At 43.4% G+C, this 139,061-nt stretch overlaps 7 protein-coding genes and 2 long non-coding RNA genes across 23 annotated transcripts in view; 4 read left to right on the forward strand and 5 right to left on the reverse strand.

Annotated features, from left to right (window-relative positions):
* Positions 1-1,941: 1,941 nt before the first annotated feature.
* Positions 1,942-12,066, reverse strand: C2CD2L (C2CD2 like). The gene is made up of 14 exons (XM_007494672.3): positions 11,703-12,066; positions 9,405-9,500; positions 8,793-8,912; positions 8,498-8,608; positions 8,106-8,222; positions 7,873-7,996; positions 7,444-7,552; positions 7,177-7,241; positions 6,957-7,084; positions 6,673-6,847; positions 6,077-6,178; positions 5,752-5,885; positions 5,011-5,296; positions 1,942-3,031 (listed from the first exon to the last, which is right to left on the reverse strand). Exons 1-14 carry the CDS (start codon positions 12,057-12,059, stop codon positions 2,820-2,822), a joined length of 2,136 nt encoding a protein of 711 aa, XP_007494734.1. The 5' UTR covers positions 12,060-12,066; the 3' UTR covers positions 1,942-2,819.
* Positions 12,067-16,738: 4,672 nt separating this feature from the next.
* Positions 16,739-28,638, forward strand: DPAGT1 (dolichyl-phosphate N-acetylglucosaminephosphotransferase 1). Of its 2 annotated transcripts, none has more exons than XM_007494673.3 (9): positions 16,739-22,973; positions 23,831-23,951; positions 24,411-24,624; positions 25,202-25,348; positions 26,607-26,691; positions 27,021-27,227; positions 27,590-27,677; positions 27,832-27,987; positions 28,119-28,638. In XM_007494673.3, the coding sequence occupies exons 1-9, from the start codon at positions 22,810-22,812 to the stop codon at positions 28,182-28,184; spliced, it is 1,248 nt and encodes a 415-aa protein (XP_007494735.1). In that variant the 5' UTR covers positions 16,739-22,809; the 3' UTR covers positions 28,185-28,638. The 2 variants fall into 2 exon arrangements, with proteins under 2 accessions (XP_007494735.1, XP_001380584.2); XM_001380547.5 differs by having other exon boundaries at positions 27,039-27,227.
* Positions 25,266-31,332, reverse strand: LOC130453752 (uncharacterized). 3 transcript variants are annotated; one of them, XR_008911290.1, is made up of 4 exons: positions 31,068-31,332; positions 28,998-29,937; positions 27,003-27,236; positions 25,266-25,401 (listed from the first exon to the last, which is right to left on the reverse strand). It is a non-coding gene; the product is annotated as an uncharacterized LOC130453752 (long non-coding RNA). The 3 variants fall into 3 exon arrangements; XR_008911289.1 differs by lacking the exon at positions 28,998-29,937 and having other exon boundaries at positions 31,068-31,314; XR_008911291.1 differs by lacking the exons at positions 28,998-29,937; positions 31,068-31,332 and adding an exon at positions 27,465-27,590.
* A 152-nt stretch (positions 31,333-31,484) lies between these two features.
* LOC100024720 (H2A histone family, member X) lies at positions 31,485-32,630 on the forward strand. The gene has a single exon (XM_001370503.5). It carries the CDS (start codon positions 31,613-31,615, stop codon positions 32,048-32,050), a length of 438 nt encoding a protein of 145 aa, XP_001370540.1. The 5' UTR covers positions 31,485-31,612; the 3' UTR covers positions 32,051-32,630.
* Positions 32,631-32,890: 260 nt separating this feature from the next.
* HMBS (hydroxymethylbilane synthase) lies at positions 32,891-40,161 on the reverse strand. Of its 3 annotated transcripts, none has more exons than XM_001370475.5 (14): positions 39,964-40,161; positions 37,274-37,327; positions 36,860-36,932; positions 36,369-36,418; positions 36,223-36,278; positions 35,451-35,528; positions 35,113-35,190; positions 34,955-35,030; positions 34,707-34,820; positions 34,344-34,382; positions 33,974-34,093; positions 33,718-33,771; positions 33,407-33,493; positions 32,891-33,326 (listed from the first exon to the last, which is right to left on the reverse strand). In XM_001370475.5, exons 1-14 carry the CDS (start codon positions 39,991-39,993, stop codon positions 33,153-33,155), a joined length of 1,083 nt encoding a protein of 360 aa, XP_001370512.2. In that variant the 5' UTR covers positions 39,994-40,161; the 3' UTR covers positions 32,891-33,152. The 3 variants fall into 3 exon arrangements, with proteins under 3 accessions (XP_001370512.2, XP_007494736.1, XP_007494737.1); XM_007494674.3 differs by lacking the exon at positions 39,964-40,161 and adding an exon at positions 39,735-39,867; XM_007494675.1 differs by lacking the exon at positions 39,964-40,161 and adding an exon at positions 37,524-37,617.
* Positions 40,162-43,492: 3,331 nt separating this feature from the next.
* On the reverse strand, positions 43,493-59,684 carry VPS11 (VPS11 core subunit of CORVET and HOPS complexes). Its single transcript, XM_056794247.1, has 16 exons — positions 59,461-59,684; positions 58,965-59,112; positions 58,732-58,867; positions 57,632-57,795; positions 56,822-57,069; positions 55,422-55,623; positions 54,838-54,989; positions 54,291-54,477; positions 53,390-53,536; positions 53,088-53,276; positions 52,818-52,979; positions 52,486-52,625; positions 52,188-52,390; positions 51,919-52,090; positions 46,510-46,732; positions 43,493-46,331 (listed from the first exon to the last, which is right to left on the reverse strand). Exons 1-16 carry the CDS (start codon positions 59,640-59,642, stop codon positions 46,167-46,169), a joined length of 2,820 nt encoding a protein of 939 aa, XP_056650225.1. The 5' UTR covers positions 59,643-59,684; the 3' UTR covers positions 43,493-46,166.
* A 16,711-nt stretch (positions 59,685-76,395) lies between these two features.
* Positions 76,396-111,875, forward strand: HYOU1 (hypoxia up-regulated 1). 5 transcript variants are annotated; one of them, XM_007494676.3, is made up of 26 exons: positions 76,396-76,505; positions 77,199-77,296; positions 77,412-77,505; positions 77,699-77,777; positions 77,983-78,137; positions 78,350-78,426; positions 78,642-78,823; positions 79,043-79,158; positions 79,294-79,486; positions 79,739-79,873; positions 80,032-80,114; positions 80,264-80,396; positions 81,151-81,335; positions 82,122-82,260; positions 82,532-82,592; positions 82,737-82,816; positions 106,084-106,272; positions 106,384-106,556; positions 106,658-106,745; positions 106,852-106,974; positions 107,172-107,305; positions 107,565-107,649; positions 109,591-109,834; positions 109,975-110,040; positions 110,126-110,176; positions 110,298-111,875. In XM_007494676.3, exons 2-26 carry the CDS (start codon positions 77,215-77,217, stop codon positions 110,357-110,359), a joined length of 3,009 nt encoding a protein of 1,002 aa, XP_007494738.2. In that variant the 5' UTR covers positions 76,396-76,505; positions 77,199-77,214; the 3' UTR covers positions 110,360-111,875. The 5 variants fall into 5 exon arrangements, with proteins under 5 accessions (XP_007494738.2, XP_016289290.2, XP_001380614.2 ...); XM_016433804.2 differs by having other exon boundaries at positions 76,411-76,505; positions 77,177-77,296; XM_001380577.4 differs by having other exon boundaries at positions 76,464-76,723.
* On the reverse strand, positions 97,847-106,085 carry LOC103100547 (uncharacterized). Its single transcript, XR_467854.2, has 3 exons — positions 105,544-106,085; positions 101,739-101,931; positions 97,847-99,494 (listed from the first exon to the last, which is right to left on the reverse strand). It is a non-coding gene; the product is annotated as an uncharacterized LOC103100547 (long non-coding RNA).
* A 20,653-nt stretch (positions 111,876-132,528) lies between the features above and the next one.
* SLC37A4 (solute carrier family 37 member 4) overlaps positions 132,529-139,061 on the forward strand; it is a 7,893-nt gene continuing 1,360 nt past the window's right edge. For 2 of the 6 annotated variants that reach the window (XM_056794255.1, XM_056794258.1), the window contains exons 1-7: positions 133,083-133,435; positions 134,284-134,651; positions 136,219-136,451; positions 136,880-137,123; positions 137,725-137,883; positions 138,168-138,253; positions 138,751-138,864. In XM_056794255.1, the coding sequence (XP_056650233.1) occupies positions 134,504-134,651; positions 136,219-136,451; positions 136,880-137,123; positions 137,725-137,883; positions 138,168-138,253; positions 138,751-138,864 (984 nt within the window). In that variant the 5' untranslated portion in view covers positions 133,083-133,435; positions 134,284-134,503. Of the gene's footprint in view, positions 132,846-133,082; positions 133,436-134,283; positions 134,652-136,218; positions 136,452-136,879; positions 137,124-137,724; positions 137,884-138,167; positions 138,254-138,750; positions 138,865-139,061 lie in introns of those variants that run through there. The other 4 variants (XM_056794254.1, XM_056794257.1, XM_056794253.1 and 1 more) reach the window with 4 other exon arrangements.

Below are 139,061 nucleotides of genomic sequence, written 5' to 3' on the forward strand. Positions count from 1 at the left end.
TGTTTTGCAATTGCCCTCAAATCATTCCTCTGTGTGTAAGACTTTCCTATATTTCCATTTCCCCTTCTCTTTTGGGTGCTTGAATAGAGAGCTACCCAAGACCTCTAGAATCAGATATGGGAATTCTTTCTCTTCTGCCCCTTAATGATTCTAGTTCTTCCAGAACCTACAAAACACCACATCCATTTGTAATGTACATATTACATAATATCCTATCAGGAAGGACTAATTGAGGCAGAAAAAGCACTGGACCTGGGAGTCAGGAGACCAGATTTAGCATCTGTGTGTGAGATCTTTTTTTTTTTTTAAGGTGCAAACAAATGTGGCTTTATTGCTTATCCACAAAGGACTGGAAATTGTGCTTAAGTCAGAAAACCAATGTCAATATCCCAAGATAAACAGATGAATTTCCAATTTATTGAAAACTAATACAATGCCTTCCATCAGTGCAAAAGAGTACTAATTAAAGATTTATGTGAGAAATTGGGAGGGGGAAGAGTGAAGGGAAAGTGAATGTTTGCTAGAGAGAAAAGGGAAATGGGGAGTTTCAAAAAGATGTTTGGGCTTCTAATTACTAATTTGGCCCTTAAATTAGTAAACTACAGGTTTCAATATTTTATAGTACAAACTTACAAGGCACATTTTAAAATCTTATAGGAAAGACACAGACTATTTTTGTCTCACTTATGGATGGGGATGGGGCAGACCTGTCCTGCGGAGGGATGCTATCCCTCACTGACTCTCACTATAATCCTAAAATTATTGGGTTTACAAGCTAAATATCACTCTGAGAATTATTGTGTGTGAGATTTTAAATGTTTAATTTCTTTGAACCTCACTCATCTGAAAAATGACAATACTGTCTCTTAAAGGATTTAGGACTTCAAGGGTTCTTAAAAATCACCTAATCTAAACCCTTCCTCTAACAGATAAAGATACTGAGACCTAGAAAGGTGACATGCCCAGGGAACATTCACAGAATGAGATATACAGTTGGAAGGGACCTGAGGGTTTCTAGTCCAACTCCCTGATTTTACTGCAGAGGGAATGGGAGACCTGAAGTTAGTAACTTGTCCAGTCACATAGGTACCTAACAACAAAGCCTGGATTTGGATTCCTACCTGCTTCCTCTACTGGACCTCATCCTTCCAGAAGCTCATCATCCTGCATGATGGAAATTTGGGCCTCAACACTCCCAGCCCCTGGGGCCAGCTATTCCCTCTAGCTGAAGTGTGGAGGGTAGAAAGCTGAGCTCTCTTCCCCACTTCATAAAGAGGGCCCCCAAGGAATTCACCTCATCATTTCCCACCTGGTTGCTCTCCTAGACTTCATGATTTCCAGAAATTCATCCTTTTTTCAAAATGGAGTCACCCCAGAAACCCATACCTTCTCAGATTATTTCCTATCCTGGCTTCTGGACTCGTGCCTGAGGCCAGCTTTAAAGAACCTTTTGTATCTTTTCTTCTGTTAGATTGTGAGCTTCCAGAGGGCAGAGATTCTTATGCCTTTCTTGTATCCTCAGGACTCCAGGCTGTGCCTGGCACATAGTAGGCACTTAAATGTTTATTGAGTCTAACCTGGATTTAAGCTGCTCCTTGACAGGTATTAAGGATTGGCTTCTTTTACATTAACCCAACACATGTCTAATACACTCAGGCAGTTAAGGCTTTTGGATAAAATGAGAAGCTCTCATCTGTCTGAACTGAGGAATCCGCTTGTCTATCCCTTTGTATCCAGACAAAATAGCCCCCATGGTCCAGTTGACTTTTGGAAAATTTCTGCCTCCTCCTTCCCTAGCGTGTGTCTCCTACCCATTAGGCACTTTACAGATGAACCTTACACAAATGTCATTGAACCCTCGCTCCTCCTAGCCTCCTTAGGCCTGTCACTGCCTAACCCCAAGTGGCTCCTTCTCTCTACTCACAGAAGATTGACAACTGGTTTTTGTAAACTCCAATTTAATTTTAATTCAATAAGTTAAGTTTCAGGCCATCACACAGCAATGGAAATTCATTGTCTCCTGAAATTCACAAAGGTGCAGAGTTAACGCTTCCTCCTTCATCACACATTCCTTAATAAAAGCCAGTCATGGCCACTACTGGCCTGGGGAAAGTTCCCGCCTGGCCCCTGGCTCCTTCCTTCTGCCTATGGAGAAGGCATCAAGTACAAAAACAGTAATAAAGAGGGAGGGAGGGACATGGAGGGTGTAGGGGAGGGGGGGAGTACCTGCCCCCCATCCCGGGCACCGGCCCGGCTTCCTATGAGCTGCCAATGTACCCTAGGGCAGACATTGGTGCTGGTCTGAGTGATGATCTGAGGCCTGGATACCCCAGGCCAGAGGGAAATGCCCTATCCTGGGGCATAAAAGAAAGGGCACCTGGGAACGAGGTCCTCTTCTGTCCACTTGCCCAACCCCCCAGCCCACTGAGGGTCAGAGACCACACATATAAATAGAATAAATAAAGGGAGAGAGGGAAACTTTGGGGGGCTGGGCATCCTGGGACTTCTACAAGGGGACAATATCAGTAGGCACCAAGTTCTGGGTGCAGCCCACATGTACCAGGACAGAGCCCTTCTGCATACTCCCTGCCCTTAACTACCCTCTTCTTGGTTCTCAGAATTGGATTTTTGACACTCTGTGCCCTCATGGGTGAGTACCCAGAAAACTGGCCCCAAAACTCAAGGCAGGTAGGGGTTCCCTACATCCTGAAGACTGCCCCCAGCCCAGGTTGCTAAGGGGCTGACAAAGGGGGGGTGCTAGGGGGAGGGCAGGACTAAAATCTCAACCCTTTCCTGGTCCTGTGGTTGTTGGGAGATGCTCAAAGCTGGGGACTGGGGCTGCCATTGGCCTTGGGTTTGGATTTAAAGGAAAATCGCTTAATCAGGCGCCGGGAGAAGCTGCCAGCCTTCTTTCGGACACTGGGCACAGTGGCCGCATTGGAGAGATCATCGTGTGACTGGCTCAGTCCTGCCTCCTTCTGTCGTGGTCGACGGCGGAAGATCAATTTTGTTCCACTTCGAAGGAAACTCACTGTGGGGGGCAGGAGCAGGGAAGAAACTGAGACCCAAGAGGCCTAGGGAGAAACTAATACATGAAATGGGGGGAGGAAGGATAAAATGGGCAAGCTCCATCTAAAGACAAGTACATAGTCTAAGGCTGTGGCCCCCTCAAAGGTCCTCAGTAGGGCTGGAAATGAAAACCTGGCAGAGAACATCCTTCCTATCCACAAAACTAGGAAAGTTTGGAATCTGCAATTCCAGAAGGAGTCAGGGTAGGGGCTTAAGCTCTTTAGGCTAGAAGGATGAAGGCCAACAGAGGGGGACAGGATAGAGGGAGGGATAGGGGACATCCAAAGAACTTGGCACAATCCTCACATGACTTCCTCCTGTCAGGAAAATGTTCTCTCCTTAAATAAATTTGGTCTAGAGATCTCCTTGTCCCTATCACACACAGCTTTATGTGATGATCTTTAGTGAACACACCTATGCTAACAGATGCCAAGTTCTCTGGAGGCAAGGATTGTATCACTATCTGCTTAATGTCTTCATCTCTGTGCTTAACAGTCATTTAATAAATTCAAACTCCTTTTGTCTGAGATTTAAGTAAGGGCTTTTATAATCTATACTTGATTTCTAACCTTTTCCTATACCAATCCTATGCCATACTATAAAGGCAGCTGGGCCTGGGAGTCAGGAAGATCCAAGTTCAAATTCAGCCTTAGACATGAAATGGCTATGTGACCCTGGGCAAGTCATTCACCTCTGCCTCAGTTTCCTCAACTGTAAAATGGGATAATGATAACAATTTTTAAACCCTTACCTTCTAAGCATCAATTCTAAGACAGAAGAACAAAAAGGGCTAGGCAATTAGGGTTAAATGACTTGCCCAGGGTCACACAGCTAAGAAATATTCTGAGGTCACATTTGAACCCAGGTCTTCCTGACTCCACATCAGGCACCCTATCCACTGAGCCACGTAGCTTCCCCAACATAACTTCTTATGGGCCCTTACTCTCTGTAATTCACAGTCCCTAGAACAGCTATAAAGATAAGTAAGATGTAGTCCCTGCCCTCAATGAGTTTAAAATCTTTCCGTTCTCAAGCTTTCCCATAGTATTTTCATTGTTTTCTTTATGCTTCATTCTGAATTGTAATGATTTTTAGTTTTTTTGTGTGTCATATGCCCTTCAATACTGGAATCGAAGATGTCTGGGTCCTTCCGGCACCTAGCAGAGTGTTCTGTACATTTGAAAAGCTTTGTGCTTGTTGGATTGTTGAATTAGGCAGGCGTCCCTTAAAGCTTGAAAAGAGGTATTTCAGGAGCAATATAATGAAGCCCTACTTTACACAGGAGACCATCAACTTAAAGAACTCATTATCCCAAATTGGAGTAGAGGCTAGACGTGTGAAGAGGTTCCTTAGAGCTTAGATGAATTCACAGAACATTAGAGCTAGCAGGAAGCTAGACAACAGGTATATATTGTGGATGAGTCAAGAAGGGACCTGGGACGCTCTCTGGTAAGGCCTTGCCCTTCAAGGCTCAGGAAGAAGACAACCATCTACTTCCACAAAACATGTCCCAATCACAAACTGTCCTAGGCTGGAATCACTCTATGTTTCACTCAATGTGGTCATTCTTATTTCTGTAGGGACAAGGGAGTGTGAATGGGACATGACTGAAAGGCAAAGTGAGGAGAAGGTAGATAGAAAAAGACAAAAACTAGAGTGCCAACTGAAACCCAGGGGAGAAGGGAAACTGAGGCAGAAGCAGAATTAATACCAAAGGATAGTCCTGAACCTGTGAGGAGGCAGGGAAACGAGGCCTAGAGAGAATGGGGAACTAACTGGGCCTGTTAGATCCTAGCAACTAAGAAAGACTGGGCAGCTAGTGATCTATGTATGGGAAAGGTTGGGCAGACCAGTATTCCCCTGGGTATCTAATGAGTAAATCCTAGGTAAAAATCCATAGGAACCTAGAAAGATGGTGGGGTCATTCTTCCCCCTCCTCACCCTTATGGTCCTTGAGGCTTCGGGTCTCCAAGGCTCCTGTGGAACCAGTCTCTGATTCCACATCATCCACAGAAGGCCGTTCTGAAATGTCTGAGCGAGTTGTCTCATCCGTCTCCTGAGTACCTGCTGGACTGGACAGGGCCTCCAGGGGTCCAGGAGACATGGCTGGAGGATCCAGGGAAGGTGAGGAAGGATCCTCACTGCCCTCTGCCTCCCCCTGCATCGAAGCCTCCAGAGAGGCTGCGTAACCCAAGGACAATGCCAACTCATCTTGGGCAATGGGAACCTGGGAAGAAGAGACAGGGAGTTAGAGGCTGGCAGGATACCCTCTCCAGTAAATTAATAAATCAAAAAACATTTATTAAGCATTCTCTCTGTATGCCAGACCAAGCACTGGAGACAGAAGAAAAGCAAAAATAGGAGATTGCATTCTAATTGGGGATGGAGAAAGGGACAAAAAACACATATAAATCAGAATCTACAAGATAAATTCAGAGTAGCTGGGATGTCCTTTTAGAGAAGAAGACAATAGCAACTTGGGAGAGGGATGGGTGGGACAGGAAAGGCTGCCTGGATAATGTGGTACTTGAGATGAGTCTTCAAGAAAATCAGAGATCCTAAGAGTTCGAGTTTAGGAAGGGAAATCCTTCCCAAGGCATAGCCAGGGAAAATGCAAGAAGATAAGATGAAGTCTTGTGTTTCAGCAACAATCCAGCCCCTTCCCTATTAAAATCAAGTTACCTTAGAGACCCCAGAGATAATGAGGGTGCTACGTTTGGTGGGTGTCTTCTTAGCTGTCCGGCCACTGGGTTCCGTCAGCTGCCGGATTGCCGTTTCTGCCACGGGATCCAGACCATTGGAGAGGTGGCTGTCCCCTGCCAAAGAGTACACAGCTGTCAGGACTCTTGCCTTCTAGATCCCAGAGGCTTTCTTGAGAACAGAGCTGTCCCAGCCCAGCTCCCAATTTCTTGGGTATCTGGTGCCTGGGTGCTGGCATCACGCTATGGCACTGCGGACTGTCCTGCAGGCCTTCCCCATGGTCACTGCATGCCCCCCCAACACTCACGGCTACTGCTGGGAGAAGCACTGCTGGGGACACTGCTGTCACTTAGCACGGTTGTTGTTTTCTCTGTTACCTCCACCTTGGATGGAGATCGGGAGGGAGAGTCTATGGTTAAGGAGAAAGATCCGTGAGTTAAGAGATCCCTCAACACCCTCGCCAGGAACTTAGCTAAATCCAGACTAAGTCGCTTGGGGCCAGAGAAAGGAAATGCAGATGCTGGGAGAGGAAGGGCCCACAAGCAATCCATTGGTATGTGGACAGACACCGAGGACGCGCAGAAGGTAGAAAAGGGAGATGAAGGAGATGGGGGGAAAGTCAAGTGAAGAGACTGAAGGAAACAGAGGAAGCTACTGTGAGAAGAAAAAAGAAGGGAGACAGATTAGGAGGAAAAGGGAAGCTGGAACCGTGAAGATCAGGGACTACAGGCCCATACATGGAAAGAGAGAGACAAGTGATGGGGAACAATATACACAAAGGCAGGAGCCATGTGGGAGCTCCAGGTCTACTTGGCATCCTTTTGCCATCCCTCCTCCAGAAGGCAAAGCTTAAACTTGGGCTTCCCGTGCCTTCCTAAGCCTCCTTGTCACCTCCGCTCTTACCCAGCTTGCCATCCGCTCGAGGCCGGGACTGGACGGTGGTCACGGTAGTGACAATGGTGCCATCAGGCATGATGGTACGATCCAATTCAATCTTTTTGGTGGGTGTGATGCTGGGGCGAGGCGTCGCTGGGGCTGGGCTACTCAGGCTCCCGGTGGAGCCCTCTTCATATAATAGCTACCAAGAAAAAGTAGAACACAGAAAATGGGCACTGGGCAGGGGCCCCCCACCCGGACACCATCCTATCTATCCGCGGTCTCCCCCCACCAGCGGGTCAGCTTCTCACCTCGAGTGCTAGAGTGGCAACTGAGCCTGAGGTGTTCCCTGGCCCGGGAGTCAGAGGACATAGCTGCCGTCTGGATGTCTGCCTAGAAGGGGAGCCCACCGGCAGCGTGGTGTGACCCACGAGGACATCTGCAGAGAAGGATGGGTGCCACGGTGAGTCAAGGCTGGGACCACCCCATCCCACCCCGGGCCCAGGAGAGCACCCCACCACACACACTCACTCTCTCCAACGCTGCTACTCCTTAGCACCTTCAGAGTCAGCTCCCGGCTCTGGGGACTTATTTCCCTGTGAGTCAAGGAGAAAGGCAAGATTGATCGAAGGGGAAGCTGCATCCTCCCAGGCCAACCCCTCTCCTCCCTGTCTTGGAGTCATCAGGCTCCCACTGGGTTAAGGCAGTTGACCAGGGTCATCTCATGGAGGCAGCTTCAGTATGCCAGGGACAATGTGCAATATCACATAGCAGAAAGAGAATTACGAGATTCCTTACAGAGCCAGTTCTTCCAACCACTCAACTTCTGGAGCAGCCCGTGCTGGTTTGGTCCACTTTTGCTGCTGAGGGCTGTCCAGCTCTGCCACACAGCATAGCTCCCCATTTACTGAAAAGGAAGCAGATATCAAAAGTCAGGGTGTGGGCAGGAAACAAAGATCATGTAGAGCTGGAAGGGACCCTAGAGATTATGGGGTCTAACCTCTTCATTTGGTGGGTGAGGAAATTGAGTCTGTGAAAGGAAATGACTTGCCTAAGGTAACACCGCTAGAAAAATAGGAGCCAGGATCAGACCCATGTCTCTAAAAATTTCAACCATACTACAAAGAACAATGACTCTTAGACTCATAAAAGAATAAAACTGGTATAAGGATATAATACCAAAACCTCATTTACCAGGGCAACTCCATCCCCATTCTAAATGCTCACCTCCTGTCTCATCTCCTGACTCACCACCTATGTGGCTTACTCTCAACTGCCGTAACAGAAGCCGAATGGGCTTGGAGGCAGGTGGTTGAACTGGGGGTCCCATGACTGGCTTCTCACAGGATACCTAAGAGTAGTTGGGAAGGAAAAGGGAAAGATGTTAAAAATCCCCACAAGAATAGATTGTAGGATGCAGCCCATAATTTCAACCCTAATCACCTCAGGTGTCTACTCACCATGCCCCCTGGAGGAGGACAAGCCCTGAGGTTCACCATCATGGCAGGTTGTGTACTGACAATGGTATCCTCAATCAATTCCTTAATGGTAGACAAAGCCACCTGTTCCTCACTTCTCTGTAATGATGGCAAGGAGAGAGTGAGGAACCAGAGTCCCCGAGCTTTCTCCCTTAGCTTTCCCTGAATACATTCTCCACCATGTTTTTCCTCAGCTGCCTCCCAACTCTTCTCCTGTCCTGGATCCACATTCCCAACAGTCCCCTCTCATGGCATCCCAACCATTCTCCACCAATGGAGAATGGAGAATGGTTCCCAACCTGTTCCAGTCCCCTACCTTACAGTCTCTTCCTACCTTGCCCAGAATACTCTCCATCACCTCCCAACCTACTCACCTCCTTCCCCTGCAGCTTGGGACAAACTGTCAGGCTCAGCTCTGGACAATCCTTGAAGGCCCAGGACACCAGCAACCCCTCATTGGCTATTTCTTCCAGGTTGACCTCCAACTAGAGATTGAGAGGAGAGGGGGAAGTAGAGGAGGCACACAGGTCCTGTGCTTGCCCATCCCTCATCACTTCTCTTCAGATCATCTTCCTGGTCTCCATTCCCAAAAGGAGATTTAAATAAACCTCAAAACTTGGGGACAACCTCTCCTTACCCCCTCTCCCCACTTTCCCCTTTTCCCTCTACCTGTGCTGGAAGAAGTGTCAGGGTGATGTGGTAGGTCTCCATGGAGACGGCAGCTGGGGACTGCTGGGTCACCGAGACTGGGAACTGAACCTCCTCGGCAGATAGCTGGCAGTGAAGGACCTGAGGCAGGCGCAGGGAAGAGAGACACAAAGGCTTCAGGCCCCCTCTCTAGCTTCTCTCTCTGGACACACATTACAACACAGACTCTCCCCTCCTTATCACAGATCTCTGGGGAGCTAGGGGAAACCTCAGAACTCTGCCACAAGTGTTACTGTAAGCTCAGAGCTGGGCTAGGCACTGGGAGAAACATAAAATCAAGCTAAGCCACAGTCCCTGCTCTGGGAGTCTAATGGAGAGAGACGTACATGGATAACAATAACACACTCAATAGTTTTAATCTTTTGAAAGAGACAAAATCAAGAGACTGTGATGGGAGGGGAGGCAGAAAGTCACTGAGAAAGATGGTCATGGAAGTCTTCCTAGAAGAGGTAGCATGTGAGTTGGCCTAGAAGTTGACAGGTAAAGGGAATGCATAACTCATAGGTCTCCAGGAATTCACCCTCTGAGTCCAGAGTTGGCTATTACCCACCCAAGCATTATCCCACCCCTCACCATGCTGTGCTCTGATTGGTCCACGCAGGTCACATGACTGACTGAAGCACTGGGTGGGAGATGGGGTATCTCTTCAAAAGTGATCTGGATAGAGCTCTAGAAAAATAAAAGGGGGTTTGGAGAAGAAGGGTCAGCCTCCCTAGATCTGACCCCACCCCCACCCGAATTGGCCCCTTTCCATCTGGCCAGGTTCCTGGAAGCTGCGGTCACTTCAACTGCAGGGTTGGCTCCTGGCCTCCCCTGGACCAAGACCTGGGTACAAGGAGCTCTCCCTTCTAAAACCCCTCCCCACCAGAAGGCCTGGTTGATGCTACTTCTGCAAAAAGAGGCTGCCCCTCCCCAGGGCCCAGAGGACAGAAGTATTTGTTCACCCTAAGATTCATCTGCCCCCAAGCAAAGAAGAAAGATTATCCTCTGAAAAAAAGTAAAAATCAGGAAGAGGGGGAGGGAGCAAGATGCACTAATAATGATGATAATGCCTATCTATTGATTGCTTTAAAGTTTACAAACATAATTCCAGAATTTCGAAAGGCTGGGAGAGGAGTGGTTGAAACCTGTTGGTGGAATATTTCAGGCTGATGCATAGAGGTGGGGTTAGAATTTTTACTTTTTTCTTTTTCTTTCTTTTTTTTTTAAAGCAAGGGGAACGGAAGAGAAGATAGAAGCTAACTGTCCAAAATAGAGGAAATTTAGGAATCCAGTCTCATCCTGAGATTAGGAATATCTACCTAGCTAGGCATAGCTCTAGGGGACAGGCAGGACAGCAAGAACAGCCAGCATACAGGGTTCAAGTTCTTCAGGGGGCCAGGACAGTAGCTAATTCTTCCAGCTAGACACCAGAGTGAGATTAAGAAGAAGAAAGCTCCTTAGCTCAAACCTGGGAAGGGCTGGCTCCTAAATCACCCATAGCTCAGCAGGAGCAAGATAGGGACAACACAGATACATGGTAGGCTCATTCGGGGCTCAAGAAAACCTATGGGGCAGAAAGAGAGCTCACTGATTGGGGGGAGGGGCACAAATTGGCTCCTTCCCTAGGATTTATTGGCAAAGGGAGCAAATCCCCATAGTTCATTTGCCTGGCAAAGCAAGTCAGTAAGTGCTTCTGTTCCAGCAGCCTCCCCCCACCCCCCATTCCTGGCTCAGACCCACCATCTAGAGACAGATGGGATGATGCTAGGGGCCCCAGGCTCAACACACCTAGGGGAGTCCAATGTCCAGCTGAGTTGGCAGTCTCCTCACCTGAGGACAAGGTGCCTAGAGCTGGGCACGGGGGAGGGAGAGGTCAAGGTCTGGCAACTGCTACCTTGGCCCTTTGAGGGCACATGAGGGAAATGTATAACAAGTCTATGTGACTGCTAATCCTTTAGAGCTACTGGGGGGAAGTAGAAAGGGATAGGGCCTGAATGTAATAAGGAACCCCTTCCAGGAATGGAGTTAATGTTCTTGGGGGGTGTTGGAGAAAAGAGGGGGGCAGAAGTAAAATGTTTGTGCTTGACCGGTAAGTCGAGGGGTCTAGGGGAGGGAAGTCCACTCCCTTCCACCCCAGTCTTGTGACAAATGTTTCCTGCCCTACTTCCTTAGTGGTCAGATGTCCCATGGTGCAATCCTGGGGAAGTGAACGGATCCCTGCCCAGGTTGGAGCCTCTGACTGACCCTTGGGGGTCAGGTCCAACTATGCCCCAAGAATCTCATTGGAACAACTCCACTCTAACCCTATCCATCTATCTATAGGAACATATCGGGACTGAAAGAGCTGAGCTTAGTTGGGAGGAAGCAGGTAGCTCTGGATTTTGGAAGGAAGGTCAAGGATTTGGGACCAAGGTAATGCCTGCTGGAGGCAGAGAAGAGGACGCTTACAAACCAGATAGATCCCTGTAGCTGCTCGGTGCTTCCTATTCAACTGGCAACCTCCCACCCCCCAGCCCCCAAATCACCATCACCACCAATTCCACAGCTCCAGGTGGAGGAGCAGCTCCCTCAACGCAGGATTAGCGTTGCTATGAGAACAGCAACTTCGCCGGTTTCGGAGCCCCGAGGTTCCCCCGCCCACGGGGACCTGGGATCCGGGGCACAGAGCGGTCCCTCCACCCCTCATCTTCACCCACACCTCTTTCTCTGAGTTGGAGTACTTAAGGGAGATGGCATGGGGCAAGAGGTGCTCAAACCTGCTCTCATCACACACACACACACACCGACCCCTGAACACACGTACACGAGAACCTGCTTCTGGTACACCTGGGCAGCCCTTTTGCTCCGAACCCAGAAAGTCCAGCCAAGCCCCAGAACCCCACAACTTACCCCATCCCTACAGGCCTGCTGATTAAGCGCTCGCACCCAAGCTCGCTGCCAGTTTTCCCGGAAAGACTTGAAGGCGAAGAGTGAGGCCAAGAGGCCCCGGACACCTGGCTCCTCCGGGGCGCCAGCTCGGTTGGACCGTAGGCGCAACAGGGAGCGCCACACGCCCAGCTCTCGCAGTGACCCCCCCGGCTCGGCCACCCCCAACCCTAGCCCCGGCCCCCGGCCCCGGCGGACTTGCCCCAGCCATATGCCCCGGGCGTACTGCAGCAGCCAGCCGGCCACGGTGAGCAGCGAGGCTACGAAGAGGAGCAGCAGAGCCGCCCAGCCCACGTCCCGCCGCCCCCAGCCCGGATCCATGCTCCGCGCGCCGCCTCGGCTCAACTCAGCAGTCGCCCCGGGGAGGCATGGCCCGGGCAGCCCTGCGGGCGGGGAGCGGGGGCGGGCTCGGCTGTGCGCGGGGCTCGCCTGGAGCCCGGGACGTCTCGGGGTTCGGGAGCAGCCGGGGCGGGGGCCCGGGCGCCGGGCTCTCTCTCGCTGGCGCCAGGCTCTCTCTTCGCCGGGTCACATCGCGGGCCGGCGCCGGTGGCTCAGCCCGGACTCTCTCTTTGCCTGCCCTCCTGGCCTGCCTGCCTGCCTTCTCGCCGCTTGCTCGCCGCGCTGGCTCCGCTGGAGCTGGCTCCGGCTCAGCTCGGGGGGCTCCGGGGGCTCGGGCCGGCGCGGGGAGGGCTGCGTGCGCAGAGCTGACACTGACAACACCGCCGACGCCCCGCCCCCACCAAACCTTAAAGGGGCCGCACCCGAACGGGCGGGGCGTCGGCGGAGTCGGGAGCCCTAGGGAGCCCAGTCGCATGGGGCGGGGGCCGAGGATTCCGAGGAGGCGAGGTCATTATTCGCCTCCTCATCCTGGAGTTGAGGGAAAAGGGGTGTGTGCGCGCCCAGCACTCCAACCAGAGTGGGTGCAAGCTGCAGAGTTGCCTCCCATTGCCCCTACCCCCGCCCCTCGCCCCCTACTCTCCTGCCTGAGGTCACATCCCTAGGGGGCTGCGCTGAGCCAGGGAGGGCAATCTGGGAGCGGGCAAAGTTCTGCCCTGCCCTCCAGAGCCTCTTGTCCCCACACCCCCTCACTTTTCCATGGCCTCCCTTCTGGGTAGGAGCAGGGATGGGGAAAGGGCGCTCCAAGGCAGGATCACATGGAGGAGGTGAGATTGGTATGTGGGGGATCCTAGCCAAGGTGGGAAAGAAGTGGTAGAAACTGGGAGGAAGAAGGGTTTGCCGTGTTGAACTCCTTCCCTCCTCCAGCCGTAGAGAGCCCGTAACTTCGAATCCTGTTTGCAGGTGTCAGGGTCCTGTGAAGAATCTAGTCTGGCGGGGTTGGAGGGAGGCTGGGGTAAAATCAGCTTCTGAATTGTCGTCCTAGTCTGGCTGCATACTTCCATAGGAACGTCGCCTGCCTATGGAACCCAGATGGACCAGGCAATTTTATTGGGGGGGGGGGGGGGAGTAAATGCCGGGGAATCATCAATAGCATCCTTTAGACGGCTCAGAGACCTGAACCCAACAAGCAGAAATCAAAGGAAGGGGCATTATGGACTCACTGTCCAGCCTAGCCTGTGGGAACGAGGGAGAGCGACTCTGCTGGGGTTTTAACGCTATAGTCTATAGGATTGGGACTATTCACTACCTGCTAGGAGACGGGGTGGGGGAGTTAGGGAGGGATGCAGATGACTTCTTTCCTCTAACCTTCCCCTAAAAAACAGTGAAAGCGTAGGCACTCGGGCCTTTCCCTTGGAGGGGGGAGGAGAAAGGGTTAAACATCTCCCTCTTCCTTCCTTCCTGCCCCCTCCCCCCAACTAATAAATCCTGCTACTAGTCTAGGGAGTGACCCAAACCCCAGTAAACAATGCAGTCTGAGTGGTTGGAGAGCAGGACAGGGCGGATCTAGGCTGAGCTCTGGCAGTACAAGCCCCAGGGGGCCCAGGGGGTGGGGATGCAAGCTACTCTGAGGTCTACTCCAGGCCTATGGCAGTTCTCCTTTGAAGGCTTAGAAAGCATTGGAGGTTCTCAGGTTTATGTCCCTAATCCCCAGGGATTTAGGGGGCAGGAGATTTAGAAGAGACGGCAGGTTTTTGGCCTGAGGGGATAGTTAGTAATTAGAAGAGTAGCTGGGGCTGGGGGAGCAGGTTCTGCAGAAAGGCAGCCAAGAGCTACATTTCTATATCCAGGCTCTCTTTTCTTTTTTTTTTTTAAACCCTGACCTTCTGTCTTAGAATCAATACTGTGTATTGGTTCCACGGCAGAAGAGTGGTAAGGCAGCTGTGTGACTCTGGGCAAGTCACTTGACCCCCATTGCCTAGCCCTTACCACTCTTCTGCCTTGGAGCCAATTGGCTCCAAGATGGAAGGTAAAGGTTAAAAAAAAAAGAGTGGTAAGGACTAGGCAATGGGGGTTAAGTGACTTGCCCAGGGTCACACAGCTAGGAAGTGTCTGAGGCCAGATTTGAACCCAGGACCTCCCATCTCTAGGCCTGACTCTCAATCCACTGAGCCACTCAGATGCCCCCAGGCTTTCTTTTCTGAGCAAAGTGTATACATCAAGGCCCTCTCTAATTGCTGGGGTGGCCACAGGTCTCTCTTTTCTTTGAATAATTGTAGCATCCTTAATGGGAAGGAAGTGGTAGAAAAAGCACAGGACTTGGGTACAAATTTAACTTCTGAAATTGATGGTGATGGGCAAATATTTTAGTACTTAAAATTCACAGAATAGTAAAACAAAGGATTTTACAATCTCTCACTTTACAGAAGAGGCACTGAGAAGCCAGTAGACTTGCCCAAGATCATGCAGTAATAGTCATAAACTATCATTTATTGCTCTTAATTTCCTAACTATCTGAAACCCCTCAATGAGATAAACCAAGTGTACTCTTCAAAGGAATAGTTATCAGCCAGAGGGACTAGAGATTGCTCAGGAGGTTGGGGGATGGCCTTCAGTTTTGGCCCAATAGCAATGTGGATAACTATGACCTCTACCTAAGGCCACAAAGGAAAAATCTAGTGATTGACTATTGAAATCAGTCCTACTCCTTGGGCTTATTTAAAAAAGGAAGCTGAGGAGGAGTTTTCGAGGGTTAGAGTAGAATACATTGTTCTCTTTGGCTCCTCCTCAATCTCCTTTCTTAGATCATTGATTTGAGTGTCCCTTAGGGCTCTGTCTTGAGTCCTTTCCCCTCTTTACTTTATCTCTTTGTGATCTCTCTCTGGAAGGGAACTTGCTAAAGAGTCTAGGCTTCCTAAGGAACAGACCAAGAAGCATGTGCTTGGTAAATCAAATAATTACCATTACCCCAATGGACAACTCACTTCAAATCTCAAGAGCCTTGGGAACAGCAAGGCCCTTAGTCAAGCACACACGGGTCTATTAAAATTACTCTTGTGCAACAAACAGGGGGAGGGGGGAGATTTTATTACAAAATTCTCTAATTTCCCAAATTTATAAGGAACTAAGTCAAATGTACAAGAAATCAAGCCATTCCCCAATTAATAAATGGTCAAGGGACATGAATAAGCAATTTTCAGATGAAGGAATCAAAACTATCAATATCATATGAAAAAGTGTTCTAAATCCCTCCTGATTAGAGAAATGCAAATCAAAACAACTCTGAGGTACCACCTCACACCTAGCACATTAGCCAATATGACAGTAAAGGAAAATAATAAATGTTGGAGGGGATATGGCAAAATTGGAACACATACACTACCAGTGGAATTGTGAATTGATCCAACCATTCTGGAAGGCAATTTAGAATTATGCTCAAAGGCCTTTAAAAGAATGAATGCCCTTTGATCCAGCAATACAACTACTAGATTTGTACCCCAAAAAGATAATAATGAAAAATATTTATACAAAAATATTCATAGCCGCACTTTTTGTGGTGGCAAAAAGATTGGAAAATGGGAGGTGTCCCTGGATTGGGGAATGGCTGAACAAATTGTGGTATATATGATGGTGATGGAATACTACTGCATCATAAGGAAGGATAAACCGTTTGATTTCCATATGAGCTTGAAAGACCTCCCTGAACTGATACAGAATGAAATGAGCAGCACCAGAAGAACAATGTACAGAAAGACAGAAACATTGTGGGACGATCATATGTGCCCAACCTTGCTACTGATAAAATGCAGTGAGTGATCCAGGACAATTCTAAGGGACTTATGAGAAAGAACACTATCCACAGCCAGAGAAAGAACTGTGGGAACAGAAACACAGAAGGAAAACATTTGATTTTCTTCTTGTTTATATGGGTATTGGATGTGGGGTTTTCGTTTTTTAAAAGATTGCAAAAATGAATAATATGGAAATAGGTATTGAGTGATAATACATGTATAACCCAGTGGAATTGCCTGTTAGCTCTGGGAGGGGGGAGGTTGAAAAAGGGGAAGGGAAAGAACATGAATCATGTAACCATGGAAAAATAGTTAAATAAAATTTTTAAAAAACAACAGCACTCTTGTGGGGCAGCTAGGTGCCTCAGTAGATAGCCAGGCCCAGAGAAAGGAGGTCCTGGGTTCAAATTTCGTCTCAAATACTTCCTAGCTATTTGATCCCAGGAAAGTCACTCAACCCCCATTGCCCAGCCTTTATCACTTTTCTGACTTGGAATCAATCCACAATTTTGATTCTAAGACAGAAGGTAAGTGCACTTAAAAAAAAAAAAGGGACATTCCCATCTGCATTGCTGCTGTACCCTAATGCCTTTTCTCCTCCATTAGAAGCTCCTTGTCTTACTTTGTATCCCCAGTGCTTTGAATAGAGTCAGCTCTTAATAAATGCTATTTCATTTATCTCCCATGAGTTCATAAGTAAATCACTGGGCAAACCTTAAATTCCTATGTAAATGTCAGCTGTTAGTCAACTTCCAAATTTATATATCCAGCTCTAATCTTTTGCCTGAACTCCAGTAGCACATCACCAACAGTTTACCGGGCACCTATACCAAGATGGACAACAAAGGCAACATGTCCAAAACAGTATTCATTACATATTTTTTTATTTGTACACCAAAAAATTAGCATTTACACTTACAAAATAAACAAACATGCACACAAAAATAAAGTTATGTATGAAGTCAAGAATCTCTTAAATTCTTCTTACTAAAAAAAAAAAGGAGGGGGAGTCTTAAGGAATAGAATGCCAAATCTGGAGTTCAAATCTAGCCTCAGACTCTTCCTAGTTTTGTGATCTTAGGCAAGTCACTTAAGCTCAGTTGCCTACTCCTTACCATTCTTCTGCCTTGGAACCAATGCTTAGTATCAGTTCTTAAATAGAAGGTAAGGGTTTTTTTAAGGTTATAATAAATTCAACTTGTTATTTTTAAAACTGTCCTGTTTGTGCTTCCTTCTGAACCACCTTCTGTACTCCTCCATGCACTTTTAAAATGGTATCAGTGCCCAACATTTTTTCTTTTTTGGTATTATCATTGGTATCCCCTATTCCAGTTAATGACAGAAAAAAAGACAAATTCCTCATAATAAAATATAGTCAAGCAAAAAAAAAAAAATCCCCGGTGTCCATATCCAAAAACATGTATCACGTTGAGTCCAATATCACTCTGTCAGAGTATGGGTAGTATGTTTCATCACACATAGGTCCCCTCTGGGGACTTACCTGGTCTTTTTTTTTTTTTTTAATATATTTTATTTGATCATTTCCAAGCATTATTCGTTAAAGACATAGATCATTTTCTTTTCCTCCCCCCCCACCCCCCATAGCCGACGCGTAAGTCCACTGGGCATTAGATGTTTTCTTGATTTGAACCCATTGCTTTGTTGATAGTATTTGCATTAGAGTGTTCATTTAGAGTCTATCCTCTGTCATGTCCCCTCAACCTCTGTATTCAGGCAGTTGCTTTTTCTCGGTGTTTCCACTCCCATAGTTTATCCTTTGCTTATGAATAGTGTTTTTTTCTCCTGGATCCCTGCAAGTTGTTCAGGGACATTACACCGCCACTAATGGAGAAGTCCATTACGTTCGATTATACCACAGTGTATCAGTCTCTGTGTACAATGTTCTCCTGGTTCTGCCCCTCTCGCTCTGCATCACTTCCTGGAGGTTGTTCCAGTCTCCATGGAACTTCTCCACTTTATTATTCCTTTTAGCACAATAGTACTCCATCACCAACATACACCACAGCCTGCTCAGCCATTCCCCAACTGATGGGCATCCCCTCATCTTCCAGTCTTGGGCCACCACAAAGAGCGCAGCTATGAACATCCCTGTACAAGTCTTTTTGTCCATTATCTCTTTGGGGTACAGACCCAGCAGTGCCATGGCTGGGTCAAAGGGTAGATACTCTTTTAGCTGGTCTTTTTTTTTTAAGTCTTTTTTAAGGAATTCTTAATTGGAAAAGTGGTAAAGGCTAGGTAACTAAGGTGGAGTTAAGTGACTTGCTCAGGGTCACACCTAGGAAGTGTCTAAGGACACATTTAAACACAGGTCCTCAGGACTCCAAGCCTGGCACTCTATTCCCTGGGCTACCTAGGTGCCTCATTTCATTGTCATTAAGTCAAATGTTTTTCTTTCCAATGATGTTGTCAATGTAGAAATTACTCTGGTTCTGTTTACTTCATTCTGTGTCCTCAGGATTTTCTGAAATTACTCCTTTTCCTCAATTCTTATGGTGCAATAATATTTCATTACTTATGCCAACATTTATTGAGCTCCTCCCCACTTGAAGAATCTGCTAAATGTTAAGAACATAGACCTGGTATATCTGGGTCTGAGTGATGCTATGGCCAGACTAATCACTGCTGCACAGTACCTTTCATTGTTACAGGTTCTAGACCATTCTGAGGCTTTCTTAGTGGGGCCTGCAGCTCTTCCTGAACATAGAAAGGCTACATGTGCCTCTTGTAGTCTCTGGTCACTTTAGGAAGTTTCTGCTTTGTTTAAATAAGGCTACTGGATTTTCAGGTGGACCTATTTCCTATTACTAATAGGCTTCTGGCTGAGTTCTTGAACAGTTCTAGAGTAGTTGGAATCATCTTCTGAAGTTTCTCATATTTTTTTTCAACAGTCTAGTGTGTTTTTTGTTTGTTTGTTTGAGGTCTCTGATAAAGTAGGTGGGAGAAAGGAGAAAGGAGAAAAGAGGTGCCCAATTGGCACATACTAGGGACCTAATGTTTATCCTGCCCCACCACCACCACCATATTGAGTGGGAGTCCAAACTTATATTTCTCCCTCAGTGCAAGATTCTCCAAAATTTCCTGATGCTGCCTTTAGCCTTTTGGTCACAAAGGTTCACAGCTTTGTTTGGAAAATGAGGGCATGCCCTTCAATTGGGGAATGGCTGAACAAATTGTGGTGTTGGTTGGTGATGGAATACTATTATGCTAAACCTGACATATGGTAGATACCTAATAAATGCCTGTTGAATTGAAGGTTCTTCCTCTTCATTGTCTTTCCACTTAAAAAAAACTCTCCCAGCTGAACCTTACTTGGTTTTAGCCATTCAGAATTCCACTCCCATCCTTTCTCAAAATTCCTGGTCATGCCATCCAAAGCACTTTCCTCAGAACAAGGCAAAGGTAGGTTGGGCTAGTATTTTATAGACAAGGAAACAGAGGCTCAGAGAGATAAAGTGGGTGGTCCATAGTCACATAGCTAATAATCGGTAGAACCAGGATTTGAATACAAGTTATGATTCTATGTTCAAGAGCCCTGATTTCTTAACACGTTTCTCTCTGTCCAGCTCTGTGCTATACTTCTCTTTACTGTGTTTCCCTAGGTCCACGTGTTTTGTCTTCTCTATTCAACTGGGACTTCTCTAAGGGCAAGAATTGTGTTTCCCCCTTCCTCTAACTCTCCCACTGTGCTTTTGTATAGTATTCTTTACATAAGCAACACAACTAAGATATATTACCAAAGGGGCTAGCTTGAGGGATGAGACAAGGCAGTTGACCAGAGTTTTCTAACACTTGCTAACTAAATCCTTTAAGCTATCAGGGGAAAATCTATGGAAACGTAATAAAGGAGGAAGGTAGATTTTATTTTTTAGATTAGTTTAAAAGGATCATATGTAGGACTTAAAACAGGAAGTAATCTTTTTTTTTTTTGTGGACCTCTGTGACAGTCCACTGAAGCCTATGGATCCGTTCTCAGAATAGTGTTTTAATGCATAAAATACAATTCTTAGGATTACAAAGGAACTCAATTACATTGAAATAGCTTTCAAAATATAAACTTTTTAAAATATAAGCTTTCAAAATATAAATGATATAACCAAATAAAACCAAATCATAGACCCCAAATTAAGCACTTCTGATAGAGCTGAACTCTCTCATTTTGCATAGGGAGAAGGGAAAGGAAGGTAAGTAAGTTAGTTATCCATCATTTTGATAGAAAATAGCAGAGCCTGAGAATTGAATCCAGTTCTCTGATTTCAAATCTAATGTACTTTCAAACTTTGCCATATACCTTACATCATACTATTATATATTCTAAAATAGGCCAAGTTTAACCAAATGCAAAGTATATTCCAATCATTTCCTTGTTATATGACGAGTGACATTCCTTAATAGGTCGAGTTTCTTTTTAGTGACGCCTCCACACTCTGGGTAAAATGACTTCTATAGGGGAGGCCAGGCAAATTACCAGGTCACTAGACCAAGACTCAGGCTATCTTCCACCTGGCCCAATAAAAAAGGGATTAGGTACAGGTTTCCCTTAATAACTTATGGCAAACTCCCCAAAGGCAAATAATGAGCATATGCTTCCCCCTGTACTTTTCTACACACAAAGAAAGGGAACACTGTGGACTCCCTCTATGTAAATCAACAAGAAAGGACTTAAGTCCTGCTTTTCTGTTAGGCTGAAAATCCTGGTTAGCTAGCAGGAGCTTTACAAGTGAAAACGTTCCATTTGGTGAGTGCTTTAGGCTTGAAAAGCGTTTTCTTCATAATCTCCCAGTGAAGCAGGAAGACCTTCCTTAAAGGCCATTTCTTAGAAAAGAAAAAATAGGAACTTAATGGTCCCTACAATCTACAGCCATTAGACAGTCTCTTAGCCTTTGAGACTAAGCACCCTAGATAACCTGAGCAACAGAGGGGAGAAAAGATCCTTGCTCAGTGAGCAAGTCTTATGGAAAAACTTGACACATACTAAGGCAAGACATGTAAAAAAATAACAGTGCGAAGATTTTCTGACTGTGGAACAAGACACTCCATCTCTCAGCAACTGGTATTTTCTCTGACTACCCCATGCCTAGAAAGTTCTCAGTCCTCCATTCCAATTACTGATCTCCCTAGATTCCTTTAAGTCTTAACTAAATCCCTTCTTTTACTGGAAGCCTTCCCCTCTTAATTCTAGGGTCTTCTGTTAATTAATTACATTCTATCTATCTGGTATATAGCTTGCTTTATATCTATTTGTTTGCATGTGGTGTCCTCCATATATTGTAAGTTACTTGGAGCAGTGACTCTCTTGTCTCCTTTTGTATCCTCAGGGCTTACAGTGGAGCCTGGCATAGAGAAGTTAAATGTTTATTGGATAACAGAACTATATAAAGACACTTGGGGAGGTGAAAAGATGACAAAGATGAGATTAGAGTAATCAGAGCTAAGAATACCAAATCCAGGAAAGTTTCATGGAGCTGGATCTTAAACCAGATTGTGGAGATGGATTGAAACCAAATTGAAGTAGAGCCTAGAAATGGTCTATCAAACCCTGATTCCTATAAGACAAGATCAGTGTCTAAACTCCAGGATTCTCTCTGGTACTTGCTGAGAGGTGGTGGGTTGTTCTCAGGGCCCCAGTTCTCCTGGGAGAATGAGAGCATCATCACCTGCTGCACGAGGGCCTGTGGGCTGCTTAGCCCTGCTGATGAGCTGTTCGTTACAAAGGCCTCCTAGGAAGCAGCTCCTAGGAAACCACAGAATACAGAACAGACACTGGTCTAGTTGCGCGTGGCTCAGAAGAAGCCCTGTGTGGGTTCGTAGAGTGCTGCCTCGAAGGTTCCCTCTTTTTCACCACTCTCATCTCCCATCTTCCCAGCTAGCAAGGTGGTGGCTGGATTTCCTGAGATCAATTAGCCTCGGAAGTGACCGGTTGGGCAGCCGCCTCAAATGGTGCTTGGCGCTGAATGTGAAGGACTGCTGCAAGCGTTCGGGGGATATTTTCCACGCCTGAGACAGGGGCCCTGGCCCTGGCGCTGATCCCAGCCAATCACTGCAGGCCGCAAGGAACAAGGAACCAGGGAAGTTTGCCGAGACGTGCGGGACTAGAATGCCCTCTGCCCCCGCCCCCTTCCATCCTTCTTCCCAGCAGCGAGTGAATTTCCCAGAAAAGGCACGAGCTTCTCATTGGAGCTGGAGAGGTTCCAGGAGGGGTCACATAGTTCTACCTAAAAGAGGAAGCCTGGGGTTAAACTCAGCCTCCCAAACCCGACCGAACAAACTGGCAAGGACCTGACTCTTTAAAGCCCGGGGCAGGGGCGGGCCAATAGGGAGCCTGACGTGGAAGCCGACTAGAGGAGGTGGCAGCCACGTGGTACGAAAAGCATCCATCTTGCAAAAGGGCGAGGAGCGCTTTCCGGCCCGTGTTCGTGTCCGGTCCTTTTTCCTCTGCTTCCTCCTTTGATACTGGCTAGCAGGGCGAGTCTTCACCCAGTAGTATTTTGTCTGTGCCTTGATGTCTCGGAGAACGAGCGTCTTATAGAACAGCACCTCTCCGCTGGCGCCTCTGCCCACAAGAAAGATGGCTGCTCGCCGCCTTCACTCCCACCCCACCCCCGCGATCCGCACAGAGGAAGTTGCAAGGCAAAAAGATTCCGGATGGAAACCTCGGCTGGACAGGTGCAGCAAGGGAGTGGCCGAAGAGGTAGCTTGATCCGTGGTTTGGCTTGGCTGACTCGAAACCCGTGGCCGGACCAGCGCCGCTGCCACTGCCACCTTTGCCTTCGCTTTCGCGAAGTCCTCAGCCCCCTCTTGGCCCCGGGCGACGCAGCCCGTGGCCAGCCCCGGTTGTCTAGAAGGTAGCGTACACCGGCGGGCTGTGGTCCCCGGGCCCCCCGAGCGGCCTCCTAGCGGGGCTAAACCCCGCTAGAGCGCCTCTCATGGCTATGATGCGGCCCTTCCCAGCACTGCCGCTGCTCATCAACCTGGGTGGCTCGCTGCTGGGCTTCGTCGCTACGCTCACACTCATCCCGGCCTTCCGCGGCCACTTCATCACAGCTCGCCTCTGCGGCCTGGACCTCAACAAGACCAGTCGACAACCCATGTGAGAGCCGAGGGGACCGGAGAAGTGGGGGGAAGGGGGCGGGGCAGAGGGAGGGGCACTGGAAAGGGGACGGGGGCGGCGGGTGGAGGGTAGGACTGCAGGGAATGGGGAGGAAGGGGACAGATAAGGGAGTACGGGGACACTGAGGAAGGGGAATAGGGAGGAGGGGGACACGACGTAGGTAAGATGGGGACAGATAGAGAGGAGGGGGCACGGGTTGGGGTTAAGGGGAACAGGAGATAAGGAAGGTGAGGAGGGAAGGGAACTTCTAGAGACTAAGGGGGAGTTGAAAAGGAGAGAGGGAAGGCTGGAGGAAATGGAGAAAAGGGATAGAAAGGAGGGAAGGAGAGCAGGTGTCTGAGGAGAAGAGGGGCTGGGTTATGGTGAGAATGGAGAAGGAAAGGAAGACTCCATGAGGGACTGACAGTCTGGGTGGCTTCTAGTAGTGGAAAGGAGTCCCCAAATGACTTGAAGAAAGGGATTGGACAAAGAAGGAGGAGAAGGACTGAGTACTAAAATCAGAACTGAAGAGAGAGCTCAGAGCTTCAGATAACCTTGGGGCCTGAGGTCCAGTGGAGCTGGGAGAAGCTTACTTGATATGAAGAGGATCAGGGCTAAGTCAGGAAGATTTGGGGAGAGCCCTGGGCCTTTGGACCTCTGGGCTGGGGGCAAATATTTGTCAGAGGGTGAGGTGTGTAGAAGGTACAGGATTCCTCACAGTGATGTCTCTTAGTTGGGATATAGAATAGGTTTTGATTTGTTGTAGGGAGTGGAGAGGAATTGGAGATGGGAAGAGAGGTTTTCCATATGAGTGACACCCTTTTTCCCCTCAACTCCTCACCCTGGCCCTGTCACAGCCCCGAGTCCCAGGGTGTCATCAGTGGCGCAGTCTTCCTCATCATCCTCTTCTGCTTCATCCCTGTCCCCTTCCTAAACTGCTTTGTGGAGGACCAGTGTAAGGCCTTCCCCTACCAGGAGGTTAGTGGCCCTGGATGAAGGGAGGTTCATTTTAGGATTAAGGGTGGCAGGTGACAGAAGCTAGATTTGTCAGGGGCTGCTTTTTTGTTTTTATGGAGGGAAAAGCTCATATAGGAGGGCTCTGGGACTTAAGGGAATAAGGTATAAAACTGAACAATACAGTGCTGGTGGGAAGAGGGCCGGGCTTGGGCTTAAGGTCCATCTGGATTTGAACCCCAATTCTTATACTTAGTACTGTGGCTTTATCCTGAAGGCCTTAGTTTCCCCATCAGTAGCATGGGTAATGATAATTCTTGGATTACCTACTTGATAAGGTCATTTTTAAGGAAAACTTTTTTGGAAACCTAAAATGTTTACAGATATGACTTATAGAGCAGGCTGAGGAATTTGCCTTGGGGCCAGTAGGGAGAGCTGGGATGAGGGGGAAGGACTGAGCCATCTCTCTCATTTCTCCCCCAGTTTGTGGCCCTGATAGGTGCCTTGCTTGCTATCTGCTGCATGATCTTTCTGGGCTTTGCGGATGATGTGCTGAATCTTCGATGGCGCCACAAGTTACTGCTGCCCACAGCTGCCTCTCTACCTCTACTCATGGTCTATTTCACCAACTTCGGCAATACAACAATTGTGGTGCCAAAGCCTTTTCGTTCCATGCTGGGGTTGCATCTGGACCTTGGTGAGAAACACTATTCCTACCTCCCAGACTCCTCCTTTCCCTGCAGTCTATCTCTAGCTTGGGACCCTTTTGCCATATCATTCCCTAGTCGGGTATCTGAATCAGCCCACTTTTTGAAGCCTTTGCTTTTCCAGATCCTCATATCCCACTGTGTTCTCTTCATCCTTAGATTCCTAATAAAGTTCTACCCTGCTCTGTGTTTACTTTAGTGCCCCTAATCAGCATCATCTCAATCTTTTCAATCAAGTAAGCAGGCACTTACTATATGTCTATTATATGGGAATACAAATACAAAAAAGAGACAGCCCTGCCCACAAGGAGCTTATATTCTACTGAGGATACATGTTCACAGTTTTTTTTTTTTTAAATATACTATACATACCAAACAAATTGGAAGTGATTAGGAGATGGGGAGCAAGAGGAGGGAAAGTAAAACTTGAAATCAGAAAAGGCCTTTTGAAGGAGATGACTCTTGAGCTGAACCTTGAAGGGCAGTAAAGTAAAGGGAGGAATAAAGTAAAGGGAGGGAGGGAGATCATTCTGTCTCACTATGCCTGATGATTGCTTCTTTCCACAGGCATATTGTATTATGTCTACATGGGCCTGCTGGCTGTGTTCTGCACCAATGCTATCAATATCTTAGCAGGAATCAATGGGCTGGAGGCTGGACAGTCTCTGGTCATTTCTGCCTCCATTATTATCTTCAATCTTGTAGAGCTTGAAGGTAAGTTTTGAATATAGAAGGGAAGATAAGAGAGGACAGTACTTTGGGGAATTCTGAAAAGGAAGAAAACAAGAATAAAGACAGTAGATAAAATTGGTGTTAGGGAAAGCAGAATGGTAAAAGAATGGCTGACTTCATCACTGAAGATGTTTTTCCTACTTCTGGTTCTTTCAGTATGTAGCTCTGTTATCTGGGAGGATTCAATTAAATCCTCTTATCCTCACCTTATAGAATCATGTAAACAAAATATCTGAAGGGGAAAGAACCTCAGAGATGATCTCTGTGTTGGTTTTTATTTTGGATTTTTTAGCAAATGTTTTATTGATGTTCTTTTCTTTCCTACATCACTGTCACTTCCCAGTGACTCCTGGAGATCATCTAGTCATCTTATTTTAAAATGAGGACACGGAGTCTCAGGAAAGGGCAGTAGCTTGTCCACAATCACAAGGCTAGTAAGTGGCAAAGCCAGGATAAGAACTGCATTCTGGCTTGTAGTATAGCAGTCTTTCCACCGTGCCATAGCAACATACATTTTGAGAGCATTTTAAGGTTTATAAAGCCTTTGCCATCAAGCATCCTTTCAAGGCAATAAAAATTTAGAGTCCATTATTATTTGCTTGGTAGTGGGGATATGCAAATGAGAAATGAGCAACTTTTATTAGGCCAAACTACCTATTTATCAATAAAATGATGTCAGTAGTTATATTTCCAGTCTTACAAGAAAACAGTTTGTAAACCCTAAAGTGCTCTACAAATGAGGGTTTTCATCATGCTTGAGAAACAGGGTAATGTGGTGAAAGGAGTGCTGACCCTGGTGTTAATAAACCTGGGTTCAAAGCCAAGCTCCCATTTTCACTAACTGGGACTATGGGCAAGTCACCTAATCGCTCATCCTCCATTTCCTCAGCTATAAAATGGGGATAATGATAACAGTATTTGACTTGCCTCCATTTCAGAGTTGTGAAGAAAGCACTCTGTAAACCTTAAAATGCCATAGAAATATGAATTGTTATATATGTGCAAGTTGTTATTGATAACCACCATAATGTCTAGAATGTAAAAAGATTGTCTAGAAAACTTTGCAGAAGAGATGAAATATAAGCCATCTGAAAGAAAAACCATAGTGTGGCATGCATAATGGAGTAGGAGAGAGGTGTATGGAATAGCTTGGGGTATAGGTCAGGATCCAGATCTTGGCATTGAGCCTAAGGCACCATTTATCACCTAGATGATTTATGTCTTTTTTCTGTTCTGGAAGGTGATTATCAAGATGACCACGTCTTTTCTCTCTACTTTATGATTCCATTCTTCTTCACCACTTTGGGACTGCTGTATCATAACTGGTGAGGGGCTGTACAGAGGGTATGTGTGGGCATGGTTATTGGTAGGAGACAAGGCTGGGTGCTAAGAACTTTCATATCTGTGCAGAGATTTCTTCTGGGTTCTCAATCAGTGCTGAATCCTTAGCATTCAGAACTGTGGGTCCTGTGGACAGTGAGGGTGGGGGGAACTGGTGAGGAAAATGAACTACGGGTGGGGGAGGGTGTTTCAGCCACAGGTTAAAATTTGATGCCAATTCATCAAGTTCCCTAAGGGGCACTCAACTGGGGTGGGAAATGATGCATGCCTGGTGAAAAAGGCCAGTGATACCCACCTGTTGCTCCTGCCTCAGGTCACTTCTTTCTCATAGGTACCCATCCCAGGTGTTTGTGGGCGACACTTTCTGCTACTTTGCAGGCATGACCTTTGCTGTGGTGGGCATCCTGGGGCACTTCAGCAAGACAATGTTACTCTTCTTCATGCCTCAGGTGTTCAACTTCCTCTACTCCCTTCCACAACTTCTACATATCATCCCTTGTCCACGCCACCGTGTGCCCAGGTACCTTTTCTGAGTGGGATTAGGAGAGAAGAGGAATTAAAGAGGACCTTGAATGTCATACCCTGGCATAACAAAGGGATCTAGAGGATGGCTTTGAGAAGTAGTCCCAGTATGTGATGATATTTAGACTTGAAGATCTGGTCTCCTGTGACTCTGTAGGGACACCAAGTACATGCCACAGCCTGGGAAACAATACTGAATTCTGATTATTATACCCACCTTCAGCCTTACACCTACCAAGATGCATTGTCCCCAGTTGGAAGATCATTTTAAGAAGTATAAAGATGTAACTTTGGTTTAGGTTCTGCTTTTTCCACAGTTCTTTGCTGTCTCTCAACCATTATATCCTGTTTCCTCTGCAGGCTCAACACCAAGACAGGGAAGCTGGAGATGAGCTATTCCAAGTTCAAGGCCAAGAACCTTTCTCTCTTGGGCACCCTAATTTTGAAGGTAATGATAGGCAAGCAGGTGGTCAGAGATTACTATGTGCCCAGGGTGTGGGAACTCCTCTAAAAGCAGACCTGGTGGAGAATCTGGGCCATTTCCTCATACTGATGTGAAATACCACTAGAATTGACACTCCCTCTACCTCCTGCTTCTGCAGGGTGCAGAAGCCCTCCGACTGGTGGCTGTTCGTCGAGGTGAAAATGAGGCAGGTGCCTACATTGAGTGCAACAACATGACCCTCATTAACTTGCTCATTAAGATCTTGGGGCCCACTCATGAAAGAAATCTCACTTTGTTGCTTCTGCTCCTGCAGGTAGGCCCTTGGGTCAAGATGTGCATGGCAGGCCCTTATCCCCCTTCCCTGTTTTTCAAATATCCTCTGCCTAGTCAGGTTACCCTCCTTGCTTCAATTTCTCATGATTTTCTATCTGTTTCTTTCTACAGATTCTGGCTAGTGCTATTACTTTTTCCATTCGTTACCAGCTGGTTCGGCTCTTCTATGATATTTGAGTTCTTCACCATGACTCCTTAACCCATAATCCCCTGGGCCCATCTCATGTGGAACCCTCTCTGGACCAAGACTGTATTCTCCTTAAGCCTATGGGCTTCCCCACATCCTTTGATCTCTTCAGGAGGTGTCCCACCCATCCCACCTCTCAATGATTATTTATTGATTGTATTTTCCTATGGACTTCCCTAAATTGGCATTATCTTCCCCTTCCTTCCTTTCCTGAAGCCTCCTTTGGGGCAGGAGGTAGCAGCTTCTTGGAAGCTATATTGCAGCTAGGGATCAGTTCAAATCCCTGGGTCCAAGGAAACAGGCCTAAGTAAGGGTTGTGGGGAGCCATTAAGTTTCAACCGGAATTGATATGTTATTGAGAATTAAGCATTTTGATTAATAAGGAGCAGCCTGGGTGGTCAGTTGCTCCTTTGGTGATAATAAATGTTTGGTTCATTTTTTTAACTATTGGCATGACTTGTTTTCAGCTGACTTTGGATATGATGGAATATTTCCCTGTCTCCTTCTATTAGGCAAATGTCAATTCCTGGTCCAGACTCTCCCTGTCTTCTTTTCTTCTGATACTGCATCCCTTCCCTACTGGTGGGGAAAACAACATGCTTGAGTTATGCAGCCTATATGGAAAATTACATTAGAGAAACATACTGGATATCTCTCCTCAGGCTGTCTTTTAAAATTTGTCACATAGAAGGAGGGATAAGCTTGTTTTGCTTGGGTCTAGAGCATAGACTTATAGCCAATAAGTAGACATTACATAGAAACAGATTTTGGTTCAGTGAGAAAAAACTTTAAAAAACAAATACCTTTTATCAAAGCTATCCATAAATGGACTGGACCATTTCAACAAGTAGTGAACTCCCCGATCACTGGAAGTGTTCAATAAAACGACAGCCAGCCACTTGTCTAGGACTGCCACTGAGAAGAATGATTGATTGATTGATTGAATAAATGAATGATTAAGTGCTTACTATGTACAAAGCATTGTACTAAGAACTGGGAATATAAATGGAAAAGTCACAGTTCTTGCTTTGAAGGAGCTCACATTCTACTAGAGGAAACAACGCAAAAATGGAATGTTTTGGTTGTAAATCAGAGAAAAGTCCCATGGTTCTTAGGTTGCAACTGCAAAGGAAATGGTTATGCCTCATTTTTAATATTTCTTCCACTGAAAAATCATCAATTTCTGATGTTGAACCATTTGGCAGTGCCAAGGAATTTGCTGGCAAGAACTTTCTTTTCTGGCATCAGTAACTGTGACTGCAGCACCTACAGGAACAATTTCCAAGCTACATCTCCACAAAAGTTGCTACTCTGGATGATGACTGAGGGCATAGGGCTGGAATCATTGCCATTCCAAAGCTCTTGTGTTCACACAGTTCTGAATTGTTTCCATCAGGGTCTGAGTGGGGATATTAGTAGTTACACTTGCTCTGTACATTATATCTCCCAGGTCTTGTTCCAGGTGCCTTTCTGCTTCACCTAAGCAGGTTTGCCAGCCTTATATGTAGTACTTGTTGGGGACTGCTGGCCTCTTGTCCACAGGAGTTGCTTTCCTGGTTGGTTTTGAGGGTTAGACTAGAAGCAGAATTGGTGATCTAGGGGTTTCTGTGCTGTACCTCTGTTGGAGGCTACTTTTTCTGGTGGTGATGTTGAAGATTGGGAGGGATAATTACTCTTTTGTCTCTAAAATCTTAAGAAGTAGATGTGAAGAATGAGAGGAAAAGACTGGTCTTTGAGGAAGACCTAGGACCAAAAGATGGAAGAGGCAAATTTAGGTTTTGTATAAGGGGAAATTACCAAACTAGTAGACCTATCCAAAAGTGGAATATGTTGATTTGGTTAATAGTGCTCACTGTTGTTGAGCTGTTTCCGTTGTATCCCACATGTCCTGACCCTATTTGGGGTTTTCTTGGCAGAGATACTATAGTGGTTTGCAAAATTTTTTTTTCTACAGCTGATTTTCCAGACAAGGAACCAAGGCAAATAAAATAATGACTTGCCCAGGATTACACTACTAGGAAGTATCTGAGGCCAGATGAGTCTGACTTTCAGTCTGCCACTCTATCCACTGTGCCACCCCCAACAACAAATGTTCAAAGCATTGTGCTAAGTGCTGGGAATATAATTAGAAAATAGAGTCCATGCTCTCAAGAAGCTCACATTCCAACATAGAGAAAGAGGGAACAACATGACTTCAGAAAGCCCTTCCAGGGGCAGCTAGGTGGCTCAGTGGATAGAGAGCCAGGCCTGAAAGACAGGTCTTTGGTTCAATCTGGCCTCAGAGACCTCCTAGCTGTGTGACTCTAGGCCCGTCACTTAAACCCTATTACCTAGGCCTTTCTGCTCTTCTGCCTTGGAACAAGTATTGATTCTAAGACAGAAGGTAAGGGTTTAAAAACATTGTAGATCTCCACGTTGTAGATTGTGAGAGAGGATCCTAATCCTTAATTTGGGTGGATTTTTCCCTGTGGCTGAGAATCAGCTACAAGCTCCTCTTCCTGTTTTTCACACTACCTCCCCACCTAAACTGGTTGAAGCAGGGTTTCAGATTTTGAACAAAGTGGTCTGGGCTGAAGGAAGAACATTTAAAAATTAATTGTTTTTTTTTATCTTAATTTAACTTTTTTTTCCACACTTGGGTTTTCTCACCCCCTCATTTCTGAACTACCTCATTTCTCTTCTACAAGCCACCCCTAGTAACAAAATAAAGGGAGAAAGCAGCAAAATTACATCAATCAAGCCTGACACGAAGTGCTCACTCAGCACTTGGTAAGCACCTACCCTCAGAGTTTACTATTCACAGAAAATAATAGGAACACAACAGAAATAAACCTACTGTCTAAAGCAATAAGGGACAGAGCCCAGGCTCTTACTAGAAAGGCCTCCTGTAGTACGTGGATGGGTAAAGTCAAAATGGAATAGGGAACTTTTGGTAGGGCGGCGCCCTCTGGCCTCTGCTGGAGTTACAGTCCAGTTCTCTAGTCTAGAGGAAGCCACCCTGTTGCCCCACCCATTTTCTTTTCTTGGCGCCTATGCCATTTGAATCTCGCGCGCTTCTGATTGATTGGTTGCCTGGGGAAGCGGGAAGCCAGGGGGCGGGAGAGGGGCCGTCCGTCCTCCGGTTCGCTACTCACAGCATCTTACCCGGTAAGAAGGGTTTTCAAATCCAGCCAATCGGCAAGCACGCTCTTACGCTTCAGGAGGAGGAGCCCGATGCCTAACCAGCCAATTGGGAACGAAAGTTAGACGATCCAGCCAATAAGTAGCCAAAGGACGGTATGACCGGCTATCTTAAAGGCGGTAGCTTTGCTCGAGGACCGGCATTTAGATTGCGGTGAGAGTCTGCTGAGTGTCTGCGCACGCGTAGCCGTTACTCGCGGCGTTCTCTCAGAACCAGTCTCGCGGTTTATACGTTAGCATGTCGGGTCGCGGCAAGACCGGCGGGAAGGCCCGTGCCAAGGCCAAGTCTCGCTCTTCGCGGGCCGGGCTACAGTTCCCCGTGGGCCGTGTGCACCGTTTGCTGAGGAAAGGCCACTACGCGGAGCGAGTCGGTGCCGGCGCGCCGGTTTACCTGGCCGCCGTGCTGGAGTACTTGACCGCCGAAATCTTGGAGCTGGCAGGGAACGCGGCCCGGGACAACAAGAAGACCCGCATCATCCCCCGCCACCTGCAACTGGCCATCCGTAACGACGAGGAGCTCAACAAGCTCCTGGGCGGCGTAACCATCGCCCAGGGCGGCGTCCTGCCCAACATCCAGGCGGTACTGCTGCCCAAGAAGAGCGGCGCCATCACCGGCCCCAAGGCCCCGGGTAGCGGCGGCAGCAAGAAGAGCACGCAGGCCTCGCAGGAATATTGAGGCAGCCTCGGCGCCGCGGCCGCCCCGCTCCCCCACCAGACCCCCCCATACACCACAAAGGCCCTTTTCAGGGCCGCCTACTCCTTCACTGAGAGAGCTGAGCTACCCGCCTCCCCTCCCCAAGCCCGGCTTCTCGGCGGCCGGAGGTGCGTGGAGTCCCTGAGCAGCGGCAGGCCACCCTGCAGCGGGGCCGGCCTCGGCAGCAGCTGCCCCGGGTAGGTCCAAATCCACCTCGGACCCGGCGGAATCCCCGTTTATTCTTTTTGACTCCTTCTCTCTTGGCAGCTACTACACAATCCCGGTGCTGTGGCGCCTCTGGGTCACAAGCTGGGGCCACTCATCCCCCAACCAGCAAGGAGCAATCCACCCTTCGGGAGCGTCCTGCATCTAGACCTGGCCATGGCTTCCCCCACCGACGCAGAAGTTCCTCCTCACAGGCCGGACTTCTTGCTTATGAACTGAACTTTCTCAGCTTGGACATATTGCCTTTATCCTGGGGAACTGGGGGAATTGAGAGACTTATGAAAGACAATTTGGAAGTTCGATTAACTTAATTTAATTAAATGTTTTTTTAAGTGAAGTTTCTTGTCTTTTTTCAAATTTACTATAGTTGCTAACCTAAGGGTTGGAGCAGAACTGCTGGAGGCTCCCCGTAGGTTCCAAAAAGGTTATAACATGTTACCACTTTTATTTTGACCTTTGGGGGCATTTGGGTCTGAAGTGTATTTTTTCCAGTGTAAAGTGGTCTGTGTGCTAGGCACTGAACATACACAGCAGGAATGGGATGATTGTCCACATTCCTATCCTTTGATCTATGGGCCAAAGAAAAATTTCACTAGATTTGCTTGAGGTGTTTTATTGACAGATTTGGTTACATTCAATGTCTTTGATACCACAGAAAACAATCTTCCAGTCCCTTGAATAAAAGGGGCCAGAACAAGGCACTAGTATGCTTAGCAGCAATAGGGCCCCTTCCCCACACCTGAGTCCTGGATGATGCAGTTTTTGTGCCCAGGGGATTGGTTCCTGCTCAGTAAGGGAAATGTTTAGGGCACCCCAGAACAAACTTGACAGCTAGACAGAAAATGTCCACAAAGCTAGGTTAATGGGCATCATTGAGCTGTCTTGCTACATCCAGGATGTTCCTGGCTCCCTTGTTCAGCAGCAGGTTGGCAAGGCTGATACCCAAGTTTTCGGCTGCCCTTTGGACTCCCTGAGATATATGCTGAGCAGTGATGCCCACCCTCTGCACATCATCCTCTGGGCCATCTTCATGCTATAGAAGAGAAAAATGGGTTAGTAGAGAAGAAAGGCTATAATATGATTCTGTTTGCCTTCCCCCAGGGATCCTGGTACCTGGGCTGAGTCATTGATGGTTGTCTGCATGGTTTCCTTCAGACTATCTGAGCCATCCAGACTCCATACACCTCCAGTCAGGTATAGCTAGGGAACAGAACAGGCTTTACTAGACATGGGGGCAGAGAATTGTCTCATAATTTTTGTACTAGTAACTAGTATCATAGTTAGTGTTTAACGTATATTGAATCTAAAGGCAATCCATTACTTAGGGAAAGGTTATTTAGGTGTTATGCTTTCAAGCTAGTATTTAAGTATGGGTACTTCCCTACTTGTTTCACCTGTTTCCAAGGAAAAATAAAAACACTTACCTGCCCATCCTTGAGGGTTGTATCAACTGCCACGGGCACACTGCAACCTCCTTCCTATAATAAGACCATGGCTGTGAGCTCCAAGGGCTCTCTGACAATGTACTTTAGATCACCCCATTCTCAAGAGGCTGGAAACAAGTAATTGGGGGGGGGGGTTATATGGCTAAGTTTCCCAGGCATTCAACTAGTTATCTGATATTCCCTATGGGCATAGTATACTGAGGTACAACCTTCCCAAGTGAAATACTGGTCCTACCAGGTGCCTCAAGAAGGCCCTTTCAGCAATGCATCGCAGCAATGTCTCAGGATCATGTAGCACTTGAACCAAATCCAGCACTTCCTGGTCCTTGGCTCGAACCTCAACACCCAGGGCGCCCTGGGGGAAAAAAAACAACCCATATTCCATCAGGACTTTCCTTTTCACACCAAATAATCTGGATAATAAGGGGCTGCCAAAATGATTTCCCAGGTACCCAATGAATACAAGTTCTAGCTCAAGGTGTTTCCACTCATGGAGGAAGCCAAAGGCTATAGAATTTATTCCTGGGCTAGGAGGAGAAGGAGGGACCAAAAAGAAAGTGCCCATATCCCCAAAGTTCAAAGATGGCTTTCATGGCTAAGCATACCTGGCCCACCGCATACAAACACTCTTCAGGATACAGGAGCTGGAGGGGCAGAGCAAGTAATCAGTATACAAAGAACAGATGGGGGGTTAAGGGGGAAACCCTGCCAAATGGTATGACTTAGCAAGGCTGGGAACCTAGATTCTGGATTCCTACTCCCAGTCATTCCCAATCTGGATCTTTTCTTCCCCATTTAGATGATAATCCTTGAGTGAGGGGTGAGGTGATCTTGAGTAAGGCATAAAGAAGAGACTTTTTTGGTGGAGGAGTGGAGGAGGATGATTTAATATCTAACTCAGAGCTTTGAATATGTGTCAAACCTTCCCAGTCATAAGGATATAACAAATGATAGGAAAAAAATTTTACCTGTCCTACACGACTCTGCCAACCCATACGTTGCAGTCCAGCTGCTGCCAGGATGATGGCACTAAATTCCTGTTGTTCATCCAGCTTTCGAAGCCGAGTATTGAGATTCCCTCGCTGAAGTACAGTGTTAAGGAGACAGATTTTTCCTAGGCCCTACTCACTTGCTGTTTGCATAAGCCAGTCAGTCAAAAGAACCCTGCAAATCTTTCTGACCCTTGTGGGGCTACCTCAAACTGCCAAAAGGATACAATACTTCTGAATTCCAGATGTGGAAATTTTCGCTGCAACTGAGCTGCTCTTCGAAGGGAGCTGGTCCCTATCACACTATAAGATCACAAGTTAGCATCCAGTAAGCCCTTCAGCACCTGTCCTTCCCTTCAACCACTGCTCCTTTCCAGACTCTTACCTTCTCTCTGGCAGGGTACCCAAGGTCTGTCCAGTATACTTAGGGTGGAAGATAACAGCATCATAGGGGCTCTCCCGCCTGGGGTAGAAAGGGAAGGGTTACATGATGGGGCCAGGGTAAGGTATTTGATCAGTTCAACACACTTTCACCTGAAGCCATCCCAATTTCTCTTCAAACAAACAACCAAAAACTGATCACTGAATTCCTAAGATGCATTTAGAACTCTCCCAAGCCAAGGGAGTTAACAGTTAGGTCAGAAGGGCAAGTACAGAAAAAAGAACGCCATGATGGCATTCACACCTCTCCAAAACCCCTTTGACCTCAGTATTGCCTCTTACTTGCAGACAGCACCAATAGTGAAGGCTGGGGGCAGTACAGTGGGCAGGTCCTTCAGGGAATGTACAACCAGGTCCACTCTGGAAGAGACAGAGCCAGGGAGATGAGGATAGAAGTAGGAAGCAAGTTTCCCATAACCTCTCAATCTCCCATCAATGCTTTGTTAGAATGGAGACCACGGAGACTAGCCACAACCTCCTATTTCTGCAGCACTTTAAGGTTTCCAAAGAACTTCACCAAAGCACTCCCCAACAACTTGTGATGGAGATAAGTATCATGCTTATTTTACAGAAAAGGAAATGAGCTCAGAAAAGGGATGCACCAGGTATGGCCATGCAGCTAGTAAAATGATCTAGGCTGGTATCCATACCCAAAGGTCTTGACTCCAAATTCAGCCTTCCTTCCACTCTATAATATGGCATTGCACTGGATGCCCATATACCCATCTACCTGTACCACTGGACATAAGGCATCATGTTGGCAATTTGTGTTCTAAACGAAAAGCTCACACCAGGTCACTGCCCTTCAGGAAACTGAGAACAGGGCTGTGGTCCCAACAAGAAAGATGCCATTTTCCAACTTTGGTTCCAAACCTACTTCTGAAATCCACCCTCCGCCCATATCTCTAAATCCTTTGTGGCAACCAGGTACTGAAGCAGTTTTGATTCCAGAAAGGTAGGTAGATAGTGGGGAGGCACCCTAATCTTGTAGTCACTGAGTGGGTCCTAAGGTGGGCTTCAAGGCTTGCCTCTCCTGCCCAATTCCCTCACTTACTCATTCTTCTCCAGGGCATACTCCAGCTCCTTAGTGAACAGGCTTTTCTCTCCAATCTGCCGGGGAAAAGATCGGGGCAGTGTGAAACTCATGGAACTGGGAAAGATTAGTGGAGATGACTAGGGGTCAGGGAAAGAGAGGATTACCTTAGAGAGTGCAGTATCCAGGATCTTGTCCCCAGTGGTGGACATTGCAACTAGAAACAGAATGATTAGTCAGTCAACAAATATATGAAGACTTATTATGTGCCCTCTAATACTGTGCTCCTGTATGTGCTAGGTACAGGGGTTAAAGAAAGAAAGAAGAGTGTCCTCAAAAAAGCTCACCATCTGTATTGGTGGCTTGAGGCCCGGGAGGGAGAACAAAACACTAAACTAAACTAAACTAAACAAGACATCTAAAAAGTTACAAAACAAGCAGTATAGAATAAGGACCAAAGGAACTGTACAGATAATAGGAAGTCACCATGGCTGGACTGATCAGATAAGACTTCATGAAGTGGGTAGGAATGGCTTAAACAATTCTTTCATGAAGTTAGAATTTAGAATGCTATAGATTCTGTCTGCTTCTCTCCTGGGGCTAGAAGAAGGCCTCCCTTCTAATCCCCTCTGTCCACTGAAACCACCAGAGAACTCACTGATTTCAAACTGCAGACCAGGGTAGATGTCTTTCAGCATTGCTACCACACTGTCCGTCTGTATCCTTGCCAGCTGGGAAAAAAAGATCTGGTTTAGTCCCACCCCTTCTTCCCCACTGCCCAGGAGGCTGGTCTAATACACAAAAGATATACTAAGGAAGCCAGCAGTACAGGGAACCTGATCCAAGTGCCTTCTGGGCCAGTGGTATCTACTACTGCTCCCAATAGTTTTAGCCCCTCTCTAAAAAAGTGCAGCCCTGGGTCTGTTTATACATTATTTCTCAACAGAGACCAGACTAAGATCTATCTCCTACAGCCACCCTACTCAGAGTGGTAAGGCAACTGAGTGCCCTGTCCCTCCTATCCCAAATTCATGGTTTCCTGGTACCTACAAGAGAGGAACTCTTATCCCACCTGGCTCTTTCGAGTACCCACACGGATCACTCTCATCTTTGACTTGTTTCCGTCCTGTGGAGAAAGAATCCAGAGTCAGTCTCTTCAGCCCACTTTCCCCTGAAAACCCAGAATCCCAGGGCTAGTGGGATCTGGAGAAGCTACCCTTCTGCCTATGGATGAACGATAGCCTAGATTTTTCCAGGGTGGAAGAATTACTCTGATGCCATCCCCTTAACTTCTTCCTGTTTCAAGGGATCTTCCTGCTTACCTGGGAAGAATAAGATTTTTCCAGTAGTCAGACAGATGAAGGATACAAGGAGGCAGAGGTTAATGCTGTTATATCTCCAACCAAGGCTCTGAGCCTAGAAGGGAGACTGAGTAAAGAAGTGTTTGAAGGCGGTCCTGGACCCGCCCAGGTGGGCAGGGAGATAAGGGTCATCCAGCCAACCACAAGGAGGGTGGGGTTCAGAATTGGAAGTGGGGGAAGGGAAAAGGGGAGGCAAGGAAAGATGTTCTCAGGAGCAATATTGGAGGTGGCCAGACACATACTGGGCAATTTGTGCTGAGTCACCTACAACTAGAGAGGGGAGATCAGTGACTAGTGTCCACATCAGAGTGGACAAAAACCCCACCTACACGATCAATTGGTATTACCCAAATGCTAAAGTCACCATTGTGCCCATTACTGCTAATGCCCTAAAAACCTCTTCTACCTGATCAATGATGCCAACAGGAGAGCAGGTGGAAAGGAAGAGCCTAAAGGGAAGCAAATTATTATCTGCCAATCTATTTTGGAGGCACAAATCTCCTCCTCTTGTTTTACCAGCAAAGAAACTCCTGGACACAGAAATTGAAACTCTGAATCAGAAAAGACACATTCTTCTTGCCAGGGTTCTCTGGGAATATCTGCCAAAGGACCATGTAGGAGGATCTGTGCCCTGAAGGTCATGATATAGGATCATGTTTAACTGAACTAAAGTCCAGCCACTGTGCCAAATGCCAGTTTTCCCTGGGACCATCCCAGGGGAACTGGGATGTAGCTAAACAAGTAGTTAAAGAATATGCTACCCTGCTGTTAAACCCAGCAGCTACCACATAAACACATTCAGAGATTCTGAGTAAGCCAAAGACCGAAACCCTTAACCTACCCAACAAGGATCTCTGCTATGTTCCAGCATGTTCACTGGACAGATAAATGAGCCTGCAGAAATGAATCAAGAGCATACCTGAGCTCAGAATTTCCAAGTGGGAATATCCTGGTATGCCAGATAATCTTTTACTTCTACTGAGTGGCCTGTACATTAGAGATAAGTTCCCCCTCTCACCCCAGTACCCCAGATACACCTAGGCCAATCATGGGTTTAGTGTTATCTCAGTGAGCAGAAGGAGCTTTAAGGCTGATGCAAATTATACTATATTAGGATCAGTAGGGAAAACTGGAGATATTTATTTACCATAGGCAGGGCTTAGAAGTTGTCTTTAAATGCTAGTAGGGGCTTTCCATGGAAGATGAAATACTTATTCTACTTAGCTCTAGCAGACTGACAAAAGTCTTCAAGTAGACTGAATGATTATTTGTCAGGGGATAGTAAAGAGGATAGGGGCAATACATGACCATTGTGGTCCATTCCAATTTGGAGAGTACAAACACGATCTATATTTATAAGGAATTTAGCTCCTGGTGAGGAAGGGGTGACAGATCAAGTGACTGACCCAAACCAAACCTCCCTCAAACTCCAATGTCTGGAGAGGACCAGGGAGTTTAGAGCAGGGTATCTGTGGCTTTGTTGGGTCAGAATTAGTACTGTACCAACTCCATTTCATATGGATAATTCCAGAGTAGGCTAAGGGGATGGGGATGGGGGTGGGGAGAAGACATGATGAGAAAAGAAGCAATACAAGAATGTGTGCAGTAGTCCTATCCTCTCTGGCTATGGAGGGGTCCTGCTGGGAGGGCTTTCAAAGATCATCCAATCCAAGGGCTCTTAACCTGTGACTTTGAGTTTTTAATATTTGTGACAACAAATTTGTGATAATCGGTTTCCTTTCTAATACTACATATTTTAAGCATTAAAAATTATTCTGAGAAGGGGTCCGTAGAGTGACAAACGGAGATCGTGACACCAAAAATGTTTAGAACCCTTGGGGTGGTCCAATAGACTCCTCTTACAGAAGAGAAAACTCTGGCCCAGAGACACACCTTCTAAGTTGCAAAACCAAGGCCTGGTTTCTCAGTTCACACCATGCATTCGCTCGGTCCACAGACAGGCAGCGGACTCGCAAGCTTACAGAGACCAGGAAGGGGCGCCCCTGCTCCCCGCCCTAGCCTCTGCCCTTAGTCAATTTCACCCCCACTCCCCGGGAAGCCAGCCAGGTAGCCAGCGTGTGGATTGCTCCCGCCCGGGAACATTAGCTCCGAGGCGGAGCTCCGCATTCCCTCCACAAAGTATAGCCAAGTGCCTCAGATTAAAGCGCCTACCAGAGGCTTTCATTTCAGAAAGTTTGGCCTCCTCAGATTCCCCACCACCTTGCTCCGGGGACCATAGTCCAGGATCACTTTGGCTACTGGCCCTTTAAACCCCACACAAAGCCCGGGCTGGTGACAGCCATTCAGACCAATAGGCTGTGGAGGAAGGCGGCCGACAGCCAATCACTGGTCTGCTACACACACAGGGACACAAACTAGGGTCCTTCAAGACAGGACTCACCACTGTGGCTGCATCTCCACTCCTAGACATGGCTCCGTCCGTAAAGTGGGGCCGGAGGGTAGGCACGCGGGCTCACAACCCAGGCTGGCCGGAGACTCGAGACGCTAAGGCCTGCTGGGAGACCGGGGGCATGTGGAACTTGCGCTGTCCTGGCCGATCCCGTTTCCCCGGTACTGGCAGAGGTCCTTACGTCATTTCCGCCACGTTCCTTAAAGGAGCAGACCACGATTTGGCCAGAAGCGGGAGATTGAAACCTGGAAAGGGAGCACCCCGTTTCTGAGGTTTAGGGTTCCTTCAGAAGGGTAGAGACCTCCCCAAAAAATATCCGAATGTTGTACAGCCCTGAAAAACCACTTTCTTTAAAGAAAAAGTTACCCAACTTATCCTGAAAAAAAAAAAAACCAGCTGGAAAGGACTTTGGCCCTCGTTTGACAGCTGAGGAAACTGAGGCCTAGATAACCAAAGTGACTTCTATGAAGTCATATGAGACATCAATCGCAATCCTGCGATTGGACCTGGTCTGTTGATTCTGGTTCTCTAGCAAATTCTAAATGCCTTTAATCCCCTATCCCCCATTAGATTATACATTCCTTGAGGGAAAGTATTATTGCCTCTTTTTGTATGTCTGACACTTAGCACTGTGGCTGGCAATTAGTGTTTAGTAAAAGTTTAATGAATTTTCCAATATCATGCGTGCAAATTATCAGGAATACTATGTTCCTTTGTGTTACATTTTGGGAATGATACTTGACAAGCTGAAGTACCATGTTGCTGTAGGGCCTTGAGATCATTCCAAGAGTGGGGATTGTTTCCAGTTTTTTGTATTTGTACTTAGCACCTAGCACAGTGTCTGGTATGTAGACACAAGTGTTTGTTGATTCAAAGGCAGGAAGAGGGATGTTTAGAATCTAGGGACTTGCAAACTCTCTTCAAGTGTCTGAAACCTTGTTAAGGAAGAGGAAAGAGACTGGTCATTGTGAGATTTAAAAGTGAAGCCCATAAACTGTAGTGAGTTAAAATGGTGGAAGATATAAATTGTGATAGATATAAGAGAGGGTGAGTAAATTTGACCCCAGAAAATGTTTCACTACAGTGTCTTGGTTTTAAATCAAATATAAGGTGGTCACCAGGGAAATAGTCCCAATTATTCAAATACCCAGGTCAACTGGGTTTTATAGAGATTTTAATTAATACAAATGTGGAATTAAAGAAAAGAGAGAAAGAGAAAAAAGGAAATAAGTATGAAGGGCCTTAAGCCAACATGGCCTAGACCTGATCTTAAGAGAGATCAGTCAGTCAGTCTTTTAACACTCACCACAAGGTCTGACTAAGCAAGGATTCTAGTGACACCAGGCCAGCTCCATCTCAGCTGACTTCACCAGAGAGAGTTCCAAAGGGCCTCTCTCCAGAGGGACAGAGTCCCCTCAGAGGAGCTCCAGCAAGATTGTCCTCCAAGAGCTTCCCTTCTCCAGAGCCTCTCTCAAGAGATTCTTCCCAAGCGATCCTCATCAGAGATCCTCCAAAAGGATTTCTCCAAAAGGATATATCCTCAAGAGATTCTGCTTTTTCTTATATAGGGGTTTTTCTCCCATGTCACCTCCCCTAAGTCCCTACATCTACCAATCACTGTAGACACTTTCCAAAAGACAGCCCATTTTGAATTCACAGCTGAGTAATCTCTTTAGTAAGTAAGAAAAAAAATGCTGCTGTGTCCACTAACTTCATTAAGAGAAAACCTCTGAGTAAGTTTTCACCTTTTAAGTCTAAGTAGTTTACAAGTCGCCCCACCTTTATAGGCACTTACCATCCCATTGTATCAATTCATGGCTCAAAGAACTCCTTTCCTTTATAAGTATGGTTTTCAAGTACTTTCATTGTTTAGCAAGGAGTTTCCTGCCCTAAAGCATTCTTAAGTACTGGTGGAATAGAGGTCCTCCCATAGCAAGGAGTTTTCTGCCCTAAAGCAGTCCCAAGTAGGGATGGGGTAGAGATCCTCCCATAGCAAGGAGTTTTCACATTCAAGTAGAGTTCTCACTATCTGGTAGGGAATTATTTCAAGTAGGGAATTGGAGGATTCCTCAATGTGGAGTAAAATTTTTAACATTCATAAGTCTGTGAAATTTTAAGGTTTACATCATGAAGAACAGAAAACAGGATCAAATGAGAATATAAAATGGGACTAAATGGAATAACACAAAGTGCTTTGTGTGAATCTTAAAAAACTACTCAGACTGTACCTTAGAAGATTTGGTTTAGCTATTTCCTTATTGTAACAATGGAGATACTTGGTCTAACAAGAATCAGGAATGGATTGGGAACTTTTAAAATTATTCCACCCTATTCAGACAGTGCCTTAGGGGAAGATAAAGTTGTAAACTTCTGATTGAACAATGAAAGTCCCTAACTCATGCCTTATAGTAAAGCTAGAACCTTAAGATAGGTCTATTTTTAGATTTAATACAAAAAGGTGTTAAGTACCTTTTATAATACAAAAAGGTGTTAAGTAAAGGTTAAATTAATCACAAAAAGGTCAAGTAACTTACAAAAGGCAAGCTTAACAATGAGATGTGAAGTACTCAGAAGATATAATCTAACCAGAGAAGGTAAGAAGCAAAGAAGATGAGAACTAAGAATGGGCAGTCCTGGAAAAAAGCATCTACTGTGATTGGTAGATGTGAAAATTTAGGGGAGGTAACATAAGAGAAAATTTCCTTAAAAGGAAGGGGTAAAAGGGTAACAGCAATTCAGTTCAGAATTGAGTTAGATTCTGAACTCAGTTCAGGAAATGGAGTTCAGAGTTGAATTGAGTTAGATTCTGAACTCAGTTCAGGAGATTCAGTGGAGGACTGGAGCTTGCTTGGAGACAGTCTTGTGGTGAGTAGTAAGACTGACTCCCTCTCCCTTAGGCTCAGGGAGGCCACTTTGGCCTAGACCTTTAACTACTGCTTGGCTCAGGCTGAGCCACAGCAGTTTAAATTCTCTCTCTCTCTCTCCCTCCCTCCTTCCCTTAATTCCTTCTCTTTATTAATTATAATCTCCATAAATCCCCAGCTGATTTGGGTATTTTCATTTTTGGGAATTTCCCATGTCGATCACTTATTTAGATTTTAAGTCAAAACACTAAAAATTATCCTTACATTTATAAATCTTCCTGTTGTACAAATGCTAATTATTAATAACAAATAGGAGAAAGCAATTAGATGGCTTGAGAGCCATGCCCAGAGACAAGAGGTCCTGGGTTCAAATGTGGCCTCAAGACACTTTCTAGCTGTATGACCTTGGCCCAAGTCACAACTCCTATTGCCTAGCCCTTATAGTTCTTCTGCCTTGGAACCAATACACAGTAACAAGTCTAGATGGAAGGTAAGGGTTTAAACAATAAATGCAATGAGTGGCAATTGTGGAGGCACATTGTGGCAGAACATATGAAAAACTCCCCAAAGATTACTGCTGTCCAAAAATTGCAGACATAGGGAGTCCCTCAACCCAACCCTTTTAGAGGCCAAGGAAAGGCTAGATAACCACTTGATTTTGTAGCAAAATAGTATTCAACCTTTTATTAAGTGCTTATTATGTTTTAGTCACTGGGAACACAAGTACAAAAGATGAAATAGTCTAATTCAGGGAACATGTATAAATATACCACACAACACAAGATTAAAAACAGAAGTAGAGTGGGCACTCAAAAGTTAATTGAGGAGGGAATAATGAGCTTATGCACAAGTGTGTTTGAGCTGCATCTACAGGGAAAAGATCCAAGGCTGACATGAGGGAGAACATTGTAGAAGTTGCACTGGAAGACAGAGAAAAGGCAGAGGCAGGAAATTTTGTACTGAATGTGTGAGGAAGAGGGAAGGCCAGTTTGGATGAATCAGAGTTGAAAGAGGTAATGTCCCAGTGAGACTAGATAGGTTGGAGCCAGGTTAAGGACTTTAAAAATCAAAAGTTTTTTTTTGTTGTTTTTTTTTAAATCCTAGAGGCCTCTCTGATGTTGAATAGGGGAGTCACAAGATCAAATCTACCCTTACTAGGAGGCTGTTACAATAAAGTAGATACAAGGCAATAACCTGAACTGGGTAGTAGCTGAGTGAAGAGAAGGATAAGATGCAAGTGATATTGTGAAGGTAAAAACTGAAATCTGGTAACCAACTGGCTATGTGGGATGAGCCAAGAATAATATTGGTTTTCAAACAGGGAAAATGGAAGGCTCTTGGTGCCCACTTTATCAGAAATTATGTGACTTGAAAGAGAAAAGGGTTTGGGAAGAAAGATGAGTTGTTTTGGATATATTAAATTTAAGATGGTCAGGTAAGATTGGATGGCTTTTAAGCCATTTTTTTTATAGTCTTACTTTCCATTTTAGAATCAATACTGAGTATTGGTTCCAAGGCAGAAGAGCAGTAAGGGCTGCTCAATGGGGGTTGTGACTTGCCCAGAGTCACAGCTAGTAAGTCTTGAGGTCAAATTTGAACCTAGGACCTCTTCTCTCCAGGCCTGGCTTTCAATCCACTGAGCCACTTAGCTGCCACCTTACTTTCCAACTCTTAACATTTACATAAGCACTTTTCCATTTAATTTTTTTTAATTGAAGGATAATTATCCCCCTTTTTAAAAAGGAAGATAAAATTATTCTCTTCAAGTCTAAAAAGAAATTTGACAAGGCCAAGGGTCTTTCTATTGTTATGCTGCTTTAAAAGGGTTGGATAACTTGTCCAAGATGAGTGTGAGGGAAGGAAAGAGAGAAGGAAGATGAAAAGAAACAAGGATTTATTAAGTGCCTACCACATGCCAGGCATTGTGCTAAGTGCTTTACAAATATCTCACTGATATTCACAATCCCCCTGGAAAGTACGTGATTATACCCATTTTACAATTGATGAAACTGAAGCAGAGGTTGTGACTTGCCCAGTTATAATGTCTAAGGAAAGATTTTAATTCAGATCTTCTTGACTCTAGCCCCAGTGCTATCTACTTTGACAATGGAAAACAGGGCCAGTGAAGTGGTACAGCCAGCCAGAACTTCCCGTCTTCTGACTTCTAGGTTGGTATTCCCTCTTCTATACTATGATGCACCCCACCCCCAAAACCAGCATACAATACTCACCTAAATGCAACTCATTTGCAGCTTTGTTAATATTGACAGGATGCAGTAACAGCAGCTCCATTTTCCTATCACAGCACAAATTTAAACTGACCCCTTCAAAGAGGGATTATATAATTTTTTTAAAAACCCTACCTCTATCTTAGAATCAATACTATGTATTGGTTCTAAGGCAAAAGAGCAGTAAGGGCTAGGCAATGGGGGTCAAGTGACTTGCCCAGGGTCACACAGCTAGGAAGTATCAGAGGCTAGATTTGAACCCAGGACCCCCATCTCTGGGCCTCTCAATCTACTGCCCCCAATTATAGAATTTTTAATAACCATTTATTCTCTATGCATCCCTCTCCCTTCCATTTCAGTGGGCAACCAACACAACATCTACCCCATGGCCACAGCCTCAGCTCCAAAGGATCGCTAAGGATGGGAATGATTCCTGAAATAGTTGCAGAGGAACAGGGCAAGAGTTTTCTTAGGTGCTAGTTTCTGGAAAACTCTGGACCTCAAGCTTTGCCTATCACTTAAGAAGCCAAGAGCCCCCCAAGCAAAGGAATGAGTTAGCACAGCACCAAGCCTTTCAAGAGTATCTCTGGGAAAAGATGTGTCTGCAAGAGGTGGGACAAGAACACTGGGCAGGTACTGCAGGAAGGGCCAGGAAGACCCCAAATAAATCATCTTTCTTCCAAGTCTTTTTATTTTACAAACTGGATGCTCAGACTCAAGCAGAGGCTAATGCTCTGGGCAAAGAGAGTAGTTAAGATCCATGTATGCTGAAGGCTTACTTGGGTAGCCTCCAGCCACCCCAGTGGTTACCATAAGGACATCTTTCTCTGCTAAGAGCAGTCAGCAGTGGGAAGGGGAAGGCTATGGAAAGGGAAAGAAGACATCAAGATAGCAAATCTTCACTTCTAATTGTTATGAAGTCATAGATGGGGGAAAGAGCAATTGCTCTTCACATTAATTCAATGGGACTGCCCATCAGAGAAGCATCTTTGTTCATAAAAGCCTTGACGCAGAATTAGCCCCTGAAGCCTCTTGGTTTTTGTATCCTCTTCTATCCATGCTTGATCTGCCTTTACAATGTCATTCTTCTGTCCAAATGTCCTTAGGTACCCCGTTTTGAGTGCATGAGCAGATCTCGCTGCAGTCCAGCCTCCAGGCTGGTGCCCACTCTGCCCACTGGTGGATCAGTCAGCAGAGTCAACTTGTTGAAAACACCACGTCCAAAGTAGTCAGCAATAACAGAGAAGCTGTCATTAGAGTACTTGAGCTGGCAGGCAGAAAAGAGGAGAATGGTTAAGACAGGGCAAAAAAAGTTCAATCTACTGCTACCTCTGTTCAAATGCCTCAGGCCCCAGGAGGAGAAAAAAAAGCCCACCAGTGTTCCCTACAGCATTCCTCTTTCATCGGTTAGGAGTCTTAACCAAACTCATCTTTACCATCCCTACCTGATGCTGAAATTGATCGTGCAAATCCCGCTTTTGCTCTTGGGCTCGGATCATGTCCATAACTTTGCGGTTCTCAGGGAGGCAGGTGGGGCAGTCAGCATCACTTTCTGAGTAGCTCTCAAAACAGTGTTGGTGGAATGAATGGCCACACAGGAAGTGGACAGAGGGTAGCTCCAGGGCACTGGTACATATACTGCACTTGGTTTTCTGGAAGATCTTTGGGCTATAAACAGAAAAGAAAAAGGGTAAGATGTGGGAATAAGGGCTCAGAGAGCCAAAAGCCATGTAGGTAGAAAGTTAGTAATGAATTTCAAAGAAGTCCCAGGCCAAAGCTCTGACCGGGAAAATTCTTACTTTTAATTTCGTCTTATGTAAAGAAAATGACAGGACTTAAAACAAGGAAAAACCTTAGAAATACCTAGCCCAATCACTTCATTTCATAAATGAAGAAATTAACATCCAGAGTCAAAGTGATTTGCAAAGTGATAACTTTGCAAATAACTAAGGGAGAAATTAATAAAATCTAAAGTGATAGAACTATTGAACTAATAAATAAGACTAGAAGCTGATACTTTGAAAAAACAAACAAAATAGACAAAGTACTGGTCAATCTAATTAAAAAAAGGAAAGAAGAAAAGCAAATTAACAGCATCAAAGATGAAAAGGGGGACCTCGCCTCCAATGAAGAGGAAATTAAGGCAATCATTAAAAACTACTTTGCCCAATTATATGGTAATAAATATATCAATCTAGGCAATATGGATGAATATTTACAAAAATATAAATTGCCAATAAATTGCCAAAACTAACAGAAGAAGAAATAGAATTCTTAAATAACCCCATATCAGAAAAAGAAATCCAACAGGCCATCAAAGAACTCCCTAAGAAAAAAATCCCCAGGGCCTGATGGATTCACAAGTGAATTCTATCAAACATTCAAAAAACAGCTAATCCCAATACTAGACAAACTATTTGACATAATAAGCAAAGAGGGAGTTCTACCAAATTCCTTTTATGACACAAACATGGTACTGATTCCAAAGCCAGGCAAGTCAAAAACAGAGAAAGAAAACTATAGACCAATCTCCTTAATGAACACAGATGCAAAAATCTTAAACAGGATACTAGCAAAAAGACTCCAGGAAGTGATCAGGAGGGTCATTCACCATGATCAAGTACCATTTATACCAGGAATGCAGGGATGGTTCAATTATTAGGAAAACCATCCACATAATTGACCATATCAACAAGTAAACCAACAAAAATCACATGATTATCTCAATAGATGCAGAAAAAGCCTTTGATAAAATACAACATCCATTCCTATTAAAAAAAAACAAAACAAACACTGAAAGCATAGGAATAGAAGGGTCATTCCTAAAAATAATAAACAGTATATACCTAAAACCATCAGGAAACATCATCTGCAATGGGGATAAACTAGATGCATTCCCAATAAGATCAGGAGTGAAACAAGGATGCCCATTATCACCTTTATTATTCAACATTGTACTAGAAACACTAGCAGTAGCAATTAGAGAAGAAAAAGAAATTGAAGGCATTAAAATAGGCAAGGAGGAGACCAAGTTATCACTCTTTGCGGATGACATGATGGTCTACTTAAAGAATCCTAGAGAATCAACCAAAAAGCTAGTCGAAATAATCAACTTTAGCAAAGTCTCAGGATACAAAATAAACCCGCACAAGTCATCAGCATTTCTATATATTTCCAACACAGTTCAAGCAGCAAGAATTAGAAAGAGAAATCCCATTCAAAATCACCTTAGACAAAATAAAATACTTAGGAATCTATCTCCCAAGACAAACACAGGAACTATATGAACACAACTACAAAACACTCTCCACACAACTAAAACTAGACTTGAGCAAGTGGAAAAACATTAACTGCTCATGGGTAGGACGAGCCAATATAATAAAAATGACCATCCTACCCAAACTTATTTATCTGCTTAGTGCCATACCCATTGAACTTCCAAAATTTTTTTTTTACTGATTTAGTAAAACCAATAACAAAGTTCATTTGGAAGAACAAAGGATCAAGGATATCCAGGAAAATAATGAAAAAAAATACAAAGGAATGTGGCCTTGCAGTTCCAGATCTCAAACTATATTATAAAGCAGCAATCATCAAAACAATTTGGTACTGGCTAAGAGACAGAAAGGAGGATCAGTGGAATAGACTTGGGGTAAGTGACCTCAGCAAGACAGTATATGACAAACCCAAAGAGCCCAGCTTCTGGGACAAAATGTAGCATCCCAAGCATATTCACATCTATGAAATATAAATGATTGTATGGTTACAGTGTCTTTAGACACAAGGTTATACTTGGATGTTTGTGAATGTAATCTTGACCTGGCCATGCGGCCTGTTGCCTAAGACAAATTCATTAACATCTTGGCTTGGAGTACCCGGGAAAGCGGGGGTTGAAATCTACACGCCCAAAAAGGTGTTCCCTCTACCTTGCCATCCAATCTTAATTGTCTACACTTTGTGATGTGATTGCTATGTGCTTGGGAGTACCGCCCAAGCAGGACAGGATTAAATTCAGAGGCAAACCCATGAACTTCCTCTTGGAACTTCAATCTGTTCTAGGAATCTCTCTGTCTCTCTCTCCTTCCCCGAGGCTATGGCCCCTGTCGGCTTACATTTTCTATCTTAATCTCCTCCTCCACCTCGTGTTCCATTGATCCTCATATTTTCCTCCCAAGGGGAAAATCATAGGGGTTGCCTGCCCTATTCAAACACCGACTTGTCCATGTCTGTCATTCTTCACTCTGGTTCGACGATTCCCTACTTCTCCCCGGGTCCCTATCACAAAGGACAACCCCGTCCTTGTAGACCTGCTTATCGGGCCCTACACAAAAACCCACTATTTGACAAAACCTGCTGGGAAAACTGGAAGGCAGTGTGGGAGAGATTAGGTTTGGATCAATACCTCACACCCTACACCGAGATAAACTCAGAATGGGTGAGTGACTTGAACATAAAGAAGGAAACTATAAGTAAATTAGATGAACACAGATTAGTATACATGTCAGATCTTTGGGAAGGGAAAGACTTTAAAACCAAGCAAGACATAGAAAGAGTCACAAAATGTAAAATAAACAATTTTGATTACATCAAATTAAAAAGTTTTTGTACAAACAAAACCAATATAACTAAAATCAGAAGGAAAGCAACCAATTGGGAAACAATTTTCATAACAAAATCCTCTGACAAAGGTCTAATTACTCAAATTTATAAAGAGCTAAATCAATTGTACAAAAAAAATCAAGCCATTCTCCAATTGATAAATGGGCAAGGGACATGAATAGGCAGTTCTCAGCCAAAGAAATCAAAACTATTAATAAGCACATGAAAAAGTGCTCTACATCTCTTATAATCAGAGAGATGCAAATCAAAACAACTCTGAGGTATCACCTCACACCTAGCAGATTGGCTAACATGACAGCTATGGAAAGTAATGAATGCTGGAGGGGATGTGGCAAAGTAGGGGCATTAATTCATTGCTGGTGGAGTTGTGAATTGATCCAACCATTCTGGAGGGCAATTTGGAACTATGCCCAAACGGCGACAAAAGACTGTCTGCCCTTTAATCCAGCCATAGCACTGCTGGGTCTGTACCCCAAAGAGATAATGGACAAAAAGACTTGTACAAGAATATTCATAGCTGCGCTCTTTGTGGTGGCCAAAAATTGAAAAATGAGGGGATGCCCTTCAATTGGGGAATGGCTGAACAAATTGTGGTATATGTTGGTGATGGAATACTATTGTGCTCAAAGGAATAATAAAGTGGAGGAATTCCATGGAGACTGGAACAACCCCCAGGAAATGATGCAGAGCGAAAGGAGCAGAACCAGGAAAACATTGTACACAGAGACTGAAACACTGTGGTACAATAGAACATAATGGACTTCTCCATTAGTGTCAGTACAATGTTCCTGAACATCCTGCAGGAATCTAGGAGAAAAAATCACTATCCACAAGCAAAGGACAAATTGTAGGAGTAAAAACACCGAAGAAAAGCAACTGTTTGACTACAGGGATTGAGAGGACATGAATGAGGAGATACTCTAAATGAACACCCTAATACAAATACCAACAACACGGAAATGGATTTGACTCAAGGACCCATGTGATACCCAGTGGAATCGTGGGTTGGCTAGGGAAAGGGTAGTGGGAGGGGGGGAGGAAAAGAAAATTATCTTTGTTTCCAAGGAATAATGTTTGAAAATGGCCAAATAAAATAATGTCTAAAAGGGAAAAAAAAAGGAACAGGGAATAGATTTATTCCTGCCTCTTCTTAGAGTACAAATCTAGAAGCCCAATGGGAAAAAATTTTAGTTAGATTTAAAAAAAAAAAAAGACCCCCAAATGGAGGGAAGCTACAGGGAGGCTGACTTCTGCTTGAACAGAGAGGAAGAAATCCCTCACAAACTGAGCTTTTCAACAGTGGTATTGGACTGGCCCATGAGTTAGTTCCTCATCATTGGAGATGTTCAATTGAAGCCTGAAGGAACTCTGGTCTGGAATATGGAAAAGAATTTCATGCTTTAAGTAAAAGCCCAACTAAAGGGTCACTTCCAGTTCTAAGAGCATATGATTCTCAAAAACTGGAAGGAATAAAGGGAAAAGAAAGTCCCAGAGCCCCTCAAAGCTGCAGCCCATAAACATCCTTGACTTTTTCTATGACAGTCATCATTATGCATTTTCTGGGCTTTAAATTAAAACCCTTGCTAGTACCAACTCTGTCTGCTCTAGTCAACTGTCAGCTGCACTACAAACTTTTTATTCCAGGCTTAAAATTCCTTTCTCACACCAAAACCAGTAATCTTAAAAGAATAGTTTTATGAAAACAAAAAATAAAATGGTTCTATTACCTCCCAAGCTAAACATGAATGATTACTATATTATTTAGTACTACTTTCAGTTTCTCCTACTATCACAATCATCTGTGGAGGCAAATAATTAAGAATGACTTCTCTGAACCATAACCAATATTTGACCCAAAGAAAGGCTCAAAAAACTCCACCACAAGGTGGCAGATGGGTAGCTCAGTGGATTGAGAGCCAGATCTAGAGACGGGAGGTCCTAGGTTCAAATTTGGCCTCAGACACTTTTTAGCTGTGTGACCCTGGTCAAGTCACTTGACCCCCATTGCCTAGCTCTTACCACTCTTCTGCCTTGGAGCCAATACACAATATTGACTCCAAGACGGAAGGTTAAGGGTTTATTTAAAAAAAAAAAACAACTCCACCATAAAACCTATCATAAAGAGGCTCAATAAAAATCACTCTGACTGTACCATAAACCAAGGCACTGCATACAGATCCATATCAGACACCTTCTTCCAAAGCCCAAGCCACCCCTCACCCCAACCCCAGTACCTGGTCTTCAGCTCCTGGATCTCCTGGCGTATTCGAGTAGTTTCTTCCCGGTACCTTCGAACCCGAAGCTCATCTTTCTCAATCTGCTGACTCTGCTTTTGAAGTTTCTGTACCAAATAGTCTTTGATGACAGACAAGGTAGCTGTAGAATTGTGAGCCAAGGTCTGCACCACTGAAATGAGGAAAGGGAGGAAAAGGAAGAGATCTATGAGTGAAGCAGAATCTTGTTCAATGAGATCCAGTTGGCCAACCCCAGGTCTTTGGCTCACCTAAAAGGGGTGGCATGAGGTTCTTGCTCTCAATGTGTTTGAGGACAGCAGCAACATATTCCTTGCAGTCTTCCTCCTTTCTGGCAAAGTAGCTGAGAGCCTGCTCCCACAGACAGGGCTCCTGCTCCCCATGCCTTTCACAGACAGCGATCACTTGTCGATACTGTTCATGCTGCATGTGGTAATGCATAATTTGCTGAAACCTGGGGCCAGGGAAGGGAGAGGACAGTGAGCACCCCAATGAAGCTATCTGGATTCCTCTTCTTACCCCAATTCCCCTGACATTCCCAAGCCTTACAGCTTTCCCTGCTCATACAGGTATAGGACCCCATCTTGGAAATCATGCATCTGGCAGAGAACCAAAGCCTTATCGAAGACACTGGAAAAGTGGCCACTCTTCAGGAGAGAGAGCGCCTCCCCATGCAGCTTCTCCTTAACCTAGAAGGGTATGGAGGGAGAGCTGATATGAGCAGTAAGTCATCTAGCCCACATTCTCTAAATCCCCTTAACCAAACAAAATCAGCCCCATTACTGTCCTTTAGAATCCATAAGCAGCCAAGCCAACCCAAAGACTTGAAACCCACCAATATGTTTTCTTTTTCCTCTGACAAATAACCTCACACACTCTACCTGAGAGTCCTTCTCATGTGCCCAATTCTGCAGTCTCAGCTCTAGTAGAGTATCATAGACACCCTGGGAAGAGTCAGCCTGTACTTCAGTCATATGCTCTAGGAAGGCCTTCAGTTCCCGGGGGTTGTTGGCAAAAATAGGAATGAATTCCTCTGAATTGGCCTGGAGAGCACAAAGTAAGAAAGGGAAAACTGGTTGGATAGGTTTGCTTAGCATTCTGAGGCTGTCGCACTACCCTCTTTGGTGTTGGCATCCTTTCAGCAACCTCACCCTGCAGCCAGGCCCATCAACATCAGCAGCAGCCTCTGCACAGGGCCGATAGTCAGTACACAGGACCTTTAGCAGCTGGGTGGTTTGTTCTGGGACATGATGCATGAGAATCTTGCCGTACCGCTTCATGTTGCTTTCTGCTTGCTCAAAGGGCAGCTTTCCGATATACTGCAATGCTTCCTGGTAGTTCTAAGAGAAAGGAGGGAAAAAATTGTAAATCTGGCCCAAGCCCACTGCACCTTCCTCTTTTAGGGTAGCATCCTGGGAAGGAACTTGTCTCCCAAGTCTAAGACCCTGCTCACCTTGATGTCCTCTAGCTGGACCTTCAGGTACCACTCATGATGAGCATGGTTCTCAGCCAAGTACAGGGCATGGGAGTAGTAGCCAGCCTGCCGAAGGACCTTGATAGCTGTTTCTACATCAAAGTGTACTTCACTTTCACTCTTCGTCTGCCATGGAAAAAGAAAAAAAGTCATTAAAAGAAACAAGAGGAAATGGTGGACCCATGCATCTAACATGGAGCCCAGAGATATTACAGTGTTTCAGGTCCAGAAAGACTTCTTCATTTGTTTCTTCTTGGAGAAACTTGTGTATGGAACACAACTCTAATTCCCCCAATTCCCAGACTTCAGACATATAAAGAAAAAAGAAGTTCATCTGGTGCCTGAGGGAGAAACAAACATCTGGAAAGACATGCTGTTGTTCTATCACCTCAGTTCCCTAGATAACGTCTTCCCATTCTTCTCTGTCCCATTAAACAAGAATATTAATAATAAACAACCTCATGAAATTACTATAAGGATCAAATGAGATGATATACGTAAAGTGCTTTGCAAATCTTAATATACTATATATTCACTATTAGTATCACTATTACTGGATAACAGAGAATCAGCAAGTCTCTGGATTAGGTATGGATAGTGCAACTTTTGTTTTTTTTTAAACCCTTACTTTCCATCTTAGAATCAATACTATGTATTGGTTCCAAGGCAGAAGAGTGGTAAGGGTTAGGCAATGGGGGTTAAGTGACTTGCCCAGGGTTACATTAAAAAGGTGTCTGAGGTCAGATTTGAACCCAGGATCTCCCATCTCTGAGCCTGGCTCTCAATCCTCTGAGCCACCCAGTTTCCCCCTAGTGCAACTCTTAAGAGAACCATCTCCTCACTCCCCTCCTCACCCCAGACATTTCCCCACTCCAAGCACCTTTATGAATTCCTCTAGCTTGGAACTGTCCTTGAGCTTCGTGTAGCAATTAAGCAACAGGGTGGTATGGTCAGCATTAGCCAGTGACTGCCGGTGCAGGGTTTGTAGATAGGCAGTAAGATTGTGGATGCGCTGAGCATCTAAGAATTTTCGGATCACATAGGATGGCTCCAACTTTCCAATGGTTCTAAGAAAATATATGTGTGTGGACGTATGTTAAACACTACCTAGAAAGGGTAGGGGAGAGAAGCTGATTAAGTTCAACTTCCTTTCAACCCCTTCAAGGAATACCTATGTTTGGTGCAAAGAAAGAGAAGGAAGGAAAAGGGAGTATGAACCATAATTATAAACAAAACTGGAACTCTTCTGAAATTAAGGGTGTCAATTTATACTTAATCCATGATAGTAACAGAGCATTAAAATGCAGAAATTCTCTCCCCAATCCCACAACCTTTATTTATTTGGAAACATCAGTTTCTGCAATCTTTAATGTGTTTCTAGGTATGGTTGCTCAAGTTATCTTGTGTCAGGTCAGTTCCATACTGACCGGATATACTGCTGGACAGCACCATCATGGTTGCCTTTGCTGTAGAGGTGGTCTCCATACTGCATGAAAATCTGTGCCAGTCCATCACTATCAAGGTGCTGGCTTTTGGCCAAGTTGATTGCCATCTCAAACAGATTCTTTTTGAACAACATCTAATGGGAGGAAATGTGGGGGGAAAAAGGAAAAGTAACACTGGGAAAAAAAGTTTCCCCATATTAACTCTCAAAAGCACAACACCCCATAAGATAAAAGCCTCAGAGTCTGGAGACTGCCCAAGTAAAATGAAGAAGACCCATTAATATAACTCCTAAATCAACCAGAGAAGGATCTGTAGACCAAGGATGATCATAGGCAGGGGCTGGCACTCCCAGGAACACTTCAAAAGGGATCACTTCCCTTCAAGATGTAACCCAGACCATTCACCTTATAATTCTATTCTGAGAAAGCTAAGTAAAATTTCAGCAACTCAGAAGCCCCATGCCCTAGGGGAGAAAAGACTTCCCAGCCCAGAGGATAAGGGTAACCCAATCCTGCAGCCACTGCAGATTTCCTAGTGTCTGCTCCAAGGAACTTGGTAATCTTGCCTCCAGTTTAGTCTGAGTGTCCTTTTCCTGAAGCACATGGACTCGCCCATCCCGAGTCAGCACGTATAAAGAGCCCCACTCAGCCAGCACATCTACCACATCCTCAAAGACAGAGCTGTAGGCAATGAACTTGTTGCAAAGATCATAGATGTTGAGGATTTGCTTGTCAGAGCTCTGGGAATCCCTGTTCGTGAACTCTGACCTGTAAAAGTAGAAACAAGGATCAGACTTGGTCCAGTCCTCCTTCATCTTTTCTCCTCTCTCTCCATTTCTCCTCTAGTATAGTCCCTCAACATTATTCGCCCCCATGCAGAACAATCAACTCTGTCATCTCTAAAAGGTTTATCACAAAACACCAATTGGACATATAAAAAAATGTGGAACTGTACTGAAAAACATCTAGAGAAAACTAGAACCTGATCCTCTAAACAAAGACACAACTCTGACAGACTTATATAGGACAGAAAACTAGTTAATTCACTGAACAGGTGTTTTCTGGGTAAGGACAAAAAAGCAGATCTGAAAAAATCCTACAGAGACCCTGTAAATGAAGATACAACATGGCCAAAATACTCTGATTACACAACCATTTAATATAGCCTTCCTTTCCTTTAGTGGAAGGTAATGAAAGAATGTATTTGAACATATAATCACCAATCCTATATGCTTGGGGTTCTTTTGAAAGTTTTCAAGAAGATATTTTGGGGTTTGAGTAAATAGCTGTGTTAAAAAGCTATAAGTTTAAAAACAGATAACCAAGTATTTACTATAGACAGAACCAACAGAATACATTATACGAGTGACAAGGAAGCAAATTTATGACAGATTGCCACCTCTCCCTTTTATAGACTTTTCTTCAAAACTAACTAGTCCTAAGATTTACCAGCACTGCTTCCCTGGCATCTCCCTTACCTAAACTACATTTATTTAGGGGGCAAAAAAAGAGAAATCAAGATTTAGTTCCCTGCTGTGTTTAGTGTACCAGAAATAGTAAGCAAACACCTCGACCTAAAAAATTCTAGACAGAATAAACTGAGTCCTAAGTGTTAACCAGGGGGAAATAAAAGTGAAGTTGGCAAAATCCAATCACTAAGATGTAAAGTTGGGGTTTCTATGTGGCTCGGTGGATAGAGAGCCAGGTCTAGAGATGGAAGGTCCTGGGATCAAATATAGCCTAATATGTTCTAGCTATGTGATCCTGGGCAAGTCACTTAACCCCAATTCCCCGTCCCTTACATCTCTTCTGTCTTGAAACTGATATTTAGTATCAATTCTAAGACAAAAGAGTTTTTAAAAAAAGAAAATCAACTTCACTCTAGAAATTTAATACTTTTCTTTCTTCACATTCCCTCTCCAAATTTCTTGGTTCCCAGCTCCTCCCTATCCCCAAGCCTCCTTACTTGGGTGAAATCTTGCGGTCCCGGGAAACAATAACAAGGTAGCCACGGAACCAGTGGGCAATGAGCTTATGGCCCTCAAAGGCAAAGCAAGGGCCACGCTCATCAGGCTGATATAAGTAAACACACTCATCCCCAGCAACAATAAACTGCAGGTCCTGGGAAGGATCACTTAGGGCTGAGCAGCGCAGGCCACAGCCATGGGTATCTAACTCTATCCGAGGGTAGTCCTTTCCAGACAGAGTATAAGACTGCAGAAAAAGAGGAAATACACATTGTCATTTAAAGATCTTCTTTTTTAATCTACCCTCATTTATCAAATGCAAAGACATTTTCCTCTTTTAGCTATTAAAAGATATAGGGCTTTGCCTATTCAAGCACTTAATCACTATGTTTATGATGTCCTAAGAAAATTCCTAAGGGTTTGTAAAATCAAAGAGATCACTTCCCCTTTTACAGATGGGGCAAATAAAGACTAAATGGGTTAAATGATTTGTCTATAGAAACTTGTCAAATTAGTGGCAATAACAAAACCAGAATCCTGCCCAGTCTTCTCAACCTAGTGTCCTTTGCTTCCTCAAAATATTACAAAAAAGAGAAGCAGAGCAGAGGCAATGAATAAGGGCCAGAAGATGGAGAGGTCAAGGATCTGAAACCTCCCCAATTAGTTCTTATCCCTTTGGGGACATTCACTAATGATAATAACCTCATAATTGAGTAATAGAAGAAGAGAGGAAAAGGGAAGGGGAATAATAGTAACAGTAAAGACTCATTCCCCCTGACTGTCCATCAAGAAAATGATCAGACCCATACCTGCACATTCTCTGTTGTCACCACAAATAAGTGGGTAGTCTTGCCTGCCTGTCGGAAGGCCAGCCCAGTGACAGGATAGCTACCCTTGTGCAAAATCTGGGTCTTGCTATGCCGGTCCCTTGTGATATCACCTTTATTAAGGGTAACACTACCATCTGTAAAGCCTGTAGGAGATAATCAAAAAAGTGGTGGTTAAGTGGATTTAAAGAAACCAAAGATGGGAATGGGAATATAGCACATGTTCAAAGGGGAGAAACCATTCCAAAATACTCTTTTCTAACTAAATTTTCTGAAATATGGACTGCTGGATGATTTGATGCATTTTTAAGATAAGTCAACAAGCATTTATTAAGGGCCTACTATGTACCAGGCACTGTACCAAATGCTAGGGGTACAAAGAAAGGCAAAAAACAGTCTTGTTCTCAAGGAGCTCACAGTCTAATGGGGGAAGATATAAACAAAATAGATTCAGGATAAGGCAAACCTAATCCCAGTAGGAAGAAACTAAGATTAAGTCAGAAAAAGCTTCTTGCAAAAGTTGAAAGGATGTTATATAATAAATAATAATTAAATACCTGGACATTCTATATACTTCATAATAATAATCAATGTTACTGTAATTTATAAGCATTTACTAAGTAGTAGAACGGGAATTTGAAGTCATTTATTTGATTTCAAGTCCAATATTATTTCTTTCTTTTCTTTTTAGCCCTTACCTTCTATCTTGGAATCAATACTGTGCATTGATTCCAAAGCAAAAGAGTAATAAGGGATAGGTAATGGAGGTTAAGTGACTTGCCCAGGGTCACAAAGCTAGGAAGTACCTGAGGCCACATTTGAAGCCAGAACCTCCCATCTTTAGGCCCAGCTCTCAATCTACTGAGCCACCTAGCTGCCCCCAAGTCCAGTATTCTTACCATAACACAAGACTACTTCTCACCACACTAACCTCACACACATCATTTCAAGACCATGTATACAAGTATGTACTGAAAAGAAAAAAAAAACAACAATGATTGAGCTATATAAAAAGCTTTGCGGATTTAGTTCTTATGGAAATAACTCACTGTCTCCTATGCTAGCTAACTAGTTGTGCTCACCAATAGCCATGAAATTGAGATTTTCATGAACTGTCAAACAGGACACTACAGTTGGCTCTGACCCTGGAATGGCAGGGAAGATTCGAGTGCAGAGGGGATTCCCACCATCTCTCTTCTCCAGATTCCAGACTTTCACCTATAAACAGAGGTCAGTCACATTATACTGCAGATCCCTTAAGTCAACATTCACTTGGAAAGTCTCCCTTCTTTCTTTTCTTTCTACTGGCTCTTACCAAAGGATTGATCCCCTCTTCGTCCTCTCCCACAGATGCCAGGATATTGTGCTGTTTCAGCTGATATAGGTGGGTTACCCGGAGTTTGTATGCCTGAAAGCCCGTGAGCTGCAGGGAGCGGGGCAGGAACCAGATCTGTCCTTCCATGTGTTCAGGGTAGTCAAGGAACCTACGACCCGTTTCTATCTTTAGTCTTTCTTAAACTTCCCATCTTACAACCAGAATAACCCAGAGTGTGAGGATAGATCTTGCAAAGAATCTCCAGACTCACTGGGGAAGAATGGAGACCCTTCTCCTCCCAGATTCCAAAGGGTGGATAGGGTCCCTTCTTAGCTCGGGGGTCTCCCGAAACGGGGGCGAGGGGGGAGGGGGAGAATGTGGTAATTGGAGTAAGGCATTCTGCTCCCTTCTGGTATCCGGAAGCCGAAGAGCGAAGAACGGGGCCCGGCGCTATGACCCCATTTCGGGAAGAGCCGCCCCCAATCATGGAAGGATATCCCCAAAGACCAAGCTCCCCCTGCCTGAATCGCAGACAGTGATGCCTGGCGGGAGACTGAGAGGTTTTGTTGCCCCCGATCCAGGCGCGGGTCCAGGTCCGGTCCCATCGCCACCCGCAGAATCCTTTACTAGTTCCTTGTCAAAAAATACGAAGCGGCGCCATTGCAAGTAAGCCGCCATCTTTATCGCAAGTCTCCGCCTTCGGAGGCACAATCACGTGAGCCGTACCGGCAAGTCACATGACGTGGGATCCAAGCGCCCACGTGAGGTGGGTTGGGTAGTTGCCGACTGCTTCAGAGTCCCAACCGTTGTCACGTGGTCCCGGGGCCGCTAGGAATTGTTGAATTCCCGCGGGTCTGGTGCTCGCTCTCACCTTGTTATTCCACCCATACCATTTTATTTTTTTTTAAACCATTACCTTCCATCTTGGCAGAAGAGTGGTAAGGGCTAGGCAATAGGGGTTAGGTGACTTGCCCAGGATCACACAGGTGGGAAATGTCTGAGGTCGGATTTGAACCTAGGACCTCCCCTCTCTCTAGGGCTGGCTCTCAATCCACTGAGCTACCCAGCTGCCCCCTCCACCCATCCCATCCCATTTTAGCTGTAAGACTTATCTTGGCAACCAAGGAGGAGGAGGAGGAGGAAGAAAATGAAAATAGTGCCACTGAATGCTGCTAATGAGTTCCAGGTGTGACACTTGCCCTTCATTCAGGCAACAAGTCTTTGATCAACCTCTTGAAGCGCTTGTATTGACTGTTTTCAAAAGTGTAAATTCATTTTGCTAATAAACACTTTGAAAAAAAGTGCTCAGCGGTAGGGCTATCACTTCGTACCCATAAAGTTGTCAAGGAAAAAAATGCAATAAAATAATTGCATTTAAAAACAAAAGGAATGAGGTACAACTTGGTGGCAAAATCCTAGACCTCCTCTTCCAGAGTTCAAATCCAGTTTCAGGCACTTATTAGCTGTTTAATCCTGATTGCCTCAGTTTCCTCAAATGTAAAATGAGCTGGTAAAGGAAATGTCCAATGTCTTTGCCAAAAAAACCTTCCAATAGATCATGACTGACTGAACAAATACAATTAAATTACTGCATTTAAAAATCTCAAATGCAACCAAATAGTGCATTTCAAAATAATTAAATGAAACAAAAACATTGCATTTTAAGACATTAAATGCAATGAAATTCATCAAACTGTCGAAAATAAACATAAAATGAGGGCAGCTGGGTGGCTCAGTGGATTGAGAGTCAGACCCAGAGACAGGAGGTCCTGGGTTCAAATTTAACCTCAGGTATTTCCTAGCCATGTCACCCTGGACAAGTCACTTAAACCTCTTGGGTAGCCATTACCACTCTTCTGCCTTAGAACCAATACACAGTATTGAGTCTAAGGTAGGTAAGAGTTTAAAAAAAAGAAAGAAAGGATAAGAAACAAAATTCATGTATTACAGAGAAATGTACACTCATTCAATTGATGATGTAATTGCAAACTTATAGAATGTGGGCAATAATCTGGCAGGAAACAGTAAAAGTTACAAAATAATTACAACCTTTGGTCCACTAATTCTAATATTGGAAATATACCAAGAAAAATATATTTTAAAGAGAAATTCATCCAAACATTTTCAAAGCAGTAGTATATGTAGGGGGAGGGGGAAGAGAGAAGAGAGTTGGTACAACCACCACCACCACCAATTTATTTCCAGCTGGGTTGATAAAATCACAGGAGAAAACAGCTGAGATGAAAGGCATATTATTGTAATTTTTTAAAGTCATTACCTGGTTAACTCCTTTATAAAATGTGAAATTTTTCCTGCAGGAATAGAAAAGGCAGCTTGTCATTGACTGGAAAAGATTTGCCAGGCCTACAGGAGCCTTTGAAAGCGTTTAACAGATGTGTTTCTGGTTGTTGCAGGAAACACTTTCAAGGAGTTTGACATTATGTGGGATGAAATCAATGTGTAATTCTCAGAGTAACATTTGGCCTGTCATCCTAATATTTTTAGGATCACAGTAAAAGTCAGCATCTCCTTGCAGGACAGGAGTTCCCCACCCCCACCTCTAACAACAAAGCTTTTTGGCCCCTTCGATCTGAATGAGACAGAAAAACCTGTGTTTTTCCCAAAAGTAGTGCATTAAGACTTTTTCCTTTAAGTTGGTACCCCAGTGATTTTGGGAACTAGTTAACTAGAAGCTAGGAAACCTTTTCTTTTAAAACCCAGTAAATTAGAAAATTTCCCCTTTCTCTAAACACACTAATTTGCAAACTTCCACCACTTTGCAAGTCTCTAGCCCCTTCCTCTATTTAATTTGCATTCCAAAGGCACCTTTGAATACCAAAAGACCTGGGTGTTGGAGCACTGAGATAAAGCTCTAAGAATGAACAAAAGGAGTTTTTTCCAGGAAAGAAAGTTTACTACTTCAGCTAAATAACTTTCTTATCTCTGCCTGGGCACCAAAAAATGTCAAAGAATAGGAGGTTCTCCTAGACAGAAACATTTTAGCACGTTTTGACGTTAAGAATTATCAGTGTAGGCAGCTAGGTGGCTCAATGGATTGAGACCAGAGACTGGAGATCCTGGGTTCAAATGTGAACTCAGGCACTTCCTAGCTGTGTGACCCTGGGCAAGTCACTTCACCACCATTGCCTAGCCCTTATCACTCTTTTGCCTTGGAACCAATGCACAGTATTGATTCCAAGACAGACGGTAAATATTGAGAGAAAGAACTATGGGAGTAGAAAATGCAAAGGGAGAACATATGACATCACATATCACATGTATATATGGGTATGTGATTTGGGATTTAGACTTTAAAAGATCACTCTATACCAAAATAGAAGGTAGGGATTAAAAAAACAAAAACAAAAACTATCAACGTAAAAGACAAATTCCAGATGACCAGGATGAATTGTGAATAGTAGGGAAGCAATTTGGAAACAGTTTATAATTCTGCCTCCTATTTATATTGGATGGGTTTGGTTTGTCAGTGGGACATGATCTTAAGCTTTTCTAGTCTGAGGTGAGCCCTGCTCTTTCGCAACAGCTAATAAAACTTCTGTTTTTCTCCCATCTGTCCCTTGGCCTCCAGGATTTTATTTTTGGGTGCTCTAGAGATATCTATGGTGAGTGACACCCCAAAAAGCGTTCCTCACAACACCTCTTCCATTCCTGGCAGTCCAGGAAAAATCCTTAAAAAAGGATTGTTCTTTGCCTTTCCTGTTATGTCTCTGGTGGGTGGATGGGAGGGGAGTTGGAACACTCTTCTCCATCAGCCCTGGAATCTTCCTGCAGGTCTTAAAGTTGAGTTAGGTAAGACACCCACCACTAATTGTACCCTTAAATTAGTACTTTACACACTGATGTGTATATATGAAGGAGAATATGCTCTCAAGTTACAGTGAGAAATGTTTGGTAGCAACTGCTCTTGGGCTCTTAGTAAATGCTTTTGCTTTGAGCTAATGTTATCTATTATTATCTATTATTATTGAACACATAGAATACCATTTATCTGAAAGTAATTACCCTTTGAAGGATCCAAATCATGAATGCAATTTGAGGGGTATAATCCTGAGAGTTCAACATCTAATTGAAAAAAAAATGGAATAGCAATGCAATTAAGACCAGTAAATATAAGGAACTTAAAGAAATCTGGAAAGACCTTTATGGAAGAATGCAAATTTTAAAAAAGCAGAACTCAAAGAATCAAGTACACACACTAATTGCAATCATGAAGAACAGTGTATGAGATAAAATGGATCAAAAATCTTGATGGAGGAGGTACTGAAAATTCTTAGGATGTTGATAGTTCATTCATTGAAATTCATTTAAACATAAATAAACCAAAAAAATTTATATTGATGTTCTGGTAATTTAATTTTAAATGTGATTAACAAATAAACATGGTGCACAGTGATACTGTCTGTCTTTTTTTTACTTCTGTGGAGATTCTAGGGTCCAGGTAATAATGAACAGAGAAAGAGACAGCAGTTCTGATGCTCCCAGCACAGTAAATGATGAGTTTCCCCGAATCTGATCAATATGGTCTTTTTATGACAAAAGCAGAAACCACTAGGTAGAAGGACTCTTTTAGACTATGCCTTCATTCTTACTATTTCATCTTCTGACATTTCGACTGAAACTTCCTTTGAAGTAAAAGTATCAGAAGCAGTCACAAATTGCCTTGGAGCTATGAGCAATGAAGTGACCGGGGGACACTAGAATAACCTGAAACCATTTCTGAGTGAGGAGTAAATGTTATCCCACAGACTGATGCTACCCAAAACTACTGAGGGCAGCATCTATTAGACTTTCTTTAGCTGCTAAGCTATGGGAAATTTCTTTCTCAAATTTTTTTAAAACAATGAGGAGGGGAAAGGGCAACGAGGTGATTGAGAGCCAGGTCTAGAAATTTAAAGTCATGGGTTCAAATATGTCCTCAGATATTTCCTAGCTTTGCAACACTGGGCAAGTCATTTAACCCCTATTTTCTATCCCTTACCACTCCTCTGGAATATATAAGATTGATTCTAAAATAGAAGATAAGGGTTAAAAAAAAATGAGCCTGATAGGAGAGGAATGAAAATCTCTTCCCTATTTCCCTTTGTAACTCTCATATATTCATTAGGACCATTTTTTTATCTGTACAAAATGTAGGGGACAGGAGTAGGTATAGTAAAAAGAAATGATGCAATTCTTTACAATTAATTCCACATAATTAAAACTGTTTGATTAAATTTTGAATCTATGAATATAGTAGAAAGGGACCTAACAGAGTAGAAGACTTGTGGAGTAGAAGATCATGAATCTAGAGAGCAGATTTCAAATTTTAATATTTCCTTTTAATCATTCCATTTTATTTCCCAGATAAGGGGTTCCTAATCTGTGATCTCTGAACTTCATTATTTCTTATAATATTTTGATAACTTTTATGATAGAATTGATTTTCTTTATAATTCTATGTGTTATATTTTTGCACATAAAAACATAATTGTGAGAAGGGCGCTATATAAGCATCATCAGACAGTCAAAGGGATCCATGACTTAAAACAAGAGTTAAGAAACCTTATCCTAAATGAAATTGGAATTTAGACAGAAAGGAAGCCACTTCTAAGTTAAGTGATGAACTAGAACTAAGTGTAATATTGAAAAATTAATATTATGACAAATGTAACATTTAGAAATTGGTTTGGAAATATAATATTAGTTTAAAAAAAGATTGTTGTGGTCACCATTTATAAAAGTATTAACCCTTAAGTCAAGAGAATGATAGTACCTTTTTACATTTTAATTTTAATACAATTATAGTCTAAGAAAGAAATGAGGGAAATAAATTAAAAAAATAATATTTCCTAGCCTACCAGCTTAATCTTACTAGCCCATGAGAGTGTCTTCTGCCTGAGCCACCAATGCTGGAATTGCAAAAAGACCCCCAGCCAAAGAACTCTAGAGAAGAACCTGATCTCCTCTATAGTCTCATTTTTTATAGCCCTCTTTTTCCACATCACTTCCTTTCCCTGTGCACTGGTCTATCACATCTCAGGAACCAATCAAAGTCTCTCTGACCCGGACCTGTAACCCTATGTTCCTAGGACTCTTAACCTGTGATCTCTGTTTGGAGCCTTCCAACCACACTAATGGACTGGCTTGGAACAGAAAATTCACTACCCTGGGAGGAAGGAGTTCCCTTTACATGAAGGTAAACAAACAGCCCAGGTTTTTTCAAACTCCAGGGTCCCCTTGTTGAACAGTTAGGAGACTGAAAGATTTTAGAAAGTGACTGATTAGAGGCAGCCAGAAGGCTTAGTAAATAGTAGATCTGTGGGAGGACCTGGGTTCAATTGTGACCTCACTTCCTAGCTGTGTGACCCTGAGCAAGTCATTTAACTCCAAATTCTCTAGCCCTTGCCTCTTCTGCCTTGGAACTGATACTTGGTACCCATTATAACACAGAAAGTAAGGGTTTAAAAAAAAAATATATATATATATAATATATATCTATATGAATCCTATTATTGGGGGCAAATAAGTGACTTAGTGGATTGAAAGCCAGACCTTCCTATCTATGTTACTTAACCCTCAACACATAACCTTTACCACTCTTCTGCATTGGAACCAATATGCAATATTGATTCTAAGATGAAAGGAGAAAGGAAGGAAGGAGAGAGAGAAGGAAGGAAGGAAGCAAGGAAGGATGGAAGGAAGGAGAGAGAGAGAGAAGGGAGGAAGGAAGGAAGGGAGGAAGGAAGGAAGGAAGGAAGGAAGGAAGGAAGGAAGGAAGGAAGGAAGGAAGGAAGGAAGGAAGGAAGGAAGGAAGGAAGGAAAAAGGAAGGAAGGAAGGAAAAAGGAAGGAAGGAAGGAAGGAAAAAGGAAGGAAGGAAGGAAAAAGGAAGGAAGGAAGGAAGGAAAAAGGAAAGAAGGAAGGAAGGAAGGAAGGAAGGAAGGAAGGAAGGAAGGGAGGGAGGGAGGGAGGGAGGGAGGAAGGAAGGAAGGAAGAGACTCCAGTAACTGGTGGTACTTTTAGATATTCCAGTCAATAAATTAAACTTCTCTGCTGATATTTAACAGTGATACTCCATCTCCTGGTGTCCTGGAGGACACCAACACTAAGCTACAAAAAGTAAGAGAGGCAAATTCAAGCTCAGTTATCATTGAGACTTGAAATAGTACTTAAAATGTAACTAAGACTATGGAATAGTATCTGCTCTTGGACACTTTCTAGCCATATGACCCTAGGCAAGTCATTTAACCTATGCTTGCCTCAGTTTTGATGAAAAATCAATATTTTGCTGTATCATCTTAATCTGAAATCCATTCTTTTCCTTATTTTATTAGACCCCTACTGTTGTGGGAGAAACATACCCAAGTTTGTAGCAAGGTTTCACCCCAAGAACAGAAAGCTTAAATTCCCCTCAATCCAGAAATAAGAAAATAATTTTATTTGAAGAAGATATGCTTCTCAGGTTAGCTCACCAAGGAATTCCTAAAGGGATGATTAAATAATGTGATCACTGCCAGTCCTCCAAGGAATTGGCTCCTCAACCAGCTTGTACTCCTCTGAGCAAGCATTATAGTTGTCTTTGCCAATAGCAAAGTAGCTGGTAAGTTTTTGTATTGCATTAATGATATTTTTTTTTAAATAGAGGATGCAACAAGGGGAATTGGATATTCTAGTCTGATTTTGACTAATAAAAGAGAATTGCTTCCTGAAGTAGAAATGATAGAATAGAATTAGTGTTGAAAAAGGAGACGGGTGAAGACATACCCTATATTTTAGGACAGAAAACTCCATGGGTTTAGTAGGAATAGGAAGGACCCCATGACCCAAAATTCTATAAGGAAAGCTGTTCCAAGATATGTGAGAAGCCCTCAAGAATGAATTTCTAAAGACAAAAATATTCCATTCCAATGAGGACAAAAGTCTAAAAGGACTAATGGTAGATGAACAGGCATCCTTATCCACCAGGTCAGATTTAGAAGAGACATGATATAAGTTAAAAACAAAGGCAGGTAACTGAAGAAAGATATGAAGAAGTGGCATGATTCCTATAAAAACAGAATTAAGACCAATAAAGTGAGGAATCAGATGAGACTTTCATGCTAAAGTCGAGGAAAAGAAATTCTTTTGGTTAAGGAACATTTTAAAAATGAGAAAAAGGGAAGATAGGATGGATGAGACATATAGACATCTATACAAACTAGGAAGAAGGGGTTAGCAGAGGAGTGACTGACAATTGACCTTTACTATTACTTGAAATGATCAAAAGAAGGAAGAATTATACATACACATATAGAGTTGGATACAAAAATCCATTTTACTTATCAGGAAAATAGGAAAGAAATGAGAAAAAGAAGGAAGAGAGACAGTAGGGTGGGATTAGTCCTAAGCAAAACAAACTCTACGAATAGACAAAAATATTTCTAGTTCTTTTTGAGGTGGCAAAAGATGGGAATCAGAGGGAGTGCTTATAAATTGAATGACTGAATGCCAGTTAGATGAATGGAAAATGACTGGACAAGGTATAGCATTTAATGTCTTGGAATACTATTATGCTGAACTCCAGAGGGCTAATGATGAAACCTGCTACCCATCTCTTGATGGAGAGATGAAAGACTCGATGCATGATAAGACTAATTTTTTAAAAATTTGGTCAATGTGGAAATATGTTTCAATTAACTAACCATGTTTGTAATAGTGGGCAGGAAGATACTGATGAGCTAGAGTGTGTCCAAAGTTGATTCACCAAGATGATATGGGGGCTATAAGGAGGAACTGTTAAAAAAAAATGCTGGAAAAAATATAGCCTGGAAAAGAGATTTCCTGAAGATTTTATAATCTTCAAGTATTTGAATAGACATCATGTGAAAGAAGGATTAAATTATTTGAGGGGTAAGTGTTTCAATGGATAGAGAGAACCAAAACTGGAGATTGTATATCCTGGGTTTAAATCTGGCCTCAGACACTTCTGGCTTCATGACTCTGAGCAAGTCAGTTGACCCCAATTGCCTACCTTTCTTCTGCTTTGGAACTGATATGTAGTATTGATTCTAAGAGAAGGTAAGGGTTTAGAATATTTTCAAAAAGAAGTTATTTTGGTGTCAGCCCCCAGTTGATAAATGGTCAAAGGATATAAACAGGCAGTTCTCAGATGAAGGAATTAAAACTATCTATAGTCATATGAAAAAATGTTCCAAATCATTATCAATTTGAGAAATTCAGTTTAAAGCAATTCTGATACATCACATCACATCTATCAGACTGGCTAATCTGACAAAAAGGGAAAATGATAAATGTTGGAGGGGATATGGGAAAATTAGGACACTAATACACTGTTGGTGGATACTGATACAACCATTCTGGAGAGCAATTTAGAACCATGCTCAAAGGACCATGAAACTATATTCCATTTGATCAAGCAAGAAGCATTATTAGGCTTTTGTCTCATAGATTTCAAAGATAGGGGAAAAGTTCTTATTTGGATAAAAATATTTATAGCAGCTCTATGGTCCTATAGAACTTTAAGATTCTAGAATTATATCTGTCCTGCTTTCTTAGCAAAATTATTTTGGAGGATTAAATTAGAAGTAGCAGTTTGTAAAATCTTCAAAGATATGTAACTGTTCTTTCATTTTCATGCAGGGTAAGGGCTGTGTTCCATATCTGGCTTGATTGTGAAGAGAATGTATTATTAGAAAAGGATTCATGTATTTTCAAGGGTTCAAATTTTAAAGCTGACAGAGGCCTTAGATACAAAATCTGATTCACTCATTTTTCAGAAAAAGAAATGAAGGCTCCACCTATTGGGAAGTGGTTGACCAAAGTGTGGTATATGAATATAATTGGATGTTATTTTTAAAATGAGGAAATGCTGGGAGCCATCAGGCCATGACATCTTAATAGAGTCACGTGTGGTAGCAAAGGAGGCCACAGAGTGGCCCTTGGCAAGATGTGATTGCCCACTCAGTCCCCCTTTGCATGACCTCTCTTATCAATTTCCCTTACCTATGGAATTGACATGATAATTATTCCCTCTAGTTTCAAAAGGAATAATGCAAGAGCAAAACACCACCAAAAGATCAGATCCTCAAACCCTATCCCAAAAGACTGTCATGGGTTAACTTTTACTAAAGTACATAATCCCCAATGAAACCACAGCTACAAGCCAAGCCCAAAACTTTCCCACTCCCAGAAACCTATTCTCATGAAGCCAGCATACAAATCATACAATAAGCACAAGTACATCAAGCTTCAATATGCCTCAGTGACTCAATTATACAAATCAGTAACTCAGGAACTCTCTAGTGAACCCTGAGAAATGACCAGTCTAATATTAAATTCGAATTGTGTTCCCAGTACCCCTCAACCTCAATGATACAATTGTTGAATTGTCTTTTAAGAGCTGTTGATTAATTATTCCATTTTATTAAAAGCAATAAGTAATTTTCCTTGATTGTTTGTAAGCTCAAAACTTCTCACAGGGTAATGAGAAAATTAAACCACCTGTGACAAAATCATTTATCTTGTCTGCAACTTTTATTCTATCTGTAATCACAATACAAGAATATAGAATGCTAATCAAGTGATTTGTTAAAAGTTAATGTATCACTTTTCCAATTATCTCTCTTTGAACATGTGTGTTAGGTAATGTATCTGTGTGCCAAGAAAACGGGTATAAAAATAAACCCCTGGCCTGGGAATGGCAGAGCAGCTATCAGATGCAAAGCATCTGGTCGTAATGATTAAGCTGTCTTCCGTTTGTTATTTTTTTGACTGATTGTTCACCACCTGTCAGGAACCCCTGGAGTCTCGAGTGAGGCTGGACCTTGCCCATGACAAGGAAAGTTTAAGAAAGTGAAATGGCTGTCCTCCATCATACAACTAAGTGGCAGAGCCAGAATTTGATTTCAGGATTTCAGTCTCCAAATCTAATCACCTTTTCCACAGTGCAATGATGTCTTTGTGTTTATATGAGGGAACTGAGCAGGGACAGGGGTTTGGAAACAAGTCTGCATCTTTTTTTTTTTAATTAAATAAATATTTAATAGCACTAAGACTTTGATCTCTCCAATGACTCAATTTTAACAAAGAAGTATGGATAAACAAAAACAAAGGACATTTATATCTTATTCTTCATCCACAACCCACCACCTCACTGCCATAGTTAAGACTGGTCATTTCATTGACCAAATTTCTGATACTGTTTAATCTTGTTTTCCTTCAAGTAACTGTGGTCATTATGAAAATTATTCTTCTGATTCTGCTTATTCACTCTGTATCAGTTCAAATAAGTCTTCCAAAATTTCTCTGAATTCTTTCCATCATGTTCATATATATATATATATATGTATATATATATATATGAATATAATGGAAGATTATTGTGTCATAAGAAATAGTGAAATAGACAGTTTCAGAGGAAACAGGGAATACCTTTATGATCTGATATAGAATGAAGTAAGCGGAATTAGGGGAGTAATTTACACAATGACAACATTATAGAGAAAAACAATTTAGAAAGATTTTGAAACTGATGAATGAAATCAGAAATCTTTAATCCAAAGGACTAAAGAGAAATCATTCCACCTGTTTCCTGGGAGAGAGGTGATGGAACTTAAAATCCAGAATGAGACATACATATATAGACATGACTAATGTGAGAATTTGTTCTGCTAGAATATCCATGTTGTTGTGAGGGTTTAACTTTTTTCTTAATTATTTTAAATTATTTTAAAATGTGTATATTTAATTTTTAATTGTTTGATGAAGGTGGAGTGGAAAGTAGAGATAAAAATGCTCTTAAGAGTGAATAAAAGTTAAAAGAGGTAGCAAAACAATAGATCACCATTTAGCATTCCCTTTGATCCAGGAAAATCACTGCTGAGTCTCTATCTCAAAGAGATCAGAGATAAGGGAAAAGGACCTATTTGAACCAAAATATTTTAGCAGCTCTTTTTGTAGTTGCAAAGAATTGGAAATTGAGGGGTTGTCCATTACTTGAGGAATGGATGAATAAATTGTTGTATATGGTTGTAAGGGAATGCTATCGTGCCATAAGAAATGATGAACAGGATGACTTGAGAAAAAATCTGGAAAGACTTTATATGAATTGATGCAAAATGAGGTGAGACGAGCCAGAACAATGTATACAATAATAGAAATACTGTGTGATGATCAACTGTGAAGGACTAAACCATTATCAACAAAGCAAGTCTCCAAGATAACCACAAAGGACTCATGATGAAATGTTATCAACAATCAAAGAAGGAACTTTTGGAACCTGAGCACAAATCAAAGCATGCTGTCTTCTACTATATTTCCTTCTTGAGACTTATATTGTGTGTATAATATATACATTCTATCATGACATGAGCAATACAGAAATATATATCACATGAAAGTATAGCTATAACCTATATTTTATCCGCTTGGGGAGAAAAGTTGAATTAAAAAATGTCAAAAAACAATCGTCAAAAATTGTTTCTCTAAAGGGATGTCCCTTAATTGGGGAATGGCTAAACAAATTGTGGTAAGTAATGATATTGTGTTATAAGGAATGATGAACAGGATCATTTCAGAAAGAGCTGGAAAGACCTACATGAACTAATGCAGAGTGAAATAAGTAGTAGTAGTAGTAGTAGTAGTTTCTCGGTAACCGAGGATGACTATTGTCTTTGTGTGTTTTTGTGCACAAAGACACCTGTGCATGAAGATTTAAGTGAAAAAGTCGATGCACAGAGACAGTCCCACTCTCTCGGCATTGGAAGCCTGGGTCCGTTGGCACGAAAAGTCGATACACCTGGAGACTTCCTCAGCTGCATTGGATGGCCGTGTTGTCTTTTGTGCTCCAACACGCCTTAAGCACTCCACAGTGCCTTGCTGCGTCGCCATCTCAGCCATTGAACCTTCTTATTGGTTTCTTCCGTCTGTTCAGCTGAAGCAGTCTTCACATGCTGGGTGAGCAGGCCCTGGTTCACCAGGGGTCCATGACGACCCCATGGCTACCCTCACAAGGTTTAGCCAGCCTGTCGAAGCCGTTGCCCAGGGTGTGGCCGCTGCCACATGTTAGCAGCTACTGGGAGCCACAAGTGAGAGCTGGGTATCAGGTGAGGGTCAGAGGCTGGAGAGCTGCCCTAAGAGGGCACGACAAGCCCTCCATACCAGAGATACTACCCTTCCCTGAGCACCCCATACACCCCAGGAGAACCAGGAGAACATTCTACACAGTAACTGAAATATTATGGGACGATCAAATGTATTAGACTTTGCTACTAACAGCAATACAATGATCCAGGACAACTCTGAGCGGACTTATGAAAAAAGAATGCTATTAACCTCCAGAGAAAGAACTGTTGTAATAGAAATGCAGATGAAAGCATATGACTTGTCACTTGTTTATTTGGACATACGATTTGGAGTTTTTATTTGATCAGATCATTCATTTACCAAGATGAATAATATGGAAATATGTTTTGGGTGATAATACATGCATAACCCAGATTGAATTCCTTGTCAACTCCAGGAGGGGGGAGAGAAGAACATGAATCCTATAAATTTAGAAAACTTACCTATAAATTTTTTATCAAATAAAATTAAGATAAAACTAGAAATGATGAGATTAAACATTTTATTTACATTTATTATTATTATTTTTAAACCTTTATCTTCTGTCTTGGCAGAAGAGTGGGGTTGTGTGATTTGCCCAGGGTCACACAACTAGGAAGTGTCTGGGGTCACATTTGAACCCAGGACCTCCTGTCTCTGGGTCTGACTCTCAATCCACTGAGCCATCCTGCTGCCCCTTTAAACATTTTAAAAGGAAAAAGCAAAGATATTAAAAATTGTTTCTACATGTAGCTAAAAAAGGTTAAAAATTTTAAAATAAAAGATAACAGATGACCTTTATATATAATGGTTTACTTAATCCTTGATGGATTCTTTTTGCTTCCATTTCTTATTTATATTTATTCTCATCAGTTCTATGAATCTGTCTAGTAGGTAAGAGAGGTGTATATATAAGAGGTTAGTATTAGTAGCTAAATTATTAAGATAAAGACATTGATGACTGAGAAATTCTGACTTTTCCAACATTGTCTAGCTAATCAGTATCACAGCTGAGGCACTGGAACTTGTTTACAGTCTTGGCCTTTTGTTTTGATAGACTCTCTGGGGAAGTGCCATGGGCAGATGAAGGTCCCATCAACCCAAGTCTTATTATGGATACATTTTGTAACTGTAATGGAAAGGGTGAGAAGGAGCCATTGTACAGGCAGACTACCCAAAAAGCTGTACTTCAGACTTCAGTTGGGAATTCTTGGTCTAAACATCAAAGCTCTTTGGAAGTTAAATGAGCCTCTCTTCCTATACTCTATAATTAGGTTCGCTGGGTGTGGATTTATGATAGCACCTCCCAGGATGACTATCAAGGGTATGACTTTTAAATTATTACCAGTCTCAAAGCTGAGTTGATTAAAAAGAAGTTTGTGTGTGTATACAGAAAATATACTCAAAGCTGAAAAACCAAGCTTGTTCAAATTTACTTATAGAAAGAGAGAATGTTTGAGTTCTTCAAGATTTGGAATTTAAAACTTTTAAGTCTCTCTTTATAATTAGCAGTGTAGCCACTCAGGAGCAACAAATACAAGTAGCTTTGGGCAATTGTCCTTCCTCTTCACCCCTAATTACTACCTCTGCTATGTGATACCTGAATTTCCTGCAGCTGAACAGGAATACTTTTTGCTTGTTTTAAATGGAAATTTTTAAAAACAGTTCTTATGTTTTATTTCATACTCTATACATTTCTCCTTTCTTTTTAATTTGGAAATTTTTATTTAATTAATTTAGAATATTTTTCCTAAATGGAAATTTTCTAATGAGCAATCTTCTCCTTTAAGATTTTCCATTTCAGTGGGTAGAGATGGTATTAGAGATGACTGGGAGGACTTACAAGACTTACCTTTTCTCTATAACTTTGTGATAAAGAGAAAAAAGCAATCACATCATTTCTTCCTTAAAAGTATTAAGGGTATTTTAAGTCAGGTGACTGGCAAAAAGAAACCAGGGCTTCAGAGACTGAAATGAACTTGGGGTAAGAAACAACACACCTTTACTGCTTCTTTGCAGATAATTTAAAATCGCTAATTTCTCTTGCTTTTTTGCACTGCTCTAAAACCTTGACCTGTGAAAAGGAAAACAAATTCCTTTAAATTATCAGTTAGTTCATTCCTTATACTCTTATTCATTCCCAGCATGTTGAACATTGCCTGGCACAGAGAAGGTGCTTAATAAATGTTTGTAAATAGATAGTTTTCAAAGGACCATTCTAATTCTTAACAATTTGGTATGTACACACACTTTTGACCTTCATTTCTTTTGGCCAAGATTTTGGATTCTTTACTGGGTCAAGCAAACCTTTGAATAGGTTTTCCTTTAATACTTCCTTCTCAAGGTGCTGCCTTCCAGGATTGGTGTAATGACAATCCTTATCATCCCAAAGTTATAAAATCTTCTTTCCTTTATGGACCTTGTCCCTACTCCTTATAAATTGTTCAAAATCCACCCCCCCCCCCCACGTGGAAGCTTTTTTCAACCCCACCCAGATCAAGTTTCTTACCTATTCTGCTCCCTCTCAGCATTTAGGTATGAGATTTTCATGATAACTTAGTAACATGCCCTTGTTCACATGATCTTGTTTACATGATTATCTTCTTTTCTTATTCGGATGAATTTCCACAAGGTAGGGGACTGTATCTTTCACTCCAATCCTCTTCATGGTGTGCTATAGGGACCCTTGATGGTGTTGTCTGATAATTCAGAACACGAAGTAATGGTCAGAACTGTCTAGATATGTGGATCAAAACTTTCCATTGTACTGGGATTTCTTCTTTATGTAACTGGCCATTCTCCTTCTGGGTCAGAGAACAAAGTAGGTGTCCTCCTGACTCACCTACACCAGCTACATCCTTTTGGAGAACAGAATTTAGAGCCAAAAGAGATTACTTTTGTTGCTGCAGCTACCTTGATATCCCCAAAATATAGAGCAGAGTATAATGGTCAAGTATCTTTTGACTAAAATATCCAGAAGCATGTTAGGTGTTATGGGTGATGTTCCAAAGTACAATGTAGAAGAACTCTTTGAAATGAACACTAGGAATTAGAAGACCTGGGTTCCTGTCATGGCTGTGCTACTGACTAGTTGTTAGAGAAGTCACTTCAGTTTTCTAGGGACTCAGGTTATTCATTTATAAAATTGAGAGGTTGGACTAAGTGATCCACTTTTTAGTCCTGAAATTCTGTGATTAAGCATGTCAAGTGGATGTAGAGATATTTGCTATTGCTTTGAAATAGTGCAGAGAAACAAATGACATGAATAAATAAGAAAATGATAGAGTATGTCCAATCATAGGCCTAACAGGAAGATTTAACAGGGAAGGTGTATTATTTAGAATGTGTACCTCAAACTACATTTCCCACAATCCCCTAGCCTGAAGTAGTTAAGGAAAGCTTTCTTAAGGAAAGCACTCCTGATTTGAACTTGGCCCTTAGAATTTTTTAGGATTTAAATAGTTAGAGCTAGAGCAATGGCCTTCTGTCAGGAAGACCCTAGTTCAAGTCTGGCCTTCAGGCACTAGCTGTGTGACTCTGGGCAAGTCGCTTAAACCCATTTGCCTCAGTTTCCACATCTGTAAAATGGGGATTAATAATAGCTCCTACCTCCCAGGGTTGTTGTAAAGATCAAGAGATAATCATTATAATAAAGTGTTTAGTACATCGCCTAGAGAGTAATAAGCACTACATAAATCTTAACTATTACAATGATTATTATTAAATGAATTTTGGATGAGGACAATAGGCAGAGGGTTAGAAAAATCTGGGCGGTGAGAGACAGGGTTAGTAAAAAGGTAGGCAGAGCAAAAGCCCAATGATGACCAGAAATGGTCTTGCCAATCAGATGCTATAAATCTGAACTCAAACTAGCATGTCCCCTCCTCTACTAGGCATACAACCCCACTTCATGCCAAAAGCTCGACTGCAAAAGTTCTGGATGTGCCTATTGGAAAAATAAAGCTTTTTAAATGTGCGTCGTGGGGAAAAGATTGCTGCGCATCAGTCCCCAGCCCCAGGCAGCCCAGAACTGAGGGGGCTTCTGATTGCAGGAACTAGGGGCAACTCCAGTGCTCCAATTTGCAAAGCGAACTAGACACCAGCAGGATCCTTAGTATTGAGTGAGTTTGGGGAGAGGGGAGCGGAGTGTAGGGGACTTGTGAGGAGGGAGGAATGGGTTTCAATACTGTGACGTGGACCAATGAGAAGGAAGCGCCGGCGGTTTCCCTAAACGGAGGGCCTCTCCTCCCCCTCCCCCCAGTCTCCAAGGCAAGGGGTTGGGCGAGACGAGAGGAGGGCGGGCCCTCAACGTGGCCCAATGGGAGACTGCGCCGGGCGGCGAGGGGGTGGGGCCGGGTGCGCGGCGCAGGTCCGGGTGCCGGAGGCTCCAATGAGCGCGCGCCGCGTCCGGGCCCGGTTGGTGCGCGAGACGCCGGGGAGAGGTTGGTGGCTCATTTAACAGTTTGCAAGCCCGAGGGGGGGGAGTTGAGGCGGGTTGGGGGGTTCGGCTTGCTCGTTTTTTGTCTTCCGCGCTCGCTGCCCCCGCGCCGGGGCCCGTAGAACGAGCCCGGGAGGTCGCGTAGCGGGTGGGCGGAGAAGCCGGTACCCGGGGGCGTAGCTGGGCCGGCCCGGTGCTGCCGGCGTGCAAGCGCGGCCCGCGGTAAGTGCTGGGCCCCGCGTGTGACCCCGGAATCGCTGGCCCCGGGGATCGGCTCTGGGGGTCCCGGGTCAGCCCTCCCTGAAAGAGAGCGAGCACCTGCTGGGCGCAGGGCAGCCCCTACTCCTTCCAAATTACTTTCAGCCCCACCCTGCCCTTCTCTCTCCTGGGGTACCTCCTAACTCGATAGCCCCTTGAGTGACTGTAAGAGCCGGGACCTTCCCCACCGCCTTTTTGATTGTACACTTGCTGGAGTCGAGAGTTGATTGCTCTTAAAACTTAAGGGTCTTTTGGGGGGGGGGGTGAAGGGGAGATATTCTGACTAAGAAATGAGTAAGGGTCGCCTGAAGGCAAAGGGAAGAACCTGACCTAGTTGGTGCCTGGGTGGATGGGAATAAGTTAGGGTCTGATAGCTTTACCACACACACAAATACCCCCCCCCCCCCCCAATTTTAGGTTTTCACTTTCTCTTCTCTAGGCGCTCATTGGTCAAAATGGACAGAAAGAGGAGACCTGGGTGGCTGCCCTGCTGGGCTGTGGGGGCTGTGTTTTTGGCTAACCTGTTGGTGTTGACTGGTACGTTTGTGTTCCCCTCCTTTCCTCAGTTTAGAATTGGTGGGTGAAGTTGCTTCTTAATTCTTCTCTAGCATATATACACACACTCACTAATGTGCTTTAAACTGTCCCCTAGACACACTTGCAGTGATGTCTGTGGATCTGGGCAGTGAATCAATGAAGGTGGCAATTGTCAAGCCTGGAGTACCAATGGAAATCGTCCTGAACAAGTGAGGACAGCCCTTTGGGTAGGAGGAGAGGGGAGGGCTATGGGTTACAAAAGAGGGAAAGGATTTTTCTTCCCAGACATCTAATAATTTTTGTTGTTGTTGACAGCGAGGGAGCTTGGGTTCAAGCTCTTTTCTAGCTCTTTTTCTTTGGGTATCAGACTGATTCACTTTCTGTTCCTCTCTCTCTTCTTAGGGAATCTCGAAGGAAAACACCTGTGGTTGTAGCCCTGAAAGAAAGTGAGAGATTCTTTGGGGATAGTGCAGCTAGCATGGTGAGCTAGTTTCCGTTCCCATTGGTGGTAGGGAGCTGGGAACAGGAGCCTGCAGATGTCTTTTTCTGCATATTCTATGGGAAATGCAAGGTATTTGATGTTGTGCTCCCTGGCTGAATTAAATCTCAAGGATCAGTGTGTGAAAGGGCTTGGAAAAGTTGTATCTTGGTGTTAACATGATTTTTCTTAATCTATCCTTATCCAGGCCATCAAGAACCCAAAGGCCACAGTTCGATATTTCCAAGACCTGCTGGGAAAGCGGACTGACAACCCACATGTGGCACTTTACCGAACTCGATTTCCTGAGCAGGAGCTGGGCACTGATCCACATAGGCAAACTGTGCAATTCCAGCTGAGTCCGTAAGTAACCACTGAAAAAACATTTATTCATTTTCTACTGTGTGCAAGAGGAATTGGGGTGGATAGTTAACAGTTGCCCAGTAGTTTCCCTCTAAAGGTTACAATGCCCACCTGAAATCTACACCTTTTAAGTCTTTGAAAACAGGTCTTTTGACCTTCGGAATGTGCCCTCAGTCATCTGTCTGATCTCTCCTCCCCATCCCTTCTCCTAGGCAGCTACAATTCTCTCCTGAGGAGGTGTTGGGCATGGTCCTCAATTACTCTCGTTCCCTAGCTGAGGATTTTGCTGGTAAGCACATGCTGATGGAGGCCTGGGAACTGATAGAGGCTTGGGGGTAGGGGGGGTAGAAAGTAGAACTGGATAAGTGAGTTAGGATATAAGGGGGGGGAGTGTTGACTAACTAGATCATGGAAAGAACCAAGTATGGGCATTAAATATGGAGTTTGGGTTAAGGGAGAGAGAATGTATGAAGGTGGCAAGGGTTCTTCTTTTCCCTTCCATAGAACAGCCCATCAAGGATGTAGTAATCACCGTGCCAGCCTTCTTCAACCAGGCTGAGCGTCGGGCTGTGCTACAAGCTGCCCGTATGGCTGACTTAAAGGTATTACAGCTCATCAATGCCAACACTGCCACTGCCCTGAGCTATGGAGTTTTCCGACGAAAAGACATCAATGCCACTGCCCAGGTACTGAGAAGGGAGGGAAACTGGGAACAGTTGGCCTCGGGACATTTTGCTTGTGTCAGAATGCAGAAACAACTCTTTTGAGCCACTTGCTCTCTGCTGGCCGGGTTGAGGTCTTGGGACAGGCTAGAAAAACAACTTGGTTGGGTCTCTCTGTTGGAGAGATAGCCAAGGGTGGTATGTGCTGAGAGGCTTATCCACACTCTTCCTCTCTTCCTTCAGAATGTGATGTTCTATGACATGGGTGCAGGCAGTACTGTGTGCACCATTGTCACCTATCAGACAGTGAAAACCAAGGAAGCTGGGACCCAGCCCCAGTTGCAGATCCGTGGTGTGGGGTGAGTGGTCTGGACATTTAAAGGACAGAAGAGGTGGAGGGAGGGGAAGAGAGGCTCAAGGATTTGTGTTTTTTTAAGTAGTGAGGGGAGGCAAAGGGAATACAGATTCTCTTCTCCATGTTCCCTTCCACCTAGATTTGACCGAACTCTGGGGGGGCTAGAGATGGAACTGCGACTACGGAAACATTTGGCCAAGCTCTTCAATGCACAACGCCAGGGACATGGGGCAAAGGATGTTCAGGGAAACCCTCGGGCCATGGCCAAGCTACTTCGTGAGGCCAACCGGCTCAAAACTATCCTGAGTGCTAATGCTGACCACATGGCCCAGGTACCAGCCAGCCTGGAGTAGGGGGTGGGGGTGTCACTTAGACTGGCCATCAAACCCTCATTCTTTTCTCCCTCTGGCAGTGAGGGTCCCTGGCCTCCTTTTGTTTTCTCCTCTTTTGTTCCTAAATCCTCAGTTTTGAAGCCCTAAAACTATCCAGATTGGATTTCTCCCCAATGCCCTCCCTTTCCTGCCAAACCCAGAAAAGGGTTCTTTAGGCACAAGTTCCTAGCTGGTCTTCTGTCCCTCTCTCAGATCGAGGGGTTAATGGATGATGTGGACTTCAAGGCAAAAGTGACACGGGCAGAATTTGAGGAACTTTGTGCGGATCTGTTTGAGCGGGTGCCTGGGCCTGTGCAACAGGCTCTCAGCAGTGCTGAAATGAACCTGGTGAGGGCAGGTGGTCAGTATTGGGAGGAGGGTGGTGGCATGAATTCCAAGACTGGGCAGGAAGTGGGAAGACTAGGGAAGAGACAGGTCAGATGAGGGGTGGGGAGGAGGGCACCCTCTGCTCCTGCCCTTATTCTGTACTGTGCCCCTTTTCTCAGGAAGAGATCGAGCAGGTTATCCTGGTGGGTGGGGCCACTCGGGTCCCCAAAGTACAGGAGGTGCTGTTGAAGGCTGTAGGCAAGTAAGTACTGGGAGATTGGGGGCTTTCCTTTTTTTAAGGTGGGAAGATGTCACACTTGAACTGCGGGGCAAGAGTACCATGCTGAACAGTGCAGAACATTTAGAAAAGAGCTCATTGTCCCTTCTCTTCCTCTTGCCCCTCAACCCCAGGGAGGAGCTGGGGAAAAACATCAATGCTGATGAAGCAGCAGCCATGGGGGCTGTGTACCAGGCTGCCGCCCTGAGCAAGGCCTTCAAGGTGAAGCCCTTTGGTGTTCGGGATGCGACAGTTTATCCCATCCAGGTGAGCCAGTCTCTCTTGCCACCTCACAGAATGCATCCTCTGGCTCCTTTAGCCTTGTTTATTTGGTTTGTGTTTGTTGAATGCCCGCTATGTGCCAGGCAGTATGTGAGGTGCTAGGGAACCGAAGATTAAAAACACAAATTCTGCCCTCAGGAGGCTTACATTCTAGTCATTGTTGTCCTACCAGCTATTAGAGAGCCTGTCATAGAGCCAGGAATTTGTGGGCTTAGGAGCTTTGCCTTTCATGGACTAGTTATATGATCCAGGGCACGTTATTTATCCTCTGTTTTCTTAGCCCAGTGGGGTTGAACTCTGATAGGGATCCCCATTAGCCCACATTGAAAACCAAAAATAAACATTATTGTTTTGTTTAACATTTCCTGGTTATATTTTAATCAGGTTTGGGACTGAAATTGATAGTTTCTTTCTAGGCAATTCTTTAATTCAAAGATAGTTAATTTTTCCAATTACATGTAATAATTTTCAACATATTTTCCAAAATTATAAGATCCAAACTTTCTCCCTCCTTCTTGGTTCTTTAATTAAAATATATCAATATGAATATTGAAACATCAATAAAGGTGCCTTTTACCTTAATGAGTAGAGGAAGCTTCCTCACCTGGGAATTCCTGGGGCCAGGGAAATCACTGGTCCTCTTTGTGTGTCACCTCTGGTCTCCCATGGTCTAGTTGCTCTTCATCCCCTTCTTCCCCTCCTACTTCCCTTCTTGTTTTTTTTTTCCCCCATCTTACAGGTGGAATTCACAAGAGAAGTAGAAGAGGTTGGCCCTCGGAGCCTGAAACATAACAAGCGGGTCCTGTTTTCCCGAATGGGCCCCTATCCCCAGCGCAAAGTCATTACTTTTAACCGATACAATGACGACTTCCAGTTCCATGTGAACTATGGTGACATGGGCTTCCTAGGCCCTGAGGATCTTAGGTGAAGAGTCGTGAGATCTCTGTCCTGGGCTTTGGGTGGGAGGGTTAAGCCTGGGACTACACAGCGATAGGAAGAAGGCTTCTGGGGGCTTTAACTCTTTTAATGAGGGGAGAGCAATTCATAGAATTTGAAAATTTAAACCACTGAAAGTAGTAGATCTCTGAACATTTAAAATGCAGTGAAGTATCTGGTGTTGAACTCAGAAATTGTTTGCTAAACCCTATATAGCTACTGCTTCTAATATGAAAGTGTTTTGAGTTCTTGACTTTAAATATATTTTGAAATGTTTAGCATGTCTTTTAAAAAAATACTTTGAAGGGGGTAGCCAGGTGGCTTAGTAAATTGAAAGCCAGCTCTAGAGATGGGAGGTCTTGGGCTCAAATCTGGCCTCAGATACTTCCTAGCTGTGTGACCCTGGACAAGTACTAGCCTTTACCACTCTTCTGCCTTGGAGGCAGAAGGCCAGGCTTTTTTAAAAACCACTTTTGAAATTAATGCTCTGAAAGAAAGGAATTGAATATAAATTCAGGCCACAGACCTGTAGAAAGTGATAGGGAAGGCAAGAAGTTACATAGACCATAAAACAAATAATTAAGTGTTAGGGAGGAAAGAGATCTTAGTCTCTAATCGGTCCTCCCAAGATAAACAGCAGGCTTCTTTGGAAGTCCTACCCACCAGGTGGACCTCACCTCACAGAAGGTGCAGGATGCCTGGTTTTGTCTGGGGCTGCTGTGGAGTAATCTCTTGGTGATTGACTCCCCATCTCTTCTCCCCTCCTGACCCCAGGGTGTTTGGCTCCCTGAACCTGACCACAGTGAAACTGAAAGGAGTGGGGGAAAGCTTTAAGAAGTATCCTGACTATGAGTCCAAGGGCATCAAGGCTCATTTCAACCTGGACGAGAGTGGTGTCCTGAGCCTGGATCGGGTAAGCGCTTAGCTTTGGGTAGAGACAAGGGGGAAACTCGATGTCCAGTCCATCACTGCCCAGCTCCTTGGTGGCAGGGTCCTGTCATTGGCCCTGGAAGAGGCACTACTTGAAGGGAGACTAGGACACCAGAAAGTACCTGACTACCCTGGGGAGACCTACAAACTGATGGAAAAAACAACAAAGTACCAAATGCAAATGAAACTTTACCTATATATGGTGTTCAGGGAAACTCCATACAGTCCTGATTCTGTGAAACCCCTGTTTCTAGGTGGAGTCTGTATTTGAGACAACAGTGGAGGATCGGCCTGAAGAGGAGTCTACTCTCACCAGTAAGGAAGGGGCTGGACGGGGGCCTTGGTGTCAGAGGCTCATGGTAGCAGGCCTGGGTCCAGAGGAATGCCTGGTGGGTTAGAAGTGGAAAGGGTAGTAGTGCTGCCTTGTAGTCCTCTGATCCTAGGCCCTCCTCTCCCTAGAACTTGGCAACACCATTTCCAGCCTTTTTGGAGGTGGCTCTACTCCAGATACCAAGGAGAATGGGACAGACACTGTGCAGGTGAGCCTGGGATCCTCCCTCTGCCAGAAACTCTCCCATTGAGATGGTTCCATTGAGCCAACATTAACACATCCTGACACAGAGTAGTAAGCCCGAGAGGAGTCCAATAGGGATGTTTTACTTGCACAGTGGTAGATGGAGGCCTGGACTGGGAGTCAGGAAAGTCTGAGTTCAAATCTTGCCTCAAACACTTAACTACCTTTGTGACACTGGGCAAGGTTCATGACCTCTTGCCTCAGTTTCCTCATCTGTAAAGCAAGAGAGATAACAATTAGCACTTATCTCACAGGGTTGTGAAGGTGAAAAACAGTGATGTTTATGATGCATTTTGCGACCCTACCATGTATGTTATGTTGCGACCCTACCATGTTATGTAAATGCACTTTAAAATGGAGAAGCATCAGGTCTGACCAGGGAAGGGGCCATTTGACTTAGTCTCTTTAAGTGACTGGAATGCTGGACTTGGAAGCAGTTTGAAACCTACTGTGTGATTCTGGACAAAACATTTAAGATCTGCTAATTCCTTTTTAAAATTTTTAATTTCAATTTTTAAAATTTAATTAATTTAGAATATTTTTCTATGGTTACAAATTCATGTTCTTTCCCTACCCTCCTCCTGCTCCCCTCCCATAGCCAACACAGATTCCTCTGGGGTTTTACATGTGTCATTGATTAAGACCCATTTCCATGCCATTGATATTTGCACTAGAGTGATCATTTACATTCTATATCCCCTTTCATATCCCTATCAAACCATGTGATCAATCATGTTTTTCTTCTGCATTTCTACTCCCACAGTTCTTTCTCTGGATGTGGATAGGGTTCTTTCTCATAAGTCCCTCATAATTGTCCTGGATCATTGCATTGCTGCTAGTAGAGAAGTCCATTACATTTGATCGTGCCACAGTGTATTAGTCTCTGTGTACAATGTTCTCTTGGTTCTGCGCCTCTCACTCTGCATCACTTCCTGGAGGTTGTTCCAGTTCACATGGAATTCCTCCACTTTATTATTCCTTTTAGCACAATAGTATTCCATCACCAACAGATACCACAATTTGTTCAGCTATTCCCCAATTGAAGGGCATCCCCTCATTTTCCAATTTTTTGCCACCACAAAGAGCGCAGCTATGAATATTCTTGTACAATATTTTTCCCTTATTATCCCTCTGGGGTATAAATCCAGCAGTGCTATGACTGGATCAAAGGGTAGACAGTCTTTTGGTGTCTTTTGGGCATATATCTGCCAATTTCTGAGGATAATCTCAGCACTTACCTCGTAGGACTATACTGAGTTTCAAGGAAGATAATGTTTATAAAATATTTTGAAAACCGTGCAGCATTCTTTAAATGCCAGCTGTTATTGAGAGATGCCAAAGGCAGACACAGTTGTAGTACAGGGAGTAGCAGGAGCAAGGGACTGGAAAGAAGAGGCCGTGCCAAGTGGGAGTCAGTTTGAAGCATAGAGTATGTGACAGGCAGAGATGTATGAAAAGCCTAGAGAAGTAGGTCAGTTGACCAGTGCCTGATTATCAAGGCTCAGAAGCTGCATATAAAAAGAGCCTATACTGAGAGCCAAGCCTATAGACAAGAGGTCCTGGGTTCAAATCTGCCCTCAGACACTTGCTGTGTGATCCTTGGCAAGTCACTTAGACCCCATTGCCTAGCCTTACTGCTCTTCTGCCTTAGAACCAATACATTTTTTTTTTAACCCTTACTTTCCGTCTTGGAGTCAATACTGTGTATTGGCTCCAAGGCAGAAGAGTGTAAGGGCTAGGCAATGGGGGTTAAGTGACTTGACCAGGGTCACACAGCTAAAAAGTGTCTGAGGCCAAATTTGAACCTAGGACCTCCTGTCTCTAGGCCTGACTCTCAATCCACTGAGCCACCCAGCTCCCCCCCCCCCCCCCCATGTGACTTCTAATAAAAGATCAGAGGCTAGTTTTTCTTTCTTTCCCTAATGCTGCCTCATACAGTATTTGGCCTTTAGTAGTCACTTAATAGATAATCTGTGTCAGAAAGTATCAGTGGGGACTGCTGGAGTCAGAACTCAGATGAAAGCATACAATTTTTTACCTGTTTAATTTGAGTTTTTATTTTTGGGTTTTGTTTTTATAAGAGTACTCAAAAAAATGACTAATATGGAAATTTGTTTTACATGATAATACATATATATATATATTTTTTTAATTTTTATTTAGTCAATTTAGAACATCATTCCTTGGTTACAAGAATCTATTCTATCCTTCCCTCCCCTACCCCCACCATTCCTGGAGCCCACGCACAATTCCACTGGGTATTACATGTGTCATTGATCAGAACCCATTTCCATGTTGTTGGTGTTTGCATCAGGATGTTCATTTAGAGTCCACATCCCCAATCATATCCCCTCGACTCATGTAATCAAGCAGTTGTTTTTTCTTCTGTGTTTCTACTTCCACAGTGTTTGCTATGAATGTGGATAGTGTTCTCTCTCAAATCCCTCCAAGTTGTTCAGGGTCCTTGCATTGCCACTAATGGAGAAGTCTGTTACATTTGATTGTACCACAGTGTATCAGTCTCTATGTACAATGTTCTCCTGGTTCTGCTCCTTTCACTCTGCATCACTTCCTGGAGGTTGTTCCAGTTTACATGGAATTCCTCCACTTTATTATTCCTTTTAGCACAACAGTATTCCATTACCAACATATACCACAATTTGTTCAGCCATTCCCCAATTGAAGGGCATCCCCTCATTTTCCAATTTTTGGCCACCACAAAGAGCGCAGCTATGAATATTCTTGTACAAGTCTTTTTCCTTATTATCTCTTTGGGGTACAAACCCAGCAGTTCTGTGGCTGGATTTGCCCTTTGGGCATAGTTCCAGATTGCCTTCCAGAATGCTTGGATCAATTCACAACTCCACCAGCAATGAATTAAATGTCCTGACTTTGCCACATCCCCTCCAGCATTTATTACTTTCTTTTGCTGTCATGTTAGCTAATCTGCTAGGTGTGAGGTGGTACCTCAGAGTTGTTTTGATTTGCATCTCAGATAAGAGATGTAGAACACTTTTTCATTTGCTTATTAATAGTTTTGATTTCTTTGACTGAAAATTGCCTATTCATGTCCCTTGCCCATTTATCAATTGGAGAATGGCTTGATTTTTTTGTATAATTGGTTTAGCTCTTTATAAATTTGAGTAATAAGACCTTTGTCAGGTTTTTGTTACGAAGATTGTTTCCCAATTTGTTGCTTCCCTTCTAATTTTGGTTACATTGGTTTTGTTTGTACAAAACCTTTTTAATTTGATATAATCAAAATTATTTATTTTACATTTTGTGACTCTTTCTAAGTCTTGTTTGGTTTTAAAGTCTTTCCTTTCCCAAAGGTCTGACATGTATACTATTCTGTGTTCACATAGTTTACTTATAGTTTCCTTCTTTATGTTCAAGTCCTTCACTGAGTTTATCTTGGTGTATGATGTGAGGTGTTGATCCAAACCTAATCTTTCCCACACTGTCTTCCAATTTTCCCAGCAGTTTTTATCAAATCCCAAAAGCTGGGATCTTTGGGCTTGTCATAGGCTGTCTTGCTGAGGTCACTTACCCCAAGTCTATTCCACTGATCCTCCTTTCTGTCTCTTAGCCAGTACCAAATTGTTTTGATGACCACTGCTTTATAATATAGTTTGAGATCTGGTACTGCAAGGCCACATTCCTTTGTATTTTTTTTTTCATGATTTCCCTGGATATCCTTGATCCTTTGTTCTTCCAAATGAACTTAGTTATGGTTTTTTTTGTAATTCAGTAAAAAAGTTTTTTGGAAGTTCAGTGGGTATGGCACTAAATAGATAAGTTTGGGTAGGATGGTCATTTTTATTATGTTAGCTCATCCTACCCATGAGCAGTTAATGTTTTTCCAATTGCTCAGATCTAGTTTTAGTTGTGTGGAAAATGTTTTGTAGTTGTGTTCATATAGTTCCTGTGTTTGTCTCGGCATATAGATTTCTAGGTATTTTATATTGTCTAAGGTGATTTTGAATGGGATTTCTCTTTCTAATTCCTGCTGCTGAGCTGTGTTGGAAATATATAGAAATGCTGATGATTTATGCGGGTTTACTTTGTATCCTGCAACTTTGCTAAAGTTGTTGATTATTTCGACTAGCTTTTTAGTTGATTCCCTAGGATTCTTTAAGTAGACCATCATGTCATCAGCAAAGAGTGATAACTTGGTCTCCTCCTTGCCTATTTTAATGCCTTCAATTTCTTTTTCTTCTCTAATTGCTACTGCTAGTGTTTCTAGTACAATGTTGAATAATAAAGGTGATAATGGGCATCCTTGTTTCACTCCTGATCTTATTGGGAATGCATCTAGTTTATCCCCATTACAGATGATGTTTCCTGATGGTTTTAGATAGATATTTATTATTTTTAGGAAAGACCCTTCTATTCCTACACTTTCTAGTGTTTTCAATAGGAATGGGTATTGTATTTTGTCAGAGGCTTTTTCTGCATCTATTGAAATAATCATGTGATTTTTGTTGGTTTACTTGTAGATATGGTCAATTATGTGGATGGTTTTTCCTGATATTGAACCATCCTTGCATTCCTGGTATAAATCCTACTTGATCATGGTGAATGACCCTCCTGATCACTTCCTGGAGTCTTTTTGCTAGTATCCTGTTTAAGATTTTTGCATCTGTGTTCATTAAGGAGATTGGTCTATAGTTTTCTTTCTCTGTTTTTGACTTGCCTGGCTTTGGAATCAGTACCATATCTGTGTCATAAAAGGAATTTAGTAGAACTCCCTCTTTTCTTATTATGTCAGATAGTTTGTCTAGTATTGGGATTAGCTGTTTTTTGACTGTTTGCTAGAAATTCACTTGTGAATCCATCAGGCCCTGGGGATTTTTTTTCTTAGGGAGTTCTTTGATGGCCTGTTTGATTTCTTTTTCTGATATGGGATTATTTAAGAATTCTATTTCTTCTGTTAATCTAGGCAATTTATATTTTTGTAAATATTCATCCATATCACCTAGATTGGCATATTTATTGCCATATAATTGGGCAAAATTGATAATACATATATAACCCAGATCAAATAAAAACATTGGTGACCTCAGACACTTCCTAGTATGTGTGTGTGTATGTATATATAATTCCATAGTATGTATGACCTTGGGCAAGCCACTTCACCCCCATTGCCTAGGCCTTCTTGCTCTTTTGCTTTGAAACCAGTACACAGTATTGATTCTAAGACTGAAGGTAATGGTTAAAAAGAAAGAATACTGGACTGGAGCCAGGAAACTGAGATTCAAATTCTGGCTTTGCCCTTTATTCTTTGGGTGACTTTAGGCAAATCACGTCTACACTTGTAACTCTAGTTTCACCATCCCCAAACAAGGGTGTTGGAGTGGCTAATCTTCAGGGGACCCTTTTAAGCTTCAACCTTCTGGGATTGAGGGAATGCTTATTGTTATTTATTATTAATCATGTCTGACTCATCATGACCCCATTGGAGGTTTCTTGGCAAAGGTACTAGAGTGGTTTCCTTTTCCAGCTCATTTTATAGATGAGGAAATTGAGGCAAAAAGGATTAAGTGACTTGCCCAGGGATATACAACTAGTAAGTGACTGAGGCACATTTGAATTCAGGTTTTCCTGGCTCTAGGCCCAGAGCTTTATTCACTGTGCCACCCACCCAGCTGCCCCTAAGAATTTGGAAATTGACTCACAAGCAAAAGGGAACTACTGAAGGTTTTTGAGCAGAAGCATGATATGGCCAGATGTGTGCATAAGAAAGATTATTCTGGCAGTAGATGGAAGGTGTGGGGTTGAGGATGAGAAGTTGAGGAAGATCTGTTCAAAGATTATTATAGTCAAGGGGGTAATGTACAAGAGTGGCTGCCATGAGATTAGAAAAGAAAGGATAGAAGAGAAGTTGAAAAGACAGGAACCATAGACCTTGGTAGCTGAATTTTCTTTCTCCTTCCTTTTTTATAGCCAAAGATAACTTCAAAGTTTCAAACTTGGGGGACTGATTTTTTTTTTAACATAGGAATGAACTTTATTTCAGTTAGGTCCATCTAAGCATGGAAGGGGTAGCTTTAGGATAAAGAGTTCCTCATTGTTGGAATTATTCATACAAGGGTTTCATTGACTGTTGGTGATATCCAAGGAGTTGGATTAGATCAGTTGTGTCCAATTAAAATTTCATGTTTATTTTAAGGTTATCCATTTGTATCACTAGGATATAAAGCTTTCTAAACTGTTTGCCTTCACTAAGACCTGTTAATCAGATTAAGTATTATTTGGGAATGGAACTCTTTTATGTCTTGGGAGTTCTAAGACAGCCCAGTGAAGCCAGCTGGCTTAGTATATCTAAACTGTGAAGGTCCATCCAGCTCTGGATTTCTCTAATTCTGTAAGAAAGACTGGTTCTCTGATTCAGATCTTGGACTGGGCAAAAGCTTTTCTGCTGGGTTCCAAAGCCAGACCACACTTATCACTCCAGATGACCCTTCTGATATTGTGTTCTGTATTTAATCATGATGGGGACCAAAAAAGGGAATATGGCTGGCTCAGATTATGTCTCTCCCCACAACATGAAACAGCGAAAAGTGCATTGATGTTTAAACCATTACGGAGAGTTTGGTTTTGAGTTGGTGATAGAATTTTAGAGTAATAAGAGACCCTAAAGATCATCATATCCAATCTGTCGTGAAAGAAGAATCCCAAGAGCGGTTAAGGTGGCAGCACTAAGACTAGAACCTTGGATTCCTTGACTGGTAGTCCTAGCCATGTGTCAACTAGCCCATAAATAATAGGGCTTTGTCCCAGGCTGTCAGCATCTGGAGCTGGAGGGCCTCTGAAGGTTATAAATTGTTAAGTAGGACTTCTCTGCCCATCCCAATGCGACCCCTCACATGAATCTGTAACCTTCTTCCCCTGGTTCCTAGGTGGGTAAAGGCTAAATAAGCTGTCTTCATTGACCTGTCCTATGCCTCTGTCCATAATATTCCAGCCCCTAACTATTATTGGACCCTGGGTGAAAATATTCCTAGAAACCATTTTGATCCATGGTATATTTTAGGAATATCTATTTGGATTTGAAGGGTACAATTTAAAGCCAGCCAGAAACTTTGGGAATGAGAAATATATTTTTTCCCAGGTACAAATATGCTATGTGATAGGGTCAACACAAGCTATATCTTTCTTGAGTGGTGCTTTTGCTCCAGCAGGAAATTCAGTCTTTTAAAAAATCTAATAAGTGTCCATGTTAAACTTCTGGTGTTAAAGGTATGAGAAGCAATGTGGTATAGTGCAATAATATTTAGCCTCCAAATCAGGAAAATCTGGGTTCAGATCTTATATGCATTGGCTGTGTGACTCCAGGCAAATCACTTAACTTCTCAGTCCCTGACACCTCTAATACTATAACTTGCAGGAAAGTTCCAGATAGGGTTTTTTGTTTGTTTGTTTTGTTGTTGTTTTTAAACCCTTACCTTCAATCTTGGAATCAATGCTGTGCTTTGGTTCCAAGGCAAAAGAGTAGTTAGGGAAAGGCAATGGGGGTTAAGTGACTTGTCCAGGGTCACACAGCTAGGAAATGTCTGAGACCAGATTTGAACCTAGAATCTCCCATCTCTAGGTCTCCAGATAGGTTTTGATAGAAGTTTCTTTGTAAGGAATTCCAAATACAACTGAAATCACAGATATACTCTTTTTATGTTTCTCTTCTCTCCTGTGGTTGAACTTCAAAGTTTCTTGGCAGTTCTTCTCTTTTTCATTAGGAATGTTTAGAAGTCCTTTATTTTATCACAGGTCCTTTTGGGGGCTAATTCTCTGTTCTGCTGGCTAAGTTATTCTTAGTTGTAAATCCAATATCCTTTATCATACTCCAAGTTCTCTGCTGCTTTTCAGAGGTGGCTGCTAAATTTTGTGTCATCTTGATTTTGGCTATTCAGGACTTGAATTCTTCCTAGCTGGTTTCATTGTTTTTTTCTTCGACTTGTAACTTCTAGATTTTGACTGATATTCCAGAGATTTTTCATTTGGAGGTTTCTTTTAAGAGATGACTGGTGGATTCTGTCCATTTCCACTTTGCCCTCTGCCTTTTTTTCCCTTTTTTTCCCTTTTTTTAATTTTTATTTGGTCATTTCCAAACATTATTCATTGGAAACAAAGATCATTTTCTTTTCTTCCCTCCCTTCCCTCCCACCACCTCTCCCATAGCCCACGCGCAATTCCACTGGGTGTCGCATGTGTTCTTGATTCAAAACCATTTCCATGTTGTTGGTATTTGCATTAGAGTGTTCATTTAGAGTCTCTCCTCAGTCTTATCCCCTCCACCCCTGTAGTCAAGCAGTTGCTTTTCATCAGTATTTTTATTCCCACAGTTTATCTTCTGCTTGTGGATAGTGTTTTTTAGATCCCAGCAGATTGTTCAGGGACACTGCATTGCCACTAATGGAGAAGTCCATTACCTTAGATTGTACCACAATGTATCAGTCTCTGTATACAATGTTTTCCTGGTTCTGCTCCTTTCGCTCTGCATCACTTCCTGGAGGTTGTTCCAGTTTCCATGGAATTCCTCCAGTTTATTATTCCTTTGAGCACAATAGTATTCCATCACCAACATATACCACAATTTGTTCAGCCATTCCCCAATTGAAGGGCATCCCCTCATTTTCCAATTTTTGACCACCACAAAGAGCGCAGCTATGAATATTCTTGTACAAGTCTTTTTCCTTATTATCTCTTTGGGGTACAAACCCAGCAGTGCTATAGCTGGATCAAAGGGCAGACAGTCTTTTAGCGCCCTTTGGGTGTAGTTCCAAATTGCCCTCCAGAATGGTTGGATTAATTCACAACTCCACCAGCAATGAATTAATGTCCTGACTTTGCCACATCCCCTCCAGCATTTATTACTTTCTTTTGCTGTCATGTTAGCCAATCTGCTAGGTGTGAGGTGATACCTCAGAGTTGTTTTGATTTGCATCTCTCTGATTATAAGAGATGTAGAGCACTTTTTCATGTGCTTATTAATAGTTTTGATTTCTTTGGCTGAGAACTGCCTGTTCATGTTCCTTGCCCATTTATCAATTGGAGAATGGCTTGATTTTTTTGTACAATTGATTTAGCTCTTTGTAAATTTGAGTAATTAGACCTTTGTCAGAGGTTTTTATGAAGATTGTTTCCCAATTTGTTGCTACCCTTCTGGTTTTAGTTACATTGGTTTTTTTTGTACAAAACCTTTTTAATTTGATGTAGTCAAAATTATTTGTTTTACATTTTGTGACTCTTTCTAAGTCTTGTTTGATTTTAAAATCTTTCCCTTCCCAAAGGTCTAACAGGTATACTATTCTGTGTTCACTTAATTTACTTATAGTTTCCTTCTTTATGTTCAAGTCATTCACCCATTCTGAATTCATCTTGGTGTAGGGTGTGAGGTGTTGATCCAAACCTAATCTCTCCCACACTGTCTTCCAATTTTTCCAGCAGTTTAATCAAATAATGGATTTTCGTCCCAAAAGCTGGGGTCTTTGGGTTTGTCATAAACTGTCTTGCTGAGATCATTTACGCCAAGTCTATTCCATTGATCCTCCTTTCTGTCTCTCTTTTTTTTAAATATATTTTATTTGATCATTTCCAAGCATTATTCGTTAAAGACATAGATCATTTTCTTTTCCTCCACCCCCCCCCCCCCATAGCCGACGCGTAAATCCACTGGGCATTACATGTTTTCTTGATTTGAACCCATTGCTTTGTTGATAATATTTGCATTAGAGTGTTCTTTTAGAGTCTCTCCTCTGTCATGTCCCCTCAACCGCTGTATTCAGGCAGTTGCTTTTCCTCGGTGTTCCCACTCCCATAGTTTATCCTTTGCTTATGAATAGTGTTTTTTTCTCCTGGATCCCTGCAAGTTGTTCAGGGACATTACACCGCCATTAATGGAGACGTCCATTACGTTCGATTATACCACAGTGTATTAGTCTCTGTGTACAATGTTCTCCTGGTTCTGCTCCTCTCGCTCTGCATCACTTCCTGGAGGTTGTTCCAGTCTCCATGGAACTCCTCCACTTTATTATTCCTTTTAGCACAAGAGTATTCCATCACCAACATATACCACAATTTGCTCAGCCATTCCCCAATTGATGGGCATCCCCTCGTTTTCCAGTTTTTGGCCACCACAAAGAGCGCAGCTATGAATATTTTTGTACAAGTCTTTTTGTCCATTATCTCTTTGGGGTACAGACCCAGGTGTGCTATGGCTGGATCAAAGGGCAGACAGTCTTTTGTCGCCCTTTGGGCATAGTTCCAAATTGCCCTCCAGAATGGTTGGATCAGTTCACAACTCCACCAGCAATGAATTAATGTCCCTACTTTGCCACATCCCCTCCAGCATTCATTACTTTCCTTTGCTGTTATGTTAGCCAATCTGCTAGGTGTGAGGTGATACCTCAGAGTTGTTTTTATTTGCATCTCTCTGATTATAAGAAATTTAGAACACTTCTTCATGTGCTTGTTAATAGTTTTGATTATCTGAGAACTGCCTATCCATGTCCCTTGCCCATTTATCAATTGGAGAATGGCTTGATTTTTTGTACAATTGATTTAGCTCTTTATAAATATGAGTAATTAAACCTTTGTCAGAGGTTTCTATGAAGATTTTTTCCCAATTTGTTGTTTCCCTTCTGATTTTAGTTACATTGGTTTTGTTTGTACAAAAGCTTTTTAGTTTGATGTAGTCAAAATTATTTATTTTACATTTTGTGATTCTTTCTATGTCTTGCTTGGTTTTAAAGCCTTTCCCCTCCCAAAGGTCTGACATGTATACTATTCTGTGTTTACCCAATTTACTTATGGTTTCCTTCTTTATGTTTAAGTCACTCACCCATTTTGAATTTATCTTGGTGTAGAGTGTGAGGTGTTGATCTATTCCTAGTCTCTCCCACACTGTCTTCCAATTTTCCCAGCAGTTTTTATCGAATAGTGGATTTTTGTCCCAAAAGCTGGGATCTTTGGGTTTATCGTATACTGTCTTGCTGAGGTCGCTTTCCTCCAGTCTATTCCACTGATCTTCCTTTCTGTTTCTTAGCCAGTACCAAATTGTTTTGATAACCACTGTTTTATAGTATAGTTTGAGATTTGGGACTGCAAGTCCTCCTTCCTTTGCATTTTTTCCTTCTTTTTGTCAGTTGATACCCAATAGATTTGGCTCCACCCTCTTACTTTCACCCTATGTGTATCTACATTTCTCATATGTGTTTCTTGTAGACAGCATATGGTAGGGTTTTGGACTCTAATCCACTCTGCTATTCGCTTGCGTTTTATGGGTGAGTTTGTTCCATTCACATTCAGAGTTATGATTACTAGCTGAGTATTTCCCAGCATTTTGATTTCTGCTCCTTTACCTGCCTTTTCTTCTTTCACTATTTCCTTCTACACCAATGTTTGCTTTTGAACAGTCCCCCTTGTTCCCACCCTTATTTTACTTCCCTTTCTAACGCCCTCCCTATTTATCCCCCCCCCCTTATTTTCCCTGTAGTCTTTCTAAAATTAACCCCCTGCTCCCTCCCTCTCTTGTACTGCTTCCCTCCCCACCAGACCGTTTGTTACCCTTCTATTCCCCTATAGGGTGCAAATCTATTCTCTGCCCCCAATGGATTGGATTGTTTTTCCCTCTTTGAGTCACTTTCAAAGCACGTAAGAGTTGAGTATTTCCTGTCTCTGACCTCTTTACCCTTCCAATGTATTGATGTTCTCCCCCCCCCCCCCTGAGCTTCTTTATGACATATAAATTTACCCCCATTTGTTTCTTTTCCCATTTCTTTTAATATTAACCTATTTTTAAGCTCTAGTTATATATATATATGCATACTCATGCGTATGTATTTTTGCATGCATATATCTATATACCTATTTATGTCTTGTCCTTTTATCCTATACAGTTTGTTGCTGTTCCCTCTAAGTATACTTCTTTTTGCTGCCCAGCTAATAACAACAGTTTTTAAGAGTTACCAATGACCTCTTTTCTTATAGGGATACATATCATTTTAACTTATTGAGTCTCTTAAAAAAATTTTTTTTTGTTTTTCTTTTTTCCCCTCTTTTTTAATTACCTTTTGATGATTCTCTTGAGTTCTGTGCTTGGACATCAGATTTTCTGTTCAGGTCTGGTCTTTTCTTTACGAATTCTTGAAATTCTTCTATTTTTTGAATGACCATACTTTCCCCTGTAAGAATATAGTCAGTTTTGCTGGGTAGTTGATCGTATTCCATGCCTTTCTTTTTTTCAGTGTGGATGCAGCCAGATCCTGAGTTATCCTCACTGTGGTTCCTTGGTATCTGAATGACTTCTTCTTGGCAGCTTGTAATATCTTTTCTTTGGTCTTATAGTTCTTGAATTTGGCTATAACCTTCCTGGGTGTTGTCAGTTGGGGATTAAGTACAGGAGGTGATCTGTGGATTCTATCAATCTCCACTTTTCCCTCTTGTTCAAGGATTTCGGGGCAATTTTCTTTAATAATTTCCTGTAATATAATGTCCAGGCTTTTTCTTTTGTCATGGTCTTCTGGTAGGCCAATAATTCTTAAATTGTCTCTCCTTGAATGATTTTCTAAATCCTCTGTTTTGTGAATAAGATGCTTCATATTTTCCTCAATTATTTCATTCTTTTGGTTTTGTTTTATAGTGTCTTGCTGCCTTGTGAGGTTACTTGATTCTAGTTGTTGTATTCTGGTTCTTAAAGACTGGATTTCATCCTTAGTTTTTTGGTCGTCCTTTTCCTTTTGGTCGGATTTTCTTTGGAGGTCATCTTTCATCTTCTTCACCTCATCTTTCATCTGCTTTGCCTCATTTTCCAGCTGGTTGATTTTGGCTTTCAAGACACTATTTTCTGTTTCCAGATGACTTATCTTAGTTTTTAAGTTCTTTTCCCACTTGTCTTCAGCCTCTCTTAATTGTGTTTTGAATTGCATTTTAAGTTCTCAAAGTCTGTATCCAATTCACTGGGATTTCTGATTTTTTCTTTGATGGGTCCTCCCCCTCTGTTTCATTCGCTCTTTGCTCATTACCTGTGCAGAAGCTGTCTATTGTAATTTCTTTCTTCTTTTTCTGTTGTTTGCTCGAGTTTACCCCTTCTTTGCTCCCCGTATTTGGCTGTGCTTTTGCTCCTCTCATTTTGTTTTGGTTTTGGGGCTGTCAGTCTCCCCTCTTGGAGCTTTGTCAGATCTCTTAGTATAGTCTCTAGGGGAGGAATGTTAGCTTCCCTGTCCTCTGGAGGCTTTTGATTGGATTGAGTTCAATTGGGTTGGGCTGTATGTGGTATGAAGCACTGAGACTCTGAAGACTCCTGGAAGGCTGGGCCGCCCAGGCTCTCTCCAGTTCTCTCCAGCTGCTTCTCTGCTGTCAGCAAGTGCCTTTGCCTGCCTCTCTGAACTCTGAGGAGTTCTGATGGGATTAGTTCAACTGGATTGGTCTGGATGTGCCTGAGGCAAGGGTGAGACTGGAGCCCGATGGAGGGACCCAGCCATGGCCTTTTCTCCCTGGCTTCCTCCCCGCTGTCGAAGCTGGATGCTCCGAGCCCGGCGCTCCGCTGCTCTCAAGGTAGACCCTGCAAACCAGCACCTTTGCCCGCTCAGAGGTTCCCGCTGCTGCTGGGGGCTCAGCCCTCTGGGTTGTGGGGGAGGAGTCCCGGGACCTTCCCCTCTGCCTTCCTGTTAGCCCTGAGTATTCTCGGATTCCGGCTTTTGGGGGGGCGTACCTTTTGATTTGAGTCCAGAAGGAGGGTTCCCCGCTTCTGTCCTGTTGTTCAGATTGAATTTCGGTGCCCTAGGAGCATTCAGTCTGTATCGGTAAAGAAGGGTCTTCCACGAGGTCTAAACTTTTGCTGCTTGCTGTGACAAGGAAATCACTTTAAAAGACTGATATATATTAATTTAAGGTCACTAAGGAATTCAGCTATGTAATTCCTAAATGAAAACTCAAGTCAGCAGTCAACCTTTTATGGAGTTTAATTACAAACAGGAGGAAGAAAGGTATTAGAGATAGAGAGAGAGGGAGAGAGAGAAAGGGGAGAGAAGGGAATAGGGCTTAAATACCCCTTCTGTTTAGGCTGGGCCAAAAGGCCCAAGCCCTTAGATAGCTGGGGCAAAGAAAGGAGATCAGTCCCTATTACTTACGTGACCAAAATGGAGAAACAGTCTCAGGGGCCTCCACCTCCAGCTTCCTTCAGAGCCGACTCTCAAAGCACCACCTTTCCAACCAACCACCTCCGTCCTCAGACCCCTCTATCTTTAAGGAAAAACATCCAAGTTCCCTCCCCTCAGTTCTCACATCTACCAATCACTGTCCATGTCTTCCCTGTGCCAATGGTGGCTCTACCTTAACCCAGGACCGCCCAGAGGTCTGTGGCTTTGCACGTGTCTGTTGAAGGTCATATTCTCAAATAATTAAATCTTGATCCTTTGCTACAGCCCTTCCTAAATCCTGTTACCCTGAGTAGGGTAGAGATTGGAATAATTAAATTTTGTTCTATGCTGCAGCCCTTCCTAAATCCTGTTAGGACTGAGTAGGGTGGAGATTGTAATTTCCAAGACCTGGTTCTGTCATTCCAAGTATCTCTATTGTATCAATTCTAAAATCAATCATGACTCAAAGAAATTCCTGTTCTATGCTTAAGCATAGGTCAAAGCCCTTTCCATTGTTCAGCAAAAGGTTTCTGTCCTAAAGTAATCTTAAGAAGGGAGGAGGAGGAACCTCCCATGCCAATGGGGTTCACATTCCAATAGAGTTCCCACTATCAATAGGAAATTTTTCAAGTATGAAATTTCCCAATGGTGAAATTTCCAACATTTATAAGTCTAAGAAATTTTAAGGTTACATTGCTAAGCTGCCATCTTGACTCCGTCCCCCCTCTGCATTTTTTTTAACCATTGTATGATAAAATTTATTTTCCTCCATATTATTTTTTATTTTTTAAATTTAAAAAATGTTATTTTTAAATATTTTTCCATGTTTACATGATTCATTTTCTTTTCCTCCCCCTCTCAGAGCTGATAAGCAATTCCACTGGGTTGTAAAAATGTTATCACTTGATACCTATTTCCATATTATTCATTTTTGCTAGTGAGGGATTTTCAAAAGCCTAAACCCCAAATCACATACCCTATATATACATGCGATAAGTGATGTCATATGTTTTGTTTTTGTGTTTCTACTCCCATAGTTCTTTCTTTTGTAGGATTTAAGTTAATGTCTAATACTTCAAGTAATATTTTTAAATTTTATTATCTGACAAAATAGAACCACATGACTAAGTTTGCTTAGTTTGCTGAAAAAAGCCCATTCCACTAAAGCCACCACAGGAAGGAAAAAGAAGCTGAGAGACCGGAGTCCATCAAATTTATCTCCTGTCTACATCAGCACATGACAACAGGAAGAGAGTAGGGTGTTGGGAATCATAGTTTTGCTGGAGATCATAGTTTTTAGGGTAACAGATTCAAATTACACACTCTTAATGTGGATAACGTTCTTTCATATAAGTCCTTTAGGAGTATCCTGGCTTGTTGCATTGCTATTAGTAGCAAAGTCCATTACATTGGATTGTTTGCCCTCTGTTTCTAAGCAATCTGGGCAGTTCTCTTTTAAGATTTATTTTCGAGCCTCTCTTATTGGTCATGGGGTTCAGATAGTCCAATGATTCTTAAATTTTTTTCTCCTTAGTCTGTTTTCCAGGCCAGTCATTTTTGCTGGGATATGTTATATTTTTCTTCCATTTATTCAGCCTTTTGACTTTCTTTTAATATTTCTCATTATCATTATTGATATTCTTGGTTTCTATTTGGTCCATTTGAATTTTCAGGAAATTTGTTGCTTGGGTAAAGGTTTTATAATTCTTGGGCTAAACTTTTAGTTTCCTTTCTATTTTTTTTTTTACCAAAACTTTCATTTTTTTTTAAAGCCTTTACCTTCTGTCCTTAGTATAAATTCTAAGACAGAAGAATGGTAAGGGCTAGGCAATGGGGGCTAAGTGACTTGCCCTCAGAGTCAAGCAGCTAAGGCTTATCCAAGGTCAAATTTGAACCCGGGACCTCTAGCCGTAGTTTACTGAGCCACCTAAATATCCCCTTTCATTTCTTTTCCAATTGTTTTTTTTTTAACCTTTACCTTCCGTCTTAGAATCAATACTGTGTAGAAGAGCAGTAAGGGCTAGGCAGTGGGGGTTAAGTGACTTGCCTAGGGTCACACAGCTGGGAAGTGTCTGAGAACAGATTTGAACCCAGGATATCCGTCTCTAAGCCTGGTTTTTAAGCCACTGAACCACCCAGCTGCCCCCCTTTTCCAATTATTTCTATAAACTCATTCCATTTATAAAAAACATTTTAAACTTTTTTTTTCTTTTCCTGCACTCTTGCTTCATCTCTTTTAGAAATTCTAATTGAGGTTGCATCCAAGCTGCATTTTCTAATGAGGCTTTATTTGTGGGTGTTTAAGAGTCATTCTCTTCTTCTGCATTTGTGTCTTGAGTATCCCTGCCACTCTTAATAGCTCATAATAGTGGATCCTTTTCTTGTTTGCCCGTTCTTCCATCCTAATTCCTGAATTCAAACTTGATGTTAGGGCTGGGTCTGGATCGATCCTTTTGTTGCTTCCTTGGGATATTGAGTGTTGTATTATTCTAAAATCTCAAGCCTCTACAAAGATAAGATCAAAATGGATATGTGATTTAGACATAAAGTGTGATGTTATCAGTAAATTAGGGGAACATAGAATAGTTTACCTGTCAGAGATATAGAGAAGGGGAGAATTTATGACCAAACAAGATAGAGATGTAAAGTGTGAATACTCTTGATTATATAAAATTAAAAAGTTTTTCTACAAACAAAACTAATGAAACCAAAATTAGTAGGGGAACAAACTGGGGGGGGGGGAGATAAATTTCTCTATTAAAGGTCTCATTTCACAAATATATAAAAAGAACTAAATCAAATTTATAAGAATACAAGGCATTATGCTATCCACATCTAGAGAAAGAACTGTGGAGCAGAAACACAGAAGAAAAATTCATTTTCCATTGCCTTACTTTCTTTATGCTGAGAGGTTACTTTGGGGGTTCACAAAGAATTCATTAAATTTTATTTACATTAATTCATTTAGTAGCATTTGTCCTCTAACTGATTTAGTGATAAACTAAGGGACACACAAAGAATAGAAATAAGCCACATGAATAAAACATTTGAATCCTTTTAAGTTTATTAACAGGATCTTTTTTGTAGGGTCTCAGGTCATGTTGAGGTAAGACTAGACAAGATAGTCTTCACGTCTGTGTCTTGAGTTGGGTCTCTATCATATATCAAAGACATCAGAGGCTTTTGGTTCCAGATTGGCCAGTGAGGGGGTGGAAAAACGAAGGGTTAGTAAATCCTCTAGTTGAGGAGGGCGGTGTGTTGGATAGGAAGTGGCAGTCCCCCAGACGTGGCCTTTCCTTGAGGTTTCTGGGGATTGAAGAAGCCCATGTTCTCAGAGCAGCTGTTGTGGGTATTGATTGGCACCTGGATAGTAACACTAAAGATGGCTAATGGAATGGGAAGGTGTCAACACCAGAGAAAATTGCAGTTCATTCTCCCTTAAAGCTTTTCCTTTTGAGATGAAAAAAGTTCCCTCTCTGATGCACATTAGAGGTGTTTCTATTTTCTAGTTGTCAGGGGTTCTTGGGCAGTGATGGCCTGAAAGGGATGTTGAGAATAGAATTGGAAAGTTCATACTTGTTCTCTGCTTAAGGTGGGAGAGTGCTGTTATTTATAGGAACTGTAGTGCAAGGACACTTGGAAAAAGGATGAAAGATTATCAACAGCTCAGGGCTGTAAGACAAACTAATGAAATTGCAATAAATTGCATGACTAAGTGGAAAACATTCAAATTATTCAAAGGATATATTTTTTCCTTTGAATTATATTGACCAGTGTGAAGGGAATGCATTTGAAACTTGCTCTTTGACCAAACAACAGAGCCTTTGCTTTATGAAGCTTCCCACTTTAATTTTATTGATAATGATGACCAAAATGGAAGTGGACAGTTTCTAAGAATTTCTGTGGTTAATGAGAAAAGGTCTCAATTTACTAATATAATAATAGCAATCAATGTCAATTTGTTTATTAGGGAGAAAGGTTGCAATTTATGTACCTTATGAACAGAGGTATAGAATCACAGAGATAAAATATTCTAAAAAGCAGTGCAACAATTAAAGTTTTGTTAGTTCTGCTACACCCTCTGGTGATATTTATAACCTGGCAGGGTCTAATCTGACATTAAGATTTGCCAGGTTGGCTGGTGTAGGTGGGAGTTAGCTAATGAATTATTAAAATGGCAGACCATGGGTCTGACCTGGATGTGGAAGCCAGAGTGAGAATGAATGAATGAATGAATGAAAGAAAGAAAGAAAGAAAGAAAGAAAGAAAGAAAGAAAGAAAAACATTTAAACACTTGGCATGTACCAGACATTGTGCTAGAGATACAAATACAAAAATGAGTTTGCCATAAAAAAAAACTGTAATATTTATTCGGAAAGGAAATGGGGAATTGGAAAACAGGGATAATGGGAGGTTTGTATGGGGTTATGGAGGAGTTGAGGGGAGAGGTGCCCCCTGCAGAGAGGAAACAGCAGGGGTCCGATAAGGACTGTTTGTCCTGGAATGACTGAACTGAAGTTCAGCTCCCTCTATGTCCAGAAAAGATAGTCCACTTATCTGACTGCGAATTCAAATAATATAAAGTTTAATAACCAGTTGGGATTGGAGTTTTTCCTCAGCATCAGAATTGAGGCCAGGCCCAGAGGCTGGCGTAGGGATTCTCCCACTCCCGTCTACTCTATATCAGTCCTACTTAGTCTAATTCAGAATCTTAGCAGTAGATAGAAAGCAAACAAGAATAGTTCTAACCTTCAGAAGCCTGTGTCTTCGGGCTGAACCAAGAAGAGCATGCCACTCCAGACTGGGCTGAATAAGTTCCTCTCTCCTCCAACACCCCAGAAGAAGTGAGGTGAACAAGGTGTTTCAATCTGGGAAGTCATGGAGTTGATAAGGGGAGCCTTGTGGGAGTATTGCCCTTTCCAGAAGTAATGGTAGTATTGACCTGATTGGTATTCCCAAAAGGTGAGAGAGAGGTGTTAAGGAAAGAGACATGAATTCAAAGAAGGAAGAATCAAGGGAAGCAGAATCACATCATAGCATCACAGAGATAATAAAGACCTCAGGGCTCTTTTGACTCTAATCTGAACAATAATCTCCCTCCTAATGAGAGACCTTTGTTTAAAGACCTTTACTGTGATCTACCTCCCTAGAGAGCCAATTCCACTGTGTTGGGAAGTGTTAACTTATTCTAATCCTCTAATGGACCATGACCTCATTGATTCAGACATTCCTTTCATTCAATCCATCCTTGCCTGCCCTTTCTGGCCATCTTCGTCTTTTCATTAATTTGTCATCAGAGATCTATCCAGTATGTTTGGGATCTTTTTTCAAATTCTTTATTTCCTTATTAGTTATTATTTTAAGAGAATACTGATAGGACTTATGAGAAAGGATGATATCCACACTCAGATAAAGAATTGTGGGAGTAGAAACACAGAAGAAAAACAACTACTTGATCACATGGTCCGATGGGGATATGATTGGGTCTCTAAACAATCACCCTAGTGCAAATGTTAATAATATGGAAATAGATCTTGATCAGTGACATATGTAAAACCCAGTGGAATTGCTCATTGGCTATGGGAGGGGAGGTGGGAAGAGGGATGGGAAAGAACATGAATCATGTAACCATGGGGAAATGCTCTAAATTAAATGAACTGAAAAAAAAAGGAATACTCATAAAACCAAAACCTCCAAATAAAAGCACAAACTGAAGTGGAAAATCATATGCTTTGATCTGTGTTCTGACTCCAACAGTGCTTTCTCTGAAAGTGGAAAGCATTCTTTGTCATAAGTCTTTCAGAATTGTCCTGGATCATTTTATTGCTGAGAATAAGTCTTTTACAGTTGATCATCAAACAGTATTGCTGTTACTGTGTATAGTGTTCTCTTGGATCTGCTTATTTCATTCTGCATCAGTTCATGTAGGTCTTTCTAGCTCTTTCTGAAATCATTCTGTTCATCATTCCTTACAGCACAGTAGTATTACATCACCATCATATACTACAATTTGTTCAGCCATTTCCCAGTTGGTAGACATCCCTTCAATTTCTTGATTCTTTGCTACCACAAAAAGAGCAGCTTAAACATTTTTGTGCACGTGGGTCCTTTCCCCTTTTTGTTGATCTCTTTCAGAAACAGACCAAGTCCTTTCTCATTCTGCTGTTTTGTGGCCACACTTGTAGCACATGGGCAGTCTCTTGGTTGATCTCTGGCTCTTAGTGTGGGACAGGCCCATCTGATTCTCTCTTCTGGTCATGCATCTCTCTGATACAATCCTTTACTCCACTTCTCCTGTGCCACCCCTCATTTGTAAAGTAGAGTAACCTCCTTACTGCCATCACCACTGCCACATGCCAGCACTCCATCCTCCTCTGGGCGACCTCTACTTCCCATCTGCTGCTTTGTGGTTTCTACCCTTTGCTTCTAATTCTCCCCAGGCCTTGGAAATAGCCATTCTGTCTCCACTCTGACCTCTACCCAAAGCCTCGATTCCCCAGTCTAACATCTTCATTTCCTTTAACCTGTCCTCAGAATGTCTTCTCAGAAGGGTTTTGCCATGTTCTTTCTGGCTGTCCTCTGAGTGCTCCCAAGATGATCATTGTGGTTCTCAGAGCTAATCTCCTCTGTCTAGGTGTGGCTCTAGGGTGGCCCATTGTAGCAAGACTCTGAGCTTCCAGATGGTGCCCTTCTTAAAGTAGCCAAAGCTCACATCCCCAGTTTTGATTGCTATATCACAATTGACTTGTATTGGTTTGCATTGCACTAAAACCCCCAGATCCTTTCCTGGTAACCAGCTGTCTAGCCATCCCCTTGCAACTTAAACTTCAGAAATTGACTTTTTGGACTCTAGTATATATGTGTAGTTATTGCTGTTCAATTTAATCTTAGATTCAGCCCATCATTCTTAGCTTGTCCAGATCACCTTGGATCCTGACTCTGCCAGTTAAAACATATTAGTCATATCTCTCAGTTTTGTGTCATCTATTAATTTGACTAGCTTGCCACTTATGCCTTTGGGTTATGGATAAAAAGATCTTAGAATGCACTTATTTTTCAGCCTTACTTCTTGGAACTCCTGGTTCCTTTAAGACTCATATCTTCTTGTTTTTTTAATTAAAACCCTTACCTCCATCTGAAATAAGTTTTTATTGAAGTCTTCTGGTTTTTTACATCACTATAATTCTGCCCCCCAAAACAAAAAAAAGGAAAAAATCATCACAGTTGATGGATAATGTGCAACGTCCATGGGCCTCCCCTACCTTCACAAAGGGGTGGACTGTCCAATTATCATCTATCACAGTAGCCTTTTTTTTTCTCCAGCTACATTTTCAAAGGGCAAGTATAATCCAGCAGTAAACAGTATTGACTATTGATAATAAATCATTCTGCTCAAGCTGAATAGCTTGAAGAAAGCATCCCTACCTCTTTGACTGTCTTCTCCCGTAGACCTGGGTAGGCTGTTGGTGCTGAGTTCCTTGGTATTCCCTCTTTCTGATGAAACCTCACTGGCTTTATGAGTTGCTGAATTTCTAGATTTCATTCATTCAGTTTTTGAATAAGATACTAATTACTTAATAAATAATTACTATGTGATTTTGCCAGAATTCAAGGCATGCTCACTGACTTATTGTTTGCAGACTCAATTCCTTCCTTTCTTGAAGGATCTAGTCATTGTTTCCCCTGCTCTAGGGCTACAGCCCCTCCTTCTTTCAGTGACAGCTGATCCCAGCTGAGCAGTCACATCACCAGGTACTCTGAGCATCCTGATGGGGTTGATATGTCTAGGGCTATTGGCTTGAACCTTGAAGGACAGCAAAGTGTCCTCATTTGTGCTTTACTCAATTCTGGGTCTTATATCTTTATTAGTCACTTTATTCTTGTCCTTTCTAATCAAAAGAGTTGTTCTTGGCAGAGAAATACTTTGGGAGATCTGGAATCTTGTTAGCAGGGCAGACTACAGCCCATATACCTGCCCCTTCTTCTATGACTCTTGTGCATATTCTCCTGTAAATCATACGTGGGGAATCTTGAACAAGCTGGGGATGTTCCTTTAGGTCCTGATATAATGTAGGACCTAGGTCATGTTATCTATCAGGAATCCATTTTACTCTGACACACCCCAAACACTTTTTTATAAATCCTTATCTACTATCTTAGAATCAGTTCTAAGACAGAAGAGTGATATGGGCTAGGCAATTGAGATTAAGTGACTTGCCCAGGGTCACACAGCTAGTAAGTATTTGAGGCCTGACTTGAACCTAAGTCCTCTGTCCACTCACTGCTTCCTAGTAGCTCCCTTCCCCAATTATCTATCTCTCTCAGATACTTTTTGAGCTACTTCTCACACTTGATATTTGGCAACTTCTTTAATCCCATTGTGCCATTGCCCTTTGGATGGTGAACAGTTTTTATTCTTCATAGTTTTCCATGATGTAATGTTGTGTAGCATCAACAGAAAAAAATTGCCATTAAGAGGAATTTTGGAATTTTGGTTTTCCCAAGATGATAAGCAAATAGATTTTTATGAGCCCTTGTTTGACATCCTTCATACCTGGCCAGGAAGGAAACTGCCATTCTGATATTTTAATCCATCTTCTTTTATTTTTTTTTAATCTTATTTTATCGAAGTTTTCTTGAAAGATTCATATAGGAGTGAAATGCATATTTGAGGTGGGTGAGGAAACGGGAAACAGAGACAAGGTTATTCAAGTGGAATTTCCCACTTCAGGGTTCTGAAAGTGGTGTTCTGTGACACAACTAATGACAGAACCCTAACCCTGTCAAGGGTGGTTGGTGTGGTGGGTGTAGATAATGAAGATGGACCTACATCAGGGAGTAAATCAGTAGAGAGATCAAATCCTGAATTGAGGGGAAGAAGTGGAGAAAATGGCCATAATAAGCCTGGAGGTAAGTCCATCAAAGCTTCCTCCTTAGAGCCAGCATCAGTAACCCCAGGCATTCTTGAGGTTTGGTTGGCTCCTTTTGTATTTCTGAATCTCTCCTTCTGGTGTCCTGAGTCTGTTTGGGGCTAAGGACTAGTCCCAGCTGATAGTCTCTGTGATTATGTGATTTCTCTTCCCTCTTCTTTTAGGAAGAAGAGGAGACCCCAGCCGAGGGGAGCAAGGAGGAACCTGGAGAGCAGGCGGAGCCCAAAGAGGAAAGCAGCAAGGTTCCTAGTGAAGGGGATTCTCAGCCCCCGAGCCCTGAGCCGGTCGATGGCACAGCCCCTGAGGGAGAGGCTACATCAGAGAAGGGAGATGGGGAAAAGACTGAGGCCCAGGTGAGCTTAAGGGGAGAATTAAGGTCCCCCAGGGGTCTGGAGTCCAGGGTGGATCCATTCTGGCTGCTTGGGTATGAGCCAGGGTTTTTCATGTCACCTTCCAATTCCCAGGAAACCAGTGACCAAGGGGAACAAGGGCAGGAAGGCAGATCACAGGCTCCTGAGGAGGAAAAGAAGCCGAAGGTGGCCCGAAAACAGAAGATGGTGGAGGAAATTGAAGTTGAACTTTCTGTGCTTGACCTTCCTGACCTCCCAGAGGAGGAGCTGGCAAGATCTCTGCACAAGTGAGAGTCTGGGGGTGGGGGGTGGGGTGGGGTGTATGTTTGTGTATCTGACCCTAGGTCCTTCAAGAGCTGACACAGGCCTTTTCCATCCTCCCCCCCAGGCTTCAGGATCTGACACTTCGGGACTTAGAAAAGCAGGAAAGGGAGAAGGCAGCCAACAGTCTGGAGGCCTTTATCTTTGAAACCCAGGTCAGTAGTGTGGATGTGCAGAATGCCCCTTCTCTGCTGGCCCATCGGCCAGAATGGGTGGTCGACTCAGCTGGACCCTCAGCCCAAGTGTCTTCTGTGTCCCCAGGACAAGCTGTACCAGCCAGAGTATCAGGAGGTCTCCACAGAGGAGGAGCGAGAAGAGATCTCTGTGAAGCTTAGTGCAGCCTCTACCTGGCTAGAGGATGAAGGCTTCAGTGCCAGCACAAAGGTATGGGGCACTGGCATCAGAAGTGGCTGGTTTGGATCCCCTCCACCCCTGACTCCCCACCCCTAGCCCTCCCCATGAAACATGGGAGTGGTGGTTTGGAGGGACTGGTGCTCAGGATTGTAGAGGGCAGTTCTCAGAAGCATGGGGGCCGGGACTCCCAAGGTAATTCATTATTCCTCTCTGCCCCCATCCATCAGGAGCTGAAGGAGAAATTGGCCGAGCTGAAGAAGCTGTGCCGGGGTCTTTTTTTCCGTGTGGAAGAGCGGAAGAAGTGGCCTGATCGGCTGGCTGCCCTGGACAGCCTCCTCAACCATTCAAACATCTTCCTCAAGTAAGAGGCTCTAAGGGCTTTGTGTTCTGGCTCTAACCCATCCTCTCCTGCCTTCCTCCAACCCTGACCTTCCGGACCCCAGCATTCCTAAGGGGGTGAGAGATCCTCCCATCTTGTGCCATCATTTTGTAGGAGGAGAGAGAAGGGACCTGTGCGCAGGGCAGGATTCGAGAGGCTCTCCCTATTGTCAGTCTGGTGTTCTTTGTACTGTATTCCTGCTTCTCCCTCCTGGGCTGAAGAACTGCTATTTCCCTTCTAGGGGTGCCCGACTAATCCCAGAGATGGACCAGATTTTCACAGAGGTGGAACTGAGCACACTGGAAAAAGTCATCAATGAGACTTGGGTAATTAACCCAGGTGGATTCATCACTGACCATGGGCGAGGACTAGGGTAGCTGCTTCAAGAGAGATCAGGGACCAGCCATGGAGAATCAACTCAATGATTCAGAAGTTGACAGTCATTTTCTTTTCCATTTTATAGTAAAAGTTATGTGATTTGTCAAAGGTCACACAAACTAGTAAGATGCGGAGGAGGAGCTCAAACTTCATGTCCTATATTTTGTAGGGTTACAAAAGTTGGGGCTCTTTTAGAAGGAAGGGACCTTTTCAGTAGGAAGTGCTTTTTTTTACAGCTGAGGAGATGAATGCCCAGAGAAACCTTTGCCCACACACAGGTGGTAGTTGTAAAGTAGTAAAGAACAGAGCCTAAATTCAGACCCAGGTCCCCTGACTCCCAGTTCCTTGCTTTTCCAGAGTACTAGAGCTAGATGATAAGCGTGAAAGACTCCTAGTTGTATGACCCTGGGCAAGTCCTTAACCCCTATTGCCTAGTTAGCCCTTACCCATCTTCTGTTTTGGAACCAATACTTAGTATCAGTTGTAAGACAGAAGTTAAGGGTTTAAAAAGAAAAAAAAGATACCATGAGTTATTTTGCCATTAAGTCCAATGGAATTTATAGTCACTTAACTGTACCAGTCCTATCTTCCCACCCCATGTTTATGCAGTGGACCCTTCAGCTCCAAAGGTAGAAGTTTAAAAGTTATTATGAAATTTCATGTTGACATTTATCATAGTTGGGAGAAGCTTTTCTAGAAGAGTGGTTAAATGGATAGATAAACTACAAGGTCAAAGGAGGTGTTCTCTTCCTCCTTCTCTTCTTCCCTCTCCCTCCCCGTCTCTTCTTTCTCCCTCCCCCTTCTCTTCTCTCCCTCTTTCTCTCTGTCCCTCTGCCTCTGTCTTTCTCTCTTCCCCTCCTCCTAGATAGGGATGGGCCTGAGGACCAGCTATGGAGAATCAACTCAATGATTTGGAAGTGTAGAGGGGGAAAGTAGGAGGAGGAGATGAAAAGGTTAAGGGAAGCAGATGTTTGGAAGGTGGTTTTCTTTTTTCTTTTTGTTGGGGTTTGGGATAGCTGCAGAGGGGAAGAGAATCCACCAATCAGCAGGAACTTCTTTTTTTATTATTTTTTTAAACCCTTTCCATATTGGCTCCAAGGTAGAAGAGAGGTAAGGGCTAGGCAGTGGGGGTTAAGTGACTTGCCCAGGGTCACACAGCTAGGAAGTGTCTGAGGCCAGATTTGAACCGAGGACTTCCTGTCTCTAGGTCTGGCTCTCAATCCACTGAGCCATCCAGCTGCTCCCAGTAGGAACTTCTTAAAGATTTTTTCAGGGAGATGATACACTGAAAGTTCACTTTACTCCACTAAGCATGTCTTAAGTGTCTGCTCTGTGCTGGTTATTGAGCTAGACACTAGGGGTACAAATATAAAACCAGAAAGTTTCTATTCTCCAGGATGAAAAAAAAAAGTTATAAAAAAACTAACCAGTTAAAATGGAGAGAGAAAAGGCAGCATGGTTTAGTAGTGAGAGAGCTTATCTTATCTCAGAATCTAGAAGACCTTGTTTCCAGACTTGTCTTCCCACAAACCCTTACCTTCCATCTTAGAATCAATGCTGTGTACTGGTTCCAAGGCAGAAGAGTGGTAAGGGCTAGGCAATGAGGGTCAAGTGACTTGCCCAGGGTCACACAGCTGGAAAGTATCTGAGGCCAGATTTGAATCCAGGACTTCCCATCGCTAGGCCTGGCTCTTAATCCATAGAGCCACCCAGCTGCCCTCCATACTTGTCTTTGACACACGTTATTCTGTGACCTTTGCCCAGGGTTACTTAACCTGTCAGCTCCCTGGTAAGAGTGAAATCAGAGGCAGCCGCCCTGTCTGAGGTGAGTGGATAGGTAGGTTTGGCACCAGGCTGTGTGCTCACAGAGCCCTGTCCCCAATCCCCAGGCTTGGAAGAATGCCACCCTGGCAGAACAAGCCAAACTCTCTGCTACGGAAAAACCAATTCTGCTTTCAAAGGACATTGAGGCCAAGATGTTGGCTTTGGACCGGGAGGTTCAGTACCTGCTCAATAAGGCGAAGTTTGCCAAGCCCCGGCCTCGGCCCCGTGACCAGAACAAGAACCAGACTGATCCGGCACAAAATCGAAGTGCTGGTGGTGCCCAAGAGGAGGAAGTCATTCCACCACTGGGTGAGAGAAGCCTGGCTCTGTGTGCGTGCGTGTGTGTGTTTTGGGACTGTTTGGGGAGGAGTCTCCTTCCTAGCTGTGTGACCCTGTTTAATTACCTAGCCCTTCCCACTTATTTCTTGCTCTTCCCTGTTACCCCCAAGAGGATGATTCGGAGCCCATTCTGGAGCCACCTGCTGCTGGGGAGAAGGCCAAGATTCCTGACTTAGGTGAGCTTGGTCTGGGGAACTGGGTTTAGAGCTTGGCTTCTCTCCCCTCTGAACTGGTGTCTGATCCTGGCTCTCCCCACTGTAGGCCTTGATCTAGGAGATGCTGAACATTTGGAGCTGAGTGGTCCAGGGTCAGGTGAGCCTTGAGCTAAGGATGTCTCAGGGGGCGGAGGGGTGGGAGCATCAGCCAGGCACATGTCTGTGCGTAGAGGAGATGCCCTGGTGCCTTGCCTCACATTCCTTCCTTCCTTCCACAGATTCAGAGCAGGAGCAGCGGCCACCAAGGCCACGGGAAACCCGGTCAAATGACGAACTCTAGCTGCCCCCTCCCTAGTCATCCCCTTCCTCCCAAACACCTCTATTTATTATCCTTTGGGGGGAAGGGGGTGGGTCTCTCCCCCCCAGGGGTCCCTGAGGAGGAGAATGAAGGAGCAGCCCCTCAGTTCCCTTTTTTCTTCTGAGGGGGTGGCTATGAGGGGTTAAATTGGCACTGTGACCTCTTTCCCAGGCCCTGGCAACACAACACCTTGAATGTTTCAAAATCATCCAACGTTTTCTTGATCTGGGACTAGTAGGGACTAGCAGGCAAATAGGCCACTGAGATGGGCAGGGTTCGAGGATACATCAGGAAAGAGAGGGACTCCTATGTGTACCCTTGGAAATCAAGGTCTGCCCAAGAAGGGGTGAGGAGAGACAGGGTGTCTGATCTTCCCCTCGGGATCACCCACCTTCCCTGTTTGCCACTCTCCAAATCTCCATGGCCACTAAACAAAATGCTGTCCCGTGTGCACTTATTTGGGGGGAGGCGAGGGAGATTAAAGGAGCCAGTGTCCTCTTGGTCACTGAGTTGGATGTCTGGCTACCTACCTCGCCAGCCCCTCTTCTCTCCTTCAGCCACCTCTTCCCTCCCACCCCCACGTACTTTTCCCTAAAAGAACCAACCCTGTTGCATTTGCTCCTGGGAGGTCACTCAGTTTAAACCAGGGCTCTGTTCTCTCACCCATGGCCTCACTTCTTATTGGAGTTAGGAGGGGGAGCCTGGATGGACTCATCTGCGCCTAGAACATCCCCTGTAGTGGAGGCAGGGAGGCAGGATGAGGGGGTTAGAAATCCAGAAGTTCTGATAGGGATGGGGGACAAGTTTGGGCTGTGAGTGGGGAGCTAAGGAAGCTAACTGGGGGGGTCGGTGTGGGGTGACAGCTCCCAGCAGGTACCGTCCACATCTCTTTTGCTCTGTCCCTCGTATGCCTCAGATGACCCAGTCACCTCTTCTGCCGCTGTCTCCCAGGCACAGCCTACCCCTGGGCAGAACAAAATGTGCTTTCTACTGTGAGCCCTAGCTCCCTAGGTGGTGGGGGGAGAGGGGAAGGAGATCAGGGCAGGAATGCCAAATGCCTTTTGGTTCCTCCAGAATGCCCAAGGAGCCAGGAGGAGGAAGTGATGGGGTGGTGGGTAATAAGTTGGTTCCTTGAGGAGAGAAGGGGTGAAGGTTTTTCATTTCTGTTGTAGATCCAGGAATGGGAGCTCTTCCCTATGGGGAAGCTTTCCCTGCTGGAGCCTAGCTCCAGGGTTCTACATCATGGTCTGGGGATCATTACTCCACCTGGAGGGGAGCTATGTTGTGTCTGTGTCTTCATTTTTTTTCTTTTCCTTTTTCTTTTTTGCCACATTGGCAGAAACAGGGACCTCTAATGGTCTTGCCTCCCCTCCCCTCCTGTGCATTTGGGTTCTTTGACTATAGGAGTTGAGGCTGGTTGGACAGTTTTGAGTCAAATTGTACTTTGAGACGTTGTTAATTGAGAAATGGTTTCAATAAAATATTCGCTTTTCTACAACCTGTCTCTAGGTGTTCATTTTCTTTCTTTATACCTACCCTCTAGGCCCTAAAAAATAGGTAAGGTAAGACAGCCCTGTAGAAGGAAGGATGGGAATCCAGCAAGAGCCATAGGCATTTATGGCTGGGAGATTGGGGAATTATTTGCTGGACTCTCCCATTCCCTCCAACAATGGATCTATAATAATGTTACAGAACCCATCTGTTATAGGAAAATGACAAATGTTGGAGAGCTTCAAGAAATGGTATCCTAGACAGTTAAAGTTTGGAAGGAATGGATTTAGGGAATTATGTTTTGGATATATTTTGTTTGAGATGCCTTATAGGACATTTGGTTCTAGATTATTCCAAGAGCATTTATAGATGAAACCAAGAGTACAACAAATAGAAACACAAAAACTGGAAGAGACCCATCAGCATTTCCATTACAATCTAAAATTTTTGTTGACATTGGAATCACCACTTTTGAATCAACCTGATGTGGAAGTAGGTGTGATTTTTAAGAAGATCAAATGTTTTTGAGTTTTTAAAACCCTTATCTTTTAGAATCAATACTAAGTGTTGGTTCCAGGTAACAAGAGTGGCAAGAGCTAGGTAATGGGGTTTAAGTGACTTGCCCAGGGTCACACAGCTAGGAAGTGTCTGAATCCAATACCTCCAGTTTCCAGGCCTGGCTCTTTGTTTACTGAGCCACCTACCTGCCCCCTCAAATGATGACAACTCTTGTTTTTTGGATTCACTTTATGTACAGTAAATTTGTTTCTAACCCCCCCCTTGCTTTTATGCATTACTGTAAATATTTTGTTTCTTACAAGCAACAAGTTACAGGGTTTTACTTATCCAATTTGTTACTCTTTCATTTTATTGGCTTATTTAATCCATTCACCTTTAAAGTTATGAGTTGATAAAGTGGATGAAATTTATTATATAGATACAAAGAAAAATAAGATAAACACGAGATTTGTGATTTTTTTGTTTATATACAATCTTTTTGTACATGAAAAACCGGTTTTATTTGGTTTTGTAAAATTTGGAATAAAAAATAGTTATAAGAGGTTTATATTTTCCTCTATCTCTTAAATTGTTTTCTTTTTAGTTATTTTTTCCCTCTTTTCCTTTCCTCATGCTTTAATGTGGCATTATGTTCTTTCAGTTACTTTACTTAAATCTTTTTTTTTTTATATTTTTGTTCCCACTGTCTCTATTCCCTCACTCATCCCTCTTCATTTGTTACTCTCTTGCCTTTAGGCTTTTGTTTATTAGCTCTTCTCCACTTTTATCTGATTATAGATTTCTATCCCCTGCGGAAAATTAATATTGAATTATAATAATTTTTCTATAAAGCTTTTCTGAAACCTCAGATTTTGAAGGTTGGCCAGGTTCCAAGCTAAAGTAATTTGCTTCCAGGCATCAAGGCATATCACTGGACTGGATTTTGTTCGAGGCAAAATAGAGACATGCTTCTTATTTGTAAATAAGGACTCTCTTAGGTAAGAGAAGCTGACAAGCTCTAGCCACCATGTTGGACTACTCAGCCACTTGTTGAGAAGGAAAGGATGTGTTGGTGTCCTTCCTAATATGAACAAAGATCTGCCCCTTCCTGTGATAAAGTAATGAATGAGGAGTTAAGGCCTCTAAATCTACCTTCTCAGTGGCTATTTACCAATCAGAGGTCTTGGATGTTCAAGGATAGGAGTAAGTGGTGCATTCACAAGGAGTATATATGTTGGCCTCTCAAGAGGAATTTGCTCTTACCCCACTCTTGCCTTCTTTCACCTTGCTGGATTGTGCAGAGTCAACTGACCAGGTCAGGATGTCTTCACTGATTTATTAGTAAATAATTGGGTTTGGCATATAATTCAAAGGAAATAAGAAGCATGTGTGGGTTTGGGGGATCCTTCTGGAATACCAGAGTCCTTAGTGACAGGTCCCATGTCCCTTCCCCCCCTTTGTCAATGTGGGAGAGGTCTTCTGGAATGGGAACATGATGGGGGAAGGAAATCCGCAAGATCCTTTCAGTTCAGAACTAAGGTAAAGAACAATATGAGTAATTAAAACTATCACAAAGCTGATGCTCTGTATAAGAACAGATGCATATAGGTGGTTGATGGTAAAGAATGAGTAACTGATCAACAATACAGATTCTGCAATTCATGTTTGATTTGCTGAAGCTACAGATTTTGCAGTTGATGTTTAACTAGGGCTAACTGGTAAGAAATACAAGATGTCAGAGCACACGGGCTCTGTTTCAGTTAGTGCTTCTCACTGCCCATTGCAATCTCCATCCCTCCCACTTCCAAAGGAAGTCTCTTTTCTTTCTGAGACCAGAGATCACCTTCCCCTCAGTGCTTCCTTTGATTTGACTCCTTTGCATCAGTCACTCTTCTCTTTTCCCTTCCTTTACTCTTCCCCCATCATATATCCTCCCATGTTGTAATGTAGTTCCACAAAATAAGCATTCATCTATAGGTCTGGTGCCTCCAGATCCTGTCTATAATAGCACCCATCCATGTTTCCCTCTTCCAGATATCTGCCTTCACCCCTGTCTTGTAGGGTACATTTAGAAAGAAATCTTTGTGTTATCACTATTGCTATTTGCATTTATTCACTCCTGTATTTCTGTTGTCTGGTGTGTTTGAGGTGCAAATAATCTTATTGTTGTTTTGTTTTATTTTTATTTAAGTTTCAAACTCTTCTTTATTATTCAATGTCCACCTTTTTTTTTCCCTGTAGGGTTGTGCTCAGACTTGCAGGGTAGGTCACCAGAGGTCCATTGTGGTCTAGAACACATTTCATTCTCTCCTCCCTTTTCTAGAGGGTTCAGAATAGTCTCACATTATTAGAATGTCCTTACCTTTGCATTTGAAGGTCTTTCTCTTGATGTCTTGCAGAACTTGTTTATGAATTGAGTTATTAGATTTAACCACTATGTGTCTTCAACTTGGCAGGGTTGTTATTGTTTTTCTGGAGGAGATCCTGTGAATTCTTACAATTGGGGTTTTATTTTGTGGGTTTAAAATTTCTGGGGAATTCTCTTCTATTTTCTTTATTGTGCTGTTAAAAGATTTTTGTCCTGTCATTTTCTTCTGGGAAACCTATGACCCTTAGCTTGTCTTTATGCATTGTCTTCAAGATCCATGTGATTTGATTGCATAATAAACATTTTCTTTTTATATTCTTGGGGGTGTTTTTTTTGTTGTTTTTGCTTCTCTTCTTCTAGATTGTCTTTCACTTCTGTGTTTTTGCATTCCCAGGCCATTGTCCTGTCTTGATTCTTTGATGAGGCTTGCCATTCTGCTCATTATTTTAGTGAAGGACATAAATTCTGCTCTCATAATTCTCATTCTCTTTTGAACCACTTAGGAACAGTGTGCCTGAGTTCTGTGTTCTTCTCAAATTCCAAAGGATCCCCTGTCTTGGCAGGTGTTGGAACATTTCCTTGTGTTTCGTAGCATTTATTCATAGATGCCTGATCTCAGTTATGAGGTCTGGATGCTATATTTTCTTCTGTTCCTGTTTTTTCTGTTGATGTATCTGTTTATAGTCAAGGTCTTTGAGATTTCTTCCTCCTGTAATCTTTGGTACTTTCAATTTCGCTCCCTTTTTATTTTCCTTCTCACTTGCTTCCTAATTCCCTCCTGTCTGATTGTGGGTTTCTTGGGGGATAGATCCTAAAAGCATCTCCACCTCCTCCCACATTGGTTCATCAGCATAGGGCTGGGCCCCAACTGACTTTTTGGCAGTCAAAATTGGCCCCAGCTGGATGCTCTGCTCATTCCTTCAGACCTGGTGGAGTTCTGTGCAGCGCCCCCTCGAGCCCAGCGTCTGGTGCTGGCGATCTGTCCACGCCCCCTCTTCCTTAGTAGCAGCTGTAGTGCTTCTGGGCTGGAGATCCCAGCAGGTTTTTGCTCCGGAAGGACATCGTGGATCAGGGTCTCTGGCCCTGGAAAGAGGAGGGGGCCTTGCAGGGTAGGGAGGGGGTTTGACAGGAGCCTGCAAGGTGGGGGAGGCTTTCGAGGCAGCTCAGGGTCAGTGAGCATCAATTCTTGGTTGGCTGGCTGTTTTGTGTAGGCACATAATTTGTGTTTGGAGGAAGTCTGAGAAGTCCCGGAGATTGGAGAACCTGCCTAATCAATCATCATCTGCTCACATGCCAGAAGCACGGGCCTATAATTATATCCGTCTATCATAATCAGATTTTTTGAAGTTGCTTTTTTCTAAGGGTCGGGATAAGAGCCATTTGCCCGGCTTGGCTCAGACTTGGAGGGCAGCGCTTTCTCTTCCCACCCCCTACCACAAGCTTATCATACAAAAGAAATCATTATCAAGGAGGTCCTATAGATGAGTTCAGGCAATCCATCTACAAGATGGAGAGCCCCAGAACCCAGGAATGAGATGAAATCTCTGCTCAAGTGGGGAAGGAATGACTGCACCTTTCCTAGCAGTCTTTGGGGGGCGTCCCAATGCTGGGAATCAAGGGGCATATGGGGATGCTAGCTTTTCCCAGAATGCCTCTGGGGCTCCAGGAGGCTTCCCTTCCCCATTCAGAGTGCTCTCCTCCTCTTCTCAGCTCCCTTTCTCCCTTCCCTTCTTTTCTCTCCTGGGGTTTTCTCAGCCAATTAGGATTCCCTGCACAAACACAGAAGACCACTGAGCCCTCTGAGATTAGGACTCTGCCTGTATTTACTTGTCTGTCGACACAGATCTCCCCAGGACAATACAAGTTCCTCAAGTTCAGAGAGTTCTTTTTTTTTAATCTCTTATCACACATTGATGAGATGAAAAATTCTCTAAAGCATCTGTTAAATTACAAAGTATCTGTCCCTAGGGAGAAAGCTGGGAGGCTCAGTGGATGGAGAGCCAGGCCAAGAGATGGGAGGTCCTGGGTTCAAATTTGACCTCAGATTCTTCCTAGCTGTGTGACCCTGGACAAGTCATTTAACCCCTATTGCCTAGCCCTTACCACTCTTCTACATTGAAACAAAAACATAGTATTGATTCCAACGCAGGAAGGTAAGGGTTTAAAAAAAAAGTATCTGTCCCTGTGTTACTCTCTTCATTCCCTCCTTCATACTCTATCCAGGTTGCTGTAGATGCTTCGCTTATTAGTTAATGTTTGTTAATTGGTTTGTTGATTGACTTACACACAAAAGGAGTGACAAATGCAATATTATTTAAGAAAAATCTAAGGGGGAACTGGGTGGCTCCCTGGATAGAGAGTCAGACCTGGAGAAGAAAGGTCCTGGGTTCAAATGTGGCCTCAGACACTGCTTAGCTATGTGACCCTGGGTAATTCACTTAACTCCAATTGCATAGCTCTTACTACTCTTCTGCCTTGGAACTGATACTTAGTCTAGATTCCAAGAAAAAAGGCATGGGTTTCAAAAGAAAAGTATCTGTCATTGTGTCTCTCCCTTCATGGTATATCCTATGTTGCCATCTACCTTGCCTAATCTGAGTCTTGACTGTGTTCTTGAAACTTATTTTTAAACCTAGACCTTCTATCTCAGAATCAATCCTGTGTATTGGTTCTAAGGCAGAAGAGTGGTAAGGGCTAGGCAATGGGGGTCAAGTGACTTGCCCAGGGTCACACAACTGGGAAGTGTCTGAGGTGTAATAATTAAAATAATATTTCTAACCAGACAGATATATTTTTTATAAAGTTTATTGGAAGGGTAGACAATGTTCCTATAAGTAACCTGACCACGTGGTGCTAGCCTGCCAGTGTCTTCCTCATTCCTCCCTCACCTGCCTGCCCTGTCTCCTCTTGGTTCTCCCTTTCAATTCTCTGGTGGTTCTCTTGTGGTTCCCTCCTAAGAAGCCCCCAACCTTGACTACCAAACATACAGAGATGCAACCCTGGTGCAGCTGTGGTATGTCAGGAGTCTTTGATAGGTAAAGCTCCCAAGGAGGGGGGAGGGGATAAACTTCCTTGTCACATTTGAACCCAGGACCTCCATCTCTAGGCCTGGCTCTCAATCCACTGAGCTAACTAGCTGCACCCTTGAACCTTTTCTTGCCAAACAGATCTACTCTCTCTCTAATATACCTCATTTCCCACCTCATTGCTTTTGCTTATCACCACTCCTCATACCCCAATCTCTGGTTTGCCTGAAATTTCTTCCAATTTTTCCTCTTTTATCAAATCCAACCCATACTTCCAGACTCAGTCCAGGTCCCATTTCCTCTTTTCCATGTTGATGTTAACTGTAGAAGTCCACACCTGTCTAGGGGCAAGGGAAACAGTATGTACAGATTGTCTTAGAAGAGAGCATGCTCAGTCTTGAGCATGGCTGGGAAAGCCTCTGACCCTTGACCCCAGCTTCCCCCAGGTTAGGCGGGAAAACAGGTTTCTTTGTGTTCACCTGGTTAAGAGAAAGCACACCTTTACCTTGTCGATAACCAATGATAATCATCCCTATGTGTTGTGTATATTTGCATATCAAAGAGATTAAATACAGCCACAGCAGGCTCTACCTCTCTCTCCCTCACTTGGATCTCAGCTCGCACTGATGTCTGTCCTTGCTGGAGCTTGGCCAAGCTCCATCTTTAATCCTTCTCTATCTCTCTCACCTGGGACCTGGCCTTTGGCCAGGCACTTTCTTTTCTCTATCATCTCTCCGACCTGTGTGGTATTAAGTTTGGATCACTGGACGGGTACAAGCCTTCTGAATAGTCCACTGATCGGAGTTTTGCTATGGCTCATTGATAATTAATAAGGCCTGCATTTCTGACTCATTCCTGCCACCTCATATCTATAATTTGGCTCCGCCATCCCCCTCGTGGTATCCAATACTTCTATCCTTCCTCTATCTTCCTACCTTAAAGCTTCTCTCCCCTCGGGAAGCTTTACTAACCCACAAAGATCTTTCTTTCCTGAATGCCTATCCCTTGTAAGTATTTATCATTTTCTTTTTTTTTTTTAAACCTTTACCTTCGGTCTTAGAATCAATCCTGTGTATTGGTTCCAAGGCAGAAGAGTGGTGGTAAGGGCTAGGCAATGGGTGTTAAGTGACTTGCCCAGGGTCACCCAGCTGGGAAGTGTCTGAGACCAGATTGTCTCTAGGCCTGGCTCTCAATCCACTGAGCCACCCAGCTGCCCCCACCCCATCATCTTCTTTTAAAGGAGAATGTAGCCTAAAGGATACTAAACTTGCCATCAAAACCTAAATCTGAATTCCAATTCCACAAGGTACCTGCTGTACGATCATAGGATATTCACTGACTTTCTAATCCTCAGTTTCCGTATCTGTAAAATGGTGAGGATGCTGCTCACCCTCCTTATCTTACAAGGTGGTTGCGAGGAACATGCTTTGTCATTTGAGTACTGTATGAATGTGAGTAACTTCTACACGTGGATTCTCTAAGGAAACCGCCAGGGTCAGCAAGAACTGTACAAGGGGTGGCAGAGAACTCCCCAAAGGGGGTGACCATCCAAAGGACGGGCTCAAGACAGCCCAGCCTCCCTTAGTGGGTCCTGGGGACCTTGGAAGAGAGGGAGGGAGGGTGCTTTTAGGACTCTGCCTGGGAACACAGGAGGGGGGACACCTTTGGGGAATGGGTGCCCAGAGTGCTTTTTGCTCAATGTTTCCATTTCTGACCCAAATATGTACATATTTAATGGATTCCATGTGGCTTCCCCAGATCTCGGTTGTCATGGTAACAAGGAGGCCCGCTCGACCTGGGTTGGACTCTAGAGGTTAGCAGTTTCTTTCCGGGATGGCATTCACAATATGTGAAATCATCTCATAACAATGACCAGAGAAGTCCCCCACAGATATGAATTCAGGTCTGGAAGGGACTGGATTTGGATTCAGATCCTGCCGGTGACCCTTTCTAGTTGTGCGATGATCAATTAGTAATTATTGTTCAGTCGTGTCCAACCCTTTGTGACCTGGACTGGAGCTCGCCAAGGGGTTTCATGGGCGAGGAGGATGTGGGGTTGCCATTTCCTTCTCCAGTGGGTCCTTCTGTCAGGCAATCAGAAGCTAAGTGATATCAACCTGGAAAGACACAGCCCATAAAGCAGTTTCCAAGAGCACGTCTTTAAGCAGGACAAGAGAGACAGAGTTCCTACAGAGCCAAGCTCTGGGACGTCCCCATGGAAAATGCGTCCTGAATGGGGAGGGCCACCCTGGGCATTTCCATCTAGCTAAAGACTTGAGGACTTTATATACCTTTTAGGGAAAACAGGAAAGGAAGGATGACTAATTGGCTTACCCAGGGGCCAGGGAAGGAGGATGCCAGCCAAGACTGGACTACCTGGGAGAGGCCTAGATACAATGGCAGAAATTTCTAAGACAAAAAGGTACTTAAGATTTGATTGTATCTACTACTATCTAGACTGAGATCATGGTGTATTTGATGGCTTATTGTTCAATCTAAAACAAGGGTCAGCCAGGGAGTTCCTTGAAAACAAGTTCCTAAGGAAAAAAGGTAAATTTGGGGGTTCCATAAAACAAGGTTGTCAGTGACTTACCAAAGGCGTGTCTATGGCTGTGTGATTTGGGGACTGGGCTTTTTAAAAATCGTTCTAGAGCAAAAATGAATGAATAATATGGAAATGGTATCAAGTGACAACATTTGTACATCCCAGTGGAATTGCTTGTCAGAAAGGAAGAGGGGAAGGAAAGAACATGAATCACATAACTGTGGGAAAATATTCTTTTTTTAAATTTAATTTTATTGATTAAGAAAATTTTTCCATGGTTACAGGATTCATGTTCTTTCCCTCCCCTCCCCCCAACCTCCTCCCATAGCTAAGGCACAATTCCACTGGGTGTTACATGTGTCAGTGATCAGAACCTGTTTCCATATTATTGATATTTGCACTAGGGTGATCATCTAGAGTCTATATCCCAATCACATCCCCATTGACCCATGTGATCAAGCAGTTGTTTTTCTGTTTCTGCTCCCACAGTTTTCCCTCTGAATGTGGTCAGTGTTCTTTCTCATAGATCCTTCCAAGTTGTATAGGATCACTGCATTGCCACTGATGGAGAAGTCCATTATGTTCTATTATACCACAGTGTATTAGTCTCTGTGTACAATGTTTTCCTGGTTCTGCTCTTTTCACTCTGCATCACTTCCTGGAGGTTGTTCCAGTTCACATGGAATTCCTCCACTTTATTATTCCTTTGAGCACAATAGTATTCCATCACCGACAGATACCACAATTTGTTCAGCCATTCCCCAATTGATGGGCATCCCCTCATTTTCCAATTTTTTGCCACCACAAAGAGCGCAGCTATGAATATTTTTGTACATGTCTGGAAAAACATTCTAAAAAAAGAAATAAAAAATTTAAAAATATAAAAAAACAAACAACAACAACAAAGGTCCCATAGCTAGGAAGTGTCTGAGGCTGGACTTGAACTCAGGTCTTCCTGATTTCAGGTCCAGTGCTCTTAACCACTAAGCTACAGCTGCCTCATGACCATGAGTACTTCACCTTGGTTACCTCCTCTGTAATATGATGATAATATGATACTACTGACTGTATATTACAGGGTTCCTGTAAATCTAAAATGAGCTAATGGATATAAAGTTCTTTTCAAACTTCAAAGTGCTCTATAAATGCTAACTATCATTGTTATTATTATTAGTGATAGCTAACACCAGAGTGAAGACAGTCAGGTGACTTAGTAGATGGTACATTGGTTCTGGAATCAGGAAGTCTCATCTTCCTGAGTTCAAATCTGGCCTCACACATTTACTAGCTGTGTGACTCTGGTCAAGTCACTTAACCCTGTTGGCCTCATCTGGAAAATGAACTGGAGAAGGAAATGGCAAACTACTCCAATGTCTTTGCTAAATCCCAAATGGGGTCATGAAGAACTGAACACAAATGAAATGACTGAACAAAGATACCTGAGTGACATAGTTGTCCCTTCATTTCATACATGAGGAATTGCTACTCATTTGGCAATTACTTTTTCTTAAATTTTGTTATTATTTTTTAAAAAGCAATTCTTTTTTTGTGTGAAAATTAAATTATTTTATTTTCAAATAAAGAGCTGCTTTCTCTCTTTCCAACCTCCTCTCCTCTCATTAAGGAGGGAAGAAAACAAAACCACAGTTACTAATAGGTTACTAATGTGTATAGTTAAGCAAAACAAATTCCCACATTTTTGGCAAGTACTGTTGAGTGACCTTGCCATCTTTTATCTGTTGTCTTAAATTTCCATTGAAATTTTATTGCAACAAAGGAGTTTCTTCAGTTTTCCAGTCAAGATGAGTAGGAAATTCAAGCTCCTTGAAAGTACGCCTTGAAAAACACCCCAAAGAAGGACAGTTATGTGGCTCAGTAAATAGCCAGGATAAGAGATGGGTTCAAAAGTGGCTTCAGAGGGCAGTGCAAGGCCTTGGCTGAAGAGTGCAGAGTTTGGGCAAAAACAAGGCTGGACATAGCAGGGACAGCGGGGGCTGGAAAGATAGCCTCAGGGAAAAACACTTTAACTCTCCTATACAAAGAACAAGCATATTACCTACCCTCACTGAAGCTTCTGACAGAAGGGAAGATACTACCAAAGCAAAGCCCTGCCAGACAGAAGCTAAGAAAGCAATCATCATGCAGGAACCCCAATCCACTAGTGGCAAAAGAAATAAGCAGGGAAAAAACTCCCAACAACTTTTGACCCTGGATAATTTCTGTTGTGAAAAAGAGCAAAATACAGAAGCAATAGCAGAGAGTGACAAATTAGAAAACACATCCAAACTTCCCCCCCAAAATGGAAATTGGACATAAGTTCTTGAAGAACTCAAAAAGGAGTTCAAGAACCAAGTTAAAAAAAAAAACAGAAGAAAAATGGGAAAAAGAAATGAAAGTAATACAAAAAGAAAACAACAGCTTAAAAGACAAAATTGCCTATATGGAAAAAGAGGCACAGAAATCAAGAAAAGAAATAATAAATTGGAGACCAGAATTGACCTGTTGGAAGCCTTTATAAAAAGCAGGATAGACCAAACTGAAAAGGGAAACCAAAAGATCATAGCTGAAAATCAGTCTTTAAAGACTACAATTGGGCAAGTAGAAACTAATGATCTCATGAGACAGAAGAATTAATAAAGCAAAATCAAATGTGGCCTTAGAAACTGTCTGATTCAAAGAACCCAGTGACCTAGAATTTATTTAAATGTAAATTAATCAAAGAGCTCAGTCAATCCACAAAACAAAAGAGCACAAGAAATGTCAGTTTACAAGTTCCTCCACCAAAAGAGTTAGGTGACAAAGATGATCAAAAACACAGCTGCTTTTGTTAAACCTTCTTCCTCCAGGAAGGGACTGGGATCTTTATCAGATATCCTGCCTCTCAGGGTTTCTATTCTATTTAGTCAGATAACAGAGTTAAATTTTTGTGATCTCCAGGAACTTTTCAGTCGGCCTGCCCCTTTTCACCATATGAAGTCCAAAGCTAGGTGCCATCCCTCAAAGGTTAAGGGAAGTTCAACTCCATAACCAGATAATTTCAACCCCAAGCCAATTCCTCTTAGAGAAGGATTCAGTTTAAATCAATCACATGAATTATTAATAATATAAACCTAAGACTGACCCAAGAACTCCTTGCTTATTGAAATCAGCTTTTGAATACTTATTTATTATTCCCATGTCTGAACTCCTTCTGTGGCCATTCCCATTCCTGGTGCATTTTCCCAGAGACATCGTTTCCAGAGTCCCAGAGCCTGGCTCTGTGCCGTGTGTATTCATGGCTCTGTGTATGAATTCTGTTTCCTGTCTCCCTTGTCCTGATTAAAGAAAGACTGTAACTGCCTTGGTGGTTCAGTGTTTTTCCAGGTTGACAGGAGGGTTAGTCATTGAACACTTCAATGCAGTAGGAGGGGTGACCATTGATTGGCCTCTGTACCTCTAGAAGAGGTGAGAAAAGGGGGCTCAGACACAAAAACACAGAAGAAAGAGAGGGAAAGACATCAACAGAAGAAAAAGCTTTTTAAAAAATCCCCAAGAAATAAAAAAAGCACTCAAAATAGAAAATGAGTAAAGGCACCTCTGCAATTAAAAAATATTTTGAAAAAGCTAAAATCCCAGAAGCAAGTCACCAGAAAGGAGAAAAAGAAAGGATATATAACAAGTGAAGATATCTTCAAAGGGACCAATGACACACTAAAAAAGTTAAACAAGAATTAACAATGCTAATTACAAGACCAATTAAAAAAAGAGTTTGAAGAAAGTTAAAAAGAAAGGGAGGAGCTTAAGATAGAATGAAAGGCTGCTAATGAAGTCTGGGAGAGAATGAAGAAAAGTGCCACTATGGAGAGTCAGGTAGAAAAGCCTCCCCAAACTCTTTATTTCTGAGCTATTATTTAGAGAGCTTTAAAGTTTACAAAGTACCTTACATATATGATCTCATTTGATTCTCCTATTATGCCTTGTTATTTAGGGCAGCTACATGGTACAATGGATAGGATGGTGGGCCTGGAGTTAAGAAGGTCTGAGGTCAAATCTGGCCTCAGACACAGTGAGCTATGTGATCCTGGGCAAGTCACTTCACCCTATTGGCCTCAGTTTCTTCATATGTAAAAATGAGGGGGAGATGGAAACGGTAAGGCACTCCAATATCTTTGCAAGAAAACTCCCCAAATGGGGTCATAAAGACATCAGACACAATGGGAAAATGACTAAACAATAACGACAAACATAGATGAGGAAGCTGAAGCAATTAAGTGACTTGTTGGTCCTTTTGTGGACTAAACCACAGGGAATCTAAGCCGTTTTTTCCCCCTCCAGATTACATGTTGATACAATTTTCAATAATTGTTTTTTGACATTTAGAGATCCATGTTCTCTTCCTCCTTCCTTCCCCTCCCCACGGTGGTAGGTGATATTGAAGTGGGGCACTTCATAAAGCGAGTCTGACATCCAGAAGTTCAAATGAATGGAACCGATATTTATTTATTACTGGCCAGGGCAAAGCTTCAGGATGAAAGGTGCGCCAGACTGAAGTTACAATGCAGTTTTTATAGGTGCAAGATAAAAGCAAACAACGCCAACCTTGCCGTCTAGAAGCTATGTTGGTCAGTGGTGGGGCACAGGACATTCCACTGCATATCTTATCCTAGCCTGGCTGCTTGTTAGTAAGGGAGTTACTTTCTCATGGATCCTGACTGTTAGGTTGTTTGGGTTCTGAGCTGACTGACCTTCACAGCAAAGCTACTTTCCCCAGGGAAAACAGGTTTTCTGGTCAGTGACTTAGTTTGCCTCACTTCAATATGATACACGTTTTACATATGTCATCAAATACCTATTTCCATGTTCATCACATTGTGAGTGTCAACCTGGAAAAACACAGAACTATCAGAGCAGTTACAAGGAACAAGCCTTTAATCAGGACAAGGGCGACAGAATTCATACACGGAGCCACAAACACACCACATAGAGCCCCGCTCTGGGACTCTGGGGAAGATGTCCCCTAGAAAATGCCCCAAGAATGGGAATTTCCAAGGATATGAAGAACTTGGGGTCTTTTTTTTTTAAATCCTTTCCTTTCCTCTTAGAATCAATACTGTGTACTGGTTCCAAGGCAGAAGAGTGGTAAGGGCTAGGCAATGCAGGTTAAGTGACTTGCCCAGGGTCACACAGCTAGGAAGTGTCTGAGGCCAAATTTGAACCTGGGACTTCCTGCCTCTGGGCCTGCTTTTCAATCCACTGAGCTACCCAGCTGCCCTCACCTTTTAATTAAAAATTATAAATATTTTTCCATGGTTACATGGTTCATTTTTTCTCTCCCCTCTTCCCTACCCCCTGCTGAAGCTAACAAGCAATTTCACTGGGCTTATATGTGTGTTATCACTTGATACCTATTTCCATATTATTCATTTTTGTAGTAATCTTTTAAAACCAAAACCCCAAATCATATATCCATGTAAACAAGTGATCAATCATATATTTTTCTTCTGCATTTCTACTCCCACAGTTCTTTCTCTGGATGTGGATAGAGTTCTTTCTCCTAAATCCCTTGGGATTGTCCTGGATCACTGCATTGCTGCTAGTAGCAAAGTCAATTACAGCTGATCATCCCACAATGTTTCAGTTACTGTGTATATTGTTCTCCTGGTTCTGCTCATTTCACTCCACATCAGTTCATGGAGGTCTTTCCAGTTCATATAGAAATCAAGCAATTCATCATCCCTTATAGCACAATAGTATTCCATCACCATCATATACCACAATTTATTGAGCCATTCTCCAATTGAAGGGCATCCCCTCATTTTCCAATTTTTGGCCACCACAAAGAGCGCAGCTATGAATATTTTTGTACCTGTCTTTTTCCTTATTATCTCTTTGGGGTACAAACCCAGCAGTACTATGGCTGAATCAAAGGGCAGACAGTCTTTTATCACCCTTTGGGCATAGTTCCAAATTGCCCTCCAGAATGGTTGGATCAATTCATAATTTCACCAGCAATGTATTAGTTTCCCAATTTTGCCACATTCCCTCCAACATTTATTATTTTCCTTTACTGTCATATCAGCTAATCTGCTAGGTGTGAGGTGGTACTTGGGAGTTGTTTTAATTTGCATTTCTCTAATAAGAAGGGGTTTAGAACACTTTTTCATGTGATTATTGCTAGTCTTGATTTCTTCATCTGAAAACTGCCTATTCATGTTTCTTGCCCATTTGTCAATTGGGGAATGGCTTGATTTCTTGTATATTTGACTTAGTTCCTTATAAATTTGAGAAATTAGACCTTTGTCAGAGATTTTTGTTATAAAAAATGTTTCCTAGTTTGTTGTTTCCCATCTAATTTTGGTTGCATTGATTTTGTTTTGTATAAGACTTTTAAAATTTAATATAATCAAAATTATTCATTTTACATCTTATAATATTCTCTATTTCTTGCTTGGTTTTAAATTCCACAAATATGATAGATATACTATTCTATGTTCACTTAATTTACTTATAATTTCCCTCTTTATATTTGCCATTTACCCATTTTGAATTTATCTTGGTATAGGGTATAAGATGTTGATCTAAACCTAATTTTTCCAATACTGTTTTCCAATTTTCCCAGCAGTTTTTGTGAAATAGAAGGTTCTTGTCCCCAAAGCTGGGATCTTTGTGTTTATTGAACACTAGCTTGCTGAAATCATTTACAGAACTTGGTGTCTTATATACCCTTTTTGGAATAAAGGAAAGGAAGAACAATTGATTGGTTCACAATGAAGAGGAGGGAAGGAGGATTCTAGCCAGGGACTGGACAATCTAGGAGAGGCCTAGATACAATGGGAGAAACTTCTAAGACAAAAGGGTATTTTAAGACTTCAGTATCTCTCTCACTCCTATTCAGGATGCTTAATGGGTGTTTGAGGGCTTATTATTCAGTCTAGGACAAGAGTCCCTTTGCCTGTTCCTGGAAGACAAATTGCAAAGGGATAAATGTTAATTTGGGGGTTTTATAAAACAAAGTTGTCATGAAATAAGATACATATCACTTATACTAGACACAAATTCATGGAGGAAATAAAGTGAAGACCAGAATGCTTCAATCTGCATTCAGACTCTCATCAGTTCCTTCTCTGGTGATGCAGAGTCTTTTCTGGTCATGAATCCCAGGGTATCTAAACTTAATGATAGGTTAAAATTGAATGCAAGTCATGTGATTACATAGCAAAGAATGGGTTAGCAAACATGCCCTAAACACCCAATATTTCTACTAAAATTTACATTATGTTTTCTTGGTAGAAATAGATTTGCTGCAACCTAAATACATCATTTCTAATTGCTAGTATTTCTGGGAAAGCAATTGTTCCTGCCCTGAAAAAACAGCCCTGTCATTTTTTAATGTAACTCCTTTTCCCTCAATAATATTGACATTTATATAACTCAAGCATCCTATATTTTCCCTGGGGCTGGGTTTTGCAGAAAATGTTATTAATTTTTATGATTACTTGTGATTCTCAACATTAATAATAAATTACTCATTAGCTGCTTGTGATAGAAAAAAACCTGTTTATTAAAGAATGTGCTATCTTCTTTTAAAAAAGCCAGTAAGTATTATCAACCTTGAAAAAAACAGAACCACCAAAGTAGTTAGAAAGAACAAGTCTTTAATCAGGACAAGGAAGACAATATTCAGATTGGTTGCTACAGAGAGCCAAAGCTCTGGGACTCTGGGAACAATGTCTCCAGGAAAAAGTCCCTCCAAAGGAGATTTCTCCAATGAGCTGAAGAACTTGGGGTCTTATATAAGCTTTGGGGGAATATAGGACAGGAAGGTTCAATTGATAGGCTTTAGGAAGGACACAAGAGAAGGAGGAATCCATCCAGGGACTGGACTTATCTGGGAGAGGCTGATGCTTTACAAATGATACAAGGAAAGAATGATTCTTGGGAGAGGTCTCTGATACCAAGGGAGAACTTCTAAGACAAAAGAGTACTTAAGATTTTATTATATCTATTAATTCTATTTAAGCTGAGACCTTTGGATAATTGAAGATTTATTGTTCAGTCTAAGACAAGGTCAGTCTGGGACAAGTCCCCAAGGGACTGGGGCAAACTTGGGGGTTCCATAAACACAGTTAACAGTATCTAACTCAGAATTTGAACTCAGGTCTTTCTGATTCCAATTCTCATACTCTATCCTCCATGCCACCTAATGGCTCTAATAAGTGAAGAAACAATAATGGACAGTGTAATAGACACTACAGTGTAAGAGTGAGGCCGAGAGCAATTGGAAATTATATCTTGAAAGTCATAGAATTACCCAAAGAAATAGGGAACCTGCTGATTTAAGGGCCAGACTTAGAAGGATCTGTCACAATGGAATAATTAATCTTGGCATCATTAACATCATCAAAAACTTGGAGAAAAAAGGAACTCCAAACACTATTTTTCAGGAAATAGTTAAGGAATTTTCTTAGGCTTAGACAAACTACACAGATAATTATTAAAAGAATCCATAGAAAGGCAGCTAGGTAGCACAGTAGATAGAGCTCCAGGTCTGGAGGCTGGAGGATGTGGGTTCAAATGTCATCTCAGATACTTTCTAACTATATGACCCTGGGCAAGTCACAACCTCAATTACTTAACCCTCTTCTCAGAATTGATACCAAAAAAAGAAAGTAAAGATTTAAGGGGAAAAAATTAAACTAAATTCAAATATTCAGATAATAAGAAAAAATTCTTCCAATTGTCAACGTGGAATCTAGAAGCCCCCAAACTTGTAGCCTAGAAAGATTGAATGACCCCCAGTTTAGTTAGCTTAAAGGTGAAAGCCCCAAGTTTGACCTTGTCCCATGAGAGTTTCTCCCTGAGGGAAAGTCCAACTTCACTAGTCTCAGATGACAATAGACCTTAAAGTAGTTTAGGTGGGGATGGCTAATACCAAATTTTTGTCCCAATGGTTTCTCTCCTTAGGACAAAATCCTTTACCAAGGTGGCCCAGCCCTTGACTGGGTCTTTCCCTTTTGTGTCCATTGTAAAGCATCAGCCCCTCACTGTTATTCCTGTGGGGCACTCCTTATTTTATCTTTGTGACCATTGTAAAGTCAATCCTCTATCCTCTCTCATCCTCAGTCCCCATGTTCCCCAAGAAAAGTATTTAAGCTTCACAACTTTAGTGGCTCCTCGGAAATGTCCAATGTAGTGAGCTTGACTCAGGGGTCAGTGACCAGAGCAACCAGAGCTCCATGCTCAGACTCTGAGTGGTGTGTGGTGCACAGCTCTATGTGGAGGCCCAATTTAGCACTGTACCCCTTTCCTTAATTAAAGCGTGGTTTTTCTGACTATTTCATAGTTCCGTGTTTTTTCCCAAATCAACAAAATAATTCCCAAAAGAAAAACAGAAACCACTTGCTAAGAAACAATAATCAGAATTATAATAGATTCCTTAAGGGCAAGAAAGGATTGGAGAAATTGTGATAGAAAATCTATGAACCTTAGAATCATGTGTGGATACAAAATTATTTAGCCAGGAAAACTCAGCATGCTCTAGCTGGGGATCTGAGAAGCACTCGGGCTTTGGAAAATTTTCAAATAGACATAGAGCCTTGAAGACTTTGAAAGATAACAAGTCCTTTTTAAATAGATTTATTTTAAAAAATTGCTAGGGCCAGTTAGGTGGCTCAGTGGATTGAGTCAGGCCAAGCCATGAGAGGTTCTGGGTTCAAATAAAACTTCAGATACTTCCTAGCTGGATTGGATATAACAAGTCTACTTCCTACTGTTTTACTGTCTTAAAACTGATATTAAGACCAAAGGTAAGGGTTTAAAAAAAGAAAAAGAAATAGAGTCACATTACTACTAAGTATTTGAATTTGAATTCAATTCTTTCTAACTTTTGGCCCAATCTATTATGCCTCCTAGTTGCCTCAAAGGATGACATGCAATGTAACATTTCCTTAGATCAATGCAATCCAAGTGCTATTCCTTACTCTCTGTCTCCTAAGATAAAATAGAATTGTTTATTTATTACCCTTACCTTCAGTCTTAGAATCAATACTGTGTATTGGTTCCAAGGCAGAAAAACAATAAGTGACTTGCCCAGCGTCACATAGCTGGGAAGTGTCTGATGTAAACCTTAAAATTTCTTAGACTTATGAATGTTGAAAATTTCCCCATTTCCAACATTAGGTAGGGAGGGTCCTTCTCCTCCCTACCTAAGACTACTTTAGGACAGAAATCTTTTGCTGAACAATGGAAAGGGCTTTGACCTATGCTTAAGCATAGAACAGGAAGTTCTTTGAGTCATGATTGATTTTAGAATTGATACAATAGAGATACTTGGAATGACAGAACCAGGTCTTGGAACTTCCAAACTCCACCCTACTCAGGGTAACAGGATTTAGGAAGGGCTGCAGCAAAAGGATCAAGATTTAATTATTTGAGAATATGACCTTCAACAGACATGTGCAAAGCCACAGACCTCTGGGAGGTCCTGGGTTAAGGTAGAGCCACCATTGGCACAGGGAAGACATGGACAGTGATTGGTAGATGTGAGAACTGAGGGGAGGAAACTTGGATGGTTTCCTTAAAGATAGCAGGGTCTGAGGACTAGAGGTGGTAGGAGAGGTTTTGCTCTGAGAGGTTGTGCTCTGAGAAGCTTGCTCTGAAGGAAGCTGGAGGTGGAGGCCCCTGAGACTGTTTCTCCATTTTGGTCACGTGAGTGATAGGGACTGATCTCTTTATCTCTTTTCTTTGCCTCAGCTATCTAAACAGAGGGGGTATTTAAGCCCTCTCTCTCTCTCTCTCTCTCTCTCTCTCTCTCTCAATACCTTTCTTCCTCCTGTTTGTAATTAAACTCCATAAAAGGTTGAATGCTGACTTGAGTTTTCATTAAGGAATTCAGCTATGTAATTCCTTGGCGACCTTAAATTAATATATATCAGTCTTTTAAAGTGATTTCCTTGTCACATTGAGGCCAGATTTGAACCTAGGACCTCCTGTCTCTAGGCCTGGCTCTCAATCTATTGAACAACCCAGCTGCCCCCAAAAGTCTCCTACTCTTACTAGAAGGAAAAACTAAAAATAACAGTAGGCTATTTTAATAATAAATAAGAATATGAAGGGCAGATAGGATAGAGCATTTTGCCTAGAATCAGGAAGGCAGGCTTCTTTTTCTGAGTTCAGATACTTATTTGATGTGGGACCCTGGGCAAGTCACTTAACTTTATTTGTCTCATTTTTCTTATCTGAAAAATGAGTTGGAGAAGGAAATAGCAAACCACTCCAGTATTTTTGCCACAAAAACCCCAAACTGGGTCACAAAAGAGTCACACACACACACACACACACACACACACACACACACACACAGGACTGAACAACATCAGAATCAGAATATGATAAACTTAACACCAAGATTCAGAAGTAAGAAATTGCAGCACTGAACAGAATAGTTGGTAGGACTATGGGAAGAGATAAGAAGTACTAGGATCTGTGGTTTGTCAGTTTGGGGAACCCAGATCTGCAACTGGTATATGGTGCCTCATAAGAGTATTTTAGGAAGTTTCCTGAGGTCCTGAAAGGTTAAGTGACTTGCTTTGAGTCATCCAATCTATTGAGCAGCATAGTCAAAATATGACCAGGTGGTCCTGACTTTAAACCCAGCAGTATCCATTACTGCCTCTATCTAAACTATGAATCTCCATGACCTAGCAATTCTCTTGTTAGAACTTCATTTTTAAAATAATCAAACAGGAAAAAAGGACTTCTCTGAAAAAGAAATAGCTAGTTTATTTGTAATAACCAAAGTCTAGTGAGCTTCCACTAATTGAGAGGAAAATAATTTTAGGATTTAGTAGCTAAATCCTGAATTTGCCCAGAGTTGTTGGCTCAAGGTCATACAGTTCTTAATTGGCAGGAGCGCCATTTGAATCTAGATTTCCCTGACTCCAAGATCCGCATATATTTGATTATTATACATTTTCTTGATAGTTATATATTTATAACTTTTTAAAAAAGTCTTCTTTTCCACAAAATTGAGTTGGAAAGAACACAAAGTGGTTTTTACTGGGTCTCCTCAAATAGACTCAGGGACAGTCTGTCTCTTGCTCTTTGTACAGTACTAGGTGTGACGCTTTATCCCCACCCCAGGGGTAAATGGGTTTTAGGAAATACCGGATTGGAAATTAACAATCCCGGGCAGGCCCCACCCCAGTAGGTTGGGAGGGAGCCAGGGGCGGGACTCAGGATTAGTGGGTGGGGCTTTTCAGTGTGGGGGCGGGGTTAGAACCCAAAGGGTTGGAGCCCGAGCCTAGGCCCCTCCTCCCTCGCCTGCGCTTTCAGACCCCTGAGGACTTGGCCGCTACCCGTTTATTTGCGGTTCCCGAGAGGCAGCGTTCAGGTAGGAGGCGTGCAGCAAGGCACGCAGAGCTGGGAGGGAGGAAGACAGGCAGGCGGGGAGGGAGGCGGGCCGCGTGTATGCAGGCCGGGCTGGACTATGCTGCTGCTCTGCATCCCACGGCTCTCACCGCTCTTAGCTGGAGCTCACACCACAACCGTCCCTTCCCGGAGGTGAGAGGCAGGAAAGGATCGCGGCAGAGATGGGGACTGCACCTTTACCCCTTCCGCGGGATCGCACCGCCTTCAGTTCCACACCTAGCAGCGGGAGATAGACCCCCTCCCCCTGCCTCCTCATTTTTCTACTCACCCATGCTTGCTGCATGCACCTTCTGTCTCAAGCGTCCGGATTCCCTGGGCTCCCGGGCCCGGGGCGGCGTGAGGACACTGGCGCTGGGCTTAGCGCCCAGAGCACCCGCCCTGCTTCCTGCCCCCGCCCCTTCCTTCGCCAGTTTTCCCTCCCTCCCGGCTGGACCCAGCGTCCATGGTGACGGACGATAACCAGCTGAGCCAGGGACAAAGCTGGCCGCCGCGTCCGCGCCTTTGCTTTACGCTCCAGTTACTCCCCGCAGAGGCGAAGGAGGCCTGGGCCGGGGAAAGCCCCCTACCCGGAACTGGAGCACGGGGGCATCACTGTTCTGCAATTGTGCATGACCCCGTGGCCACTTTGAGGCAGCTCTGTCACCTCCTGCATGCACACACTGGAGAAAGATTCTCCCCGGGGCGCCCCCTCCAGTGGTGGGGGGGCAGTGAGCAGCAGGAAGGTAGGCTATATATACTTTGACCAGAGAGCCCAGTAGGGGAATGGGAAATAAAAGGAATAACCCACCTTGATGAAGTATTTTAACATTTACAAAGCACATTCCGGCTCATTTTGCCAAGGAGGAAACTGAGGCAAGCAGGGTGAAGTGACTTGCCAAGGGTCACTGCAGCTAGTAAGTGTCTTGAAGCCAAATTTGAACCCAGGACTCAAGCCTGAGTTCTATCCACTGTGTCATCTAGCTGCTTCTTAGGATACTTAATGTGTGTATTACCCACATTAAGCTAGAGGAAACAACTTTGGAAAGTCTTGCAGGACATGCAGAATCAATAATATTAGACCTGAACGGGTCTTCAGTGATCCTTTGGCTGAACCAAGTCTCCTGTGGGCTTGTGCTTCTGTCCATTGATTTGCATGACCAGTGAGGCCCAATGGGTTAGAAAATAGGACTTGAGAGAATCTGGAAGAAGGGGGGCAGTTTTGAAAGTAAGGAGGGATTCAGAGCTGTGAAGGGAGGCTGGTGGTAGGGGGGAATGAGCCAAGAAAAGGGGTGTGAGTAGAATCAGAAGCTGGGGTTGACACCCCAGATCCCTTGCTTTCCTGGGACTCCCAGCCTCCCCTGGGCCCTTGGCAGAGAAGAGTAATTAGGCTGTGCTTTTAATCACAGCTGGATTCATAAGCAAGAGGGAATGAAAGGCAAAGCCAGATGGAGTGTGAGGCGGAGGGGTAGCTCCATCCTCCAGCCCCCTTGAGTGCCAGCCACCATGCTTGATTGGCCCAGAGAGCCCTGCCTTCCCACCTATTTACTTGGCCCCCTCTTAGCTTTCTCCACTGTTTTCCCTTTTCTTCCAGGACACCGGGTTCCCAGGGAGCCGCCCCACAGCTTAATGATTGCCCAGACAGTGGCTATAAAGGGAGCCGGGGAGCCCAGCACTTGAGACACAGGCCGAAAGCCCCGACTCAGCAGTTTAGGTGTCACGGAGAAGGGACAGACAGGCCAGCTTGTGGTGCCCAGAGCAGCTGGAGTCCCAGAGGGTAGGGCAGGGCCCCCTGCTCCCTCCCTGTGGACATCATGGTTGCCCGGAGCTATGGGTATTACCGAACTGTGATTTTTTCTGCCATGTTTGTGGGCTACAGCCTCTATTACTTCAACCGGAAGACCTTCTCGTTTGTTATGCCAGCCCTGGTGGAAGAGATCGCACTAGACAAAGATGACTTGGGTGAGGACTCCGGGAGGCCCGGGGCCCGGGGCCGTGGGGGATGGTGGCTATTTGTGGGTGTATAAGGGCCACAGCCTGTATTTGGTGAATGCTGCATGGCATGAGCCGTGGATATGTGGTAGAAGGCATGCATATTTAATGGGTATCACAGAAGCATGTATGCTGGTGGGCTTCTAAAATAAAGGCAAGCTGGAAGGCGAGGGCCTAGTGTAAACCCTTCCATTTTACAGATGAGGAAACTGAGGCTCAGGGCATTGAAGTGACTTATCCAAGGCCACACAGTTAATTTGAATTCTGGTTTTCTGACTCCCAGTCAAGTTCTTTCCATTACTCTACGCTGCCCACCCATGCAGCTGCAGGAGATCTCTGTGGGTGACCTATAAGTGCATGCTAGGGTGGCTGTATGTGATCTCTGGGGAAGGGTCTGGGAATGCCATTCCCAGGGGTGTGGGTGTTGTTCAGACTGTGGGATAAAGATCAGGAGGGCCCAACTGGCTGGCTGGCTGGCAGGCAGGCAGGCCCCATGTGGCCTCACTCTGGCCACTCTTGAAGGGGCAAGGTCCCTGGCTCAGGGCTCAGGCCTTCTGTCCTGGGGCAGGATCAGGGCTGTACTTTCTGTGGAGAAGGAGCAGTGAAATGTGGCCCTGGGGAAGGAGAGCTGTTCTGTCCCACAGTCCCTTCTCTCTCCTCTCCTCCCTGCTGACAGCTGGGCTAGAACAGTCCAAGAGGCAGAAAAGGTCAAGGGTCATCCTGGGACTGGTGCTGAGAGGGAGGGCTGAGGAGGTGAAGTGAAAATAGGGAGGATGTGAGAATTTGTGCCCTGGTACCAGCAGACATCTCTGGTGAGCCCTGGGACACTCACTCTCCTTTGTCCCACAACCCACACCTTGCTGGAGCGCATCCTGGTCTCCTGTTTATCTGCTGTCCTTGTGGCCCAATGGGCAGAACCCTGGAAACAGTGGTTCCCTTTGAAAGGGGGATTGGATTACCTTGTTGGGCAGCCCTCTTAGACTCTGACCCTGGACTCTCTAATCCCATGGCCTCTGACCTAGTGCCCTTTGACTTCCCATTCTACCTATTCCCCCCCTTTATTTTTAAAAATAAGTTTTATTACTGCCTTTTGTTTTTAGTCATTTCCAGAGATACTCCCTCTCCTTTTCCTAAAAACCCTTATCTTCTGTTTTAGTATAAATTCTAAGAGAAAATTGGCAAGGGCTAAGCCACTGGGGTTACCCAAATTGGGGTGCCCAAGGTCACACAGCTCCATTTGAACCCAGGCCTGGTGCTCTGTCCACTGTACTACCTCATTGCCCTTTCCCTTTTCCTGTTTGAAATAAAGTTTGAGCAAAAACACGTGATACGATGGCCATGTCTGACAAGTGGGTGCAATATCCTTCTCTAGCAGTCTCCTAGCTCCCTGCCAAGAAGAGGGAGGGAGGTCTCATGACTTGTTTTCTGGAACCAATGATGGTTGGCTTTCTCTTAGTGATTTTTTTCATTTACCTCCTTCGAGTCTCTGCCCCTTTAGCTCTTGCTCCTTGACTCTACCCCTTCCCCCCACCCGCAGGACTCATCACCAGCAGCCAATCCGCCTCATATGCCATCAGCAAGTTTGTGAGTGGGGTGCTGTCGGACCAGATAAGTGCCCGCTGGCTCTTCTCATCTGGGCTGCTGCTGGTTGGACTGATCAATGTGGCTTTCTCCTGGAGCTCTACAGTGTCTGTCTTTGCCACCCTCTGGTTTCTCAACGGGCTGGCCCAAGGGCTGGGCTGGCCCCCTTGTGGGAAGGTGCTACGGAAGGTAGGCATCTCCCCGAGGGCCCGTGTGTGCTCAGGTGGGTCCAGGGGATGTCAGGAGTACCCCGTCTTTTACCTTCCTCCAGGGTGGATTTCTCCGGAACTCAGCTGGGCTCAGATTGCTCATCAGGATATTTCAGGCACTTGGGTGGTAGCGGGGATCGGGTGACAGCCTGGGGACATGGCCAGGAAGAAGCCATAGTCTTGGCTCTCTGTTAATGCTTGCTCCCTCCCTCCTGGACACCAGCCTGTAACTCACTCTCCTGGGTCTGTCCCCAGGCTCCTGAGCTGATAGATTAATGGGCCAGGCCCTGACTGCCTCGATAGTTGTGCATGTGTGTGGGATACAGTGTGAAACTCTTTGCTGAGGGATTTAGCATCCCATATTGGAGGATGGGACGGGCACCCACCTGGCTACATTTTGCCCCTCAGTGGTTCGAGCCATCCCAGTTTGGCACCTGGTGGTCCATTCTGTCAACCAGCATGAATCTGGCTGGAGGGCTGGGCCCCATCATGGTCACCATCTTGGCACAGAACTACAGCTGGCGTAGCATCCTGGCACTTTCAGGGGCACTGTGCGTGGTTGTCTCCTTCCTCTGCCTCCTCTTCATCCAGAATGAACCAGCCGACGTTGGGCTACGAAACATTGACCCCACCCCCAAAAAGGGCAAGAAAGGTGAGCCCCTGCTCTACCCCAGCCCTTCATGAACTCAATCATTAATTGCCTCAGGTACTGGTTGTGGGCCTTCCAAATGTCCAATTTGATGCACAAAAAGTAGAATAGGCTATTAGCCCATAATATAGTTGTAAGAGGTCTCGTGTGGTAAATGAAATAATACAACCATATGACAGTCCAGTTGTACTTTTCCAAGGCAGTTTTCAGGGAAGCACCAATGAATGGTGAGGCCTGTCAATTTCCTGATCTGGTCTTCATCTCCACCCAGAAATGTGCCAGATCCTGGCCTTCTCTATGCCTTTCCTGCCCTGGGCTTTACAGACGCATCTGGAGCCCAGAGTGTTTTCCTTAGAAAACCCATTGCTGTCTAGGTTTCCTCCTTAGTCCACCCTTCATCCCCTTTTCTGGGGCCTCAGGTCCAGAGGGGTAACCGGGTAGTGGAGGGCAGTGAGGGGGTGTCCTTCAGGCTGACCCCTGTGCTCTGCAGCTGGACTTTGCTCCAGCAGCTGGTTAATGAGTGGCGGGGGCTTGGGAGGCGGCTGTGAAGGGAGATAAGAGGCTAAGTCACTCCTCCAACCCCCTCCTCTGCTTCATCCCTTAGGCTCCCAGGATGATGAGAGCACTCTCCAAGAACTGCTGCTGTCCCCATACCTGTGGGTTCTCTCCATTGGCTACCTGGTGGTGTTTGGGGTAAAAACTTGCTGCACTGACTGGGGCCAGTTCTTCCTTATTCAGGAGAAGGGGCAGTCAGCCCTTGTGGGTAAGAGGAACTTGCAGCTAGTACCCAGAAGATACTGGGTTGGGAAAGGACAAGTTCAGGAGCTCTCTAGGAGCAGCGGACACAAGGATAGGCATGGGAGGCGAGGCAGCAGAGAGCATTGCAGGTTTGGGGGCGCAGTGCTCCCACCACATAGCCTCACCTTGCTCCTGGGTGACTGAAGTGGCAAGAGATGGATCCGAGTTCAGCTCTGCCTCTGTGGACTTAGGGCAGGCTACTCCTAGGCTCTGCTTCCTGGGTCTACCAGTGCCTTCTTTCCATTACAGGCAGCTCCTATATGAGTGCCCTGGAGGTTGGGGGCCTTGTGGGTAGCATTGCAGCTGGCTACCTGTCAGATCGATCTATGGCAAAGGTAAGAGATCACAGAATGAGGCTTGGGCACTGGTGAAAGTTCCTAAAAGCAAAGCTTTGGTCCGCCCCCCTCCCACGACAGCTGACATAGGCATCAGGTGGGTAGGAAGAGTGTGAGCATGGATCCGGCACAGGAACCCACAGAATGGTGTTATGAATGGAAATGAAGTCCTTGAAGGCACGGGTGGGCAGAAGTGGCCGGAACCTTTCTCCAGACTGTGGACACTGCCCTACCTCCAGGAAGGGGAGAGCATGTGGAGGAGGAAAGCTGAGCTGAGCAGCTGCTGGGCACGTGCTCCATGGTGGAAGTGGAGGTGGGGGAGCAGTGGAATTTGGCCCCAAGACAATGAATAGCCCTAGGGCCCCCAGTAGGTTTGGGGCCAATACAGTGCTGTGGGTGGGATTGCCAAAGCCCTGTTCCCTCTGCTGTGTCAGAGTCCACACAGGGAGGTTCTTTCCCTTTCTCCAGGGGTGTAATTGCTCTTGATATCCCTACAGGTGGGGCTGACAGAATATGGGAGCCCACGCCATGGACTGTTGCTCTTCATGATGGCTGGGATGGTTGGGTCCATGTACCTCTTCCGAGTTACAGTTACTAGCGATTCCCCCAAGGTAAGGGGGGATGGGCCTAGGACCAGACTGGACTTGGGGAGGCTCTCTGGACCCATTTTGCCTTCTTTTTACTCTAGGTTTCCTTCTCTTGATTTCTCTTAATTTCCCCTAATATTCTACATGGACCTGATTTTCCTCTTCCTTTGGGCCTCCGAGTTATCTTTGGTCTTGGGTTTTGGTTTCTTCTCTTTGCCTCT

The sequence above is a fragment of the Monodelphis domestica genome, chromosome 4 (genome assembly GCF_027887165.1).
Source record: "Monodelphis domestica isolate mMonDom1 chromosome 4, mMonDom1.pri, whole genome shotgun sequence".
Lineage (NCBI taxonomy): Eukaryota > Metazoa > Chordata > Mammalia > Didelphimorphia > Didelphidae > Monodelphis > Monodelphis domestica.

Excerpts from the sequence above, each read along its gene's own strand:
- VPS11 (XM_056794247.1), bottom strand. The coding sequence starts at position 59,642 with ATGGCGGCTTACTTGCAATGGCGCCGCTTCGTATTTTTTGACAAGGAA. Across the intron at positions 52,626-52,817 it reads CACATGAGAAGGACTCTCAG|GTTAAGGAGAAGCTGCATGG; the intron begins GTAGAGTGTGTG and ends ATACCCTTCTAG. Across the intron at positions 46,733-51,918 it reads ATCCAGGAGCTGAAGACCAG|CCCAAAGATCTTCCAGAAAA; the intron begins GTACTGGGGTTG and ends TTCTGTTTATAG.
- HYOU1 (XM_016433804.2), top strand. The coding sequence starts at position 76,454 with ATGAGCGCGCGCCGCGTCCGGGCCCGGTTGGTGCGCGAGACGCCGGGG. Across the intron at positions 78,427-78,641 it reads CCTAGCTGAGGATTTTGCTG|AACAGCCCATCAAGGATGTA; the intron begins GTAAGCACATGC and ends TCCCTTCCATAG. Across the intron at positions 110,041-110,125 it reads GGCCAAGATTCCTGACTTAG|GCCTTGATCTAGGAGATGCT; the intron begins GTGAGCTTGGTC and ends TCCCCACTGTAG.
- LOC100024720 (XM_001370503.5), top strand. The coding sequence starts at position 31,613 with ATGTCGGGTCGCGGCAAGACCGGCGGGAAGGCCCGTGCCAAGGCCAAG.
- HMBS (XM_001370475.5), bottom strand. The coding sequence starts at position 39,993 with ATGTCTAGGAGTGGAGATGCAGCCACAGTG. Across the intron at positions 36,933-37,273 it reads TGGGTACTCGAAAGAGCCAG|CTGGCAAGGATACAGACGGA; the intron begins GTGGGATAAGAG and ends TTTTTTTCCCAG. Across the intron at positions 33,494-33,717 it reads CAACCCTCAAGGATGGGCAG|CTATACCTGACTGGAGGTGT; the intron begins GTAAGTGTTTTT and ends TCTGTTCCCTAG.
- DPAGT1 (XM_007494673.3), top strand. The coding sequence starts at position 22,810 with ATGGCTATGATGCGGCCCTTCCCAGCACTGCCGCTGCTCATCAACCTG. Across the intron at positions 22,974-23,830 it reads AAGACCAGTCGACAACCCAT|CCCCGAGTCCCAGGGTGTCA; the intron begins GTGAGAGCCGAG and ends GCCCTGTCACAG. Across the intron at positions 24,625-25,201 it reads GGGGTTGCATCTGGACCTTG|GCATATTGTATTATGTCTAC; the intron begins GTGAGAAACACT and ends TTCTTTCCACAG.
- C2CD2L (XM_007494672.3), bottom strand. The coding sequence starts at position 12,059 with ATGGATCCGGGCTGGGGGCGGCGGGACGTGGGCTGGGCGGCTCTGCTG. Across the intron at positions 9,501-11,702 it reads AGCAGGCCTGTAGGGATGGG|AGCTCTATCCAGATCACTTT; the intron begins GTAAGTTGTGGG and ends TTATTTTTCTAG. Across the intron at positions 5,886-6,076 it reads TGCTTCTCCCAGCAGTAGCC|GGGACAGCCACCTCTCCAAT; the intron begins GTGAGTGTTGGG and ends ACTCTTTGGCAG.